A 139,724-nucleotide genomic window follows, 5' to 3' on the forward strand; every position below is an offset into this window, starting at 1 on the left:
CCACACCTTGATCATCAAACTAAAATGAGGACCACACCCTTTGGCAATTAACTTCTTAATATGTGGGATTTCTGAAGCATCTTGCCTTTGCTCTATAATAATTCGCTCAAGTAAATCTGAGACTAGAGCAATATGGGCTAACACCTCAGAATGGTTGAGAGACAGATTCTTCTTCAACTTGATGTGACTTTCGGCTCAAAGCATCACCTACCACATTAGCTTTTCTAGGATGATAATGAACCTCCAAATTATAATCCTTGATTAGCTCCAGCTATCTCCATCGCCTCATGTTCAGCTTGGACTGAGTGAAAATATATTTGAGGCTCTTGTGATCTGTATAAATATGCACTTTATTTCCCAACAAATAAAGCCTCTAAATTTTTAGAGTGTGCACCACAGTAGTCAGGTCTAAATCATGTGTGGGATAATTTACCTCATGCTTTTTTAGCTAGCGTGAAGCATAAGCTATCACATGTCCATCCTACATAAAGCACGCATCCCAATCCAGTCCTTGAGGCATCACAATACACATCAAATGGTCTATTAATATCTGGTTGGACGAGAACAAGAGCAGTGGTAAGAAAATGCTTCAGAGCTTGAAAAGCTTCTTCACAAGCCAGACTACATACAAACTTGACATCTTTCTGGAGCAACTTAGTCATTGGTTGTGCTATTTGGAGAAGTTAGGAATGAAGCACCGATAATAACCAGCAAGACCAAGGAATTAACGGATCTAATGCACTGACTTTAGAGACTTCTAATTTAACACATCTTGCACCTTGCTTAGGTCCACAAAGATACCCTTAGGTGTCAGAACATGTCCCAACAACTGCACTTGATCTAACCAAAACTCACACTTGCTGAATTTGGCATATAGCTTGTGTTCCGTTAATCGAGTCAGTACTATCCAAAGATGTTGTGCATGCTCTTCTTTGTTCTTAGAGTATATCAAAATGTCATCAATGAACACCACTATAAACTTATCCAACTCTGACATGAAGGCTGAATTCATGAGATACATGAAGAATACAGGAGCATTAGTGAGACTAAAGGATATGACTAGGTATTCATACAACCCATACTTAGTAGAGAAAGTTGTCTTTGGTATATCTTATGGCTGGATCTTAATTTGATGATACCTAGAACGAAGATCAATCTTTGAAAACACTTTTGCACCAGCCAACTAATCGAATAAAGTATCAATATGAGATAAATGATACTTGTTCTTAATGATTACCGCATTGAGAGGATGGTAATCCACACACATCCACAGAGTACCATCCTTCTTCTTCACAAAAATAGTTAGGCAACCCCATAGTGAAGAGCTAGGATGGATAAAGCCCTTCTCCACTAATTCCTCTAACTGCTTCTTCATTTCTACTAGTTCTTTAGGAGCCATGCGGTAGGGACACCGTGAAATAGGAGCAGTGCTAGGTTCTAACTCAATAGTAAACTCCATGTCCCTATCCGGTGGCAACCCAGGTAGATCTTCTAGAAAGACATTTAGAAACTCACATACCACAGTAATAGAAAAAAGATCAAGAGAAGCTTCAACATGAGCAACAACTGGTAAGGTTGGATCTGAGGGCATAAGGAGAGACATCCTATTCTCAGAAGAAGGAAGCTGTAACTCAACAACTCTCTGCTTAAGGTTCAAGACTACCCCATAAACTCGCAACCAGTTCATGCCCAGAATTGCATCTATGCCTTGCCTAGACAGCACCATGAACTGGAGGCGGTAAGTGTGAGTGGCTAGCACTATGTTCGAGTATTAACGCACAACTATGTACTCAGAGTACTGATTCTATAGGCAATAGGAATAGCCATAAGAGATATATTGTGCCTCTGTGTAAACCTCATGCTCATGAATGAATATGATGCACCAAAATCAAACAACACATATATTGGGTGGGAATCAATGATAAACATATCAGCCATCATAGGTTCATTCTGCAAAATCTCCTTAGCCTCAGTGAAGTTGACTTGTCTAGAGCGGCTTATGGGCACCTTCTTCTTGATAATAGTCCTCTTGACCAGACGGGAGTTGGCTAAAGGCTGGAAAGACTACATAGACTGGTTCTATGGACACTCCCAAGCATAGTGGCCCTCCTTTCCACACTTAAAACAAGCACCAGACTTGTTCCCCTGTCCTTGATGAGGTGGAACCTACTGTCCCTGAGGCTGCTGTTGCACCTACTAAGTAGGTGCACGATACTAGGTGGGAGGTGCCTAGTAAGCCTGCTAAGATTGATGGGATGACTGTCCACCCGGAGAGTGATAAGACATCCTCCTCACAACCTGCACCTTCTAAGCCTGTGGGTGACTAGAAGATCCAGTGATCACCCGCTTGCACTTTCACTCCGCCTGAGAATCACGTTGAAATCCTTCCATAGCAATGGCTGCCTTCATCAAAGCACCAAAAGTCAAATATCCCCCAGTGTATGGCTCCTTTTGTAAGATGCAAGAGAGGCCACGGTAGAAATGGTCCCTCTTCTTCTCACTAGTGTCTACATGGGTCCTAGCATACAGTACAAGATTGTGGGAGGTACGACCCCAGATACCCACGATAGACTACATGGGCTGCACTCCTAGGGGTGGCCTAGCCCACAAGACGAAGCCTTGCAGAGCACGGCACCACTTGGCACATCCTGCAAGACATCAGGAAGATATCTTGAAGATAGTACGAGATCTATTAGGATACATATGATCCCATGATTCCTATAATCTGTTATTATTTTTTAGTTATCTCCTAGATCTAACCGACTTGTAACCCTATCCCTCGGACTATATAGGCGGGCAGGGACCCCCTCCAAACGCACGCAATATAATACGATAGCTAATACAATCCAACAGACCACATGAGTAGGGTATTACGTCACGCCAACGGCCCGAACTTGTCTAACTCTTGTGTCTCTGTTGCCTTCTTGTTCTCAATTACACGCATCCATCATAGTCATACTCCCTTGCTTTAGATGATATTCTATTGACAAAGATGATAGAACTTATTCACATAATCCATCACAGTCATACTCCCTTGCTTCAGATCCAAGAACTTAGACAACTTCCTATTCAGCAGAGACGTGAGTGAGGGTAAAGGAGTGAGGGTAATGTAGAGACATGAGTGAGGGTAAAGGAACAGACAACAGCGTGAGAGGGTTAAAAGTAAGGAGAGGGAGAGATGGGTATCAGTATAAAAATCCATCGAAGCAATCTCTAGAGGCAAAATAAAATACATGGAGCTAGCACTTCATATAATTATATGATGGCATAGAGTTTTGTTTCAATTCAATGATTATGCATAGAATCTTCATAATAAATGAATTATATTACCTTGATATGTTTCGCCACTAGAACATGAGGTTTCCACCGATGCCACCATGCCTCGCAAACTTTTGCCTAGATTTGGCCAAGTCCACTTTCTTAATTAGTTCTTGGTGTCAAGTGTCAACCACAAACCGGCAACGTCTAGGACAAGGTTAATTAGACATGTTCACCTCACACGGTTAATTTATTGGTTTATGTTTATTGCAACCTCCAACGTTGTCATTCCTCCATTACACCTCACACGGTTAATTTATTTGTTTGTATGTTTATTGCAACCTCCAACGTTGTCATTCCTCCAATACATAAGATTTTTTTGGTACACATGTGCGTGTCGCACGTGCATGTCCACTAGCGTTATAAATATTAGGAGCATTTGGATGCCCGCGGTAGCCCAGCCAAAGTTTGGGCTTCTCACTTGTGGACAATGATGGTGTTTGCATCCTAACCAATATTTGGTAGGCATTTCATTTTCTGGCCCTCAAGTAGTTGATTCCTAGTCGTCCGTGTTTTGCTCGCCCGAGTTTGGCCAGCTAGCCAATGGTATAAACATGGCCACAGTAGCAAGTCACACTCATTCTTGTTTTGTTTTGGAAGACATAAAGGTTGAAAATAATCATTACCCTAAAAATGCTTGTAATATGCACGCCACGTTTCGTATCTCCTTAATTTGGCATAACTTTTGAGCAGCTCCAACTTTATTAGACTCTTTAGCAACAATTACATCAAGAGAGAATTCCGTATTTGGTACTGAAACAAATCACTCTTTCGTATTTGGCACTGGAAATTTTGAACTTTCTTATCTAGCATCAACTTAAAAATTCCTTCCGTATATGGCACTTCCGTCCATTTTAGCCATCCATCCGTTTGTTGACTTTCTTGACCATGTTAGTTTTTTTAATAAGTACCAAAATACCCATCTATGTAATTTGGTGGCACACACCTGCTCAACAGTCGCTACGGGCGAAACTCGCACGCTCGCTCCACTTCTTCTCCCGTCAGTCTTCTCTTCCTGTGAAAAAAAAACAAAACCCTAGATGGAAGCCAAAGGAGATGAGGATGGGGGCAGAGGAGCCATTGGCCGCCGACGCCTAGGAAATCACGGCGCCCTTCCTTCAGCTAGAGGCGCTAGTCCCTTAGCCGAGGTCTCCCCATGGTGGCAGATCGACGTGCGGGTCCAGCAGGGGTCACGGTAGCAGGGTGGGCCGAGCTTCCGGCAGGGTACGCGGTGGCGGGGCGGGCTCGCTGGCTGGCGCTGTCCCCATCTCGTGGGGCCGAGGGCGTGGTGGGGCGGCCTCGCCTGCCGGGGCTGGTTCCAGGAAGCTGCGCGGTGGGGCGAGGTCCTCGCGTAGAGGCCATGGAGTGGCCTCCCCTAGCGATGGTTCTAGGCTAAGCTAGCTCCCCGATGAGATCTCCTTCCCCTGTGGCCTCCCGTTGCTCCACTTCTTCATTGAAGACAGTACCGCTTCTCTCTCACACACACACACACTCATGAATGAATTGGGCCACGATTGAGTTTTACAGTTGAGCTCGGATCGCTAGTCACTACTTGGTTCAGAAATGGGGAAAGGGGGGGACTGGGAGCAATGTTGCCATAGCGTACATTGTATATAGAGATTGTTGCGTGTGACCTCTTGAAACTCGCATGATTTCTGATCTACTGTGTAATTTCTATGATTTGCAGTTATACCATTACACTGTTAACCCTTGCTTTGTGCGGGATTGGGAAGAATTGCCATGATTTCACACAATATGCTTCATTCGTTCATTCCGGGGATGTTGTTTTCTGAAATCTCATGGTTGTCTTCCTCAATGGTGATGTGCTACTATTACCTGTGTTATACTGTTATGTGTCAGCGCTTGTTTTATTAGCTAGTTGTAGCTCGAGGGGGTCTGCAGATGTTGCCTGACTTTTATGTCCTCTAGTAACTCTAAGTGGTGCTGTATTGCTGCAATATTCCGAAGAAGCACAAAAGTGATGATTTGTGGGTGTGTCTGGCCCACTAATGAGCGTGTGCTTGACAAATAAATCTTTAGTGCCTGTGCTGTCTTTATGATTCACAAGCGTTAGGGCTTCAAAATCTATGTTGTTTGGTTTGTGTTGAAAGTTAACAAGTGGTTGATCAACCTTGAGAAAAGCCATGTATGTAGTGTGATTGATACTCTTATGCATAGAAGAGCACGTTGCTTGCAATACATTATGCACTATTTAATGTTCCCTGTATGTCCTTTTCTACCTTGAATAGGTAGTAGAATCCAAAGCTTGATACACTGTATTATTGTGTGTGATCATTTGAAAGCCTAAAACTGAGATTGCGTAGAGCTTAGGGAGGTCTCCCTCTTATAAACATATGATTTCTATTAAGTCCTACATTTGGTAGAAAGTGCACTAGAAATACTCAACTACACATGTTTCTTTTTGCTATCATAAGATTGATTACTTGCATGGTGCCAAATGGTGACCGTGGCTTGTTCCATCTGCTGTTGATTGTCCTAAAATTGGGTAGAAAGTGTCTGACAAGTGACAAATACTCAATTACATGCGGAGTTCATCTTGCTATTCCTGGATTGTTTACTTGCATGGTCCCAAACAGTTACAGTTCCTTGCTACGTCTGATGCTGAAAATATTCATAGTTATTAGGTGAATGATACAGTCTTGGTTATGACTTGTAGGCTTTTGATTATGACTTGGGAGCTAGGATCAAATTATTATTTTTGTGAGTTTGATGTCTTTGCTAATCCGTTGCTTGTGTTCTGCTATTTTTAGTTGAGGATCCTGTTGCTAATGACACCTTTCAGTTGCTTCCAAAAAGAACTTACCAGCCCAGTACCATCAAGCGGAAAAGAACCCATGGACCCCGTTCGACTTACCCCATATTCGGCTTGTTTGGCTTATTTTTTAGCCGGAACAGTATTTTTCTCTCACAACAATTCAGTCAGAACAGTGTTTTTCAGCCAGTTTCAGCCAAGATTTAGACTAGCGAACGGATCCGTTCATGTTCACTTTTCGCACCAGTTCAACTGGGTGCTTTTGCTTCCCTCATCCCTCATCCAAAAAGGAAGATGGGTTTCAAGTTGGAATTATCAAGTTTTGTATATGCGTTTCCGTTCATGTTCACTTTTCGCACCTCATTTAGATTAGGAAATTAGTTTACCTGACATGATCGTAGTTCAGTGCCCTGATGTCTTTGTCAGATTGGTTCTGTAGTAAATCGATCAAGGGTGGGTGCAAGGTGATTACCCGGAGAATCGCCAAAGGCAGGCACATAATTCTGTAATGTAAACTTAGACCCCCCCTATGTATGAACCTTCATGTGTTTATGTTTATGAACCTGATAATGTATGCATATTTATGAACCTGGACATATGAACTTAGACCCCTATTGTATGAATTTATTGAGCTAATGTGAGGTGTGCAAGGTGTTTACATTTTTTTTATTTTTTAAGTATGCTGACAATGTGGTCAGGTTTATGAAGCTTGTGCATCAAATTTATTGATTATTATTGTCATTCTTTAATTATCAAAATGCTATGTTTCATTCACAAGTATATTTGTGATATTTGTGCTTTCCTTATTTGACATTATGTCAATTTATTATTTTTTCTATCTGGCACTACATGTTGCTGGTACACAGAAGGGCATATATGTCATTTTAGGTGGCACTTGACACCGTTACTGTATCAAATAGACGGAAGTGTCATATACGGAAGGAATTTTCAAGTTGATGCTAGATAATGCAGTTCAAAATTTTCAGTGCCAAATACAGAATTCTCTCTTACATCAATGTGTTCCGGAAGTGAGCTAATAGCAGTCTCAGTTCCTTCAACACGACTGCACCCAACAACCATCAATTAGTGCGGTGTGGATTCTCTAACTTGCTGCAGTAAAGTCACGGGTGACTTTTCATCACCTAGATGCCATCTATTTCTCATCTAATGGTTGGAAAGCTTCAGTTTAGTTGTGCTAGCCGGGATGCAAATAGCATCCTAAAGCTCAGTTCCTAGACAGAGCAAGGATATGTGGCAAATTTTTCTTTTTTCTGTACAGCTTATATTTTCTATATATAAATAAAAACATTTACGTATGAGCTTGGCTAAAAATAAAATTTATACATTATAGTCCTCAAAAATATCTACAACTTTATAATATATGACTTTTTCATTTAAATCATTTTGTTTGAATAAATTGACTCAAATTATCTACCGTTACACAACACTTCTTCAAAAAAAAATTAATTTTTTATATAATCTCGGATGGAGATAAAAATTATAAAATAATCTTACTTCTCAATAATATATAACCTTTTAATTCATTGCTCGTCTAAATAATCGTTTAGCCCGTTTACACACCATGTAAATGCTACACAATGGTACACCGTTTTCGTTTAATCAGCTGTTTAGCCCATTTAAATGACTGCTTTGGCTGTTTAATTGGCCATTTAGACCGAATAATGGCTAAAAGGCAAGTGATCGACTGTTTATCGTTTAGGATAACACTGCGAAAAGTCAAATTCAAAATCTCTTGTACTCAAAATTATTTTAAAATTTTATTTCAAAAACTATAAATCATTTGAGCTCTATTTTAATCTCCTTTCAACTCATATTCACCAAATATATCCATCCCGGTCTCCTCACCCAGACATATATCTAGCACAGTGTAGCAATAATATCATACTTTTGAAAAAAGTGTACAACCTTTGCAGAGTGTATAGTCTATCTGGATAGCCGTGTCTGCGGTCTTAGATGAGTTACGGTTTGGTTTCAACTAGTTGGGTTGTAGATGTTGTGTGAGCATATAAATTTTTATCTTTATTTCGGTGCCAAGATAGATTCAAATAGAAACATTGTGAACTAAAAGGACGTATATATTATTGAGAAATAAGATTATTTTATAAATTTTATCTTCATACAAGATTATTTAAAAAGTTATAATTTTTTGAAGTGCCATGTAATGGTAGATAATTTGAGGGAAATTTCACACAAAATGATTTTAAATGAAAAAGTTAGATACTATAGTTGTAGATATTTTTCAGGACTAGAATTTTCAAATAAATTTTATATTTATCCAAGCTCATATGTAAAAGTTTTGAAAAGATAAGCTGCACAGAAGAAAGTAAATTATGCCAGCTATCTCTGCTCCCTACGCATTTCCGTGAACCGTTCTTTGGATGGGCTGCTATTTGCATCCCGGCTAGCACTAATACAGTGAAGAGCTGTTTCTAAAAAAAAGTGAAGAGCTTTCTGACCGCGGGATGAGAAATAGATGGCATCCAGGTGATGGAAAGTCACCAGTGACTTTACTACAGCAAGTCAGAGAATCCGCACCGCAATTAGTGGGCAACCTTATTACAATCTCTGCAAACCGAAGAACACCGAATGGCAATGCGAGAACGGTTCCAATAACGAAGCATCAAAGAGTTAAAGTCGTTTTTACTTGCGCAAATAAAGCCATGACTTAGAGCAACTGCACCAGGTTGAGTAAACCCAATCCCTTTTTCCTATATCAAAGAATAAAGAAGAATAAAGCCAAAGAAACATCCTCCAATAGATCCCTTTTCTAATCTTATTTTTCTATTTTTTTTCTCCATCTCTCAAAATCTCCCCTCTCCCAAAAAAAAGAGAGATCCAACACTAGTTTTTCTCAATTCCCTTTGGCCCCCTCTCCTGTCATTAACGCCTTAGGTCCACCGAACCAGGGAGAAAGCGCCACTAACGTGACGGGCCAGCGAGCGGGTGCCGCTACGCTGTGTCGATAGCTCAGGCCGGTCACAACGCCTAGCCGCTACTGCCGCGCGCTAGGCGGGCAACTTCAAGCCATGGCCGCTAGATGAGCACCGTATAGAAGATAGAGAAGAAAGAGAGAAGAGGAAGAAAAAAAATAAGAGTGATGAGACTGACATGTGGGTCCCATGAAAATAAAAATGTCAATGCTCTTTACCGAGCATTCGTTCGGCCGGAAAGGACGGACTCGCCTGCCTCCGTGCCTCGCGCCTTGTGCGCACTGCTCCTCGTGCCTCGCGCGCGCGCGTTGCTCTAGCATCGTGTCGCCTGCGCCCACGCCTCACGCTGCGCTGTGTCGCACCTCGCCCCCCTCGCTCGGACTCACTTTGCACATAGCCGAGGTCTGGCCTTCGCGCCATGGCATCGAGCTTCATGGCAGCGTCAAGATCCGTGTCAACGAGTGTCCATTGGGGCAATAAGTACATGAGCACATGCTGCAACCGTTTGTTTTATGCGTTTTAGATGTACGTTACATATGTGTTAATCTGGATGTTGCATATGTTGCAATGACTTTACACGTATGTTGCAATGACTTTACACGTATGTTGTAAGTGTATGTTTCAAATGTTTCAACCGTCTTCAAACGCATGTTGCAAGTGTTTTATGTAGATGTTGCACTGGCTATACATGTATGTTGTAAATGTATGTTTCAAATGTTTTAGCTGTTTTAAACGTATGTTTCAACTGTTTTATCTAGATGTTGCATATGTTGCAGTGCTCATACACATATGTTGCAAACATATGTTGTAATGTTTCATCTATTTTAGATGTATGTTGTAACAGATGCTTTTATGTTGCAAGTGTTTTATGAACAGGCGCGGTAGGGGGGCCTAGGCGAAGATGATCCCCTCGGGCACAATGGTCCCTGCGTTAGCGGTAGTAGGCGCAAAACACAAAGCTGTATCCATGGGCGTGGCAGCAGTCGTGGAGCACGAAGTTGCATCCATATATGGGCAATAGGCGCGGAGCATGAAGCTGCATCCATGGACAGGCAACAGGCGCGGAGCATGAGGCAAAAGCGGAACACGAAGCTGTATCTATAGGCGCACTGAATGTATCATTATTGGGTGACCTGATTCCATTATTGAGTGACCTGCATCCATTATGAAAATCGGTGGGCAACAGGGCCGCTAGTTTCACCGAAATAAAAAGGATGGATTTTTCCCTCTATTGTAAGGGCCTGTTTGGAACGAATGAATCCAAAACGCAGGAATAAAAAAAACACAGGAATAATGTATGATAAAAAGTGAAAAACTACGGGATTTCAAAACACAGGAATAGAAAATTTAGGCTGTTTGAAACACAGAAATTTATAACATAGGAATTATAACATGTTAGACAAATATGGGTACTAATTACTATATCTAATCTCCACGGTTCCTACTGTACAGGCTACAAATAACTAATCTACTCCACTCAGATGAGTTGAATGGCATGGCTGCCTCAGGCTTCAACGCAGGAAACAAAAACCAGAGGTGGGAGCGGATGTTTATTTTTCTGTGAAATCTCGTTACCGCTACAGTATTTCAGAGGAAATGGTCTGTTCGATTCCTTTGATCCAAACACCCTGCTCATCTTCTTTTCCTACGTTTTTATTTCCTTCATTTTTCCTATGGAAATCCCGTGATCCAAACGATCCCTAATCCATTTTCTCTGTCTCCTACAATCTAGGATTCTCAATCGCTGAGTACTATTAAGAGAAAAGAGGAAAGAGGATCGAGTTGCTCTTACTAGGTGTTTGTTTTTTTTTTGACTAAAAATTAGTCAATGTCACATCGAATGTTTGATACTAATTTAAAGTATTAAATATAGACTAATTATAAAACTAATTACATAGATTGAGATAAATTTGGAAGACGAATCTATTAAGCCTAATTAGTCCATGATTTGATAATGTGGTGCTATGGTAAATATATGCTAATCATGGATTAATTAGGCTTAATAGATTCATCTCGCTAATTAGTCTACTGCTGTATAATTAGTTTTATAATTAATTTATATTTAATTCTCTTAGTTATCATCCCAACGTCCCAAGTGACCCAAACTTTAGCCACGTTTTTTTTTTCTCAGATGATGATGACTGACACGGTAGAATTCCATAGTCGAGGCGGAGAGGAATCTCCCGCTCTTCGGCATCACCTGGTGACAGGCGGGCCACCGCCATAGAGCGGGTAAAGGTGCACGGCCGCCAAGTCGAGCCCAAACACGTGAAGCAAAACCCCTCTCGCTTCGCCCCCCTCCCCTCTCCCTCGCCCCGTCCGTCTCCGGCGAGCTAGGGTTTGCGTCCCCCGCCTCGCCACCCCACGGCTCCCGCCCTCCCTGGATCTCCAGCCATGTACGGCGGAGGTAAGCTCTCTCACCCTCCCCCAGCCCCCTCCTGCCCCCGCTAAACCCTAAACCCCTGGAGATCTCACGCTTCTGCCTCCGCAGACGAGGTTTCGGCAATCGTCATAGATGTGGGTTCCTACAGCTGCAAGGCGGGCTACGCCGGAGACGACACCCCCAAGGCCGTCTTCCCGTCGGTGAGACAAATGCTCCTTTGCTGCTTCCAAACCCGCCCTGTTCTAGCGTCGTTCCCGAGCTTCTCTTTTTTTGGTCACAGCGTGGACACTTCTGCGGTGTCTGTAATAAGCTGTTAGGGGTGAAATGCCCTTCTGGAAAACTTGTATTGCACTGGCAAGTTGGCGCTCTGGTTTTGATTTCCTGAAGCATTTTAGGTTGCCCACTCTAAAAAAATGGTTGCTGGCACCAAATTCCGGGTTCAAACATGACAGACTACCACTTCACTTGACAGCGCATATAACTCGCAAAAGTTAAGGGTTTACCATGTTGTACAAGGAATTATGTCTTACTAGCATCAGTAAAGAAGGTTTTGGAGTTGACTATCTAATATCTAATTCAGCACAGTTGCCATGGTTTATAAATTCTGTTGTGTTGTGAGCTACCTATAACAAATTCTTACCATGCCTTTCGACATGTTTAGGTCGTTGGTTCAATTGAACAAACTGAAGACACCGATGACCCCAAGTCAGATAAGGAAGCTGACTCTGCATCAGATTCTAAGAATGGGGCCAAGCCTATGGATGTGGACAAAGCCAAGACAAAACGCAAACTTTATGTAGGCCAAGAGTTAGAGTTCAGGAGGGATCACATGGAGGTTAGTATCTGCACATACTCAGAATTAACTTTGATACCATAATTTTGTTAACTATGTTTTATTGATGGTCTATCTCCTACTACCCATGCAGGTGATTTCACCTATGAAAGATGGAACGGTAACTGATTGGGATATTGTTGATAATATATGGAATCATGCTTTCAGGTGAATTTTGTTATCTATTTGATGTGTTCCTGAGAGGTTTCTGCTCTTTAAATTGTGATGAATTGGAATTGGGGTCGTATTCTAGGGTATTATTTGAATCTAAACATTGTTAATGCTTTACTCTTGGTACTTTCTGTTAACCTGCCTCAGTGTACTAGTAGCGTATGTTGATTGTGAAATCTCCTGCTATGTTTGCTTATCAGATACAATTTGTTACTTTCTGGCTTGATTTAATTGATGTGGATGGTAGTATTTCTCCATAAGCCAATTTTAGTTAAATTAGGATTTTCAAATTCTGGCGTGGTTCTGTAATATGTACAAGACACTTATTTCTGGCGTGGTTCCACATTTCAGACGGAGGTTGTTGATCAATCCTGAAGAGCATCCCATGCTCATAGCTGAACCATCTACAAACACTGCACAGCAAAGAGAGAAGTATGTGCATGCTTTGTATTTAATATGTCTGTGTTTTCATAGCTTTGAGTCATAGAGCAGTACTACTGGTTTCCTATTTGTTTACAGTCATGAACTCATGACAGACAGTTCTATTAACTAGGGCTTGATTTTTCTATTTGCTATTATCGATTTGACTGCAAATATTACTATCATTATGCCTTTTATATGTATATATTTTGTATTTAATTCGAGTTTTTCCTTCTTATGTTGTCTCATTTTTGGGTTTCATCTCTAGCCTACGCCAAATTGCTTGGGACTCTAAGGCTGTTGGTGTTTTTTTTTTTTTGGAATAGTCCTGTAGGCATATCTGCAATGTTTTTCTAGGCGCTAGGCGGTTTCTAGGCGGAGACCCGTCGCCTAGCGCCTAGGCGTGCCTAAGCGCGCCTAGGCGTTTTCTAGGCGGTGGCTAATACACACATATATGTTGAAAAAAAGAAAAAGAAAACAGGAGATAAGTGGACTTCACTAAAGAGAAAGGCCCTTACAACAGAAAACGGCCCAAAGCCCAAGTCCCCTAGCACCTTATCCCTTCTTTCTCCTCTGAAAACAGCCCAAAGCCCAAAGTTTCCAACCTTCTTTCTCTTCTGCTTGGTCTCTCCCGCTGTCCTGATGCCGCACAGCCGCCGCCGCCGCTGGATCCTCTCCCGCACCTCTCTCTCTCAGCCTTCTCTGGTCGGCGCGCCGCCCGCACACGCACGGGCCCGCCACCTGCCCCTCCTCCCCCACCGGCGACCTCCGCCCGCCGCGCGCCGCTCCTCCTCCCAAACCGGTGACCTCCGCTCGCTGCTCCCTTCCTCCTCCGCCGCCCAACATCCGCCTACACCCCTAGGCGAGGCGGTACCCCTCCGCCCAGCGCCTAGTCACGCCTAGGTGACCGCGGAATCTCGCCTTGTTGAACATTGCATATCTGTCTCACTTACTCTACTAGTTGTAATGTCATGCTATTTCAAGGCCGAAGGGTTCTAATTTTCTCCTTGATTTGATTTGCTAATGGATTTGTTATAGTATATCCAAAATTATGTTTGTAATGAATTGCTATACAATCTTTCCTTATGACTCCAGAAAGGCTTAATACCTTCATGTCTGACTGTTGTTTTGCATGTTTTCATAGAGCAGCAGAACTTATGTTTGAGAACTACAAAGTGCCGGCGCTGTTCCTAGCAAAAAATGCAGTATGCCTCTGTCATGATCAATTCCTGTTGCAATTATTTTGTTATTTTTTTATTGTTGATTGTGCTATCAGGTGCTCACATCTTTTGCATCTGGACGAGCTACATCTTTGGTGGTTGACAGGTGACCATTTGCTTCGTTTCATTCCACTAAGCAGATACTTTTTCTCATATGAAACAATAGCTCCCTTTGCTCATGTTAGATTGGTGAATTCATGAATGAATGCATCTTCCTTTGCTGTCTGCTTCCATTTTTTCTTCCTCTTTATTTAATATAGAATATACAAACTATATCTGCATCATTAGTTAGGCGCAGTTGCACAGGTACTATTAGTCCATCATCCACTCCATGCAAATAAAATAATTTGAGAAACTGAAAGTTGATGCTCTTGCTCTTGTTTTGTAACAACAGATTCTATACCGTTCTATGCCCTTATCATGATTTTCATATTGGTTTAACGTGCTAGTTGATTGTTGGTTTTGAGCTTTTAGGTGTAGCCATCTCTGTTACTCCCTCCGTCCATTTATCAGCGTCGTTTGAGCAAAATCGCGTTTTCCAGGAGTCGGCATCGTCTAAGCTGGCCCCTCCTGGTTTTTTTCGGGTGGTTGTGCGCAAGACGCCTCGTATGCCATGCGGAGTTACTACGATGCCGCACTCCCGTTATCCTCGTATACGACTCCGTCCGCTCCGTTTTCTCGCCCTCACGTACTGCAAGTCTCGCGGAGTTACGTACCACGCCGCCGCTTAGCTCTGTTGCCTTCTTTTTTTTATCTCTGGTGCATGCAGAAATTAGTTTCCATCACGGCCGCTGTTGCCTAATTTCTGCAAGTTGATATGTTGCCTATTTTTTCTCTGGTGGCGAAATTTTTGGCATGGAAGGCATCTGATGGAACGTCCGTCACGGCGCGGGAACACAGGATGCATGAGCGCGCGGTCCCTGTATGCAGAAATTAGCTTCCGCGGCCGCACGTGCCTTCCTACTTGAGCGCGCGATTACGGCTGTGATAACGGTGTTTTCAGCGATGTGAGCGCGGGATTAATCGGGAAGTGGACCAGACGCCGGAGAGTAAACAACAGCGCTGCGATTAATTGCAAATCGGCGTGGCTTTGGTGCTCCTTGGTCATCGCGTTGGAGGCTAAAATGATGCCGATAAATGGACGGAGGGAGTATTTTATAATTTTGGACTGTCTCAATTTTTTAAGTTGGCCATTTGTTTTGGGACCACTTTTCGCCTTAGCAGTCATTTAGCCTGTTTAGGTCCGGTTTGGCAGAGCTCTAGCTAGGATTTCCTAGAGCTGGTCACCTGCAGCTCTAGGAAATCGTAGATCTAGTGCTGCAGGCATGTTAAGTGCATTTACATGACTCATTTTATCTTTTGGGTTAAATAAAAATATTTAAACCACTTTAATTTAGTCTACAAACTATAGATCTGGCATAGATCTCGGATCTAGAGCTGTGCGAAACGGGCCCTAAATGCTACACATTGGCCAGCCATGCTTGTTAATAAGCAGTCTCGCCCGTTTAGCCATCTAAAAGGGAGGTGGCCAACTATTTAACATTTTTGGTTGAGCATTGTTTGGGCCTCTGCTGGTGTAACGATATTACCATTGGTTCAGTTTGTCTTATTCCTGATGGCTTTTGGGACTTCTTCATGAGAAACATAACTGGAATATGATAATGTGGCCATTTTTGGTGCAGTGGTGGTGGGTCTACTGTGGTTTCTGCTGTGCATGATGGTTTTGTTTTGCAAAAGGTACGTTATACTTTTCATGTGTCACATCCGGCCCAATTTGGAATTTGGCCCATAGTGGCCCATGTGCATGTTAATGAGATATTGTGGAGAGTTTAGTCCCACCTTGTTTGTTAAAGGTGGGATAGACCAACATATAACGCTTCTAGAGTCCATCCCACCATCCCCGGGTTAATCTTTTTAGGCGAAGCGAGGACGAAAGCGTAAGTGGGATGGTGGTAGGTGTGGTTGCTCAGCGTGCAGTGTGGATCTAAGCCTTTTGGACTCTGGGGCGTTACAATATGTGATAGGCTTATGACTCTGTAAGAGGAAAATGTATGATGCAATACTTTATGTGTCTAGTTATTACTTCTCTTGCTTTTTGTTCAGTCATTAGAAAATGTAAACAACCAGTGCTTATCTAGTATTTAACAACGCTTCAATCTTATATTCTTATCTGATACATACACAAACATGATTTGTGATTGCAGTCTGTGGCGACTTCTCCAGTTGGCGGTGAATTTTTAACTGACTGTATGATGAAAAGCTTGGAGAGCAAGGGCATTGTCGTAAGCTTATCTCTTGCAATCTTGCCTGTCATTTAATACTAGTTTTTTTGCTGCCTGTTCACTCCTGTTTGTTCACTATCCAGATTAGGCCCAGATATTCATTTAAGAAGAAGGAAATCAGTCCCGGAGAATATAAGGTGCTATTTCTTTGTAAAACTATGTTGGATATTTAAACCGTTTCCGTCTGCTTTCTTTCAAAACAAGGGAAAACTCACCATACCACTGAATCGTACCCATTTATTGATACATAATATTACTATGTCACATGTAAGCTGATCTGCCAACATGCTTGAAATACTTTAGCAAGACTTTAGGGGCTTGCACTTTGTGTTTGTTACTTTGTTTTTTCTGGTGTGTGTTAAGGCCCTGCTGGGCTTGTATTGTTCTTTGTTCTTAATATAATGACGGGCTGGTCTCCTGCGGGTTCGAGAAAAAAAGGAAGACTTTATGGGCTTGTTTTCATAGTTAGAGATACAACCAATGCAAAAATTGAGATAGCTGGAAACAAACACAGGCTTTTTTATTTTCCGACTTCATTAGCAGCTCAAATTAGGTGTTATTCCAACGATATGGTTCAGAAATATCAGCCTCGTATTCTTTCAATTAGGAACTCGTTTCATACCTGGTAGCCAGTAACCACACTGTCAGCAAATCCAAGTAGAAGCGTTGGTTTGAAGTTCTGGGTACAGACCCTTTTTCTTCTCTCTGGTGTATCGCTCAATTTGAGTTGGGGTTATGTCTGATTATTTTAGTTTCTGTTCTTTGCAATTGGGGGCATTTGCAAATTCTGTGGTGATTTTCTTACTACTCGTTCTCGCATTCTATGGGTCTTAATCTATTCATGTGTTATTCATGATTATGTATAATGTCTTGTTCATTTGATTGCTGTATTTGCTTATCTTTACACCTATACTACAAAAAAGTTTGCACTATGCCTCTTTGCAATACCAAGCGTTGTCCTGTAATGCTCTTGAGATTACAGCCAAGCATGTACTTTTTATGTGACTTTATGTTTGTCCTTGTTTCAGATTGTAGATCTTGATCTTCCAAACACAACTGAGAGTTACAGGTTGTACTGCATGGTATGTTCATTTACAAAGCTGTAATTTTTGCTGTACTCTGTTGAAACTTTTTTTTATGGTTTCAATGATGATCTGTTGTATTACAGAGAGCTATTGCTAGTGACATCAAGGAGTCTGTTTGCAGAGTTCCAGACACCGCTTTTGATGGTATACTATTTGTTCTAACTGTAATATTTATGTAGCAGTTATCTTTGGTGGTGTTTCCATTGTAAATTCAATATTCCTTTGGCTTCTTTTATGTGTACCTTGAATGCAATGTAAAGTATATTTTGTTTCATTGACTTGTGGTTTTAAACCTTTTTCTTTCTTTACATTTGCTGTTATGTTATAGCACTTAATTTCCCAGCTCTATTTTTCATGCAGAAGTGGCATATGCAAATGTTCCTACGACTTCATATGAGCTTCCTGATGGACAGTAAGTTGGACTTTAGCCATGAGCACCTATTTTCTTGTTATTTAATCCATCCCTGTCAAGAAGATGTGTTACTTTACCTTTGTGGGCTTATTCATCACACCTCAACCATCGGTGCATCTGTGCACCCATCTTTGTCTGGCATAAAAATGGATCATGAGGAACTGACTGAATAATTTTGATAAAAACCTAGTTTATCATGCTACAAAACAAATATAACTCAACATCTGATGAATTGGGTTTCGAGACTGAGGATCAATAAGGACAAGTTACTGTTTACTGAATTTTATTTTATGTATCTATCATAATACACGTAACATTTGCAAATTGGTGGATCATCTCATAACCTAGTATCCAAATTGGATTTTTTATGATAAATTACATAGTCTTTGAGGTGGGATTTGCAGATGCATTGAGAGGGTGGATGCAATGCATATCCCATCTTTTCCACTGCTCTTGTATTTAATCTTCTGTTTCTTTTCTTTGGCATGTTCTGTTTATGGGATTCTTAACTTATCTTATATTTGAGCAGAATTATTGAAGTTGGTGCTGATAGATTCAAGGTTCCTGATATTCTATTTAATCCATCTCTATCCCAGGTGAGTAGTTTGGAAAGGGGTCTGTAGTACTACTGGTTTGAATAATTTGTAGGTTGTAATCCCCGAACTTGTTCTGGTGCTGTTTTTTTTTACTCCACTGGTTTTTGTAATGGATCATGTTATTGTGCGAAACCCCGCTAGTGCATTGCTTTCTTCTTTAGTGTATGTTAGCAGTGGTTTAGAGAATTGTTTGAACTCAGCAGACTTGCTTTTCTCACCTTATATCTCAGCCTTCATTCACACAATTTTTTTGACCAACAGACTATTCGTGGGATTGATGGATTTGCAGATTCAACATCAGTCCGTGGCCTTCAACGAATGGTGAGTTGAATGAAGTCCATACTGTTCTGCATTGCAGGCAGCATGGCAGTTCTTCATATATATAGCTAAAGTTGCTGATACTTTGTTTCTACCCAGGTCATTGATAGTGTAAACAAGTGTGACATTGACATACGAAAAGAGCTATTTAGCAATATCTTGGTAAAGACATGACTTCCAGACCATTTTACTACTTTACACGTATCATGCATGGTAGCATGTGCAAGTGATTTTAGTTCCTTCAGCAACATCCTTTTGCTATGCTATTCTAACATCTTCAAACTTTTATTCTGTATAGCTTTCTGGTGGCTCATCATCAATTCTGCAGTTGAAGGAGCGCCTAGAGAAAGAAGTATTAGAGGTACAAACATTTTTAGCTCTTTAACCACTATAGTACATACTTGTATTATCTTGGTTTGTATTAAACTGAAACCATATAAGGTGCTTTAAAATTTTATTTCAATATAATTTAATAATTCCCACTGGAACTATTACAAACTTAATGATTAATAAATTATATTGGAGAGTATGGTAGCTCGGTGCCTACAATTGGATATGGTGCGAGTATTTCATATTAGTTCACATGTTTTCCCAATTTTGTGATCTTAGTTGATAGTTATGAAACATTTCTCTTTGTTCATGTTGGTTAGAAATGGTGAACACACTCTGTACTCATTTTTAATGCTGGTTATTATTTCCACATTGAATTACTACAGGAGTCTCCTCAAGCTGCTCGTGTTAAGGTTATGGCAAGCGGAAACTCAGTAGAGAGACGATTCAGGTTAGACTACTATATGTCTATATTACTTCTTAGTTGTTACTCCCTGCAATCCAAACTATAAGACGTTTTGACTTTTGTAGATACATAGCTTTTGCTATGCATCTAGATATATACTATGTCTAGATACATAGTAAAAGCAATGTATCTAGAAAAAACCAACACGTCTTATAATTGGAATGGACAGGAGTAGGTTATTGGCAAATAACCTACTGCTACTTAGCAAATGGGATGGCTGATTTGTTGGAATTCATATGCAGTGTTTGGATTGGAGGGAGCATTCTTGCATCCCTTGGGTCGTTCCAGCAAATGTGGTTCTCCAAAGCAGAGTAAGCTTGATATTTTATAGGCCCTCAGTTTTCTATACTTGCCCTGGATACCTGATAAGCCGTGCCATGTATCTCGCGCCAGGTATGAAGAGCATGGGGTTTCCTATATTCAAAGGAAGTGCCCTTGAAGCAGGGGAATATGTACAACCAATAATATGCTTTTGTTGCCAAAGGGTTCCTTGTGTACAACAGCTTGCCTTGCCATGTTGCCCAATGAAGACTCAAGACTCTTTCCAAGTGGCATTTTATTGTTGTCAATGACTAGTTAGTTTTAGGTGATGTAAGGGTAACGTAAGAACTGAGTCAGCTAAAATATGTATCATTAACGGTAGATTCCTATGCTGAATCTTTTTCAACCTGCTGTAGAATGAGATGAGACCCTCTTGTTCTGTCCGGAATCAAACTCTTTGCCAGCGGTTAAGAGCCAAGATTGTTGTAACTCGAGTTATTTAAATCCCAGCTACAGTTAACTTTTCTATGCGTTTTTGTTTCAAGATTTCAGCAATACTCAACTATAAACGTGTAGTGAGCAGGCAGACCCACGCGCGATGCCACAATCATTCTGTTCTGTGCGTCCTGTCTGGACGGTGTCTGCTTCGTGTATCCAAGGAACGACAGTGGTACACGAAAACTCTTACACCGTTCCAATTCAAGATGTACACCATTGTATTTCCAGTAATTCATACCGTAGTATGACTGTATTCCCAAATTGTATTTCAGTAATTCATACTGAAGTTTGACTGCATTCCCAAATAAAAATGCCCTGTGCACTATTGCTTCATTCGCATACATATCAATGTCATGAATGTAAATGAAAAAAGGCTGAAACCACAGCTGCCAGTGTGGAGGGATGAACTAGCCATTTCTTTATTAGCACATGGGAACAGCACACGTGCTTGGCGTTTGCCTTCATTCCTATATATGTGTACATACAAAAAAGAAAAAGAATACCCCACGAAGGCTGAAATAAAGCCCCAGGCTCATGTCCCAGCTCCCAACTTGAAATCATCTGCTGCTGCTTTGGCACAGCAGATTCAGTACAGTATGTATGTGTACGCAATGTGTCACTGTATCCATCATGCCGTTTCAGCACTGTCTGTGTTTACGGTGTCCAACCGTTCGTGCCTTCTTTTTGGCTTGGGGGACTGGGGTGGTACAGTGCAAGCCAACTTCTCCAGGCCCTTCTTCCCGCAACTGCACTAAATTACCCAAGAACAAGCGATAAATATAAAAGGCTGTAAAAACGAAGCTATGAACCTTTGCTAATCTTTGGCCGCCTTGTTTCTCCAAGCAGCGATCGAGTTCGGAATGTTGTCGAGGAGAGGCTTCGGGATGCTGTCGAAGAGAGGCTTGGAGATGCCGTCAAAGAGTGGGAGAGGAAGCGTGAGGGTGAAAGCATCCGGTTTCAAGTTCCACTTGCTCCTCAGCCATACAGAAGCAATGCTGATGCTGTCTGAATCCTGAAACTCTGGAGTGCTCGATGATTTCTTCACAGTGTGCAACCCATCCCCATACGAGGGCACCCACGTAGCCAAGAGATCTTGCTGGCTGCCGTTCATGTCTGGTCGACCGCCAGATTTTGGCCTAAGGGCCAAGCCTTGCCCAGACCTCGCCAACATGCTACCGCCATTGTCCTCCCTAGCTGTCAACTCACCATCAGTTTTCTGGCGCCGCCTTATGGCCTTTTCAGCATCGTCCATCTCCCGAGCGCCATCTCCATTTTCAAGAGAGAAGTTGCTTGATAAGCTTCTAGCTTTCCTATGATGACCTGGAGGTGGCCATCCAGGGTGCAAAGTTCAGAAATTCAGTGGACCAATAGGCAATAGAGCAGGAATCGTAACCCAAGCAAATGATATTAACAGGATTTACCTTTAGCGTACGTCGCCATTTCAGTGCCTTCATTGGTTAGGTTCCCCTTTGGAGTTGGTGTAAGGCCATAGTATCCCTGCAGAAGTCTCATTGATGGCGAAACTGTGCTCCGTGGTGGTTTAAGAAATGGGTCCGAGGAAGCAACAATTTTGGGAGGGCGACGTGTAGTCCATTCTCTGAAAGAAACCAATATTGTTACTGTGGATATAAAGCATGAAGCGTACCTAGCCAAGAGGAGCACCGACACTGCAGACTATTTAGTCAGCATTGTGAAAAGGCATCACATGGTAGCGCCATTAAACTACTAGAGGCAGCAGCATATGCAGTGACATCTAGGGGTGGAGGTACTAAGAATCTAAATAGTGGAGCATCCATTAAATAATATAAGTATGCTGTCCTTCTACATCAAAATCCCTCAAGAATAAAACAAAAACAAAAACACTTCTGTATTTTGTGTATGGACTGTTCTCTAATGTTTCTGCAAGAGTTCAAGGTTCTAGAGGTGTATGTGTATCTGTCAAGAATAAAGTGTGTGCAGTGATGTAGAGACTAGAGAGCGAGAGCTGTGGAGGCTGCTGCACATCTATTGCCAGGCAGGAGTGCATCATCTTCCCTCCCCATGGTTTCTCTTTCGATGTTGTGTATCATTTGAACACAGGTGGCAGAGAGACCTTTGGAAGTGTAGGAGGAAAAAACACAGCCTAGCTGCCACTAGGCGTCAGGTTAGTGCTCAACACACTCAAGGCCACTGTGTCTGTGAGTGTGAAAGTGTGAATCGTGGAGGGGGCAGTCGGTTTCACACCGGTGGAACACTGCCAACCTCACCGGTTCTCAACGGTGTGTGACCAAACCTGCCATCCTCGAGGCCAGTGATTTGACTTGTAAACATTGTGGAAATGGACCATTATTGCCAAACCAAATCATGTACTCTACTTGTATACGCAATTAGCCAATTACGCATCCAGGAAGCAAGAATGGCGAGCGAGCACAAAGTCAAAATTCAGCCAGAATTGGCCCGACTTGTTGACAAAGTCGCGTGGATAGAACGCATGTAACTATGCGAGGATGAAGAGATGCCCTGGCAATGCAATGCCATGGAATGGAGTACTGCTGTTGTGTTTCGATGCAACCTCTTTATCAGAGAAGAGAAGAAATAAACGATTTTTAATGAATCTGGCAAAATGGTATTTGTATTGCATAGCACAAGTCACACAGGTGATGAAAGGTGTGATTGCATTTACAGTGCAATCAGGTAAATAGATGGAAGACGAAATTAAGGACGCGGTGTTCTGTTATGATGGTTGTGCGTGGAAGAGAGGATATGAACCTGGCGGCGCGATCGGCGTGGCTCGGGGAAGAGGAGGGAGGAGACTGCGCGGTGGCGGGCGCGTGCCTCCCGTGGAGCGGGACCCGCAGCGTCTTGTGCGCGAACATCTGCAGGTCGGTGGTGAGGCCGTTGGCGCGCTTCACGTCAGCCACCTGGAGCAGAGCAGGCACAGGGAGAGGCAGGCAATCAACGCGGCGTCGGCGGAGGAGGGGATGAGTCAGGTCAGACGTTGGCCTGACCTCGCCGCCACCCAGAAACGGACTAGGACCGAGGGATGGATCGGCGGACGAGAGGGAGAGAGAGAGAGGCAGAAGATGGCGAGAGAATGGAATGGCGTTACCGACCTCGACGCCGTACTTGATGGCGACGCCGGCGAGTGTGTCGAACCTGCAGACCCGGTGGAGGAGGTAGCGTCCGCAGGACGACATGGGCGGCGGCGACGGCGACTGGTCCACCGCCTCATCATCGCATCGGCCGGCGCTGCTGCTGCTGCCGTCGTCGTCGTCGCCGTCGCCGTCGCCGTAGCGGGGGCGGACGAGGACCTGCTTGACGCCCATCGGTCGCGGCGCCTGCGGCCCCTGCCCCTGCTATTTTTGGCGGGCCTGCGGGCGGGCGTCGGTGCCCGGCCAAAAAAGCGGACGCGGGGGAGGAGGAGGTGGGCTGCGCGAGTGATGAGTACTCCTACTACTACTAGTGATCAATCACGCACGGGACTACGGGGCAAAAAAGCGCTGGGTGGGGTGACTGAGACTGACTGGCTGGGTCAGTCAGGTTGCATGCGCTGGGTGGGGTCGGGGACGCCGTCGCCGTGGCAAGTCCCTTTTGTTTTTGCTGCCTGCGCACCCGACCCATTTGGTCATCGCGCCCGATGCGATTCCTTGTGTTTCGTCGAACAAAAGTGTCGTGCTCGTGGGCATACTCTTTTCTCCCCTTTGTTTACGCACAAAAATACAAAAAAAACTATGATAGCAGTGTAATGGAAACAGAGAACATGGGCTCGTTTCCTTGGTCGCCACTTCGCCGAGCAACATGGGCAAATCTTCAACGCCTCAGGTTCACACACCGCGTCCCTCGACATCCCCGTACTTGCCCATGTTGCCTGGACCTGAAACAAGAGAAAAATAACTGCCCCTATAAATCTCCGTAGTTGATCTCTTATTGTTAATACCGTAGCTTTTCTTCTTCTCTCCCAATCTTTAAAGTGGATAGAGGAGAGGGACTAGATCACCTAAATTTGAAGGAGAGAGGTGTATTTAAAGTAGTTACTTAGTATTAGAGATAAGATAAGTAATCTGCTGGAGATGCGCCAAGGATGGTTTGTTGCTAAAAGCAGAGAATAGCCAGCCATGGATCTCAACTCCAAATTGATGAGATCGAACGTCGGAGAGTGGTTGTTTGGCTCAAGCAACTTCTCAATGTACCAACCAAATATCTACATCCCCTAAGCTAGTGTCTAAGCTATTGCCTCACTATCATCGTGGCATGGGCTTTGAGGCCTTGAGGGCCAACACCATCTGTTATCCTCCATGATCTCTTTGCTTACTGCTGTTGCCCCCTATGGCCTCGTTCACTTCGCTGAAAAAATAAACCGAAACATTGTTCCGGTTGATTTGTTGTGAGAGAAAAATACTATTTTGGCTGAAAAAATAAACTAAAAAGTACGGATTACAAGATAAGCGAACATGACATATACTATAATTGACTGCCTAGATGACTGTCTCGATGCACACAATAGGCCTGTCATACTCATAGTAGTGCAACTACTTGCACACTCCCTATATATTATAGACATAAGATTTGTTTGGATGAGTCAAAACTGATTTACGGAGTATTAGTAGTCTAATAGGTACAACCGATTGTTTGCTGGCTAAATTTTTCTAGCCCCCTTCTTGAATACATGGATGAGCTAGTAGCTATAATATGGCATAATTCCTGCAAAAACTACGTTTTGCCCTTGGCCAATAGATGGTAGGATTTTGTGGGAGGGGGGAAAACTATTGTTTTACCATCCGCTAGTGCTTTCTGTTTGTGAACTTTGTAGCCATGCGAATGTGGAAGGTGGAAGGTTACAGAAATGAGGCATTTGATCCCCCCCCCCCCCCCCTAGACTGCCCCAAGCATTAGCCTTTTACTTGCCAAAACATCAGTAAATAATACTCTCTCTCTCCATCCTGGCTTATCAGGTATGGTACAACGATTCGCTCTGTTCGCTTGAACTTACCAGCCTGGCTTATCAGCCATAGTACAATGCTTTTCTCTCACAACAAAACGACATCGGCCCGCTATCAGCCGCAAAAACCATCGACCGAACAACTATTATATATTACTATAATATATTATAGTACATTCAATCATTCAAAAATAATATCAGCACATAAGAGATTTTAGAGGACAAGAGATAGTTTTGCATTAAATAGTAGCACAAATTTGGTAGTTATTATATCGTTAATTGCCATTTATTAACCAATCTCTATTAGTCACGTTGGTGATAGTGTTTGATTAAGGAAATATGTAAGGGTATGTGTATCTTTTGTATTCTCTTTTCAATTTATTCTAAAATATCTAGAATACACTATATTACAAGACGCGAGAGTACGTACAGACATACTAAGACAATTGCATCTTTAACTTCGTTTTGTGTTAAACTATTTTGATTTTTACCAAGTCTATAGACATGAGTATCAACATTTATTGCATCATATATATAGTCTGACAGCTGAAAGTACTAATCTAGTATCATAAATATCAATACCTTTTTTTGACAATACTTTTTTTTAACAAATTTAGCTAAAGTAAAAATTGTTTGACTTAGAACAAAATTAGAAATTCATTTATTTTGAAATGTAAGGACCGTTTTGTTTGTGCTAGCCAAATGTTAAAGTACATACTTAAATACTTTCTTACAAAATCCTAGTTTTACTGTAAGATTCTTTATCATTTTTTACACAACGTCAAACACAAAGCAATCAACTTATAAGTAGTAAGCCCTGGCAGTATTTGGGTATAGCGCCGCTGCCTGCCTAGAGTAGAGCCACCACCTCCTAGAAACGACTCCTCGCTTCCGCCGCCGCCGCTGTCGCACCTAGGGCCTCCTCTCCTTCTTCCTCTCCGGCGCGTCTGCCGAAGACAAGAAGGGGGAGGAAACCCATCCTTTTTCTCGCAGTTTTTTCTAGTGTCTTAGGGTTGAGTTCAAATAAACTTTTTGATAAAATCAAATGATTTTTTATTAGGATCGTGTGTCCTGCGACGAATTCGGCGATTGCCACGACGAGATCGTCGTTGTGGGCATCGATTTCATCGGCAAGCGGCCAATTTGTGGCCTTTATCTACAAGGGGAGGGGTGCTTCTGGGCGCCACCTATGAGAACAGCGACTCCAGGTCATCGATCTCACCATCAATGGTCGCAGAGATGAAATCAAGGTCTCGAGGTGATGAATCTGCATCTTATATTGTATCCGACGATGCAACTGCCGATATTATTTCATCGATTTAGATGTGTTTTGGACTGGTTCCGCTGGCTCCGATGAACACCACACACCGACGAGCCTCCATTCTACCGAGCAACAAGGAGATGTTGCGTTAAAAGCACATGTTGGAAGAGTATGTTTCAATTGTTTCAGATGTTTTAGAGGTATGTTGCAAATGTTTCATACGGATGTTGTAAAAATAGATCGTGATGTTGCAATAGTTGTACACGTATGTTGCAAGCGTCCGTTCTAAATGCTTCAGACGTATGTTGCAAGTGTGCTTATTTGAATGTTGCATATGTTTCACACATATGTTGCAACAGTATGTTCGAAATGTTTTAGCTGTTTCAGTCTTATGTTGCAATAAGTGTTTTCATGTTGCAAGTTGCAAATGTTTTGTCTAGATATTGCATATGTTTCACACACATGTTGCAAGTGTATGTTTAAATATTTCATCTGCTTCAGATGTATGTTGCATTCGATTGTTTCATGTTGCAAGTGTTTCGTGTTTTAGAGGTAGTTCAGAAAATCATGGGGGCACGGCCCGGGTGCTGCGCAAAGGGGCGGGGTGAGACGGGGGCTGGCGGATGGGGCGTGCGGCGCGCCTAGGGTCCTGTGGCGGGGTGTGCTTGTCCTCACCCCGGCTCCTCGGTCCTGTCCGCGCGGAGAGAGAGAGAGAGGAGGGGTTTAGGGGGAAAGAGCGCCAGGCGCAGGGTAGGGTGAGACAGACGGAGGCTGGGTACTCGTGCGTGGCGGGACGAGGCAGAGAGGAAGGACTGCAGTGATACTGTGGGGTGCATCGTGTTTTTGCTAGGCCGTTCGGTACTGTCTGATGGAATCCTATCCCATCGAACATTCGGACGCCTGCAATTCCCTCTGGAAAAACCATGTAAGTAGTAGGTACGACGCATATCTGCATTAAGCATTCACAAATGGGAAGCAACACGACTTGGACACAGATCTTTAATATACGGCAAGTCTTGCTCATATTTTGTAAATATAACCCTACTTCATAGATTGAGCCTTTTGGCTTCAACTAATATGAGAAATAAAAAAAAGAGAACAACAAGAAACTTACCAGTTTTCAATATAATAATAATTATAAGAAGAAATTAATTATGCACCCAAAATTGAGTTGTGGTGGACTGTAAGTCTGTAACCAACGTGGTTAGGTTCGTTCGTGACTTCGTGGCCCTACGCGCGCCCATGTCTACACATTCCTTCTAACCAAATGAGCGACGTTATTTCCTTATAACAATCATCAGAAAATAAAGGTGTTCTTATAAACGCTTGCCCGGAAGTGCCGCTATCGGGACCGTTTTCTGTCCTCACTCTCCAGGTGAGATAGCTGATACGCCCAACATTGGCCTAAAAGATGTCGTCAGCTGCACTCTTGCTCTGCCTCGGTCTAGCCGCGTTTCGAAAAATGTTAAATTGAGATGAAAGAGATAAGCTTTTGGTCAAGTCTTGGAAGGGACTCCCATCCCACAGTGTGAAAGCTCTCGGGAGAAGAGAATTGACAACTGGAGCCGCCCTTTCTTTGGTTTAGTAAGAAGCTTCCTCACAAATTAGAACTTGCACTTTTAACAAATCTAACGATAAGTTTGTCTATTAATGGGGATAGGCGTTGTAGTTTGGTAGTTCGAGCTTATGAAAGTATATTAAATATACACTTAAAAAAAACTTCATGGAAGGTGAAGTTATGCTTATGCCATGAAGAATCATAGAAGAAATTAAAGGAATGGATGCTAGCTAGGAACCGTTATCAGTTATTAGGCCGTAAAATTCATGACCATAGCATTTTGTAAAGGAAAGAATTGATATTATACATTACCTTCTTCTTTTTCTTTAGTAGCACAAGCTGTCCAGCACAGCACTCCAGCTCATGCCGTACCGTACATGCTTTTCTTCTGAAGTAAACATTGTACTACTGTACAGACGAAGTAGCGAGTGAACCAGTTGGAGAATGTGACACGGCTAGTCCGGCTCTCAGCTGGTGAACAGGACGGGGCCATACATGGACACGTGAGTGCGTTGAGATATGCACTCTCTGATGCTGATGTGTGATGGACTGGACGAGATCTTTTAATACGTCTCGAGCCATCCGGAGGAGTCAGCGCCCGACAGGAGGTGTTCTCGAGTTCTATCGACAAGGACGGGCTTCGAATCGGCGTCATCGATCTCTCGATCGGCCTTGCTGATCTTGAAGTTGCTTCCTGCGTTTGATGGGTCGTGTGCAACCGACCTTGAGACATAGTTGATGTATAAACCTAATCGGCTTCAACACGTGTATTCATGGTTGAGGTTTTGCTCTTGACCTTGGTTTACTCATTGTCGTCCCTAGCCTGCAATATGCAGTCATTTGCACACAGGCCCGGCCCTGGGGGCGGGCGAGAGGGGCGGCCGCCCTGGCCCCCCGAGCCATAAGGGCCCTCAACCCTGTATGTATACGGTGTAGGTGTGTACTGTGTAGGAGTAGTATTTTGGAGTTTAGCTGAAGTACCGCAGACTACAGGTGGCATATGTATTGCTGATACAGGAGTGCAACGTGTTGTGCTGTATGAGAGGCCTAAAGGCCAGGATCGCAACGTGTGCATCAATTCTCTCTCTGTTTTTTTTTGCCATGCGGCTGTAGGGATGCTCACTGTAACAGTATGCCTTGTAGGGTATATATGCATTGTGCTAGTTTTCAATTATTAAATGTATTTTAAAATTTTCAGCACCTGTCTTCTACTCCCCGTCTAGGAAAGAATGCAATTATGGTATTTGTGCCGGTCAATCAAACTCAAGTTTGATCAAGATAGTAAATAGTATTAGTATTTATGTCTTTAAATAAATTTATTATGAAAATATATATTTCTATAACTAGTCTAATGACATTTATTTTGTATCATGAATGTTTGTACTTTTTTATATGAATTTAGTCAAATTTTATGTTGTTTGTACTTATTTTGGGATGGAGGGAGTATGTGACAAGATAAATTTTTTGAAAATAGGTAATGCATGCTAGGTAACTATTCTTAGCTTAGCATCCATGTTGAGTTGTGATCCAAATTCAGTTATGTACAAGATAAAGGCTAACTTCTGCCGGAGCGAAGCGAGGCCCGTCGCCGGGAGGCTTGGGCCGAAGCGAATCGTCGCCTTTTAGGGTTTTCCATCTATATATACTTCATGTAAGCCGTCGTCTTGGGATAAGAAAAATTATAAATCCCCAACGTTTGTAACATCACCTGATATAGTGAAGATTTGCTAATTGGTACCTGTGGTTTTTTTCCTTCTTTCTTAGAAGGGTTTTCCACGTTAAAATCTCGTGTCCCTTGTGTTTGATCTACTGTTCTTCGTCGTTTATATTGCATATCATTTCTAACAATCCAAACTAATACAAGCCATAACAGATGTACATATGTTATAAGGGGCCTCAATTTTTAGTGTTGCCCTAGGCCACCAAAATCTCAGGGCCGGCCCTGTTTGCACATGTAAAAAGCTTGCTATCTTCCAAATGAGTTTGAGTGAAGCGTAAAAACATCAATAATTTGCTACACCACATTACTGCACAGCAGGACTTGTGAAACCGGCCCAGCACGTCCTGGCTTGTAAGGACCCCCCTCCCGTCACAACTCACATCAGGCTTGCCTGGCGGCTCGGTGTGGGCTGCAGGAGGCAGCCCAGAGTATTTGGCCTATGAAGACGGCAGAAGATGCTGTCTGTCCCAACCTCGCGCCGCCTGCTGTACCTCCCTCGGAGTCGGCGCCGCCGCCGCCGCAAACTCCAATCTCCCTCCCTACCACGGCCACCGAAGGACGCATTCGCCGTACCTCCATTCGACCAGGTCCAGGTCGGAGATGAGCAAGTGGCGGAGGTACCTGTACCTGCTGGTGGATCGTTTCGACCATGGAAACTACGCTCTGCGCCGCATCGACGCGCCCACACTCTTTTTTCCCCACCACAAACCACAAGAACAGGACCATCAGGAATTGAGGATGCTCGGCTGCCGCGACCATTCATCTCGCCCTCTCACGACTGTGGCAGTCGGGTCCTCGACTTCTTCACCTTGTTTGGACGCGGCGAGAACAAGAGCCTCATCGCCAGCGCCGACGAGAATGGATTCACCTTCATCTACGACCTCCGCCATCAAACCGTCTACAACCAGCGCCGCCTCAACGAGCCAAAGCAGTTCGAAACGGTCTCCCTCGCTGTCGGGGACGCGCTCTACGTCATGGACAGGACCCCGCTCCTGCCTAGCCAGGCTTCGAATCCCTTGTGTATGACGGAGTGCCATCCCCCAAGTACTTGGAGAACATTGAGGACTGGCGCTGGCGCTGCCTTGAGCCGCCGCCATATGTGCTTGAGAGTGGCTACAAACCCACCCCCACGGTGGTCGGCGGCTCGCACATCTGGATATCGACGCCGGGCATCGGCACCTACTCCTTCGACACGTCGGCTGGCACCTGGGTGCTTCCCTTCCGTGACCGTGCCCGCTACTACATCCCTGAGTGCGATTCGTGGCTTGGCTTCTCGTCCAAGACCGGCCTGCTCTGCTCGTCGGACCTCAAGACCGTCGCCGCCTCTGGGCGGAGGCGGACCAGGCCTGTGGTGTCCAGCGTGCTGGAGGAGGCGATGCCAGAGTGTCACGGATGCGACTTGATCGATCCGTACCTCGTGCACCTGGGTTCTGGCAAATTCTGTGTCGCCAAGTTCTTCCAGAGGGAATACAATCAAGTGTCCAAGGAAGGCTTTGTCTGCTCGCAGCTTGATAAGTGTGTCATCTTAAACGGTTTTTATGAGGATATAGTATTTTTCTCTCACAATAAAACAATATCAGCTGACTTAAAAGTCGCACAAACGATCTAGCGAACAGGCTGTAAGTGTTGTTGCTGTGGCACAACTAGGAAGCTCAGTTTGCCTCGGAATGAGCAATGTTTCTGGTCTAACCTAACCATATGAGTGGGCTCAAGGGAAATCCGCGCAATGTGTGATCTGGGCGTCTACAATGGAAAAAAAAGGCAGTCCATAGGTATATGTAGACTATACTTTGTCATTGTCAGGGGCGAAGCTACGTTGGCACCGGCTAAAATTTGAAAAACCACTATTAAGAATAAATTGTTGAGAAAAACACCCCCTATAATTTACGCTAGCTTCACCCTGATCATTGTGAAGTAGCCCATAGGCCATAAGCCATCCATATAGTTATGGTCGGTCCATATGAAAAAAAAAAACAACATTGTTTATTATTTCTCTTGCTCACTTGCAACGTCTCTCCTGTAGCAGCGTAGCCTTGTACTCCTGTCTCTCTTTACACAACCATTGTTTGCCTAAATGGCTAATTAGTCCGTTTGCACACTATTTAAACGATACATAGTGATGTACCGTTTTCGTTTAATCAGTTCTTTCTACCATTTAAGCATTCATTCTACATGTTTAGAGGTCAATTTAGCCTAAATAATAGCTAATCAGCAAGTAACCGATGATTAGTCGTTTACGGCTTGGGATAACATTGAACCCAGCAGAGGAAGACGAGAATACACTGCAGAGCTGGGGTAGTTGGGCAACGTATATTTTATTTCAATGTAAAGATTAGATTACTTTAGCCAAAGATGTGTGAAAGGATCAAGATGCCCAAGAGGGGGTGAATTGGGCTAATTCTAAATTCTCTTGCACTAATCAAATCCTACGGATAGCCCAATTAACCCCTTGTGCCTAGAAAAATGTTTATATCAAACTAATGCACAACAACCTCGCAACCTATGTTCCAAACTTACTCTAGCAAGCAATTCTATGGATGTAAAACAAGTATTGAATTGCTTAAATTAAATACTCAAAGTAAGTGCTCAAAGTAAATAGAGAGAGAAAGGAACGCGGCGATGTTTTGCCGAGGTATCGGAGAGTCGTCACTCCCCACTAGTCCTCGTTGGAGCACCCGCGCAAGGGTGTAGCTCCCCCTTGATCCGCGCAAGGATCAAGTGCTCTCTACGGGTTGATTCTTCGACACTCCGTCGCGGCGAATCACCCAAAGCCGCTCACAACTTGAGTTGGGTCACCCACAAGCTCCGCCGGGTGAACACCAAACTCCCGATCACCACCAAGCCGTCTAGGTGATGGCGATCACCAAGAGTAACAAGCACGAACTCTCACTTGACTACGCGAAGCCTAATGAGAAGATGGATGCACACTTTGCTACTCTTGATTTACTAGTGAGGCTACTCTCTTGGATTCTCAAATCACAAACACCTCACTAGGACCTTGCTCTTCTTGGCACTCACAAACGTGTTTCTCAGCTGTTGGAATGAGCAAAAGTTGCTCCACTCACGAGTGGAGCCTCTATTTATAAGGCAGCCTGAAAAACGAACCGTTATGAGCTTCTGCGGGATGACCGGACGCTCTGATCGTTTTGACCGGACGCTCCGGTCAGTTCAACCCGCGAACAGTTTTCAAATGATGACTGGACGCTGTCAGGGTCCGGTCAGTACCGACCGGACGCGTCCGGTCGCTCTTGCATGCTTACTGTAAACGACCGGACGCTAGATATGTCACCACTGACCGGACGCGTCCGGTCACTCTTTCCTAAGTCTGGACCCTTACTGGAGTCGACCGGACGCTAGCCCTCAGCGTTCGGTCACACGACCTTCCAGCGTCCGGTCACACCAGACTTAATCACCAGTCAAATGAACTGACCGGACCCTGCGGCCAGCGTCCGGTCGCACCGGAGCCAGCGTCCGGTCAGTGTTTGACCCTCCATTCACTTCCAACTTTCGAACATATGTGAATGAAGTTTGCTCCAAAGGATCTTAGGCATTCATAGGAGCTACCTAGAGCTAGTTTAAACAAGTGTGCACCACACCTAACTCACTAGGCTCAACTAGGTCAAGCTACCCGTTCATACCCCCCTTCATAGTATGGCCAAAGGAAAAAACAAAGTCCTAAACTACTCTAAGTGTCTCTCTAACTCTAATCGACACTTAGAACTAGTTATCCTTAACCTTGTCGTCCATCCTTTGAAAACCGAAACGATTTCCATCGTAGGGGCATGACAACCTCGATTGCCCAATCGATCTCCATTACCATGACCTAACTTAATTGCCTCTGCAAAACACACGTTAGTCATAGTAATCTTTTATTGACATTAATTACCGAAATCCAACTAGGGGCCTAGATGCTTTCAATATGGAAATGGTCAAACAAGCTTTGTGCCTCACATTCAGTATATATACTAGTGGAGTATCTGTGTATTGCAACGGGGCAACACAATTATGGTCTTGTTCGGATTATCCTATATTCGGCTTGTTTTTCAGTTGGAATAGTATTTTTCTCTCACAACAATTCAGCCGGAACAGTGTTTTTCAGCCAGTTTCAGCCAAGTTTTAGACCAGCGAACGGGGCCATGTATAAGTAATAATATATTTAAACAATAATATGTATTACGGTGGTCGTTCTTTTGTCACAGCACACTATTGCTAGACAAGTAGTCGTTTAGCATGTTTAAATAACGGTGGTATGTTGTTTTTTTTATCGTTAATACGATGCCACATGCGCTTGTAAAATGTTTTCTATCACTTAACATTGGGCAAAATATGAGATCCGCGCTCATCGATACATCAATTTATAAAATGCATTAATCTAAAACAAATTTTAATGCACTAGTAGACTAATATTTATTCACAAACAGATTGCCGAACTGAAACAAATAAAGGGAACTTGTAATAATCAGTATGTGCAATTTCTTTCAAACGCATTTTAATAAAATATTATTTTCTTGTCAGATGGTTCACATCATCCACAAACCAGCACGCCAACGAATCCAGCATATAAAGCTTGTTGTATGATAAGGTGTTGTAAAACATAGTGCTAGATGTTAGGATTTGTTCATCTCCGTCTCTTATAATTAACATAGTAGATGAAAATAGAACATATAGATACAAAATAGGAGGAACTATTCTTTATTATCTAAAAATAAAGAGAGAGAGACCTCCTCGTGCCCTCAGCTTCATTTTGGCCAAAATCCAGCCAAATACTAGTAATTGTTTTACGAAGGAGACCAGGAATATTAAAGCTTATCATAATTTCAAATCACGAAGAGTTTTGGGTTTTGCTCCTTTTTATTTTTGTTTTCCTGTTTTCTTGTTAGTGTGAGAAGTTTCTTTGTAATTATCTTTCTTTTTGTCCGCTTTACCGTATCCTATTGGCTTGCGTTTTTTTCACGGTCCTCTTTTTCACATCCGATTGCATCTGTTGTTAACTTTCGATTGATTTTTCGTCATTTTTTCCCTTTTATCATATAAATATTAATAAACAAACAATACATATAAAAATAATAGTATGAGCAGTTGAAATTTATCTATTCCTTAAAAAATATATATTTACACCGCTAAAATTATTGATGCAATTTTGATTACAAACAAAACTTATTATAGTCTGATTTAGCCGATGATCCAACTAATCAAATAGTAAACTACAATCTAGAGTAGTTTGTTGTCCATATCATGCTAAATAATGTGTCTAATATGCATAAGCCAATGTAATATTAAAGTGATGATACAAAATCAGCTTATATTATGAATGTCATAGTTATCATAAAATTAATAAATTATAGCTTTAAAATTTTATAGAAAGAGTGAAACATAAATAGATATGTATCTGTTCTCAATTTCCATAAATATTTGGTAGCTTTTCTCTCCTTGCAACTTACGAACACGTTTGGTAGTAGAACTAGAATGATATTTCAATAATTTAACAACCACCAGCATTCACCTTCACTTGCCAAGTCCTGAATTACTCGTCGTAATTATATAATTACTGAGGTACTAACAAAAGGAGAGCTGCCCTAGATCGACGCCGCGCCAAAAAGGGTCCAACGCCGGCGCCGCCGTCTCGTCTCGTCTCGTCTCTAGACGCAGAAGCATCCACCGCCGTAGTAGTACTTGCCGTCGTCCTTCCCCTTCCCCTGCTCGCCGACCTTCCTGACTGTGACCGTCGTGGCAGGCGCGCACGGCGTCCACTCGGAGGCCATCCTGACCCTGGCCCACCACCCGCCACTCCCCTTGCGCTTCCTCCTCGCCATCACCGCCGCCGCCGCGGTCGCGGCAGCCTCGTCGGCCAGGCGGCGGTTCTCGGCGCGGAGCCTCTGGATCTCAGCGCCCGCCACTCTGCGCTCGGCCTCCCAGGCCGCCATGGCCTCGTAGCACTCGCGGTTACGGAGCTCCAGCGCGTACACCTGCGCCTGGAGCGCCTCGATCTTGCGTCCCAGCATGCACACGTGGTGGTCCTCGCGGAGCTTGACGACGAGGCGGGCCATCTCAGCAGCGCGGCGGCGCGTGTATCCCAGCTCGGCCGCCGCCGCCGCGGCCTCGTCCTCGGCCGCCGACGCGCGGAAGCCCAGGCGCGCGTTCTCGCCCAGCAGCACCAGACGCTCCGACTCCAGCACCTCCACCAGGCTCCCCTGCAGCTCGATCTTGCGCACCGACTCTGCGGCCCGCCGCGCCGCCTCGTCCGCCAGCACGTCGCGCTCCACCCACGCCGCCACCAGCTCCGCCACCACCAGCTCGGCCTCGGCAGTGGTGCTGCTGCCGCTGCTAGTGCTAGTGCCGCTGCTGACCCCGGCACCCAGCGGGTGCTGGTACGAGAGCGAGCTGTCGGCGTCGTCGGAGCAGCGGTCGTCCACATCCGAGGAGCCGCAGTCGGAGACGGCGGGCGCCGGCAGCGAGGAGTGGTGCCTGTGGTGGAGGGTGGACAGCGACTGGGAGTAGCGGTCGGCCAGGCAGAGGTAGCGGCGGTGGAGGTCGCTGAGGAGGGACAGCAGCTGCGGCCGCTTGTGGTAGTAGTTGTCGGCGCGCTCGGCGAAGGAGTGCTCCGTGGGCGGCGCCTCGTCCACCGCCAGCGCGCGCACCCGCTGCTCGATGTCTGCAAGCAATTTTTTCCAAAATCAAATTCAGAAGGCAAAGGAACCATTCGTCAGTTTCAGTAAGAATATTTGACAAGAAAAAAAATCACCAGGAATAGTCAGCTTGTTCGTGTGTTGGTTTCAGCCAGGGCTTACCGACCATGGTATAGTGTTTTCCTCTCAAAACGAACGAGCAGCCGCCGAGCTTATTAAGCCATAAACAAACCAGCGAACAAGCTAATTACTACGACCCATGGACTAGTTAAGACAATTAAAAGGTATAGTGTTTTTCTCTCAAAACGAACGAGCAGCCGCCGAGCTTATTAAGCCATAAACAAACCAGCGAACAAGCTAATTACTACGACCCATGGACTAGTTAAGACAATTAAAAAAAAACAAATGTTGCTAGTAATGTCAATGATGAGGTAAACCAACGTTACTGCCACCACATGTTATTATGATCAGAATAGTTAAACAGAAACGGGCACAGCAAACTTATAAATTTCAATGGTAATCAGAATAGTTCTTTTTTTTTCAGGACAGTTGGTTGTAAGTTGTAATTACATTTGAATTTTTTTGAACGTAAGTACTGTATGTGAATTGAAGTACTTGAATTGCTACAAAAGATGAGTGAGTGAGTGGCTGTACAACATGTGAGGGCGTGACAGTGCGATATCTTTGTCCTGCCATCTTTTTTTTTTGAAACAATCTTTGTCCTGCCAACCTTTGGCCCAGCATTGACACGACGAGAGGTTGTACTACTTCAATTCAGGGAATTTGTTTATACAGGCAGGCGTACGCATTGCGGATGGATCCGTTGACTTGGAATGATTGTTAGACAAGTTTTGTCTCCTCCCACTGCCAGCAGCAGTAGCCATGCGGCTCGATTCAAAATTTTCAAATTTTGACGCGCTGCAGCAGGCAAGATGGTTGGGGCGAAAGCTAGGGAGAATGGTATCCAAAAGAGAGGACAGAGAGATTCCACGAGGAAGCTAGTGTTCAAAAGCAAGGCAACGAGCCCCCGTAGTTTTTGTTTAAAAAACTCTACTAAACTGGGTTTATTTCGAAAAGAAGAGATAGAAACTCTACTGAGTTTTTTTTCTTCTTTTTTAAAAAAGAAGAAGAAGAAGTGACCCTGCTTCAGAAAAGAGAAGTCACAGTGAAAAGCAAGCCTACGTAATGCCATGCCCTCCGTATGTGAACATGATGCGTGAGGCCATGGAATACTTGTCGGTAGCTAGCTCATCTAGGTAGAAAGAGGTCCAGGATACCTGTGCGTCGTGAATGCGCATCATCAAAAATTCAAAGGACGCCCGTGGCCTCGTTTCCTGCTGTTCAGTGCTCCTTGTTCCACTCCACTTGTTTTCGCATGCAGAAGCGGAACGAACTCATGGCCACGATGGAAGGAGTGGGATTTAAACAGCGCAACTGTGCAAGCAAAATCTACCGCGGCAATTAATTGCAAATGTTAAGTTCTTGCGATGTTAGAACTTCATGGAGACAGCAGCAGCACACTGATACGTACGTACAGGTGCAGGCTGCAGCACATACGTTCAGTAAAAACAACTTACGAGGATGGGTTGGGTCTGGGTCTGGGTCCGTTTCCATTTATGAATGTGATGGTGCATGCTGATCAATCGTGCATCACATTGCTGTGCTGCGCTGCGCCACACCCACAACCACATTGATTTTCTGTTGTGTCTGGCGCAGCAGCGGCAGCACAGGAGGATCGATGCAGGTTAAGGCTGTGTTTAGTCGGGTGAAATTCATGAATTTGACTACTGTAGCATTTTCGTTTTATTTGACAATTAGTATTCAATCGTGGACTAATTAGGCTTAAAACGTTCGTCTCGTGATTTCCAACCAAACTGTGTAATTAGTTTTTTTTTTCATCTATATTTTATGCTTTATATACGTATCGGAAGATTCGATATGATGGCTACTGTAGCACTTTTTAGAAAAAGTTTTTTTTGAACTCAACAAGGCCTAAGGAAAAGAGAGGAGGGGAGGTACTAGGGTAGTAGAAAGTAGAAACAGCAAGGAGCAAGCAACACAGAGGCGAGAGCGACGGACCTGCAATGGCCGCTTGGAGCCAAGGCGGGCACGTTGGCGAGCGGCAGCTCATCGCATCCACAGGGGCCGACGCCGATTCCGCCCGCTCCGACTCCATGTAGGAGCAGCCGCCTGCCTGCATGCAGAGACGCTGACGGGATTCGATTCCTCCGACGCGGTGCAGGGGAGCAGGTGCAGCCACGCTGCCCTTCTCTCGTCCTCGTGCTCCGCTCTGCCTGTGCCCCGTGTCAGCAGCAGCAGCAGCAGCAGCTGGGCAGCGGCGACCTCGTCGCTTCGCTTTGCGTCGCTTGGACCCCCGACGATGCCACCTGACACAAGGCACAGCCTAGGATGGGTAAACAAGCAATCTCACAGCTACTAGTAGCATCGTGAACACACACCCATTCTGTACTAGTACGTTTATGTATGTACTAAAACACGTAAAATACCAGTGTGAGAGAAAAAAAAACACACACATTCCACTGTAGCGTCCTGTACAACGTTGAAACAGCAGCATGTCACGGCAAGCGAGGCGTGCTGTCGCCCTTGCTGTGCCCGGTGGACGGTGGTAAAAACCTCCCATACGCCCATGCCTTGCCCTACCGCCTCTACCCTACTACTCCTACCTCTATTCTATCTGCGAGTGGGGGCCGGCGTGTTTGCGGTGAAAAAAACAAATGCGTGTCCTTGCATTGGCGGGGAGCATTTCAAATGGATGGCTTGGTACAATACTCCTTAGGTTCACCGTAACCCCAAATAATTATTACTCCTATTGGCAAACGGCTGGCTCTGGCAAATAAAATAAATAAACACCATGTCCAGGAGTTACAGTACTCCTATTACTTTGCACGCAAAAGTGTGATCGAGGCCTTGAGGGGGCGGGGCAGCGGCATCCAGCATATACAAGTACTACAGCTGCAGAACACTGCAATTTTCATGCTCTAATTAATTGTCCTAGTACCTCCTACTCCTAACAGAGTTTTTACTGCACTGCTGCTAGCAGATTTCTATGGTCCCGTATAAATCAAGAGGGTAAAGTTTCTGGGTGTTAGTTAGCGGTGTGATGCTCGATACTAATTAAAAACAAAATAAATTACATAATCCGTGCTAAACGAATTTATTAAGTCTAATTAATCAATCGTTAGCACATATCTTACTGTAGCACCACCTTCTCAAACCGTGTACTAATTAGGCTTACAAATTCGCGCTGCCTTTTTTTTCCTACCTGCACCCCCCCCGGTAAAGAATATTAATAACCCCCGTGGAAAATGAAAAAAAAAAGTGATCCTCCTACCAATCTGCAAAACCATCAACAGCACTGTTTACACTGCATGGTAACAGTAATAGATGGCTTGCGAGGCACGCAGCTCAGCTATGCTCAGAGGTAAAACCTGCTACTGCTGTCCACACACCAAGATCAAGAACTAGAAGAACAGAAGAAGAAAAAGAAACTCAAGAAACGCAGCTTAACTTAAAAGGACGCAATGCAACTCGCTTTTAAACAGGTAAGGATTGGCGGGCGGCGTAGCAAGAACAAGAGAGATTTTCCTCCAAAAAAAAGAAGAAAAGAACAGGAGAGATGGAGAGATCGCCAGTCTACCTGCAAGGCTGCACATAAAGAGCAACGGGAGTAAACACAAGAGGTAGATGGAGATGAACTTACGGCTCCGCAGTATTCTACACTGGAGGTTGCAGAGGCCAGCTATGGAGGAAGAAGAGGAGAGGACTCCATTCTTTGTCCTTGCGAGGAAAGGAGCAGCAGCTGGGAATGGGAAGGACGGAAGAAGAAGAGCAGCTCCTCGAGCACTTTTTTGATCTCTGTGTACTGTGGAGTGTGAACAAGCTGACAAGAAGGCGTCCCTCCTCTGCTGCTGCTGCCGCTGCCTGTACTACTGGAAAGGCGAGACGAAGAGAAGGGCCATCCCATCCGGCTACATATACATCAGCGGGCGGCTAGCCGGCTATGCTACGGAACACACTGCACCCAGCCCATGAGATGACACCCCACTGGGCAGTGGCCACTGCTGCGCTCGTGACTCGCGTCCTCCAACCAACAAGCCACGCGCTGTGCGGCGTCCAAACGTTGATCTCAGCCGTCCAGGTGCCCTGCACTGCACACCAGTGGAATGAACGGCCTGCAACGGAACTGGAGGACATGTGGGCCCGTTCGTATGGAGGAATTTTAAAAAAATCTGGATAAATCTGTAAAAGAAAATATTGTTTTGGATAATAAAAAAAAACGAATCAGGACACGCGAACGAGGCCGTGGTGCTGCTCGACCGCTCCAGCGGTTTAAAACTTCAAACACGGAGGCAATGCGATTTGATCTAGTACTACATATGTATACATTAATTCATACACAACCTAACAAACCAACCAAATTCACCTGTTCCGATTGTTTAATGCGACATGGCAAACTCACACGACTTGATCCTGTTACCATTTGAAAGGCTCGCCGGGACCTCACATTTATGGAGAATAAATAAATATAAATAATCTAATTTCATTTCCAGATCTACTGCAAATTATGATATGATCAGACGAGCGGACAGAGGGCCGGTTTAGCCTCTGCCTATATACTCCTACTGAACATACAACACACGCTACTGCAGGGCAACAATTTACACATACACGCTACTGCGGGATATTAAGCTAACAAACGTCTCAAATTGAGTCTCGCGGTGCCTATAAAAATGCCCAATGTCGGTGGAAAATCTGGGCAGAATGGTTCAGCATCGCCCACTTTATACTACTCTATCTACTGTTTCTCTCCGGCACGAGCATACCTACTGGTGGTTTCAGTCTTCACGTTATCATCGGCATCCGCCTCAGGCTCGCACTGCCCGCTTTCAGGGCCAGAGACCTCCCCTGGGCTCCGCTTCTGACTATCCTCCACCGCGCCGTTGTCGGAATCCATTGGTGCGGCCCCTTCTTCTAGATCGCCACCGCTGCCACCGCCGTCGGTTTCTGGTGTCGCGGCAACCTGCAGAGGAGTCCATAGCAACAATGTAGACATGACAGTGTTGGTGTTTATATAGACAAGTTATGGTCAAGAAGATGGTCAGGGTACCTGCTGCTCTTTGGGTTGAGCTGACACGCCTTTTGAATCTTCCCTTCTCGTCCGCTTAACCTTTTCTGCAGGCTTAGAAGAAAACCTGGCATTTACTTCAGGTGGCAGGAGTTCTGAAGGTACAACTCCTTCGATCCCGTAGTCTGAAAACTGAAATGGAAATGGTGATCAATATCCATATTCATTTAATCTTGCACCCTACTAGCACTCAAGAATGAAACAATTACATTGTAAAGCTTCACATACCCGGGCAAATCCATCCAAGTCCTGCCTGGCTGAAAACCGTAGTCCTTTCCAGCAGTACACCTGTCACACAAAAGCTGCTCTTAGACCAATCTACTACCTATATGCAAATCAAACATGTAATGCTACTTCCCCAAAATCCAGTGCCCATGAAAAAATGGCCTCTTCTAAACTCTTTTCAATGTGACTGGAGCCATCATAGTTTCCAAGTACATGTGACCAATGGCAGTATGTGCAAGTAGGGTCAGGCCATCAGGAGGTTGTTTCAATGTTGTATTAGTTGAAGGCAAATGTTCCTATTTCAACATTTATCCAAACATGCAAGCACAATACTGCTTTTATGGGAGTATACTCCACGAAAAGGTAATAAAAAACTAAGTGTCGATAAGACAATAAGTTCCAGCAGCTGTGCCTAACAAGACATTAATATTTTCAATAGCACTTAATTATAACAGCAGTCCAAGCTAAGTCTCTTCATGGAGAGCTCTGACAATTGGAACATAATTAGCTAGCAGGGTCCACCTGATCCACTCAATAGAAAGCTCGAGAAATACTTCCCATCGAGTAAATAATTTCAAAAAAAACAGTAATCGAGTAATTAGCATAGCTGAAATCAAAGTTACCCGATTAGTTTTGTGGTGGTGCTCCTCTTCAATTCCAGCAGATGGATCCATCTGCGTGTTAACATAGGTACAACTGTAATTACAAGACTGTTTAAAACTTCGTTTACAGCAAAAGGATGAATGGTCAAAGTGCAAAAATAACCATCAAGGTCGGTGCCATGTAACTTTCTATTAAAAAAAGACGCAAGAAAGCCAAAGTGCTTACATCTTCTGCAAGTGGTTTCCAATATTCCGTAATTGATGGCATGCGGGCACGGTCAGGATCAGTCAAAACATTCTACAGCTCCAATAAAGATGTGAGTGGTTAGATTAAATGAAAGAAAATTGTACGACAGAAATAACCAGTAAAAGAATACAGAAGAAAAGAAGTAGCAATGCTCATAACTAAGGGAGAAGGGCCCTATATATAACTTGACATTTTTTCAAACAATGCAAAGAAAGTCTAAACCTTAATTCAAGGGACAAGCATTACTTTATAGCGTTAATCACTTAGGGATGCCAAACTAGTTAGATATTTTTAGACTAGTCAACAAGTTCAAATTTAAAGAGGGGAACTAACAGAATGAAAAGAGACTGGCACCAAGACTTGAAGTTATTTCTATATAAGTATATATACAAAGGCAGAAATGGACAGTGGCGCAATGATTCTTGGAACATAAGAATATTTTTTAATATCAACGGCCCGAAACCTATAAATTTGTGCTGACTTTATTCATAACTCGCACTATAGTGGGGAGATGTATGTGCAACATACAGGCTTTTGTTCTGCCCATTTCCAAAGTTGGCTGAGCTCTTTGTTTCCCAGTCTCCACCTTGGCTTCCTACAATGCAAGAAAGCATGCAATATCACCTTACTTCTGGTCATGGAAGCAAAGTATAAAAAGGAAGTGGAAATAATGAACACCAATCAGCTTTCAAAGTTGCAACATTAAAGATTTAGATTTTGTGCAAAATATCCCCATGTTTTCTTTTACCTTAGCAGAGTCATAACATAAACTATAATATGATTGGACACGGTCTTTCTTAGATATAAGTTAAAGATTGACAATTTAATAATGCATACAATTCTGTTATTATAATTTCTCTCTTGTTAACCTTTCCTAGACAGATCTAGGCAAGTTTTGACGAGATAATCAATAGAAACAATTGACTGACAGTGAGCCCGGTGCCTTAAGCAAGTAGCATACCGTTTTCTACCTCCAGCCTGACCTGGTTTCTTCTCAAAGGGTGGTTTTTCAAATGCAAGACACCCATCTCGCTTCCACCAAACCTTTTCAAGATATAAAGGATGAGAATCATTGGTTGTGTAAGTTTCAACAATAAAGGTAAAAAAAACTTTGAACCATGTGCAGTAAAAAGCATACCCAATTTTTCTCCCGCTCAAGAATATGTTCAATGCTTTTCAGAAATTCCTTTCCTTTGGGGGGGAATAATTTCCAGAAGCTTCTTAACATGCTCTTCACAAGAATTGATTTCCTCTTTCTGATTGAAGGGAAAATATACGGGACAAATTATTCACAGTTGAACCATGGTTTGAGAGCCATCAATACTGAAAGAACTAGCTTAGTCAGTTCAAACTATTCGAATATCATATTGTTCCTGCATACACTCCATGCAAACCACAACTTACTCTATGGAGCCACCTATTTTTATCCATATAAAAAGTAAATATTTGAATTTCTTTGGTGTAAGTGTAAGCCATGAAATCAGCAACTACTAAAAACTAGTGTTAAACCCACACAAAGCTTCAGGGATAGAAGTATAGAACATCTGTAACTGTAATGGATGAAACTTCGTATGGGATTTAAGGAGAGTAGGGAGGGAAGAGCAAATTTTCCATGCATATGGATGAGATGGATATAATCTTGTCTTCACTTACGGAGCAGGAAGAATATGATTGAGTTCAGCTGGGCCGGAGATATGGGAGACAAAAGATGTATGTGGGGCATTGTTTTGGGAGAAAAAACAGTAACTTTATTAGTCAACTGAAGAGTACACGTGACCACTATTCTAGATTCTTTTGAGTGCATCTTGACATTTCTAAATGGAAGAACCTAAACCATCAGATAGTCCTCCAACACTTCACATGTTTTTGGACAACGGCACTTGATTATTGTTATTTAGGGTTTAACTTTCATGTATAAAGACTGGTGGGACAGTATCAAGCTGTGGACTATAAAAATATGTGTATATTTAGTATTTTACAGAACCCTTCTCTGCAGTCTAGTGATACAGGCACAAGATGCTTAAGAAGAAAAAAGGATTTCATGAGAACTGACAGTGGCAATATCGAACAACAAATATGTAGAAATGTTCATGTCAAGTATATAACTGCATAAGGAGGGAAAAATGTCAAAGTCTCAGTGCTGACCATGCTCCCTGTTGGACCTTCTTTGTCATTTTTTCCAGGCGCCTGAGGAACAAAATAACTTTGTCAGCAGTCTGCACTTCAGTGACCTATAACACACTAGTCAAATGAAATGAATAGCGGTAAAATGGTATTGTAACAGAAAAAGGGAATATTATAGTACATGCTCTCACACAAGTGCACGTAGGTGTACAACATAGAAGATTAGCTTAAGCATTTTTATTAAATAGAATTTTGCCTTGTATGACTTGCCTAATACATGCCGTCATTGCATCATCCCAACTTCCGAAGTTTATGTACCTTGAGATAGTCAAAAAATATAAGGCACTGAACAAGTATGTGGCGTCGAAAACTTGGGTCCTTCAACTGAAAGAATGGAATGATTATATCACAACTGTGAATAATAAAAGAAAAGTAGAGCCACCTGCCCAAAAGTTTTTACCTCCAAACCCATTAATTTACTGCTAGTCAGGTACTTAATATTGAAAGCGGCATCTTCCTCCTCGTTGAGACTGTTAAGTTTTCCATCATCATCGCTAAGAGGTTGAGCTTCAAATGTGCTCAACACAACCTGGAATGAAGTTAATTATTAACTTAGTATCAGATATTCAGAATGAGGCCACAGGACACAGTAATTGCAAAGTGAACATAAAATCATGTCACTGGAAGAAAATTATATGAAAGGATGTACCGCCAAATTAGAAGAGAACTTTTGCCATTTTGCTGCATTTGTAGAAGTCAAAGCTGGGTTACTGAAATGTTCCTGGTACATAAATATTCAAGAAATGATCATTAACAAAAAATGTCGATGATTAAGAAGAATGTATGATATCTAGCGACAATTTCCAACTCCATAGAATAACCAGAAGTGCCAAATATCAACCTGTAGACTCCAGAGGGTCTTGTAGAAGTTGAAATCAACAGAGATTCCTGAGAAACGAAAGAATACATGAGGACGCAGCATTTAGGGAGACAGATTACAGAAGTGAACAAAAAACAACTCATCTGCAGAGGTCACGTGTAATAAACGAAATAAAACACTACAGTATTAACATAGATGAGTCATACTCACCATCCATAGCATCCTTTTCATACTTGGTTACATTTGACGTGTTGAAAACTCCTTTAATGTTGAGAGCTGTTAAAGTAGACAAACAAAATGAATGGTGTACATAGACACTTATATGTAGTTTACCCATAAGAGACCAACTACGTGAGAATGGTTAAAGGGATATACAATATGCAAACCTGAACGCTCCGATAATGGGAAAAAATGTGCTAGAAACATAATAATGCGCCCACAGAACACCACATCATTTGCCTGAGATATTTAAGAATGAAGGGAACATCAATGCTGGTTCAACAGGCATGAAATGCACCATGATGGCATTTGGGTCCCTAAATTCTTACAATAAAAGAAATGTCACCACTGTCATGCCCCCTGCATGTTAGGTGCCATGCTAGCAAGTGACATAGGCAAGTTTTATGCTAATTAGGGAGATTTGGACCTTAAGTGGCACACCTAATAAGTTTAAAAGGGCGTACCCAGTGCAGAGAGCTCCCGCTCTGTGCGGGGTCTGGGGAAGGGTGTCAGTGGCAAGCCTTACCCTCGCCTGTGCAATGCGAGGAGACCACGACTCGAACCCGGGACCTTCCGGTCACAGGCGGTAAGACTCTACCGCTTGCACCAGGCCTAGGTGGTGCAATTTACTCTTCAGCCAAAAAAAAAAGTGCTGGAAAAACTCCAATTCATACAAAGAGTTGGTTCACGAAGTTCAAGATTTTGGTGATATCGTACAATCAATCATTTAGCTTAGAGCAAAGGATATTAGCAAATCTCTAACTTAACACACTTCGCAGTTCAGTTTTGATTAATCAGTTTAACAGACCAGGTCGCTAGGAACTGAGCCGAGCTCAGTTGGTATGCCTACCACCCAGGTTCGTGTCCTTTTTTACTTCAATTTTGGTGTCTATTTCTCCTTATTGGCAATGCCACATAGTTCCTCTTAGTGTTTTTTTTTTTTTTTTTTTGGGGGGGGGGGTGGGGGGGGGGGGTATTACTTTTTACATACAGGATAACTAAGGTAATCAGCTGGCTAACAAAATGGCCACTTAACCAAGATGAAATGTGGGAACAACAGTAAATCTAAACTTCAAAGAGTAGACACAACAAAACAACTGAACCTAACCTTCGATAGTCTGCGAAGAAGTTGGTTGCAAGTCCTTAGCATAACTAGTTTTCCACGTCCAAAAAGTTCTTGCTACAAAAAACCCAAAACGATAATCGATCAGCAAAGTTACAAACATGCATCTTCTATACTTAACCAGAACTAACCAAACAGAATAAGGATCACAATTACCTTCCCCAGTACATCTTGTTGGCTCTCAATATACCCAAAGATATCTTTGCAGTCTTTGATTGTTGACATTTCAGTTAGGTCTTCTAACAGCTGGAATACCATACCACCCTCAACATGCCCTCTTTCGCAAAGATAAAGCACAATATCTATCATGGAAGAACATTGTTTTCTCAGAACAGAAACTAATGCTACACAGGCACCAAATAGTGTTCAAGAAAAAAAGAGAAAGTGATGCCATAAGGTCCTCAGATAGGTATAGATTTGAACAAAGAATGTTGGAAGAACTGCAACTGACCAAGAAGGCGAGTTATCAGGCAGTTACTTTCTCCGCTATCCAATGAATTCCCATATTGCATGATCTTTTTACCCGATTGCACTGCAGATGACTAAGAATACAGATTTAATAAAAACAGAATCAGCAATCAATGTTGGTTTCTAAGATTGCAAATGAAATATGGAAATACACTCTCCATATAAAACAGAATCAGCAATCAATGTAATTTTCTAGGATTGCAAATAAAAATGCAGCCACACCTTCCGCTTTCTTTTAGAAATAATCATTAAAACCCTACTGCTCAGAACAGATGCAATGACCCAGAAATATGCATGTGCCGACAACACTCCCTAACCAATTTATCATCAAGTGAGATCAAAGGACAGCGTAGCCACATAGAAAGTTACCACAAGCTCCTGCAGCAATGTTCGAAGAGCATTTTCCAAGGATTGGTTCTCCTCTAGAACCAACACGGTTTCCTTCTGTGAAATGAGATATGCGTGTCAAATCAGATGATTAACTGAACTAAACGACAAGTCAAATCAGATAGGTAGGTTACTTAAAACACAAGCAAATAAAATAGAGGAAAATGATAACATGAATCACTAACGATTCACCATCAAATCAAGATTCACAAATGCCAGATCGAACGTAGATACCTGAGGTTTAATTGCTTCCTGAACTGTCTGAAGGGAAAATGTTTCTGGGGGTTCATTCCTAGACAACGCGCTCCAGAAAACTCCCTGAAAAGAGCAAAGAGATCACATTTCACCAAGAGCACATGTGTGGTAGCATGCAGAGACAATTTCACTAAATTTTCAGCTTTCCTTCTCCATCCTCTCACACAACCCCTAGCTACGCCACTACTAACAGTTTTTACAACGCCTGGATGGAAGCTCGTGGTGATTTGCAATGCATGAATTTTCTACTATGACTGCAGCTAGGGTTCATGAACAGGATGAGAGGGAGGGAGTGGGAGCTCACGATGATGCGGTCGCGGTCGGCGTGGCTGGAGACGGCGGCGGTGGGAGGAGGGGAGGGAGCCGGCCGGTCCTTTGACAGGAGGATACGGAGGCCAGCGTTCGACGCCGGCGGCGGCGAGGGCTCCGCCATAGTGAAGTGGGCGGTAAGGCTTGCCCGGTTGATTTGGGGAGATCTACCAGGCGCCTAGAGAGGAACGGCCCTTTGACGCGGTGCCGGAACAAGATAAGAGCGGCGGCAAGCACCAAACGGCAGCAGCGGCGACGAACAGACTACGATACGAGCACGGATGCTCGCAGTCGCAGAGCAGAAGGAACAGATGCGCCGTGCGCGGCGGACTGGCCGAGGAAGCTGAGCAAGGAGAAGCGCAAGGCAGATGGACCGCGCACCTGCGCTGTGCATGGGCTGCGGCCCATAACCGACTCCAGGCCCAGATTGTAATCATGTATGGAAACGGTCCAGTTCGAAAGCTATCTTTCCCGTTGGGCATTTCTCTTTTTTTTCATAAAAAATGCACAAAGATGTCACAAAAAGAAAAAGAAAAACAGAGGAAGTGTTTCAGTTATTGCAGGTAGATTTTTCGCAAATTTCAAATAACTACAGCTGTGTGATTGTCAATGCGTAATAAAAGATAGCTAAGGTCGCTAATCTATTTGTTTAGAAGAATGCGTTCACGAGAATCACACAAACACCGAAAACGGTGGGTGTAGCAATGGTAAATCGGTAATCTTTTGAAGATAGTAAAACATTATGACACATTCCACAGAAGCGGAGTCAGATATTTTCTGAGAATTATGTATGCGAAGGGTATAGTTCTTAACCCATTGCCATGTGCAGTACAACACCAAATAAGCAGAAACATTAAGCGCAAGGACGATAAGCTCCGATCATACCAAAAACACAAACACACAGCTATGCTAACAGAAGTGATGAATACACAACAATCTCTGAATGTTGATACTACCTTTCACTGCTCAAGCCTGGCGATGATTCAGAGCAATTGCTGAGCAACAGCAGACTGTCCAGGTTTACACATCATTGGCAATAATCTTTACATGCTAGATCAATAACAAGTACAAAAATAAGCAGGAAAAATACAGACGGGAAAGTCATTTGAGTACCAGATGAACTAACATACACCCACAAAGTGGACTTGTAATTTACTAGACGCTTCGTTCGAAAAACAAAATGTGACATACAATTTGCTCCATAAGAATTTGTTTCAAGTCATAGAAGATAGGGAAAACCACAAAATTGAAAATAGGAAACTAGTTAATTCAGATCAGATAAGGTAGAGGCACAACCATCTATTACATAATTACCAACTTATCAACAGGGTCAGCCCCAAACGAAGAAGAATGTTTCATTGGAAAGTTCATTTATATACAACAGTTCACGATTGAACTGCATCCCAAAACATTCTGATAAACTATATGCTAACACAACTAGACCCTAGGAGCCATTGAAGTTGTCCCAACAGTAGGCTCCATGACATGTAGAGAAGAAAGCAAGTAAATAATCCAAGGTTAAGTAACTGGAGTCAGCTTTGTTAACCAAACAGTAATGTTGTATTGTTAATTTAGCAATCTTCAAAATATATAAACACAACTAGAAAGGTCTTCAACTAGAATGGTGTTGCCATGGAGCGCGATTTAGCACGACTCCGGCTCCTTGCTAAGGTGCGCAGAGGAGATAGAGCAGGTGAAGCAAAACAAATAGTGCATTTACTGGCTCCTAGTTCATTTTGAAAAGAAAGACAAAATGGCTCCTTGCTAGTGCACGGAGGAGCTGGAGCCAAGCCAGCAGGACCTCCACCAAATGGGGCCTCTAAGAGGCTCCATGAAACAAAATGAAGATAGGCATAGAAGTGAAGCATGCAGCTATACTAGTTTCTGTTTGATGAAATCAACACACTGCAATGTCTTCAGACTGTACCAGCCTTGTGACCTTGTCTAAATCAAACCTCAGAGATATTGCAGACAAAGTAGCAGTCACATTCATGAACAAATTCCAACAAGAAATGCTACAAACATTAGTATCTTGCTACACAAGCCATTGTACATCGTATCGGCTACCAAACAAATAACTCCCATCATCTGGAAAAAAGTTCAGGGTAAATATTTAGTGCCCACAACCACACCAGAGAACCATACATTTATACATCACTGGTAAAATACCCCAAAAATCTGTGTAGTCAACAAACAACAATTTTACATGTTTCATGACCATTAAAAAGAAAGGTAAAGCGAAAATGCTAGAGGAAAACTGTAGAGGTTGCATGGTCACATTCATACAAGTTCCAATAGGAAATGATCGAGTCATTAGTATGTCACTGTGTCACATTTCTACTGTACATACACAATTGCACAGGCAACCACATATTGCACTTGCACCTCGATTTGTAGGAAGAACACTACACCATAATTTTGTAAACTACGCCAGTCCACAAGATCCATGTTTTGCAGCAACAAGGCAAGCATCATTTCAGTTTGACGATAATAAGAACACATCAAGAGCGTATTCATTCATAAATTAATTTTCCTTTCCCCAAACGACATACATAGAGAGAATCAGACAGACGCGACACACATAAAAAGGTGCATATAGTTACAGTGTATACTGCACAATTCCAAGCAATCATGCAATTTGTTATTACGAATCCTTTGGCTGCCCCCGATAAGACCAAAGACGGATCCCCAGCCCTAATTCTTACCGGCGCCGTACTCGTCGGTGTCGTGGACGATGACGTAGCCGGCCTTCTTGGGGCTCTCGGAGTCAGACAGCTGGTCCTCGTCGTCCCTGTAGACGTCGTCGTCGTAGCCGGAGGCACAGGTGGAGGCGAGGAGCGACCAGACGAGGTACATGGACGCGGCGGTGAGGGCGCCGCAGCCGAAGCCGAAGAGAAGGCCGGAGACGACGACGAGGATGTCCTTGGCGCGGTCCTGGACGGACGAGACGGCGACCTCCGGCTCGGCGGAGGGGAGGGCCACGGGGCGGCGGATCTGGTGCGGGCCGAGGCGGCGGACGCGGAGGACGGTGACGACGGTGGTGGTGAGCGGCGTGGAGTTGGTGGGGTCCGGGTTGGGCCTGGAGACGGAGGAGAAGGAGACGAGGAGCGTCTGCGCGTGGCCGCACGGGCGCGCGTCGGCGACGAGGGACGCCGCCAGGACGGCGGCGGCCAGGAGGAGGAGCTTGCCCACGGCGGCCATGGCGGCGATGACGCGTCGGATTTGGGGGCAATCGGAGGAAGGGGAACGCCGGAAGGCGGGGGTGTCGTGTTAGTTGGGGAAAGGGGAAATTTTAGGAGGCTGGGGACGTTTGACTCGGTGGGGTTGGGGCAACTGCCGTGCCAGCAAGAGACGAGCACCCTGTTCGCTGTGCCGGATGACGCACGAGCACCCTGTTCGCTGTGCCGGATGACGCTGGTTTCGGTTCGCTTGTCTTAAAAATGGCTTATTCGGCTTCTTTTTTTAGTCAGAATAGTATTTTTCTCTCAAACAATTCAGCCGGAACAGTGTTTTTCAGCCAGTTTCAGCCAAGTTTCAGACCTGCAAGGGAAAATCTGCTCATAGACACTTACTTTAGGATATCAAATTCAAGTTATTGACCTCATCGTCAATGGACATGGAAAGAAAGTCAGGTGTCCAACTTTATAAACCAGGGTTGGAGGTGCTGCTGAATCTGTAGGTTATGCTGTACCAAACAAATCAATCGTCTATATTCTTTCATCATTTCATATGTGTTCTGTCTAGGTCTATGACGTTGGATATTGCGATGCGTCTAATGTTTTGGGGGAAAGGTCGACAGGTTCGACACGAGGACTTCTTTAGCTTGATTGCCTTGAGACTCACTAGTGTGCTTTGTGTAGTCTTAGGTACCATCATCCTATTGAGTGTTAGTAAAAAATCATATACACAAATGGTGTTGTTTCAAAATTTCTAGAGTTCAATCCAATACCTCTTCTTGGACCATTGGGTCTTTACATGATGCCATTGATTTTGGAAGCTTTAAAGGAAAAGGTTCATTTAAGCCATCTAAATAAAGATTAACAAGATTACTAGGAAGACTAATAAAGACGTCTATAATTTGGCGCATCCGGCCTTTGGTTCGTGCCTCTACACTATTTTCATCTTTAATAGAGAGTATCAATGAACTTACCCATAATAGTTATTTCTTAGTCTTTAATAAAACTGTTAACTCGTTAAAAAGGAGGAAAGCAAGGGGGGGAGAGAGAGCGTGTGTGTCCACCAGGAAAGAACAATTAAACAAGTTTGTATAGTGTGTATATTTCATTTGTGCGATGTAGCATGTTGTAGGTTATACTTATATGATAGAATGGATGGTTAGCAAATGTATTTGGGCTTTCTTAATGCATCATGTCACACTTTTCGAGTGTTATGTCATATAGATATAAGTATGACAACCATCCAATGCATAGTACTGTTTTGATGTTATTTCTTACAAATATATCAAATGTGCTCAGCCGCACTTCTACAACAGCTGTTTGAGCTATGGCTGCTTGTTTCGCACAATACCTGCTGAGAAGTGTGGCAGCGCAGGCAGCAGCAACAAAGATGAAAAGCATAGCCGAGCACAACCATCAAGTCAAAAAATTATTGCATGTTTTATATGTATAACAATAGGTCTCAAGCGTGCACATGGTTTTGTAGCTTTGGAGCTCAAGCTTTGTCATGATGATGACACTCCTATTCTCTAGTTCTTTGCCGGAGTAACAAATAGTCATTTAAAATATGGCTATATTCTTTGTCTCGGGAACTAGAGCCCTGATACTGATTCTTCATACTTTTTATCATTTAAGATTGATCGGCATACGGTGTTTGGTTCAGCTAGTAGCTCCTAAATCTAGTCTCATTTAGTCACTTTTTATCCAAACACTATGACTAAATAGGGCTAAAAGCGATTTAGTCCTCTCTAGCAACTCTGAAGTGAATAAATGAGACTAAACCATTTAGGGGGACTAAAGTTTAGCAGCCCAAACCAAACACCACATTATGCGCGACAGTTCCTTCTAAAGAAAGGCTAATCAGTTACCGAAAAACAAAGCGATTCCTGCTCGCTATCCGACGGTCATTCCTTTAACCAGATTCCTGCTCGCTATCCGACGGTTATTCCTTTAACCAGAGATCAGCATCCACTGATGCTTGCTGTGGGCTGGGCAAGTATGGAGGCCTGTTCTATTCATGTGTTGATGGCGTGCTGCGAATCGAACCATGTCTGGTGAGAGTGAGATGAATTCCACCCGACAGATGCTATGAACCTTCCCATCCCCAAATCAGAAACATTTACGTTTTGTTAGAGACCTATAGGTGAGCATGTGTAAAAGCATAATAGATTCGACAGAGTGAGTGAAAAAGGGTTATTGAGTCTGTCAATATTTCCAAGCAAGGATCACAACTCCGGTAAAAAAAAAAGTTATGATCTGCCTGTGTCATCAGTACACATTTTACACTTGTATCATCGTATTTTATCTGTTCGGTTGGCTGGTTCGTATCGTTGCTGGTTCGTAAGAAAGTACTGCTGGCTGGTTTGTGTGAGAGAAAAATACTATTTCGACCGAAAATTTATGATCATTTACGACAAGCCACAGCCAAACGAACAGGCTAAGCCGGAAAAATTCAAAAATAAGCCGGTTGTTGATCACTTCCAAGACTGAGCTCTCTTTCGCGCCAAGAACGTGACAATCCGCGGGAAGAAGGTCTTCCTCTGCCTCGCGTCCGCGTCCGCGTCCGCCGCCGACCACAGGTCTGTCCGCGGCATGTACCCTCCTCTCGGGCTGACTATGTGCGGGTTCCCGCGCCCGTCGCCGGCGCCTGGATCATCGAGGACGGAGATCTCGGCGAGGCCCGGCCGGGGCGAGCCGGTGTCACCAGGCGCGCGCCGCTGCTCGTGCTCGGCGCGCCACTGCCTGAGCTCTCGCTCCGCCGACAGCTTCTCGAACTCCGCCTCCTCGGCCTCCAGCGTCGCGGCCTCCAGCGCCTGCCGCCTCAGCTCGGTCTGCTTGTCCAGCCGCGCGACCTTCTCCAGCCTCCTCACCTCCGCGTCCTTGGCCTCCTTGATCAGCTTCACCGCCTCGACCACCCGCATGCCGGCGGCCTCCTCTGTCTCCTGCGCTCTCCGGCTCAGCTCGTCGTACTCCTCCATCGTCAGCGTCACGCTCTCGCCCCCTTCCAAGGCCTTATTGCTCTGTGCATTTGTGGACGGCTTGCTTTCTTGCAGCAGCGCGCCGGCCGAGGCCGTGGCGATCTCCTCCGACGTGTTCGCGGCGAGTATCTCCCGCGCCACCGCCTCCAGCCGCGCCTCCATGGCCGCGACGGCGGCCTTGGCCACGCTCGCATCTTCCCTGGCCCTGGCGACCTCCTCTCGAGCCGACCGGGCCTTCGCCTTCGCTTCCTCCGCTTCGCGCCGTGCCTCGCCTACCCGCTCAGCCATCTTGCTCTCGTCGTCGTCCGCCGTCGCTCGTGCCTCCGCCTCGGCGAGCTCGGCGGTCAACCACTTCAGCTCCTCCTCGAGGTAAGGGATGGAAGCTGGCGAGAGCCCTTCCCTTTCCCTTTCCCTCCGCCGCAGCGCGGTGAGCTCCACTTTCTCCTTCTCCAGCTCATCGCGCATCGAGGCAGCGGCGACGCGCAGGCACTTGGCCTCGTCCTTGGCCCTCTCGACGCTCGCCTTGACGTCGTCGAGCTCCTTCTTGGTCTTCTCCAGCACCGACTGGGTGCTGATCGTCGCCGGCTTGTCCTCCTGGTCCAGTGTTCCTTCCGCGGCCCAAGCGAAGAGCTCGGCTTTTAGGCTCGCCAACAGTTGGGAAGCGGCCTCCGCCTTCATCTCGACGTCGAAGGCCGCCACGAGCTCCTCTCGCAGCCTCTTGGACTCCAGCTCGGCTTCCTCCAGCTCGATCTGCCACCGCAACTTGTCTTCCTCCCACGCGACCGCCAGGCCCATCCTCTTCTCCTCCGCCTCGACATGAGCGGCGCGCGAGGACTCCAGCTCCCCTTTCAGCGCGACGAGCTCGGCGGCGAGGTCCTCGACGGCCTTCCCAGCCTCCCGCGACGCCTCGGCGGCCTCCCGCGCCCGCGCCACCGCCGCGCCCGCCTCGGCCGCGGCGCGCGCGCGCACCTTCTCCAGTGACTCGACCTCCGTTCGCGACGCCCGAAGGTCCGCGAGCGCGGCCGCGCGGCGTTCCCTGACGGCGTCGAGCTCCGCCTTCGCCTTCGCCGCGGCGCCGCGCCGCACCTCCTCGAGGCGCAGCTCGGCGAGCTCCGCCTGCTCCCGCGCCTGGTTCTGCTCCGCCCGCTCCATCTCCAGGCCCAGCCTCAGCTCGTCGGCAGTGTTCACGGCGGTTCCCAGCTCCCGCAGAGCTTGTGCTCTGCCGGCCTCCGCCTCCTGTGCTCTCTTCTGGTACTCCGTGACCTCTTCCTGCACCTGGTCGAGCTCATCCTGGACTTGCTTGCGTTTCTGCGCCACGCATCATGCATGCATGTAACGTGGAAGAAGAAGAAGAAGGAATGCTAAGAAACTAGCGTCTGATCTGAACAGAGGATGTGATTCAGATTGCAGGAGCGACGCAGGTCTGCACAATACCTCTTTCCAATCAACCCCTCCGACTCCGAATTTGCTGACGGCGCCTTTGACGGAATCGATGGGCGCCGCGGTGTCGATGATGGCCTTGGGATCGACGGCATCGTTGAAGCGGCCGGCGATCTCTGACGCTCTGTAGCTGCTGTCTGGCTGGCGCTGGGACTGACAGGATTGAGAGCCTTGGTCAGAACTGGATGGAACAGCCGATTCCGGAGACGCATCAGGAGCGGTGGAGGGGTGGCCGCTGGTCCCGTGGACGTTAGCTTCCTCCATCCCGCAGCATAGGTGTATGATGCAGAGGAAGTGTCTGACGACCAATGCATCAAACAGAGACGTATCAGGAATTCAGGATTCAGCAGCCATGGATAATGCTGTTGAGTTATTAATTACAACCGAGCATTTGTTCCAAAATCCAAATCCAAGAAGGCAGCTCAGGTGGGCATCCAAATCGAGGAACAGAAGGAATGCGGTGACATAGATGGCAGCAATTCACAGCGTACCTGGATAGCCCTCTGTGTTCCCTGTGCTCCTCCTCTTCCTCCTGGGTTCCTCGCAGGAAGTCCGTCGATGAGAGAGAGGAAAGGAGAGGAGGGAAACAGAGAGAGAAGGCAGGGAGGGAGGGAGGCAGGCAGGCGAGACGGATTGGGGTGCGTCGAGAAGAAGAGAGGAGGAGGAGGCCAGGAGGGAGAATGTGGTGGGGAGAGAAGATCGCGCGCCAGCCGCGGAGCCGCGCTTCCGAGCTGCTGCAGCGCGCGTGGATTGGTGCTCAAATGCCAGCCGTCGGATCAGCGGGCTCCGGCCCATCCCGGATCTATCTGGGCCTCAACGCCCCACTGCGGCCCAGAATAACACAGCGTGGTGGTAACGCTGCGGAGTCCACAGGCCACGGCTGGCTCAGGTGAGGTCCGCCGCTGCCATCACCACCACCGGATCGAGACGCCGCGCTCGCGCGGATAGGATGAGGCCGCCGGTGAGCAGGGCCGCCTTCGCGTCCGTACTGATGGGGCCGCGCGCGCTCGGGGCGTCTCTGGTCGCCGCCCACTGCGCCTCCTCCTCCCCTGTCGCAGGCGCTGCCGCTGCCGCCACTGCCTACGGTGAGCAGTGCCAGAATTACACTATTGGAGTGTACATAAATCCTGTTCCCCTTTTATGCCAATGGCAACTGCGTTTCTTACGATTTCCTAAATTAATTCCAGATCATGCATCGTTTGTCAAGGAAATCGCCGCAACCGATCCTCCGGAGCATCTCAACTCTCTCCTGAATGTGCTTCAAGCACGAGGTATGACTTCAAATATCTCACAAGGATTTCTTTTGTGGTTGCTTCCCTGTTGTCCACCTCCACTCGTGCATACCTGAGAATTGTGGGCCTTTTACCGTTATTTTCTCTTTTTTTTTTTCTTCTGGCACTGGTAAATTGACAGTTCCAGTCATTTGTTAGTGTTGGGCTTCAGCAGCAATCCTATCTGATTAGTTATTTTTATCTTGGTAGCAGTTACTAATTCGAGCTTTGCCTCTGATCGCGCCTCTGCCCGTTTACGAATTTCACAATAGAAACCATGCTGTTTAAAAATCTAGTTGTTGGTACTTGGGACCCTCTTACATTTGACAACAATCATGGAGATCCTTGCCAATCATTTGTGGATGTTTACCAATAGGCTTTGATTTTATTTCGAATTATTTTGGATGTATGAACTCCGCTGCTATGTACTACCTACTGTTTTCATACCATCTTATAACTGAAGTTTGCAATAACAAATGTCCAGTGCATGCCTCATGCCAGTGGCGGAGCCACCGCCCGGCCACCCCGGGTGGCCGGCCGGGCTCGTCGCCGACGCTCAAAAGAAAAAATTGTTTATATCAAAGTAAAATCCCGTAATTTTCTAGCTAAATATTTTTACATAATAAGAATTGCCCGGGCTCCAAAAAGCTTCTGGCTCCGCTAGGGCCTCATACAGAGGCCAGAATAAAAAGTATTCCTTCATCAAGAAAAGTACATTTGACAGGTGAAAAGATTGTTTCTCCTGGAGCAAAAAGAGGGTTGATTCCAGTTGTTGTTCCCTTATCAGAAAGCCCAGCAGGTATGGATATGTTAGAGATCGATTGATTCATTTGATCAGAAGCATCTAGCTATGATCTAGGTTTGATAAGTCTTTGGTTTTACCTGACATTATCAGTCAAAATCCAGGTAATTTGACATCCCTCCTTAGATGGCCAACCGCTCCAGCTGGGTACACTAAATATGCTGCTATTTCTATATCCATGATATCTTTCAAAAGGCATCTAAATAATGTGTATCCAAATATCCATATGTATTTACTTGTCCTTCAGGATGGAAATGCCTGTTGTGGAAGTTCATAAACATGGGCTGTGGCTTTTGGCTAAGAATGTAAGTTTGTTTTGCATCTTATTACAACTTTCTTGTCTCAATGTAAGTGAAAATCACATGCGATTTTCATAATTTTACTCATGTTTATCAGGTGAAACAGTATATCCACAGAATACTTGTTGAGGCTGACATCAGTGCTGATACTGGTGATGATTTGTGGGCTGCCGCGGGCGATGCTGGTAAAAACCTTTATGCTAAAGGTGACTTCAAAGAGTCGCAGCTGGCAGACCTTGATGTCTATTTGTTGAAGAAGGTTGAGAGATACATGTCAGTTCCTAATTACTGAGTTACAAGGCAGCTTGTGTACTGATGCTCTTTTGTAGGTTGGACTTTTCCCTGATGTTATAGAGAGGAAAACATTGCGCCATCTTGAAAAAGGAGATAATGTAAAACTCTTAGATCTTTCCAGAGATGCATTGATCTTGTTTACATAATGACTTTTAATGTGTATTATTTTTTCTCTTCAGGTCTCGGCTCTCATTACTGGAGAATTCTATAGTAGAGATCAATTTCCTGGATTTGGAAGACCCTTTGTGTTCAATGCTGAGATTTTAAAAAGGTATTGTTGTGACATGATCAGTATAATTACAAATTATGCCATGCGAGATCAGGGGAACCTATTAGGTGGATGTTTGCATTTCGTGTCAGTGTGAACATATATTATTACATGGTTACATTACATGTTGCATGTACATTAGGTAGGATTTCCTGATTTAATTGCAAAATGTGAGACAAACACAATATTGGTCACATGCAGAATTTATATACCTAAACAATCTGTACTGTCTGGCCTCAAAAGATGGTAATACACTTGTCTGTGGCCACTGCGATATATTTTCCATGCACAAAGGCTGGAACAAAATTTAATGTTCATCTGTGTTCCTTATTTTCTTGTTGGTTTGTTGTTGATAGAGTTGGACGTACATCTGAAGCCAAAGATTCAGCTCGAGTGGCTCTGAAATCACCATGGTGGACACTTGGCTGCAGTTACGAAGTATGATTTGTGCGTCCTTTTCATGTTCTGCTTGTATGCCTAGCAGCCAACAGATATTTCCCTATTTTCGTTTAGTCTCTCTTTTCTTGAAAGTTGAAACCAAAGACTTAATTTATACGCCTTTTTCATGAAACAGGAGGCTGCTGAACTAGCTGGGTGGGAGGATGAGCAGCTCGAGTTTATAAGAGAGAAGGTAACTGAGGAGGGTAAGCGTGAGGACCTGAAGAAAGGAAAGGCTCCAGAACAGGTGGCTGACGAGAGTCTCTTTAATTTGTCACGCGATAGCGTTCAATTATTTCTTGGCTGACTCCATTGCCTTCTGCTCTGGTGCACTGCAGGTGGTTCTTGACGAGGCAGCATTTTTAATGGATTTAGCGTCTGTGGATGGTAACTGGGATGAGGTTGTGGATCGGATAGCTGAGTGTTACAGAGAAGCTGGGCTTCATGACATTGCAAATTTCATTGCCTACAGGGAATAGATGTTAGATTCCCTATGGTCTACAATGTTATTCAAGAAATTTTGGTTCTTTCATGCTCTGCTATTTATTCTTATATAAGAGAAGAAGGCCCAATGACTACATTGCAGCAGTTCCCTTTTTTTTTGCCATAATTAGTGACACGCACCATAATTTCATGCCTTTATAGCTCTGAATGTACTTTTGCCATTTAAATGTTCATGCTTATTCAGTATTAATATGTGTCACAGCACATTTTTATTTTTTTTATGATCGATGGCAGATTTGCTTTGATTCAGGATATACAAGTTTGAATACTTAGATATTTGGGATTTTCTATCTGAGGTGATCCTCCACCCAGAATGTCATGATGAATATTGATCGGCACATGAGATTCTTCATTGGATAAGTTTCCTTTGAACCATAGAAGTTGATTTGGAAAACCTAGGCTCCTAACTATCCATGGCAGATGCTGGATTGCAATCTACCTCGGAGACAACTACAACATCTGGAAAAATGCCTTTTCTGTGATCGGGAAGAGGAGAATATGAATATGCAACTCGTTCTCACCACGACACCACCTGTGCTTTCTCTAAACATGTATGTTCTAGCACGCTGCTCTCCAAGATTTCTAGCCCAGACTCTAAAAACTGATTGTTCTTGCGTCTTGGATGTTATGAAAGCATCAGCATGATTGTGGGTTGTATTCTTATACTGTTTTCTCCTTAATCAATACAATGATGCGCAATTCTTCTGCATATCGGAGAAACAATGTTAAAACCAGAAATGACATTGGCGACAACAATGTCTTCCACATGGAAAATTTGTACAGTTAGACATGACTCATAAGGGTTTCAAAGTTCTACAAGCTGCAGCTAATATACAGAAAAGAAAAATCGAGAAAGTATGCTAATACAGTCATTTTGTCAGCAAGGGAACATGTATAAGTTAATAACAGAAGCTATATATACAGCTCATGGGACATGCATAAGTTTAATAACAGAAGTAATATATACACCTCATAGAGTACATAGAGAGGACCCGAGCAATAGAGACACAAAATTGGCTATGTGGGTAATGTCATGACACTGGCAGTCATGGCAAGCTTGGAGGGGAAAGAGATTGTTTGGTCACTTTCAGTTCCCCGCAGTCACTGATATATACAGTCTTAAGTGGGCGGTCCCACATAGCCCGAGCAGTTTGAGCCCTTTCATCGCCAATCAGCTGTGCAAAGTCGTTGAAGAGGCGGATCCTTTGAGCTGGTTTATAGGTAGGTATGGTTGCGATGCTGGTGATAACATCCATTCCTGGATAACAAATGGTGCAGGCATCACAACACAAAAGCCAATCAGCCAGAGACATTTCAAGAGGTACACAAATTCGTAAATATTGCAGACTCAAGAAACCAAAGGAAGATATTGTGATTCTCTATAGTGTGGTATAATATCTTGTGTAATCTATCAGCATGAGAAAAGACAGCACCTCAGACTCAGTTTCTTCCACGCTACTTTGAAGTTAAAATTTACCAGAGAAATTAGCACATATAATTTCCACTAGGATTGATATGCCAAAAGGTATTTGCAATATTTTAAGGTAGTGGATCAAGATCTACAAATATCTTTACCATATCCATTAGCGAATTTAATAACGAATAAGATATCGCTGCCATCTTTTCCCAGTTTTTCTCTTATCTGTATCTAGACGAACCTACTCTATTATCCTCATGTGACAAATCTGCCGCTTGAGAACAAGTATAGGCATCAAAATATCGGCTTTTAATGTGCACCTATATCATTATTTCCCAACCACATATCAGCGGAATAATGAAATATAAGACCCAAGAATGCATGGTCTCAGCGTTTTTAACAAAACCACTATTTGGAATTTTACTTTTCACCACATATGGGTTGATTTTTTGTTTGTTCTACCTAGTGTCATTTGCACTTGCCAAAAGAGGTCAGTGAATGCACAACAATATCCATATTGTTAATTTGTTATTACTCATGCATAAAGTATATTTGTTCATCAAGAACAATGATTTCTTCATGAGAGAAAGGAAACCCTTGCATTGTGCTAATCATCAAGAACAATGATTTCTTCATGAGAGAAAGGAAACCCTTGCATTGTGCTGAAAATTTCATGAACTGGCTGAAGTCATGTAAAACCGCAAATCAAACTGCACCTTCTACACACTGATGTAGCCATATAGGTTCAACAAAATATCATTTGACAAAAAATGAACTCAGCTTCAATGTTTATGTTTTCTTTTGTTTGGACCACAAAAGTAACCATGAATGAAATAAGATAGCTGCAAACAAAGCGTGAAATTTGCATGTCACAAGGATATACACCTACATCTATATGGTCATGTAAAGCTGCAAATTAAATTTTCACTATCTATACTCTGATGTAGTCATATAGCTTACTTGAACACAATGTGTCAGAGCTTAGCAAGCCTATGATACTAAAGAATTAACAAAGGACATCAAATATAATCCCAATTCATGAAAAATGAACTAGTTTTCATGTTGTTTAAGTTTTCTTCTGTTGGACCACAAAATTATCCGGACTTCGGATGTGACCCTAAATTTTGATGTTTTATCAACACCTTCAGTCATATGTTAGTCATTCCATGAATTTCCTCAACGTTGTAATGTGTTTGGAAAATATTGAAGGGAAGAATACTAAAGTTCTTGAAAGACCGACGATTCAAAATATAATGTGATGTGAAAACAATGTTCTGAAAAAGAAAGTAACTCACCTTCCAATACAGTCCCAAAGACAATGTTCTGGCCATCAAGCTCGGGACAGGGTCCTGGCCCTGTAGTAACCAAGAATTCAACATTGTGATAATTAGGGTTGAGCTTGATGTCATCATCATCATCATTCTGTCCAAGGCATAAGGAAAGCGTGCCGGGCCTTGCATGCCTTAATTCGAATGCTTTAGGGTTAACAGTCTCAGAATTCCTAACAAGGCCCGAGGGAGGCTCGACCTCACCCTTGTCACGCCGAGAACCTTGTCGGCCAGCAGCAAAAAACTGTCCTTGAAGGAGCTTGTGGACAAGAGTGCCCCTATATGCAGCTGCAGTACACGTAGCTTTGAAATTGGCAGTAGTAACGGGGAGAAGCCGACCATAGAGACCAAAGACAACACGACCAAGAGGCTCAGAATCAGGGCATGAGGAAAGCTCGGCTCCCAGAGGTCTGTCTGAGCGAAAGTAGCTTGGACAGACACTGAAGTCCATGAAAATGCGATCTGTGATCGTGGTGTCGATTGTTGAGGTGGATTGTGTGTTTGTGTCATCTACAGCAAGGGAGGAGGATGTGTGGAGGAGAAGAAATGAAGCAGGTAGGGAGAAGAGAGACCGTCTAAGAATTTTGGGTGACTGGGTGCATTTGTGGGTATTGTCATGGTTTGCTCTGGAGGGACGAAAAGAAGTATGGTGGCGGTTGGGTTGGTGGTGGAGACTAAGGTAGACAGGGTAAACCGTGGAGGATGCAGCTCTCATGCTTGATGAAGGCAAAGCCATATTGATGAAATTGAACTCTTCGGTTTCTGTCCTTGCAACAAAATTATGGCACACAATCTGGTTGGAGTTGTGCTAATACCAATACCTTTCCTGCAAATGCAACCGACGTGAATGAGATGTAAAATTTCCTGAACTAGAATTCTACAAGTTACTGTCACTATGCATGATTCTGAAATCTGAACATTAAAATTCTGCAACTTCAACTTCTTCAAATGGAAGCGTGGAACCTGCCATTTAGAAAAATAAGGTGGAGAGGTGCAGGATGGGCAGTTCATCACATTAACTACCCTATAGTATCTGGAGACTATGGTATTCTTTGAAGAGATTTGATTTGCACATTCCCCACCATGCCTTTGCACCTAGTATATCAGATTTAAGCATCATTTATCATCCAAAGTTTGCCATGAAAGTTACCATGTATGAATGCGACAATGACAAAGTTTGTGCTTCACTGAAATTTGTCTTTATACATATTAAAAAAAACTAAAATTTGTCTATCGAGTATCGATACACTCTATGCACAGAGAATGACAGAAGTGGGCAAAGGCATCTGCCGTCAGTTATTGTTTGTTGTAAAGTCACTTTTGGCAGTCAGGACAGAAATGGACTCTAAAAGATTGGACAACATAAAGTTCAGATCTTTGGCTCGCCAAGCTATCACAACCCTCCTCCTTACCCGGGTCTGGGACCGGCTATATGCAGAGCATAAACAGCATGCTGCGCAATGCGAGTGAGTAGAGTAGGGAATGAGGAGCTCATATTTCAAAATTAAACAGGCCTTGGTACTCCAAATTGTCAGCTTTGCCTTGGTTTACTGAAAGTCTCTAGTTACGATTCGTGTGAGTAAAATCGAGCACTTGTTCCAAATCCAAGAAGGCCGCTGCTGGGCGTCCAGATCGAAGAACAGGGGGAATGCGGTAACAGAGACAGCAAACATAGGATGGAGAGCAGCGATTTACAACGAGACATACCTGTATTCCTCCTCCTCCTCGGTTCCTCGCAGGGTTAGGAGAGGAGATTGGAGAGACCGGCTGCGAGCGGGGAGAGGAGAGAAGTCAGGAGAGTGTGGTTGGGAGAGAAGCTGGCGCGCCAGCCGTCGGATCAGGATCAGCTTTCGTCGCCATGTCGGCATCTCTACCTGGCGGTTAGTCGAGCTTTATCCGGCAAAGGCCCATTGAAACTGAAGCCCCAGACGACACCGTTAGAATGGTCCACGAGTTGGGCCCTATCCATGAGGGTGGCTGGTGTGCAGCGTCGTGGATATGAATGACGCCGACCTCTTCGTCTCTCTACTTCTCTTCTCTAGCCGTAGTCACCTGAATTGGGAACTCCTGCTCTCATCTTCCTCCTCTCCTACCCAGAATCAGAATCATCCCGAGACACCGACGACTGGGCAATTGCCGCCGCCGGCCTTTCTCCAGGTCTTTGCCGGCCGGCCTTCGCAATTGCACCCACCAGCCAGGTATGCCCGCGCACCGAGCGCCATCGTCGAACCTTAATCCAAGCTATCTCGTCCAATTACAGGCGTATACGTACATGCATGAACGATACTCCGTACCAACTGAGCTGACCGCGTGCTTTTGTTTGCAAACATTATCTACATAGGCTCCGCCTCTCCCTGCTTCCGAGCGCAGATTGCTACGACAACGATCAACGAGTATTTTGGAATGCCGATGGCATGAGCCCGTCGCCGCTCCAGCTGCTCCTCGTGCATCTGCCCTCGTGTTCCAGTTCCAAGTACTGCTGGGGCTAGGGAGCATATGGTCCCCGTTTCATGACCTTCATGAGCTGTTCCGCGGCCGTCTCCAACGGCATTGCGCCGCGCTTCCTCATCTGCGCGCGCGGGGTGCTCGCTCTCGGTTCCCACAGGAGTAGGAGGAGGGCGAGGCGCAGGCACGCGGCGGTCTTCGCTAAGACGAGGCGGAGGCGGCGGAGGCCCAGCGAGTGGCGGCGACCGTGGTGGAGGACCTTCTTTGCTGACTGGAACGAGGACGAGGAGAGCCTGGCCGGGTTCAGGGAGGACGACGAGCTGCTGGAGGCGATTGGGGCCGACCAGGAGCTGTCGGAGAACGAAAAGTTCGAGGAGTGGAGGAGGAAGGCCGACGCGATTGTTGAGCTGCGCGAGGGCCAGCAGGATGCGATGAACGCCGAGGCGCGGTCGTGGGAGGATTGGACCAGTGGTGGCGGCACGTCGGCGAATGGAGGTGGAGGTGAGGACTGGGGCGGGGAGGCCAGCTTGTTGGACGAGATAACTGATGATCCTGCGGAGATCGTGTGGGATAAAGGCGTTATTGAGGCTTTCAGAGATACCGTCGATGATGATTATGAGGACATGCTCTTCGAAGATCGAGTGTTCATGTATGCCTCCACAAACTCGGTGCGTTGCCTTCTTTTTTACTACTTCCTTGTTTGTGTTATCATCAAGTACTAGCATAATATACTACTGCCCACTGATAATGTAATCATGACATGCCACCAGTTTCTACTGCCCACTGATCAAGCACGCATCATATTGCTATATTAAGAACTTTGGAACTTTGAGCTGACAAAAAGACTTTGTACTGTACAGGCCAAATTCCTAGCATTGTTGATTGTGGTTCCGTGGGTGGTAGATTTTGCAGTCCATCACTATGTTATGATGCCCTTCTTAGACAGGTAACTCATCTCACCCATTCCGTATGATCCCTTGTCGTCAGTGAAGTACCGAGCTCTGATAAGTCATAAGAGTATCTCCTTTTGCTCCTGTCGTTACGTGCAACCATGTATGCTCAATGCAGAATGTATTACATGGAACTTTACATAATAACAGGTATGTCGAGAAGGTTCCACTTGCAGCTGAGTTACTTGATGTAAGGCGCAGCCAGAAGCTGCACATGGTTAAAGACCTAAACATGGAAAAGGCAAGATACCGTATGGAAGTAGAGATTGGCAAATCTCCTCCACTTTCTGATGAGGAGGTCTGGTTTGGGCTGCGGGAAAAAGCGTGAGAAAATCCTGAATACCATGCTTTCTTGCCGAGTCATTACTTTTATAAATGCACCATCCATCAGAACCCTATTTGTTCTCTGCCAGTATGAACAACTTTCTTCTCTTCTGTATCAGGATGGAGTTGAGGGATGATTGGAGGCTAGAAAATCGAGAAGCTTTTGCAAATATATGGTCCGATATGGTTTATGGGATTGTTCTATTCCTTCTTCTCTGCTTCAACCAGAGCAAAGTAAGTATCTATCAGAAGACGGTTGCATTTTCATTTTCAATTGCATATCACAATCTATGTAGCACTGTTGCTATGCATGTGGACACATAGTTTTCTCCTTATTCTAAATAGAGTTTAAATGATTAGACAGATTCCTGTGCTATTAGACCCTACTAATGTCAAAGGAGTGCTAGTTACTTTACACTTTTACCTTCAAATAACTGCAAAAAATGTTCTAACCACAATTTCACTGGCCTCACTTTTCTTCTGTATTTGGTGTACCCCACAATTCTAAGGTAGTGCTAATGACATATCATTCCATGTGAGAAATCTAACTCTATATTGGTGGTCAAAATCTTGAAAAGTTGACCAAAGGCTTGTAGGATAGCACCTACTTTGGACCAAAGATGTGTCATCCAGTTAGCGTAACTGGCAGACATCTTTCAGTAATAAAAATGTCTTGGCAATGTAAATTTGTCTGATTGATTATCATGGCCTTTTGTTTCTCCAAATGAATATATAGAGTTATGTTGTTATCATACATCTTACTTTTACTCCCTCCTCACATTCAGGTTGCGATGCTGAAGTTCACAGGATATAAGTTGCTAAATAACATTTCAGACACTGGGAAGGCCTTTCTTATTATTCTAATATCAGACATCCTTCTAGGGTATGTTATATGAATTGTCATTCTCTTAAATAGAAGATCTATGTATGCCTATAGTTGAGGCCTGCATTCATTTATCCAGCATGCTCTTGTAAAGCGTTATTCATGGCATTTTATCATCAGTACTCCTGGCTAGTTGGGGCTTGACCTAACAAACGGGAGGGGCTAGTCTATGTAATTGAGCTCTAAACACTCATGAACAGTACCAAAATTTAGTGTTTAGTCAATGGAGACTACGTTGGACAAGGGAGGCCATGGCCCACCTTAGTCTCAACTAAGCTCTGCCCCTGACTGGCACAGTATATACACATTCCTTGCATATAATGTGACATGTCACATGTGCAAGTAGTTCAAAAACAGGGAAGTATTTAGGTTATGACTAATGTGCTATACTTGTGCTTGAGATATCATCGTCCATACTGATTCTAGTGCTAGATTGTTTTCCCTTTCATCCGAAGCTAAGAACTATGTTTTTTTTACCTATAGTTTTATAAACAATGATTTTATCCACTTTATAAAATCCACTAGCTGCATTTTTGCAGGTACCATTCAGAGTCAGGTTGGCATACAATGGTAGAAGTTGTTCTCGAGCATTACGGGCTTGAATCTGATGAAGCGGCGGTCACATTTTTTGTTTGTCTGGTTCCAGTTGCTTTGGATGTGTACATAAAGTTTTGGGTATGCCTTTTTTTCGTCTAATTAACAGGGATAAAAAATAGTTAAGTAGCATAGCTTTTTTAAGGAACCTTATAATTTTGTAAGAAATTTTCTGTCCTAGGTCCTACCTCACCATTTCATATGTTCTCAATACACATTTTAGCAACTCCAGTACTACCATTTTAGTCGCCTTTTTATAGAGGAGTAAGTTGCAACTTTCTTTTTTGTTGGAAACAAAATTCAATTTTCTATTGACTGCTTGATTTTATTAGTCAGGATAGTAACGTGAAGAGAGGCAGAGGAAGACCGAAGTTGACTTGGGTAGAGGACAATAAAAGGAGACTTGAAAGGATGGAATATACCCAAAGACTTAGCCTTAGATAGGAGTGCTTGGAAGACAGCTATTCACGTGCCTGAACCTTGATTGCTTCTGTTGGGTTTCAACTCTAGCCTACCCCAACTTGTTTGGGACTTAAAGGCTTTGTTGTTGTTGTTGTTGCTTGATTTTATTAGCTACAGCTTTTATGGATGTAAAACATTGTTCGGTGTTCCTGGTATTATTAGTTTATATGAGTTTAGAAGTTCACGTTGTAATCTGAATAAGATCAAGATACTTAGTTTATTTTTCTGTGTTGCAGGTATACAAATACCTTCCAAGATTATCACCCAGTGTGGGCAATGTTCTGGATGAAATAAAGCGCCATTAAGAATTTTTTTTTAGTTTCCTTAATTGGAAAATTGTCGCCTTCCAGGTATGTATTGGGCTTTGGATTCCTACTTGCTTTATTTATTTTCAGAGTTTGGACAGCAAGTAGGGGAGAATCTATTCACTGTTTTGTTGTTCAGGGAGAACAAAAAGAAGAAATTTAGTCCTTGAACAATAGGGATGCACATTTCTGTATGTTAGGTTATTGCCAGGTTCATTCTTTTGGCAAGAAAAACCAACAATGTTAATTGGAAGAATGCAGTGTGAAATATTTTTTTTTTCTTGAATGACAGTGTAAAATATTACAAAACACTTTTTTCTGGTATATTCAACTTTTGTTTTTCTTGAATTCTTGCTTGAGATGATGAATACATAAATTGTTCCTGTCACTCTTAAGAATGAATATCGAACCTCCAAAAACTATAAACAGATAAACTATCCTGATTTGATAATTTGATAATTATTTTTGTGCTTAGGCTGGGAAACTTATTACGGTTTGCAGGTAGTCAATGGGTATATTGGCTTGGCATATTAAGTTTTCAAATCTGAAGGATGTCTTCGTCGGAATGTTCGGGAAGACTGTGAATTGGAGAAGTAACCTGAGCTAGTCCTTATATTCTATACAAAACAATGTCTTGTGAAAGACTATGTTAGGCGGTTAGCAATATTCTCCGGGTGAACACGATAGATACCCTACAGGAAACTTGAGGCTTTTGGTCTGTCATATAACATTGACAAGCATTTTTGCCTTAGAAATTCTTTTGCATGTTGGAGGTGTAGAGAGGTTGAAATCTGTCAGGTTACTGTTTCAGGATGTCCAGAGCTGCAAACTTCATATTTTAGAACTGAAACGTATCGACATCTTGAAGGCATCAGAAAAGGAGGCGTAATGAGTTGCAGGGTTCAGGAACCGAAATATACGCAACTTTTAAGCTTCATTTAAGTCCTAAAGTTCAATTGTAAATTGTTTCAGTTCGAATCTTTTATCTTTCAACAAAGTTTTAATTTAATTTAACCAAGGTAGGCTTTGTGTTGCAATAAAAGGAATGGGGGGAAAACGCAAAAGAAAGGTTCCATGACTCGGAATCAAACATCAGGCAAACAATCTCTCTTGTCTACAGCAGGCCTTGAACTCATATTTCAAAGTCTCTAGTTATGATTTGTGTGAGTAAAATCGAGCATTTGTTCCAAATACAAGAAGGCCGCTGCTGGGCGTCCAGTCCAGATCGAAGAACAGGAGGAATGCGGTGACAGAGACAGCAAACATGGGAAGAGGAAGCAGCAGTTTACAACGAGACATACCTGTCTTCCTCCTCCTCGTCTTGTCGCAAGGTGAGGAGAGACTGATTGTGATTGCGAGCGGGGAGAAGAAGAGAAGAGGACGAGGCAGTGTGTGGTGGTGAGAGAATCTGGCGCGCAGCCGTCGGATCAGGATCAGCTTGCGCCGCCATGTCCTCATCTACCTGTGCCTTTTTTTTACAACAACCTGGGCCTTTTAGTCGGGCTGAATCCCGGCAAAGGCCCACCTCCAGCCCATAATAGAAGAAGCCGTTAGAGTTTGTCCATGAGGGTGGCTGGGCTGGTGGTGGCGTGCCGCGGCGTCATGGGTGGATGTGACGCCGACCGACCTCTCTTCTCTCCTTCCTCTCCTCTCCTCTCCTGATCAGCTGATCTCCACTCTAGCCGTCGCTATAGCAGCTAGCTCAAAGGCTCAAGCTGCCTACCTGAATTCTCCTCTTCCTCTCCCTCCTCTCCCACCCAGAACCAGAATCATCCCGACTCACCAGCGAGCCCTCGTCGCCGCCAGGACGTACACCGACGACTGGCGGCAAGTGCCGCCGCCGGCCTTTCTCCAGGTCTTCGCACCCAACAGCCAGGTATGCCTGCCTCGCTTCGCTTCCCGTCCTGCTGCGCGAAACCGAGCGCCCGGCATCGTACAACCCTAATAATCCAAGCCATCTCCATTCGGCTCTCTCCCAATTGCAACCTACAAGTGTGTGTGCGTACACGCGTGATGATGCTCCGTACCAACTGACTGACTGCGCGCTTTTTAATTTGTTTGCAAAAATTATCTATATAGGGTCCCCGCTCCTCCCTGCTTCCGATGTGCAGATTGCTACGGCGGCGAGTATGTTGCGATGGTATCTAGCTTCCAACGGCATTGCGCTGCGCTTCCCCATCGGCAGGTGTCTGCGCGCGCGGGGTGCTCGCTCTCGGTTCCCACAGGAGTAGGAGGGCGAGGCCGCGCAGGCACGCGGCGGTCTTCGCTGATAGGAGGCGGCGGCGGCGGCTCAGCAAGTGGCGGCGGCCGTGGTGGAAGACCTTCTTTGCGGACTGGAACGACGACGAGGAGAGCCTGGCCGGGTTGAGGGAGGACGACGAGCTGCTGGAGGAGATTGGGGCCGACCAGGAGCTGTCGGAGAATGAAAAGTTCGAGACGTGGAGGAGGAAGGCCGAGGCGATTGTTGAGCTGCGCGAGGCCCAGCAGGATGTGATGAACGCCGAGCAGCAGGTCGTGGCAGGATTGGATCAGTGGTGGTGGCGGTGGCGCTTCGGGGAGTGGAGGTGGGGACTGGGGTGGGGAGGCTAGCTTGGTTGACCAGATAACTGATGATCCTGCGGAGATTGTGTGGGATAAGGGCGTTATTGAGGTTTTGAGAAATACCAGTCGATGAGGATTATGAGGACATGCTGTTCGAAGATCGAGTTTTTATGTATGCCTCGACAAACTCGGTGCGTTCTTTTGTACTACCTTTGTTTGTGTTACCATGTAGCATAATGTACTACTGCCCACTGATATGATAATATAATCATGATCTCCTAGGGCGCACGGTTAAACTCTTCTACCTTAGTTACAATGATGCGCAAATCTTTTGCGTATTCGAGAAAAAAAATATATAACCATGACATGCCACTAGTTACTACTGCTCTGATTAAAAAAAGACTATGTTATGAGCTTGGCTGCGCGCCTGCGCCTTACATCAAGTTTTTGTTTGAGCTGACAAAAAGACTGTACTGTACAGGCCAAATTTCTAGCATTGTTGATTGTGGTTCCGTGGGTGATAGATTTTCTAGTCCATGACTATGTTATGATGCCCTTCTTAGAGAGGTAATTCACCTCACCCATTCTGTATCATCCCTTCTTATCAGTGAAGTACTGAGCTCTGATAAGTCATAAGAGTATCTCTTTTTGCTTCTGTCGTTACATGCAACCATGCATGCTAAATGCAGAATGTATTACATGGAACATTACCTAATAACAGGTATGTCCAGAAGGTGCCACTTGCAGCTGAGTTACTTGATGTAAGGCGCAGCCAGAAGCTACAGATGGTTAAAGACCTAAACATTGAAAAGGCAAGATACCGTCTTGAAGTAGAGATTGGCAAATCTCCTCCACTTTCTGATGAGGAGGTCTGGTATGAGCTGCGGGAAAAAGCGTGAGAAAATGCTGAATACCATGCTTTCTTGCCTAGTCATTACTTTTATAAATGCACCATCCATCAGAATCCTATTTGTTCTCTGCCAGTATGAACATTATGTGTTGTCCAGTAAGTACAGTCTGTTTGTTCTTAAGGATTTTCTTGTTTTCTTTATCAGGATAGAGTTGAGGGATGATTGGAGGCTAGAAAATCGAGCAGCTTTTGCAAATATATGGTCCGATATGGTTTATGGGATTGTTCTATTCCTTCTTATGTGCTTCAACCAGAGCAAAGTATCTATCTATCAGAACACGGTTTCATTTTCATTTTCAATTGCATATCATAATCTATGTAGCACTCTTGCTATGCATGTGGACACATGGTTTTCTCCTTATTCAAAATAGAGTTTAAATGATTAGACAGATTCCTGTGCTATTAGACCCTATTAATGTCAAAGGACTGCTAGTTACTTTACACTTTTACCTTCAAATATCTGCAAAAAATGTACTGACCACAATTTCACTTCATTTTTCTTCTGTGCTTGGTGTACCCTACAATTCTAAGGTAGCGCTAATGTCATATCATTCCCATGTGACAAATCTAACTCTATATTGGTGGTTAAAATTTTGAAAAGTTGACCGAAGGCTTGTAGGATAGCACCTACTTTGGACCAAAGCTCAGTTAGCGTAACTGGCAGACATATTTCTGTAGCAAAAATGTCTTGGCAGTGTAAATTTGTCTGATTGATTATCATGGCCTTTAGTTTCTCCAAATGAATATGTAGAGTTATGTTGTTATCATACATCTTACTTTTACTCCCTCCTCACATTCAGGTTGCGATGCTGAAGTTCACAGGATATAAGTTGCTAAATAAAATTTCAGACAGTGGGAAGGCCTTTTTATTATTATAGTATCAGACATCCTTCTAGGGTAATTAATGTTATATGAATTGTCATTCTCTCAAGTAGAAGATCTATGTATGCCTATATGGTTTTGAGGCCTGCATTCATTTATCCAGCATACTGTTGTAAAGTGTTATTCATGACATTTTATCATTGGTACTCCTGGCACTAGAGTTGGAGCTTGACCAAACAAACGGGAGGGGCTAGTCTATGTAATTGAGCTCTAAACACAAATAAACAGTACCAAAATTTAGTGTTTAGTCAATGGAGACTACGTTGGACAAGGGGGGCCATGGCCCACCTTAGTCTCAACTATGCTCTGCCCCTGACCAGCACAGTATATACACATTCCTTGCATATAATGTGACATGTTACATATGCAAGTAGTTCAAAAACAGGGAAGTATTTAGGTTATGACTACTAGGGCAAATTAAGTATAGTGTTAATGTGCTATACTTGCGCTTGAGATGTCATTGTTCATACTGATTCTAGTGGTAGATTGTTTTCCCTTTCATCAGAAGCTAATCACTATTTTTTTTGGGTGCTTTGGGGGGGGGGGGGGGGGGGGGGGGGGGCTCAGTTCAGTTAAATTGCTCTGTACAAAAGCTCAACATCCATATAAGACAATTTAAATGTCTCTCAGTCTTGTGTTCTTCTTTTGGGATACACATTGCCCCTTCAAGCAACTAAGAAATAGCCCTGATGTTTTCTGTTTGATTCCCTTTTCATTTAAGACAACGTTTTATTCGTGCATCTTCTTTTGTTGTTAACTATTGTTTATAGACAATGATTTTTTATCCACTTTATAAAATCCACTAGCTGCATTTTTGCAGGTACCATTCAGAGTCAGGTTGGCATACATTGGTAGAAGTTATTCTCGAGCATTACGGGCTTGAAGCTGATGAAGCGGCGGTCACATTTTTTGTTTCTCTGTTTCCAGTTGCTTTGGATGTGTACATAAAGTTTTGGGTATGCCTTTTTCTTCTAATTAACAGGGATAAAAATAGTTTTAAAAAGTTAAGTAGCATAGCTTTTTGGAGGAACCTCTTAATTTTGTAAGAAATTTTCTGTCCTATGGTCCTATCTCACCATTTTATATGCTCTCAATACGCATCTTAGCAACTCCAGTACTACCATTTAGTCACCTTTTTTAGAGGAGCAAGTTGCAACTTTCTTTTTTGTTGGAAACAAAATCCAATTTTCTATTGACTGCTTGATTTTATTAGCTACAGCTTTTATGGGTGTAAAACATTGTTCGGTGTTCCTGGTATTATTAGTTTATATGAGTTTAGAAATTCACATTGTAATCTGAATAAGATCAAGATACTTAGTTTATTTTTCTGTGTTGCAGGTATACAAATACCTTCCAAGATTATCACCCAGTGTGGGCAATGTTCTGGATGAAATAAAGCGCCATTAGAGAATTTTTTTTTAGTTTCCTTAATTTGGAAATTGTCGCCTTCCAGGTATGTATTGGGCTCTGGATTCGTACTTGCTTTATTTTCAGAGTTTGAACAGTAAGTAGTGGAGGAGAATAAAAGAAGATTAGTCCTTGAACAATATGGATGCACATTTCTGTACGTTAGGTCATTGCCAGGTTCATTCTTTTGGCAAGAAAAACCAACAATGTTAATTGAAAAAGTGCAGTGTGAAATATTTTTTTCACGGATGACCGTGTAAAATATTACGAAACACTTTTTTTTTCTGGTGTATTCAAGTTTTGTTTTCCTTGGGTTCTTGCTTGAGATGATGAATACATAAATTGTTCCCGTCACTCTTAAGAATGAACACCTAACTGTGCCAAGACCAAAAACCATATACTATCCTGATTGGATAATTTGATAATGTTTTTTTGTGCTTAGGCTGGGAAACTAATTACAATTTGCAGGTAGTCAATGGGTATATTGGCTTGGCATATTAAGTTTTCAAATCTGAAGGATGTCTTCGTCTGAAAGGCCTTTGCCTAGAATGTCTGCCTGGTATCAATCAGAGTGTCCGGCTGTTCGGGAAGACTGGGAATTGGAGAAGTAACCTGAGCTAGTCCTTATATTCTAAAACAATGTCTTGTGAAAGACTATGTTAGCCGGTTAGCAATATTCTCAGGGTGAACACGATTATTCTGCACAATAGTTGTTTTTTTTTTTAAGTTCAGGGGGGGAGGGGGGAGGATCCCCACCTGTATATGTTATGTATATTGATTAATCAGTGCCCGCAGGCAAACATAGTTCATGACATTACATCATTTGATCTCTTTCGATCCAATGTAGATTACATAGGGTTTCTAAAAACATCAACCCAGACCCTTCCATAGCTTTGCATCGGTTATGCATGCTGCTAGCATCTGACGGTGGTTTGCTCTTTCTGACCAGAAAACTACCCCATTCCTGCGCTTCCGTAGTTGCCAACAACAGAGAGCAACGAAGCCCCATTCCTGCGCTTCCATAGTTGCCAACAACAGAGAGCAACGAAGGTACTGAAGTGCTGCTGGGGGACGATAGCTGGGCGCTGGATGTTGTGTTACCTCACCCGGCACGCCAGTGCTGGCCAGAGGTAGATGGAAACCAATTTTTGCCCGGAATTCCTTCGCGAACGCGAACGGGCACCCCATGATCACGTGATCCGCCATCTGACATTTATCATTGGCAAGCATTTTTTGCCATAGAAATTCTTTGTGCATGTTGGAGGTCTGTCGGGTTATCGTTTCAGGGTGTCCAGAGCTGTTAGAACTGAAACGTATCGACATCTTGAAGGCATCAGAAAAGGGGGCATAATGAGTTGCAGGGTTCAGAAACCGAAATATATGCAAGTTTTAAGCTTCATTAAGTCCTAAAGTTCAATTGTAAATTGATTCAGTCTGAATCTTTATCTTTCGACAAAGTAAGTTTTAATTTAATAACTAAGATAGGCTTTGTGTTGCAATAAAAGAAATGGTGGGGAAAATGCAAAAGAAAGGTTCCATGACTCGGAATCAAACATCAGGCAAAAATCTCTCTTGTTTACATGGTTTTATTTATCTACTTGTAAAATAAGCCCTTGTTTAGTTCCAGAAAGTTGGAATTTGGGGCTACTATAGCATCTTCGTTTTTATTTGGCAATTAGTGTTCAAACATGGACTAATTAGGCTCAAAACGTTCGTCTCGCAATTTCCCACCAAACTGTGCAATTAGTTTTTTTTTCATCTACATTTAATGCTCCATGCATGGGCCGCAAACATTCGATGTGACAGGTACTGTAGCACTTTTTTGGAATTTGGGGTCCAACTAAACAAGGGCTAAGAACGATAATGCTAGCACATAGGCGTCCGTCCACGCGTGTTCTGTCCGGACGGCTCGTTCTCGGGCCTGTCCAATGATCGGGCCCAACAAGCCCCTAATGCTAGCACATAGGCGTCCGTCCACGCGTGTTCTGTTCGGACGGCTCGTTGTCGGGCCTGTCCAATGATCGGGCCCAACAAGCGAGGTGGATGGGGGTGCGGTGCTCGATGGTGGCGCGACGCGGGCGCGCGGAGCAACACGGGTGCGGAGCCGCCGCGCTGGAGAAGGCTGCAACGGGCGGCCCCTGCCATGGAGAAGAGAGCGGCGCTTTTTTTTTTTTTTTTTGAGAAGCCGTGCAGCAGCGACAGCCAAGGGTTGCAGCCCAAAATTTGGGTTCGTGCTCTGAAAGACGAAGGAGAAAGCTGTTGCGTTCGTTCTCTGGAAGACGAAGGGGAGAGGATAGCTGAGAGGATGATATGCGAGCCCCAGCACAGGACGATGAATTGAGTGGATAAGAATGGCCAGGTGATATCAATTCAATGAGAGTACACGAGGATTAAGGTCTGTGTATCTGTCCGATACTCTAGAAAAGCGTCAGACGTTCAGATCAAAGCATTTCGTAGAAAATTCGTCTAAAATTGCCACACACACACACACACAAAAACTGTTTATTCCTTTCGAAACAGTGTCGTGGTAAGCTTACATGAATATCAGAACTCCGAAGTGTATGTCGTTGCATTTCCCAATGTCTTAAGTACAGCACAATGTCAGTGGTCAGTTGATCAATGCTCGAAGAATGTTCAGTCTCCCTGCATACTTTGTCCAAATATATTCGTTGTATCACAATGTCATCTGGTGAAATCATTAGACCAAATAGCAGATCCTCTCACATACTCAGCTGACAAGTTTTACAGCTTCTGTTCCTGAAACAAGTATATCTTCAACGAATGGAATGGTCTTCCATACTTTCAATCCTAGTGGCAGTCTACCATTTTCCGAATCTGCAACATGTAAAACAATGTGTGACTGAAAGAACAGGATGACAGGGCAATTTCTCTGCAAAATGAAATATTCCAATTACAAACCTGAACTTGTTGAGTCATCCTCTATACAGATTGCCATGCAATGAGAGCTATTTAGCTCAGCAAGTGCAAATTGCCAATTCTCAGACAGACAGTCACAGCTAGAGTCAGAACCGTTGGATACTTTTGGTGCCTGGAAACTCCAAAGGATTGAAGACAAATCAGAATTTTTCTTGCTTTCTCAGGCAACAAGACATAATTAAGTTGTGTTTTTGGAGCAGTTGAGCTTGTAAGTGTGGCTACATAAGAGCATGATACTTTTGCTTCGAAAAATTTTACAACACCAACCAACAGTCAGGAAAAAGACAAGCATACACGAAGGATCCAGAGAAGAGGTTTTTCAGTGTGTGACCAAGAGTAAAAAGGAATCCATAGAAATTTGTTAGTACTTGGGGACCAGTCCACCGAAAATTACACTGATCAATTCCCTAAATTCATGCAAATAGTATAAGAATCCCCTTCAGACCAAAGGTAAACAATATTGGTTTATACTAGATTTCTAATCCCTACGTACCTCAAATGTTGGAAATAAATTATATAGCCTATCTTAGCAAACCCTTAAAACCTTGAGACCCCCCACCCCCCCCCCCCCCCCCCCCCTAAATCCCTATGCTGACATGGTAGCACTCTTCCTGAAGGGCCACAAGAAATATAGTTTTGGCTGCGAATTATGTTAATATGCATAGCAAATATAGTTTTGGAGAGTCCCCTTGCATGTGGCACACATCAAAGATGACAAGCATGAGTGCAAAGAGGGAAAACAGCATACCACAGAAATTTGGATTCTGTTATTTGCTGCCAATATGATCGAGAATTTGTTGAAAGGAGCGCCTGAAAACCCCCTTCCAAGAGCTTTTACATATGCTTCCTACAAAATTAAAGACACCAATGATACATGTAAGCAAAATTGTTATTGCAACTTGTAAGTCTCTGATTTAGGAAGGAAATGTTGACTAAGAAATCCGATGAGGATTTAAATAAATTAGATCAGAGGTGTATGATAAGGTGTGATCCTTCATAAATAACTCATGAAATGCCCTTCCGTGCTACCCCCATGTCTCCTTGGTCCTAGTACGCTTTAAGTGGTAGGTGACTAGTTCAGCTAAGAATCTTAAACTTTGCATAAGAAAAGTATTACTGATCAGTGTTCTGAATAATGGTAATACAAAAAAAACAAATCAATTGCTTAAGAAAGTCCACTAACTTTAAGAGTCCATAGTTTTATGAACTCCTTTTGCTGACCATCAGGATCTGGAATTTTAGCTAGATAATCAATTTCAGATGGGGTGAAATAACGGCGAGCAAGAGATAAAATATTCTTGGCTGTCTTTCGTTTCTTGTCTTCAATGTCAATGCCAATCTGAGATAGACAAAAAAAACAGTAATATTGATTGCATAAGTTCCACAGCAACAGAAGTATGGATATTTCTGGTTCTCTAATTCAGAAGCCAATAATCAAAAGGAACATACAGAAGTATCCATGGTTATGCCACAGGCAATCAAAGAAGATGTGTGTGAAATATTGAAATGCAAAGGCCGTTCCATCCTGCTGTCATCAGATCGCCACAGTATCTGTTTAAGCATGGCAGCAAACAAAAACAACTTGGGCTTAAAACTGCAGAAAAAATGTACTGTAAAGCTTCGCTTCTAATCTCTTACCTCAGGTTTGCCAAACTTGTTTTTCTTAAAGTCAAATGATCTTGGATCGACTTTGCAATCTGTATCTAGTCTAGTCAAAACAAATCAGCAGCAACCATATCAGTAATCTTATAGTGATATACAACATATACAAAACAATAGTAACAAGACTATACTACTAATAAGGTAAAGTGCCAAGCTCAAACACTTAGTGCATTTAAACTTCCATGAGGCAGGTTTAATGGCAGAATGGTAGTACTCATTCCACTATTTTTAGGGCTGCTAATTTGATGCACTGCATTCTTTGTATTATTCTGGAAAGTTGGTATATGAATTAGAGAACCAGTGAAATTTGCATTTCTCCCCCCGCACAGGAACATTGTCCAGATAACCTCCTAAACTAATTTTGTGTTCAAGTGACCCTCCATATATTTCAGTTGGTCAAATCCACCCCTTAATAAGATTTGTCTTTTTTGTACCTCCATGTATAAGTTGAGTTTTAAGTTTATTTTTTTTCTAATATAAGTTATGATGTTCTCTATCACTCTACAAATTTGAACTTAAAACTCAAATTGTACATGGAGAAACAAGAAATACAAATCTTATTAAGGGGTGGACTGAACCAACTGAAGTGCCCAGAGGGGTAGATTGAACACAAAATTACTTTAGGGGTTTCCTGTGCGGAGGGAGTAATTTGGACTTTTTTCCTTTCAGGAATATGTATCAAAAGAATGGGAATATGATAGTACCTCCTACACTGTTACTATAGACACGAACCATTCATGATCAATCCATTTTTTTGTAAATGGTTTATCATGAGTTGCATGTATACAGGATAGTAACGTGAAGAGAGGCAGAGGAAGACCGAAGTTGACTTGGGTAGAGGAAATAAAAGGAGACTTGAAATGATGGAATATACCCAAAGACTTAGCCTTAGATAGGAGTGCTTGGAAAACAGCTATTCACGTGCCTGAACCTTGATGGCTTCTACTGGGTTTCAACTCTAGCCTACCCCAACTTGTTTGGGACTTAAAGGCTTTGTTGTTGTTGTTGTTGCATGTATACACAATAAAGATAAATGAGCAAATAAAGGTACCATATAGAAGCCAAACTTAGCATGCATCAAGTAATAATGCACCCCCCTAACCCCCCCCCCCCCCCCCCTCCCCCCCAATCACCACACACACACACACACACACCAAAGACAGATTGTTTTCCATGTCATTATGAATAACAAGTTCACAACAACATAGCCCAAGATTTACTGAACACTGGTACCACTACCATGGGCAAAATTGTATATCCTTTGATCAAAACTGATATACAGTAAATCTAGTAGTTTATTTAATACTTTAAGAAACCATGATAGCAAAACTACATAACAATTATTAAATGATAGTATCACACATGAAAATAAAAATGAGATGCAACATTAAATCCAATAAGTGGTAGATTGTTTCGTACATCTCGAGAGGGTAGTGCGCACCAGTGCACGGGACAGCACAGCACCTTTCTGCAACTTTTCCCCATTCATAGACAAAGCAGTCTTCCTTTCAGAAGGGGAAAGGAGCTCCATGTACATGTTCAGTAGGGAGGCATCATTCAACTCATCAGGCAAAAGGTACCAAACATGCACCTCTCTGCGACAAATTAAGTCATAATTAGTGTACTCGATGCCTTGATGCACCACATCACAATTACAAGAAAAGGATAATTAACTGTTTTCAAGTGCAAAGCGCATGAATTATATTCATGTAAATTCCAGCATTTAGCCCAACTCGGAGAAAAACTTCAACCAATATCATCTCTAACTAATTTCTTGCGTTTATTTGTGCCAAAAAATGTGTAGTTTTGGTGTCATTTGATCTTGAAAAGGCAGGCGCATTGTTTATCTTACTAGTTAGCACCATAGTTTGATGGAGAAATGTGCATAATCCAAGATGCAGAAGGTTCTAAGTTACAGGACCCTTATCATACATGATGTTTTGTTAATCATTAGCCACAGCATACTTAATTACTTTGAATTGTCTCGGTTCCAGTTCGTTTTTTCATCCTGCGAGACATAATAAGACTATTGAGGTATACTCCAGCTATCGTGGCATCGACTAAGCATGCTCCAGCTAATTACAGGAGGGACAACAATGCAGAAGAAAAAAAGAGAGCATAACAAACAGTCAGGTGGAAATCATGAGATGGTTCTAGTCCATTAGTCTGAAAGCTGTTTCGAAGGGAAAGACTAGAAAGAGTTCTGAAGACTCAGCTTTAGTCATTTGGCATCATCAAATTACCCTTTTGTAACAATGCCAACTGTACACCGGCTTCCAAATGTCAATGCTACGAAGCAAAATATTCACATTCATCCTGGCAGCAAACTGCAGAAGCCAAACGGCTTGCACTGGCAAAAGGCAAGGGCGATAACTCAGCAAACCAAGGCGGATTCTGGGAGCTGGAAACAAACTCAGAATCCACCAGTGGCAACACTGAACCATCAAATGGTTCATCTCAAAATCAGACCAAAATGGACAGGGGTGGAACTTGTGGCCTATTTCGGACCAACGAGGAATTCCCCTACTCCGTGGATCACAGCACCTGTTGCAGCCTCTACGAAAGAATAGTGTCTGTCTGCCTGAATCCAGACCCCAACCCCACGAGACATCTCAGCCTATTTCTCCATTCCCATGCCTACCCCTGAACATCGAAACCGTTGCTGTGCCAACAATCACAGGATGAGAGAAGCTACGGACGGATAGAAGAGTGGGGGCGGTCAGGTCAGGTACCTCCGAGACCGGAGCGGCGGCGGCGGCGGCGGGAGCGAAGCGAAGAGGCGTCCGCCGGCGACCCCCGGCGTCCGGGGAGCAGGAGACGGGGATGGCGGCGGCGGGAGCGGCATCGCGCGGCGGAGCAGGAGGTGGCGCATCCACGAGTCAGTCTTGTTTATAGCGTGCGGCGGCGGCCTGTAGGTGCGTGTGTCGGAGGGGGTCCAAGTCGAGTCGATACGAACGAGGCGCCGGTCGGCGAAACCGATGGGCTGCGGGCTGCCCCCGTCGATGGGGTCCAATCCCGGCTGCGTCCTTGCTGGCCCGTCGCCGTCGCCCGGAGTTTAACCAGGCGTGCCCACGGGCGCGGGCGGATCTGCGCGGCGCCGGCGTGACCGGGTGGATGCTCGGCTCGGCTCGGCTGTAAAAAAGCAAAAAATCAAGCTCGTCTCGGCTCGTGAAAAAGCTTCAGCTCGCGAGCTCGACGTACGGACGTACCTGGTGGGAAAAGGATTCGGTAAGGACCATCGGCGTGGTGCGGACTGCTCGGCTGACACGTGGGCCACCGTTTCATTTTAACCGTATTATATGTTCTATGGTTCATGCGTCAGCTCCACATCCACACCGTGTTTTCGTGCGGGGGAGGAGCTTTGCTTGTAGGCTAGACGGTCTCCGACAGCCAGAACCCAAATACGGGACGCATTTGTTGATTTAGGTCGTACACAGCGAAAAGGTCACGTACCCAAAACTTCACGTTTCCAACAACGGACGCAAAAGTCCAGAGGGTCGTCGTCGCTGGATCTCGCCGTGGGAGGGGGAGGGAGCCCGCGTGCTGCCGGATCTCGCCGTGGGAGGGGGGGAGGGAGCCCGCCGCCACCGGATCTCGCCGTAGGAGAGGGGAGGGAGCCTGCCGCCACCGGATCTCACCATGGGAGAGGGGAGGGAGCCCGCCGCCGTCGGATCTCGCGCTGGGAGAGGGGAGGGAGCTCGCCGCCGCCGGATCTCGCCGTGGGAGCGTTGCCGGAGGAGGGACCGCCGGATGCTCGGTCAGAGGGAGGAGGAGGGGTCGTGCCTCGCCATGGGAGGGGGAGGGAGCCCGCGGTCGCCGGATCTCGCGCTGGGAGAGGGGAGGGAGCTCGCCGCCGCCGGATCTCGCCGTGGGAGCGCTACCGGAGGAGGGACCGCCGGATGTTGCTGCGGCTGGAGGGGAGGGAGCTCGCGTGCTGCTGCTGTGGCCAAGGCAAAGGGGCGGAGAGGAGACACAAAGGGACGGAGAGAGGACGCAAGTTTGCCTACCGTGTTGCCTCCAACGCAAAATGCCTTCCGTGTTTAGGTAGTGTGTTGGAGGGTGGTTTTTTACCGCAAAAACACTATGTACTACCATTTTGGAGATGAGTCACGGTTTGCCAACACTGTTGAAGACAGTCTTAGCGATGTCATTTTGCATGGTGCTTTGTACTTATTAGGCACGTCCTATCCCGGTGATTACAGTTTTGTATGATCGCACTTAGCTTGTTAAGCTCGCCATCTAGCTCCGGCTGGCTGAAACACTAGCTCAGCTTATTGAGAAAACGCAATGAGCCGAGACTGATATGTACGACCAACTTTGCTCCGAGTCTATACGTGTTTGAGCTCGAGCAAACTTGCACGTGTGGATAGTCCACAACTAAAGCCCGGTTCGTTTCGCTGAAATTTAGCTGACGCTGTGGCTTATGCTGATTTATTATGAAATGAAAATATTATTTCTTTGCTGAGAAATACTGCTAAAATAATATTGAAGAACAAGATGTAATTTATTTATCTTTTCTTTGGCATTATGTTACTTTTACCATGCTCATAGATTCCACGAGTACTATAAGTTTCTTCGGGATAATTATGTTTTCATGTACTTCCACCGTATCAAATCATAAGTCATTTTAAGAATTTTGGAGAGTCAGAGTATATCAAGTTTAACCAAAGTTATAGAAAAATTATAAGAATTTATGACATCAAATAGGTATCACTGTGAAAATATAATTAATAAAAAATCTAAAGATGCTTAGTTGGTATCATAAATATTATGATCTTATCCTATAAATTTTGTCAAACTTTAGATGTTTTGACTCTTCAAGAAATTTAAAATGATTTATAATTTGGGATGGATGGAGTAAAAGATACTGCCCCATTATAAATTATAAAGATATTTTGGTTTTTCTAAATACGTACAAATTTTGTTATGTGCTTAAATATACACTATGTCGAAATACATAATAAACATAATATATCTAGAAAAATTAAAACGTCTTATAACCTGGGATGAATGAAGTAGAAGATAACCTTAAAACAAGAAACGTATGATTTGTAAAGCAATGCATTAGTTTTAGAGCCTTCCGAACTTGTGTTCAACACTTTTTATCATATGCATGTGTATAGTACCATAAGGTTCATTATTTATGTGGGGGTCGGGGGTTAGCATTAGTGGCAAAGTTTCCATTTTCTGTGTGGATTAGCCTCCCTATATATAGTTTCCCTTTTTGAAAGCAATTACACTCCCTCCCTGCATTGGTCTAACATCTTTCGTTCCCATATCATGAATCCACTAGACGAACAAGGCCTAGAGAAAATCTGATAGCGATACTGTGCTCATCACGATTCATTGGTAATTCATTTTGTTGCGTCTCTCTCTCTCTCTCTCTCTCTCTCTCTCTCTCTCTCTCTATATATATATATATATATATATATATATATATATATATATATGGGAGAGGCTATTCAGTAGCCGGCTACAAAATAAGTTATTCTGTAGCCACCTCCATTTACTATAATTTTATATACTAATTTACCATAATATAAATACATATTTACGATAGTTGGGTTACTATAACACATGGGGATATTTATCATAATGTTATATTAAACCACTTAGTAAGGAGTTACTATAATCTCGTAAAATAACATAGTAATTATCGTAACTCAAAGTGGCTACAGAATAAGTTATTCTGTAGCCAGCTACAGGATAGTAGTTCTATATATATATATATATATATATATATATATATATATATATATATATATATATATATATATATATATATATATATATATATATATATAGAGAGAGAGAGAGAGAGTTAAATGCACCATAGATCCATTAACTTATGAGAAAGTTTCAGTTGAGTCCATCAACTTCCAAAGTGGTTTTTTAGGTCCATAAACTTTTAAAATGGTTCACTGCAGTCCATACCTATTTATTTAACCTTAAATTCAAAACACATTTGTAGAAAACCTCTTCCCACACGCATGCAGTGCATGTGTCGCCGGGTTTAGTGCTTTACTTGCTCATGCCTTCCTCCACGTACGACCATCTCGGCAGTGGGTGGGAACGCCGGCCACCTGCACATCAATCGGTGAGCGCGACGGCGGCCTCGTGCACGAGCGGCTGGGTGGCGTGCGCGACGCCCTCGGCCTCGCGCTCCACCTGCTCTCGGCACGCCTCCCGTGCGCCCGGCTGGGACATGCGCTTGACGAAGGCGGCGAAGCGGCGCCAGTTGTCGGGCTGGAACAGATCGGGCCCCATGCGCAGGTACGTGAACGCCACCATGCGGTCCTCGACAGCCCTGTCGGCGGCCGTGGCCACCACCTGGTCATGCGCCGTCTCGTCGTAGCGTGGCAGCGCGTTCTCCCCGGCCAGCCCGACACCGGCCTCCCGCGCCGCGGCGGCCACCTGCTGCGCCAGCACCTCGGGGCGGCACTAGGCTGCTCGTGGTCCCGCATCTCGACACACGTGAAGTTGAGCACGGCGCCGTGGCGCGCCAGCATGCGCGCAATGGGCGCGTACCCGTTGTGCTGCCGGGTGTTGTAGTACCCCGCCGTCAGCTCCGCCGCGTGGGACCGGGTGCCGTAGTGCCAGTGGATCCCGGCCACCTTCACCGAGATCTTCACGCCGGGGGACCCCGTGAACACGCCCGTCGCCGCCGACAGGATGCGCTCGCCGTGCTCCAGCAGCATCTGCGAGTACCAGCTCATGAAGAACTGCCCGTACTCCGTGCTCCACCCGCCCTCACGACGGAAGAAGCCCGTATCCTCCGCCCAGTCCTTGTAGCCGCCGGAGTCACCAGGACCCGCGTTGCCCCACTCCGGCTTGCCCACGGCCTCGGCAGCCGCCTTCAAGCTACTCAACATGTACTGCATGAATGCACATGGATATCGCAGCAGGTCAGTTACAAGCTCCGAGAGGGGTACAAAAAAAACGAACGAGCACGCATGCTGTACCCTGTCATAGCACTGGAACTCGCCGATGCCAGGGAAGGACCAGGTGCCGTTGCTCTCCGGGTAGGACTGGTAGCCCGACAGGACCCCGAAGACGCGTCCATGTCCAGCTCGCCATTTCCATCCGTCCCTCCGCCGGGAGCTCCAGCATGACGCCCTCCTTGCTGTGCAGAGCGCTGGAGGCCTTGCCGAGCTCGAGCGTGCGCTGGTCCGAGATGAGTGCCAGCTGCAGAGCGCGGCCAGGAACTGGAGCTCAGAGCAGTAGGACGCCATGGCGATCTCGGCGCCCTTGAAGCCGTAGTCCAGGCTCGGGTTGCGCCCTCCGGACAGGTTGGACGGCAGGCCGTTGTTGTAGAAGTCGTTCACGAGCTCCGAGAACTGCGCGAACATGAGCTTGCCGATCGCCGCGATGGCAAGCCTGGTGTTGTCCATCGACAAGCCGATGAGCGCGTACCTGTCCTGCTTCGGCTTCATCAGAGCTGATGAGCTTACCGTTCATCACCTCGCAGAACACAGCGGACATGACCTCGGCGAGGACGGCGAGGACGTTCGCCTCGAAGAGCACGATCGACGCCAGCCCAGAGCCGACGGCCGTGCCGTTCACCATGGCGAGCCCTTCCATGGGCTGCAGCTCGAAGAAGCCGTGCTGGATGCCGGCGATCTTGAACGCCTCCGCGGCGTCCACCTTCCTGCCGTCGGGTGCCACCGCCTTGGAGTTGGCCCGGCCGGTGACGAGTCCCGCGATGTAGGAGAGCGGGACCAGGTCGCCCGACGCGGTGATGGTGCGAACTGAATGAACTGAATGAACTGATCAATACCACCTCAAATATATAAGCTGAAACTCAATCTTCGGCTCCCTCAAACTATCAAACCAGCCCGATCCAGTGAAAGGTGTAGTAACAAAAATTGTAGAGCTAGAAGCGATCTACAAGTTTGTTTACATGACTTTGGGATTATTCGGTTTGGTTTGCAAACTACACCCTCAACTGGTACTTCGGCAACAACCGAGAGCGCCGTGAAGAGCTGCGTGCACGCCGGCAACACCAGCAGCGTGCTCGACCAGCACCGACCGCATCTTCTGCATCAGCGGGTAGTTGGCGCTGCAGGGGTCTACGCGAACACCACCTCGCGGTCGATCGCCGTGAGCAGGTCCTTCTCGCAGAACCGCGCGCTGTGGAGGCCCTCCGTGGCGCTGGTGCTCAGGGTCTTCTTGGCCACTGTCATCACGCAGCTCTTCACGGCGCTCTTCAGGTTCTCCTCCAGGTGGCGTAGGTCGACGGTCTGGCACAGCGCGATCAGGAACGTCGACGACATGAGCTTCAGCACGTCGACGGCCTCGGCGGCCAGATGCAGGGCTGCACCTTCACGCTCGGCCTCGGCGAGCCCAACCTCGCCGGCAAGCCCGTGCTCGAGTATGACCCGCACGAGCTGCACGCGCTGGAGCCCAGGCCAGCGCCGGAGCCATGCACGCACCTGCATGCGTGTGGGGAGGGGTTTTCTGCAAATGTGTTTTGAATTTAAGGTTAAATAAATAGGTATGGACTGCAGTGAACTATTTTAAAAGTTTATGGACCCAAAAGCCACTTTGGAAGTTGATGGACCCAACTGAAACTTCCTCATAAGTTAATGGATCTCTGGTGCATTTAACTCATATATATATATATATATATATATATATATATATATATATATATATATATATATATATATATATATATATATATATATATATATGGCCATGTCTTTTTTTTTCTTTTTGTCCTAAATGTTGTCCTATTTCTGCCATGGCAAAAAAAAAAGGCAAACGAAGAGGTTGCTTGTCGAATTGACGACCATGTGCCCGGTGGTGACATGGTGTGACAAAAGAAGAAAAGGCCACACCTGTGTTTGTGCCTATTCCAAAAGACGACAAATGATGCTTTTGTAGTGAATTGTTGTCTCTCGTGTTATTGTTAGCACTTGGTTCACCTCCTCTGATGCAAACAAGTTTAGGATTGATGAATGTGTTAGTTTTCTTTTACGAACCAATTCGAGAAAGTGCTAATTACACTAAATAGAGAGAAGAGCATGACAAACCCCCTAGCGACGATAATTGTACCAGTGTTAGGGGATTAGAGCTCTAAACTTCCTAGCATATGTAAGAATCCACATTCTACACTCTCAATATTTCACAAAGTGTGCTCAGCCAAGAGCTTCTTTGTTTCCAAGAATTTTTTGGTTTTGTTCATGTAAGTCTCCCGTGCAACCAACCAGACATGCTCTACTTTGGTTTGCTAGTATCAGAGGCGGAGGTAAGGGCGTGTTTGGCTGCCACCACAGCTGTTGTCGTGCCGCAAGCGCGACTGACAAAACGGTCGTCCAACGATTATTGGCATGCTGCGCCACGCGATTTGCACTACCAGCTGCGGCGCGCGCAAAAACTGCGCCAAACTACGGCGGCGACATTTGGCTCCCACGGCGCGTCGCACATTATGGACAAAACGACTGCGCCAATGATTATTGGCATGTTGCGGCGCGCGATTTGCACTACCGGCTGCGGCGCGTGCAAAAACTGCGGCGGCGGCATTTGGCTCCCACGGCGCGCCACACATTACGGACAAAACGGCCGCGCCAACGATTATTGGCATGCTGCGGCGCGCGATTTGCACTGCCGGCTGCGGCGCGTGCCAAAACTACGCCAAACTACGGCGGCGGCATTTGGCTCCCGCGGCGCGCCGCACATTACAGACAAAACGACCGCTCAACGATTATTGCGTTAAAATTGCGCCAAACTATGGCGGCGGCATTTGGCTCCCACGGCGTGGTTTGGAAGCCATCCTAACACGCCCTAAGTACGTAGCTATGGTTACACATATACCGTATATATAAACATTTGATTAAGTTTTTACATCCATAAGACAAACACGTACTACTTTTTTTTTAAATTTGCTCCGGCTTCTCCATCGCCGCTTACGATAAAACTGGGTGCAATGCATCTACTCTGCATCAATCGCTTTGGCTTGAGATTGGCGACGACACATGTGATTTGATCCGTTCTCTATTGAACTGCTGATGCTTTGGTGTACAGGCGTGCATCCGAGCGAGCAGCGGACGGCCAGGATTGGATTGCACGGCAGTTAAAACCCTAGCAACGCGGAGCGGAGGGGAAGAAAAGCCCCTTCCCGTGCTCGCTGTTTGTTGGCCTCCCGACCCGACGACGACTCTATCTGCTTCCTGCTGAGCTCAGGAAATCCCCTCCCGTCTCCCCCCGTCCCCCATTCCACCCGCCGCCGCCGGTCGCCGCGTCTGTCCAAGGTGAGCCTGCCCCTCCCTCCCCTCTCTCCTCCCCGCGTACCCTGGGCTGGCTGCCTCGCGAGGTCCGCGGTTTCTTTTGCTTCGTTTGCTAGGCTAGGGTAGGGTTGGCCCGCTGCTGATACGAGCGAGGTTCCGTCGATCCAGATGCATTGCTCGATTGCTTGGTACCGGTATCTCCGTTCGCCGTTGTGTTGGCTGCGCTTTCTCCCGTTGTTTCGTGGCCTAAACTAGAGTAGATTTATCCCTCCCGCAAGCACCGAGGGGCCGCTTGCTTGTGAGATTCGGTTTAGCAGCCCGCCCTGCCTGTCTCTGCCGTTTCGGTGTACTCAGGTGTGCGATTTGGAGATCGCTCCACTCGGTTTCTGGACTCGTGCCGTCTGGATTCGCCTGGTTGTGTTCTCGCCAGGGACATACTGTATGTGTGTGTGTGTGGCTCCTTCGACTCACCTGCTCACGGTTCGTGACTTTTTTTTTTGTCCTCACGCAGATGAATGTGGAGAAGCTCAAGAAGATGGCAGGCGCTGTGCGCACTGGAGGAAAGGGCAGCATGCGCAGGTGCGTCCTCTTCTTGCCTTCCGCGTGTGCTGCGGTGGTAGCACTTATTAGTGCTTCTACCTTCCATGTAGTTCTCGTACATTACTTGATCCAAGCCTACTCATCAATAAAAGCGTTTAGATTCGTCACATGGGAATGGCTCTGCTATATTTATCATCACAAGTATCTTGGTGTCGTTACAGTTCACATAGTTTTTGGTAACATACATAGAAAAAGACAATATTAAACTGTGTGTTTTTGTTAACAGATGATTGGAAAAAGGTAATATGAAACTGTGATTGTCGTTTTGTGCATGCTATTGTGCAAAACAGCAGATAGGCTGTATTGAGCTTTAATTTTTGCTAACTAGCATCTTTGCCATCCACATGTATACTGTTTTGCAAAAACGTTTTGCTCGTGCTATTGTGCAAAATTGCAATTAGGCTGTATGGAGCTTTAATTTTTGCTAAGTAGCATCTTTGCCATCCACATGTATACCGTTCTGCAAAAGACATAGATGCTGTCTTTTTCTGGCAAGTTGTGTGCCAACACATCCTGTTGTAGTTGTTCACATACCAATTGCAGATATCTAAGCACAAAGCCTTTTGTGTTTGTGATATGATCTGTTCATAGAGTTGCTTCTGGACCCATAGTCCCATGCTAACAATTCATGAGGGAAAAAATGCTGACAGGAAGAAGAAGGCAGTTCACAAGACCACAACCACCGATGACAAGCGGCTTCAGAGCACGTTGAAAAGAATCGGAGTGAACACTATTCCTGGTATTGAGGAGGTCAACATCTTCAAGGATGACGTTGTTATCCAATTTCAGAACCCTAAAGGTAAAATCTTGCCATGCGAATATGTTACCTCCGCAGATTATTGATTTCATCTAACATTGTCAATCTTTCTCTGTTACCTGCAGTGCAAGCATCCATTCCTGCAAATACATGGGTAGTCAGTGGAGCACCCCAGACAAAAAGTGAGTGGATCATTTACTTTCCAACCAACCTGTGCATGCCTGATCATTGCTCAAGTACCCTTTTTGTTTATGCAGTAGCACAGATACTTAGCTGATGCTTGATACATGGTTTGCTGCTTTTCTATCATGCATTCTTGGTTCTTATGTCTGTTGTTCACCCGTAGCCTCATAGGCAAATAGTACAACAACAACAACAACTTATCCTTTCAGTCCCAAGCAAGTTGGGGTAGGCTAGAGTTGAAACCCACCAAGAGCCCCAAGTCACGGTTCAGGCACATCAATAGCTGTTTTCCAAGTACTCCTATTCAAACATAGATCTCTAGGTATATCCCAAGCTTTCAAATCTCCTTTTATTGCCTCCCCCCCATGTCAATTTCGGTCTTCCTCTACCTCTCCTCACATCATAGGCAAATAGTATTTGTCGATATTCAATGGTTAAATGCTGGACCATGCTTACCTTTGTATCTTTAATTATTCTTGACATGCTGTAAATGCAAGGGTTGCAGCTAATTACTGATGGCATGAATTTGAATTACTTCTGTTCTCAAAATGCAACCGTGTTAGTTCCTTTTATATATTCTCCATGATCCTCGCAACATTAAATTAAATTATGTTGTATACAACCCTTTTTCTAAAGCAACCATGTTTGATGCAACTTGAGGCATAGATGATTTTGTTACTCCATTATAATTCCTCAACATGCTGTAACTGCTTTCTCTCCTTTTTTTTTTATATATAAGATAAGAAACTGGTTTCTCATTGGCTTTCTTATTTGAACAGGTCTGCAAGACCTTCTGCCATCAATTATCAACCAACTGGGTATGACACTTTTCACATTGTTTTGTCGATTGCACTCTGATTATTTGCCTTACTTCCTGAGAAACAACAATTGTTATTGCTTGCCTAACCTTAACTTCCTCTTCAGGCCCTGATAACCTGGACAACCTTAGGAGGCTTGCTGAGCATTTCCAGAAGCAGGTACCTGGTGCTGAAGCTGGCGCCGGTGCAGCTGCACAGGATGATGACGACGTGCCTGAGCTTGTCCCAGGAGAGACATTTGAGGAGGCTGCGGAAGAGAAGAAGGTGCCTGAACCTGAACCTGAACTGGAAGAGAAGAAAGAATCGTAATTTTGCTGTGTCTCACATCCATTGTTGTGAAGGGTCGTTGGTTTAAGTGTTTCCGTCAGCCATGCGAGAGACCTGCTCATCTATGAACTCTGACATGCCTCATTCGTCTACATGTGCTCCAGTTTTCAGTTTCTTACCTGGATTCTGGTCCCAACCTGACAGTCAGCATTCAGTTTTGCGTCAAGTGTGTTTCTGGTTCCAAAAGCATTACTGCAGTATAATTATGTTTTCTGAAGGCACTGTAGGCCAGGCCGGCATTTATTTTCCTCGAGCCAGAGTGAGTTTCGGCAAATGTTTGTTTTCTCGGCGTCCAGCTGCAGTTCCTTATACAGACCAAATTTTGCAAAAGCAAAAAGATAAAAAGATTTTTCAAGGCAGGCCAATAACTAGTGCCGGAAAAATTGGGCATGGCTTTTACCCTGCAGTTCTCTGATTGAATAGAAACTGGGGCGCTGTTGTTTGGGTAATGCTGAGCAAATATGAATTTGTAGCGTGCATCGCTATTGCTCCATTGCGTACCATTGCATAAGGGTGCAAGCGGGCCTCTCTGCAGACACCCAGCAGGCCGCCGCATCACCTGCCAGCAGGAATAGCAAGTTCTGCAGGAACCCGCGAGCTCCTGCTCTTCTAACAGCATGCTCCTGCTAGGCTTTGCGGTAAGACATGCAGAGTGCCGGGAAGAAGACTATCGAGCAATACAATAGCAGAGAGGATGTCATCGGCAAGGCCGCGCTTGATGGCAAATGACTACAGCTGGGCCGAGCCAGAGGGGACGGGATGGGACAGGAGACGGCAAGCCGCAAGAGATGATGCAGCACAACGCCCAGCGTGGACGTGGAGCCACCGTTCCCGCAGCGGTGACGAAGAGGAACGCCGCCAAGGTGGAGCGCATCGCGGTACAAGAACGATGAAATTGCAGGCTAAACGATGCAGGCGTAGTAGGTTCAGTGCTGCTTATACCCAGCAGGACTGATCTGCATAAAGCCCACATCACAAACGCAGATGCCTGCTAAAGCTATTTTTGCAGGTAGGCCTAGCAGGACAGCAGGCCGACCTGCGCCCCATTGCATCCCTACCATTGCACTATTTGGGAACAGCATGCTTTTGTTGCGATCTGGGCCAGTTTAGTTCCACCCTATTTTGCAAAAAATTTCAAGATTCTCCATCACACGCATATATAAAGTATTAAATATAAATAAAAAATAAAACTAATTACACAGTTTAGACAAAATCTACGAGACAAATCTTTTAAGCCTAATTAGACTATAATAGGACACTATTTACCAAATAACAACAAAATACTACAGTAACACTTTGCCAAAAATTTTGGCATCCAAACAAGCATCGTCTCGGTTGCCAAGCCAAACGAGATTGACAAACAGCCTTTGGCCGGGTAGTCAAACGGAAGTGGGACAAGACTTTGCATAATCTCCAGTCTCTTCATAAATACACTGGATTCAAGACCTACAACTAGTGCATGCAACATAAGCCTTTTGTCACAGCTGATGATTTTCCTGATCAGGATCATGATACAAAAATGGGCCTGCTCATCACACAGACCGACCGGTTGGCGTCACACGAAGGACCAGTTGACAAAGCAGAACGCCAGGCAGTGGACGTTGCTGTCCTGGCCGAGCACCTTCCACGCTACAGCTTGGTCGAAAGAAACATGGCGACCCATTCCTGACATGCACACGCCCGACGGCAGGTACGCGTAGCCCTAAAACAACAAAGACGAATGTTAGCTGTTGGGCACGTATGCACATCTCAGATTCAGTCTCAAGAATGGTTCTTTTGACTTCTAACCTGTTCCATTAGTTTTGAGATATCTGAGAATATTGCGTTCCTTCCTGACTCGTCGAAGATCTTGTCTAGCGTCAGGTCTTGCAGGGCAATAAGAGATGTTTCTAACATGTCAAGCCCTGCCTTGTTTGCAAACGTAAACATAGGTTTCTCCTGAAACAATAAAGGAGACCCCAGCATGATTATCAAAAACTATACACCTAATAAAATCACTAGTAGTATAGATGATTTTCACATGATAGCAAAAAAGTTATTCCAAAGCATTCATAGGAGGTGCAGCATGAGCTTAAGAAATACAGAAAAAGGTATACTGCATCAATCAGCAAGGAAGTAGGGTGCAGGCTCATATGCTCTCATGCATAATCCATATATAATTTATTATTATGCACAAAAGGCAGCACGGAAATTTTACTGCAAAAGCATTAACATGGGCGGAGGGATCTGCCTCTACTTTAGAAGTATGTTAAACTGATCGGAATATTGCACACTTGAGTAAAACTCTTCTGATACCTTAAAAGAGCAGCACAGAACAGCGTCTGGATGATGCCAGAGCATTTTCAACAATGCTTCACCAGCTTCATCTGATTGATTAAGTAATTCCACACCTAGATGGTAGCTGTATTGGGGCCCAAAAGAATAGCCATGAGATTACAATAAAAAAAAAAGAATCAAACCATTAAGGTGAGATATCAGAAACAGCACGGTAAGAAAATTACAAGTTCACTTACTGATAACTCTGGCAAACCCATCTAGCAAGTGTGGCAGCTTCAGGGAGGTCAGAAAGCATCCTCTGCCCAGCATTTAGACCAGATTGGGAGGGAGATATAGCCATTGACACTCTTTGCACAGCAGAAACAACACTACGAACATATTGACGGGCCATAGTTGCAACGCTGTCCTGAAGGTGCATCTCACAAGGGAATTGAAAGGCGATTGTCAGCACAGATCTCAAATTACAGTCATCTGGAGATGCATCCCCTGAGGCTTGGGGTGCAGCAGAACCCACATCAAGACTAGATGCCAAATCTAGCGTCCTACCAGAGGATACACCATCCTGCATGAGATATAATGGTCAAAAACTGCATTCGACAATACGTATTTTAGCAGCAGACAGCCAAATGATTAGGTAACAAATTATAGATAGCTAGAACAGAACGCAATATGTTTGTTAAAAATATCACAATCCTCCATACAGTAGGCCATGGCAGAAATGTGAGCGTTATTTCAGAAGGGTAAAAGTGCTGGAAAAAGAAACAAACATAAGTCCTGAATGTATGATAATATGGCTAACAAACTATCATTCTAAGTTTCTAACAGAATGTGAAGTGTCAGATGAACACTTATACTCTCGATCCAAATCAAGTGACATGTTAAGGATAATTATAAACATAATAGGCAAGGAAATGAAGCAGCTGCCCAAGCAAGGAAAAAAAAAGGAAAAGGTAATGTTGTTGGCAATGCTTAACTGTTTTCATATCAAGTGGTATGACACGAAAGCCAGAAGAAATCAATGGAGCATCATCCGGAAAATGCTCATCAATTGGTGCAAACACAAGCTGGAAGGAGGAACCCACAGATTTCTCATCTATTCCAGTGCAAAGCTGAAAATTAAAACAAAGGAATGATTAGCAATGCATGGTCTTAAAACGAATTGCTCAAGATACTCTCTTTTAGAACCTTGATCTATTTCTTTATTCAAGACCCCAATTAGTATCGCTAAACAGACATGTGCCTGTTGTTAAACCAAAATCAGTAGCCAGATCTCATCTCGTGTACAGTACAAGAGACAATTAACCAAATATCAACAAGCCTCATTTCTGAGCTTACAGGACAATTTTAATGTCAAAGAGCCTATAAGCGTAACTTTGAGAATCCACTACGTCGTAAGAGATATTGAATAACCATCCTGTTAATTAAAAGACATTGATCTTGCTACCTTTTGGTTCAGTGAGAGGCAATGCAGGACTTGAAAACAAAAGAATAGATGGAACTCAAATATTTACCTGGAGAAGGTGGATGTCCCTTGAAAGAAGAGCTTCATCATGAGTAAGAGGTTGCCCTTCAAGGCGGACAACTTCAAGAATCTGCGAATTATTCAGCAGTAAATGACAGTAATTATAAGTCACATGGTACACGGTACTCTAATATAACTAAGTCAACAGTGAGAACAGAGCTAATGATGGAAACAAAATCAATTACACAAAGACACAGGCTTTCCACCAAAATAACTGCACACATACCTCCTCGTTCTCCACTGTGTGAGCAAGTGGCATGATCATCTGCCCCCCCGAAAATCTCATGGGTCGCAACCCAGGAAGTGAGCACACACTGGCCTTCAGTGATGAAGCCAAAAATGCATCAATATTGTAATCGGCCCATTCAGATCTATGCCCCCTCAGAAATCGGACCAGTACTGCCGGTGGGACGCTCTAGAATATCAATAAAGGAACATGTTAAAAAAAGCATAGCATATGGGGAAGCTAGGTTCAGAAATCATGTTCAAAGCGTTTATACAGTAGCTTATTTTATTTTCAAACTGGGCTGGAGTTCTTCCAATCACCTTACAGGGGTGAAACTCAAAATTTCTAGTGTCGAATGTCCACCCACCGCTGCATTTATTTAAGCAGAATCTTCTTAACACTAATTGTGGTACAAGAACAACAACAACAACAACAAAGCCTTTAAGTCCCAAACAAGTTGGGGTAGGCTAGAGTTGAAACCCAGCAGAAGCAATCAAGGTTCAGGCACGTGAATAGCTGTTTTTCAAGCACTCCTATCTAAGACTAAGTCTTTGGGTATATTCCATCCTTTCAAGTCTCCTTTTATTGCCTCTACCCAAGTCAACTTTGGTCTTCCTCTGCCTCTCTTCACGTTACTATCCTGGCTTAGGATTCCACTACGCACTGGTGCCTCTGGAGGTCTCCGTTGGACATGTCCAAACCATCTCAACCGGTGTTGGACAAGCTTTTCTTCAATTGGTGCTACCCCTAATCTATCACATATATCATCGTTCCGAACTCGATCCCTTCTTGTATGACCGCAAATCCAACGCAACATACGCATTTCCACGACACTTATCTGTTGAACATGTCGTCTTTTCGTAGGCCAACATTCTGCACCATACAACATAACAGGTCTAATCGCCGTCCTATAAAACTTGCCTTTTAGCTTCTGTGGTACCCTTTTGTCACATAGGACACCAGATGCTTGGCGCCACTTCATCCACCCTGCTTTGATTCTATGGCTAACATCTTCATCAATATCCCCGTCTCTCTATAGCATTGATCCTAAATATCAAAAGTAATTGTGGTACAAGATCCAAGACAAAATTCAGAAGTTACTATAGCTCTAAATGCATAGATGGTACCAGAAATAAAGTGCACAGCCAGAAATGTATTCACTAAAGTGCAAATCAAACAAGGATGATATAATGTTTTTGATTAAGAGGTACAATGTAATTTTTTTCTCGAAAATGCAGGAGAGCTGCCCTTCATTGTATTAAGAAGAAGAAAGTAGGGCAAGAGCCCTGTTACAACTCACACCACACACCCACTGCAATTCATTTGTTTACTTGTAACAAAACTCTGCAATTCATTTGTTTACTTGTGCACGATGCAATATGCAACGGTTCCTGCTTTCACACTTTATTTCTAAATATAAAATATGAAAAGACTGTACAAGTAATGCCTTCACACAAATAATGATCACCCTTACCTGCAGTAACATGGATGCCTTCGCACAAATAATGCCTCCAGGGGCTCCAAATGTAATCCCAGCATTGCTGTTATTCCTAATTTTCTTGGTTGAGTTGCAAGCAACAACAACGTCTTCAATGCCATCTCCCCCCATTACAGACCAGCCATCATCATTGAAACCGCTAATGGCATCATTAAACCCCCTAATGGAAGAACAAGAATTTTTTATGTTTTAAACTAGATAACAAAATGTACATGAGAGTTGGGGTTAAAGTTCAATAAAAAAAATACCTGCTTAGTCTTTGACTAAAGGTCCGTAGGACTGCAGGTTGCCTTCCCAAGGCGTACACTACTTCTCCACTTGTTTCTTGAGCAATTTGTCTAAGGTGGCGCAGTGCCTGGATACAGAGAGCAGCTAGCATGAAATATAGTGCTAAGAATGAACTACTCAAACACGTCTGCAGAACTAAATGCAACCAAGTTACAGCCAGTCATTACTTTGAACATATAACACACATTTTCATTCATGAATAAATAGAAACTGATTATCAGTGACCTTATTAAAGAAATCTAAAGTTTTAAACTAAAAAAAACCATAGGGGCAAAAAAATAAGCACGTACCACAGTAGTCATTTTCTGAGCAACTACTCTAGAAGACTCATACAGCGGTCGAAGCACTTCAGGAACGCTCCATGCCTGAAAGATGAAACCCAATACAGCCATTAATGGACAACATACAGACTAACAGCATCAAAAGATTAAAAAAAAAAAAGTGGGAACCAGACCTCGAGATCTAGATGGTCCACTATATGCACAATCGAACCTCCACCTTCGCATGGGCGAACTAAATACCCACTTGGAAGCATCTCAGCCCTAACAAATTGCTGTGCAGAGGCTGTATTTGGACCGCCTCCAGAACCACTCAAGGATCTCTCACAGACCTTGAAGATGGAGGAAGGTTAGCAAATACTAGTGCCCTGGTTCCTCTGTTATCAAGATAAAAGCAATAAGACTGCAGTTCAGATCACATACCACAAGGCTACCATCTTCCATTGTTGTCGTGTATCGTAACGTCCAAAAATCACGTGCAGGGACTAAAGTTGTTGGGGCATACATCTGCAGGAACATGCAAATATTACCATCCACATAATGAGTCATGCAGTTCACCAGAAATGCTGAAGAAACACCACCAATGAAGCAAAATAAAATTGCCCACCTGCATGTAGATAAGTTCAACTGTTCCCCCACTTCCAGCTGGAAACATTGTAAACACTTCAAGACTTCGACAATCACGGAACCAAGAGGGACGATCTTTCAAGATCTCTATGACCTGCATAACACAGCTATATCAGGATCACATAACTTCTTGAAAGTAAATGCTAAAATTTGTATCAATGATTGATAGGCAAAATATGAAAATATCCAAGGGCCTTTGTAAGATAATATAAATGACCCATGAGTTTGTTCGAGATTGCTCAGATGTAAGGAGGTATGTCATAAATAATTAGATATATAAAAGAGTCTAATCATATCCAGAAGTTACACAATCACTTGCAAATGTACAGACTAGAACAAAGAAAACGAGAGGGATATTCTTAAAGGTAGCACAAGGTCCCAATCAATTTAAATACTTACTTTTGTTGGTTCTAGATTCACCAAACCACAGGCGCGGGCAGCAACGCCACGGCAACCATGCGAAATGGCCACGATACCAACCGAATCCGGACCAGGCTAATCAGAAAACAGAATTTAGTTAGCACCTAGTACTTATCTGAGAGAAAAATTTAACTTAAGCCAAAGAACGAGAATTGAGAGTTGACATATAACCTTCATCCCAGGCATCTGGACCCAATCAATAGCTGTCCCAGTAGCCTTTGAGAGGAACTCTGTGAAGGTCTCCTCTGCAATCGCAAGGAGTCTGAAACGAGAATTGAAATGGCACTATGATTAGGACAGTCTTGAAATGGCAAGGTTACGCAACAAGAATCCTTCTCCAGATGGCCACAACGAACGATTCACTTACCCAGAAGGGTTACTTGCATCCCTTATAGGGTTTGGAGGGGTAGTGACATTTGATTCACAGCTTGTATCATTGGCCAATGAAGTCTGTACCCAATCAATAGATGATATCAGGACATTGCAGGGATAGAATACTATGGTAGGTATTATGGTATACCAGGGGTCAATATTAAATAGATTCAACACAACCATCACATGGACAACAGGTTTCAGTGGGTGCTGCATGCACCAGGCCCAAATAACAGCATAACGTGGACTTAACATCTCATTGGCATAAATTTGCTGGCACTATCAACTTTTGAAAGTCATCCAATGCTAGTACAGTACAACACTAATAAGGTACAAAATACTGCAGGAAACTGGACTCCACTTCACAGACATGGTACAAATACGGCATCGGCAAATGACTTTTAGAAATAGCATGACTTGTAAGGAACAAGGCCAGCACATTGATTGAAGACTTACATTCTGCAGCTGCTGCCGCATGTGCGCATTTTCATGAACCAACTGAGAAACTTGCTTCTGAAGACGCTCATTCTCTTCCATAAGAAGCTTGTTCATTGCCGTCAGCTTTCTGTTCACAGCTTGAAGCCGCGATGACTCCTTCCGCTGCTTATCGCGGCACCTACAGAAGGGACAGGCACATTAATCCAAACGTGAAACACATTCTCCACTAGAACTAGCGGGTTGTGGCTCGATTTGGTTACCTTCGGTTCTGGAACCAGACCTTGATCTGCTTTGGCTCAATGTTGGAGAGTATAGGACACTCGCGCAGCAGTTGCTGCCGCCGTGAGGAGCTTGGCTTGGGGCAATCTATGTAGAGCCGCTCGAGCATCTCAACTTGCTCCGGGGTGTAGCGCACGTATTTCCCCGAGTCCATCCCGGGAACCTTATCAAATCCTCCGCTGTCACTGCTTCCCCCTCGCATCGCCACCGCGGCAGCCATTGCTCCCTTGTTCCCTCAGCAACGCAAAATCGTAGCCACACAAATCTCGTCGCCCTCTCTCCGCCTTCAACTGCGGCCCTTAGCTCCCCGCTCGCGCTTCAACTCCCAGCTCGCGAAGATCCCTGGGAGGCAAAGGAAATGGAGGGCTGCAATGAGCTACGGCACCGAATTTTTGCTACGACAGCCCTGGGCATCAAAACTTCACTGCAAAGGTACAAATGCCGGGGGTCGAGACTCGAGATGCACACAGCAAAATTGTGCAGGTTGAGCTGATAAAATCGTGGGAACGACTTCCGAGAACAGGTGGGAGGGGGTATTGGCCAAAACAAACAAGACGAAATTCTACCAAAACGATTCCGGGAAATGGCAGACACCTGAAGCGATCAAATCGGCAGCATCAGTGGACACGCGCAGACACCAAACGCGGGACAGATCCACAAAGCACAGGCAGGGCGAGAGAAGACCTTTGCGTGCAAAAGCAAGCGGGAAGCAAAGATAGGTAGGTATGGAGCTAGATCCTAGAGCGCGGAGCTCTGACCTGCGTTGGTGGGAAGCAAACGCGCGGCGAGGCCGACCGACCGACCGTGAGAGGCAGGCCCCCTCGACGAGGAACGGCGCGGCGAGGACGGTGGAGCAGACGCGCAGGCGCACGACGCAGCGAGTGGACAGCCTCCTCACAGCCTGCCCGAGCCCGAGCCGCCTCCCGCGGCGCCTCGCATGCGCATCGATCGCCGGAGGCGCTTGACGGTTGGGTGGATCGGATCAGGCGACGACGGCAGCGGACGCCAGCGCGACGGCCACCGCAGGAGAGCAAGCAGGCACCTACTCCGGGCTCCGGCGCGCGGTGCTAGCTAGGGTTCGCGGGTGCGGTTGTGACGTCGTGATTGATTGAGAGTTTGAGGGGGGGAGGGCAGGAGGGCGTAGGGGATGGGGAAAGGTGACAGCCTTAAAGCGGAGACAGAGACGTGGAACAGCGGCAGCAGCAGCAGTAGGCAGTGTGCACAGTCGCAGCTCGCAACGGAGGTGAAGAAGAGGGGAGGGAGAGACGGTGGTGGTCAGGGCTGGCTGAGGCTCGCTCGCAGTAGCAGTGGCCTGGCAAGCACTACTGCCGAAGCAGCCGGCCTACTGTATATACGATACGAGCGGTCGGAGTCGGACGGGAGGAGAGAGACGATGGCCGCGCCGTGCGCCCGGGCCGGATGAGTTGGCCTGGCCGCGCAACGGGACGCGGAGGCGGTGCACGCGGTGCAGTGCACCGGCGGGGTGGGGCGCGTGATTGCGCTACGCTTTCCCGGCTGATTGAATTGAAGCGCGCGGGGGCCCACGTCGCGGGGACGGGGACACGGTGGGGCCGTGGGGGTCCGCCAGGGCGTACGAGAGGCCCGGTCTACGTGGGGTGGGCGGATCGGCTGGCCGGGTGGGAGGGGGAGCGCGCGGGCCCCGCGCGGCCGGGCAGCGGACGCGCGCATCGAGGAGCGCGCGGGTGGGGGGGGGGGGGGGGGGGGGGGGGGGCCGCGCTCAAATCAGCGGCGGAATGACGGGGCTGCCCCTGCTCGCCGTCGCGGGCCGCCGCGTGGGCGCAGCGTTCCAGCGCCGAGCCGTGGTCCCGCGAGCGCCGTTCGTTCGTCGGTGGCGAGTGGGCCTGGACCCGGTGCACGGCGGTGGCGTCGCAGGTAAACGACGACGGCCCTCCTCCTGTCCTGCACGGGGCGGGCTCGGCCGTACCCGTACGGTCCCCCGTTCCGTTCCGGCGCCTGTGGGGCCCGCCCGGGAGTGCGGAGCCGGCACGCGCGCTGCGGGCTTGACAGCCTCTGGCCAGTAAAAAAAAAGGGAAAGCCTGGCCCTGCCCGCCTGGCGTCGCTTTTTTACGGTTTGCCCTCGCTTGCTCCCAAATGGCGCCTTTTACTGCAGCTGCCTTTTCCCCGTTCACGGCAGCGTGCACCGTGCGCTGTAAAAAAGAAAGAAAGAAAGAAAAGGAGCTGCTACAGTTTGAACTGGACTACAGTGTCGTTCTGCAAAAAAAATTTCCAAAAAATGCTACACTATCTATCACATCAAATCTTGCGATACGTGCATGGAGTATTAAACGTAGACGAAAAAAACTAATTGCACAGTTTGGTTGAAAATCGCGAGACGAACGTTTTGAGCCTAATTAGTTCATGATTGAATACTAATTTCCAAATAAAAACGAAAGTGCTATAGTAGCCAAATTCTCAAAATTCACCCAACTAAACATAGCCTAAGACCTCGTTCGTTTTGGCCCGGAACGCGGCCTGATCCGCCCGGATTGACATGGCCCGGTTCGAAGTCAGGTCGGGCTAGGATTGATCGTTCGGTTAAATACGGCCCAGAAAAGAAACGGGCCAGGTTTGGCCATTCCGCTCCCTCCACGGCCCGGAACAAAGCCACACCTCCTACCCTCCGGATCGGATCCTGGAGGGAGGCGGCGTGAGGTACGACGCGACGCGAGAACCAGAGGTGAGGCGACCACGAGCTCCCGCGGCGGAGGCGACGGCGGGGCGGGGCGGCGCGAGGCGACGGCGACGGCGACAACGACGCCATCGACTCCAGGCGTACATCCTTCCCCTTCCTCGCCCTTCTCGCCGCTGATCCCCTCGCTCTCCCCTTCGTCCGGACATGTATTTTAGGGTTCTTGATTTGGTTCTTGCGCGTCTCTTCTTGGATCCGGAGTATTTGGGATATTTGGGTGCCGTTCGGGATACACGAGGAGGCCAGGACGTGAGGAGTAGAGCTCGTGTTGAAGATGTCCGCCTGCAGCGATGAGATGCTTCTCCCGAAGGAGTCGTCGAACAACTAGTGGTCCATGCTAGCTAGCTGCCGCTTTGTGTGTGTTCTTAGTAGATCTCAGGAGATGAAATTAAAGAGGAATCCCTATGAGGCCACGCTGACATTATTATTCTTTGAGCACCAGCCTAGATGTTTTCTTTTCCATTTGTGCGGCAATACTGTTTTAATTTGGATACATACATGATAGTATAAGATTGATAGTGGAGTACTGTACTTGTAAAGGTTATAGGCACGGATGATGTAAACCATCAATTGATGACTGCCAAACTAATACTCCAAACTGAATACTACTCCTAGTAGCTTGGGTACAGTACTGGTAGTAGCAGCATCTCGTCACTTTCAGAACAGGTTCAAGTGTGTAGGACGGCTCATGTGTGCTACATCCTTGTCTGCCAACAGTCGCTGGATTTCATCAGCTAGCGATAGCACCATGTGGAGCATAATCCTCTTGCCACAGAATGCTTTCTGAAGAAATTCACACTGCAAGTTCTGAGTACTAAATTTTTAATTTTCTCTTGCTTAATATTTTTATTTTCCTTCTATCAGCTAGTTGCAATTTGTAACTGGAATTGGATGCCTTGTCCTCAACTTGAATTGAATGTTACCAAACCATGGCCATGCTTTGATACTGGTGCTGGAATCTGGCACAATATGATGACCTATAGATTTTTTTGGAGCAGTAGGCATGCTTTTCAAATTTTTCATGGTTCCTGCAGTGCATGTGAAGTGACACTGAAAACGGACAGTAAATAATTCGTAAAGTACTAAAGTGTCAATGTCTTGATTTGCCAAATAATTCTATATTATTATCTAGATGATGTCTTGATTTATCAAATAGCTTCTTGTTACTTGTAGATCTCTCCGGCCCCATTTAGAGTTGGGGAAGGTGAACCTCCGCCTTCTTAGGATCCGGTACCAACTCCAAAAGATACTCCAAAAGCTTCTATATGACTATAAGTTTATATATGCTTCTATAAGACGACTATAATCTTTATTACAGCTTCTATATGACATGGTCAATAATATAACTTCTATATGACATGGTTAATAATATTTAGCTTCTATATGACTATAAAATTGTATGCTTCAGCCTTCAGTCCTACAATGCGTCTCTCACTACGAGATCGTATTAGAAAGAGGAGGGAGGAAGAAGACGATGACATGATGCTATTTATTTTCCCTGCCTTATATCTTATGAGTTCTGCTAGAGGAGGGGAAAAGAAGAAATGTCATACTTCAGAAGAAACAGGCGAGGTTAAAGTTCGTAGACTCCTCGAGGGACATGTCAAGAATTGTCAAGTTGCATTTAGGATGGAACCACGCATCTTTAGAGAATTAGCAAATTATCTTAGAAGCAAAAGGCTTGTTGTTGATACTAGGATAACTGTGGAGGAGAAGTTGGGTTTCTTCCTATACATGTTAAGTCACAATGCCTCGTATGAGGATCTCCAAGTGTTCTTTGGGAATAGCAATGACACCTTCCATCATCACATCAACCACTTCTTCAAGGTGGTCATTCCTGCACTCTCTCGCTGTTACCTTCAAGCTCCTGATCCTAATCAAGTGCATAAAAAATCCAAGACAATCCTAGATTCTATCCATTTTTCAAGAATTGTCTAGGTGCCATTGATGGAACTCATATTCCTATTTCCATAGCCTCTGAGAAAGCTTCTCCTTTTAGAAATAGGAAGGGCACACTAAGCATTAATGTGATGGTGGCATGTGATTTCGATCTCAACTTCACTTTCATTTCTAGTGGATGGGAGGGATCAGCTACAGATTATAGAGTGCTACGATCAGCTAAGAGCAAGGGCTTCCAAGTACCTCTAGGCAAATTCTATCTAGTTGATGGAGGGTATGCAAATACTCCATCTTTTCTTGCTCCATATCGGGGAGTTCGATACCATTTGAAAGAATTTGGGGCTAGACATCGAAGGCCGCAGAACCCAAAGGAGCTCTTTAACCACTGTCACGCACTACTGAGGAACCATGTGGAAAGGGCTTTGGGGGTGCTTAAGAAGCGCTTCCCCATTCTGAAAGTTGCCACATTCCACATGTTGGAAAATCAAGTAAAGATACCTATAGCTGCTTCCATCTTCCATAATCTGATCCGATTACTTCATGGAGATGAGGAATGGTTAGATCATCAGCCGGATAATATCCCTCCAAGAAACTTTGTTGCTGTACCAAGTGGTAATCAAATGAATAACCTAAATGTGGGTTCAGTACAAGGCAACGCTTTAAGAGACACCATCGCCCAAGAAATGTGAGTTCAGTACCAGCAACATTTAAATTAATCTTTGAATAGGCTGTAATAAGTTAATAAGCTTGTAATAAGCATGGATTGTAATTAAGCAGAGACTTCTTTTTAGTCTTTGAATAGGTTGTAATAAGCTTTTATCATGAATAAGCTTGTAATAAACTTGGCCTGTAATAATTGAATAAGCTTGTAATAAGTGAATAGACGTGTGTCATATTTGACAGCGATGGTTGGAAAAGGCTCCTCGAAGCTCAATATGATTGCAAGGGCGTCACCAAAGTTGCACCGGTTCTTGGGTACAATGAGTGGTATTAAAAAGAAGGCTTCTCCTAAATGCAGTAAGGCAAACAAGACTGGAGGTTCTCCGAGAGGTATGGTGTTTAATTCTCTGCTATTATTGCTGTTATTTCTCTGCTATTATTGTTGTTATTTCTTTGTAGTTGTTTGCTACTAAAAAGAACTTTCTTGAAGTAATTCTCTTCTATACAGTTTATTCCACCATGTGCTATTATAGTAGTTTTAGTAAACCTGTAACCTATAAACTGGCATTTCTTTATTGTTATTTCTATTTGCTGATTTTTGGTAACTTGATGTCTGACCATGGTTTACGTAGTAGTAAAGCAAAGAGCGGACTAGAATTCAGCCCTTGAGAAGTCCCTAGTAGACATTCTCCATGAGTATAAAGATAGTGGCTACAGAGGTGACAACGGATGGACCCCTGAAGGGTGGAATAAAATGGTGAAGGAGTTCCATCTGAGGAATAAGTATGTCAACTACACAAAGAGTCAGATTCAAGACAAAGAAGGACAGCTAAAGAAAGACTATAGGATGCTCAAAGAGGCAAGGAGGCAGAGTGGGGCCACCTGGAATGAAGATATGCATATGGTTGAAGGATCGCCATCTATGTGGGATAACCTTGAAATTATAAGTTGATTTCTTGAAGTAATTCTATGGATATCCTCATAGTGATAACCTCATATTTGATCAATGGTTCTCTTTGAATGTGCAGACATTCCCTAAAATTAGGAAGTTCCACAACAGTAAGGCAAGATTTTCCACTATTTGATGCTTTGGGAGAGCTTTATGATGGTAGGTTCACTTTCTATAGCTGCAAACAGTGCCAATCAATATATTCTTTTAGCTTCTCACTTTAGTATTTGTTTGTTTCTATCTTGCTACTCTATATTATCCTGTGATTCACTTGACTTGTCTAGCAGTCTTTGATCAAGTATTTTTTATAGTGCTGATGACTAAGTAACAATATGCTAGTTACAGTAATGCTTTTCTCCTAGTGCTGATGACTAAGCAACAATATGCTAGTTTTAGAGTTAGGTTATATGCTTCTACTTGTCACAATTTATAGATGTTAGAACAACTCTATATCATGTTCTTCTCATCTATATTGTGATGAGTTTTCTTCAGTTATGCACTACTAGTTGCTCTGCACGATATCCCCCCCCCCAATTAACTCCTAGTTGTCATAACTATATTGATTCTCTTTATACTTGAATTTCATGAGGAAAGACCACTTTCTATAGCTATTTCCTTGTTATCGTGTAGGTCATTTGGCTGAAGGTACTTACAATCTGACTTCTCTTGAGCCACCACAAGAGGAAGCACCACTTCGACAATTTTGTGATGTAGATGACTTGGACAACATTGAGGTTCATGAAGTACTAGATGAAGATGATTCAATCACTGAGATACAAGAGGAAGCAAGTGAGGTTGTAGCTGTTGAAAGAAATGAACAACGAGGTTCTCTATCACGAGATGAAGAAAATGAGGTCGTAGTTGTTGAAAGAAGCAGGCAGCGAAGAACTACTACTACTACATCAAGCAAAAAACATGAAAAGGAAGAAAAGAGACCTAAGAAGGGTGAAAGGATTGAAGAAATGATGGGGAGATACCTAGACATGAGGACTAAGCAAGTACAAGATGAGTCTGCAGATCTAGCCAAAGAAAAGGAGGTTGCTCAAGGTAATGACTTCTCTATCAAAAGGTGTATATCCGTTTTGAGCACAATGGAAGTGACAAAGGAAGAAAAGGCAAAGGCATTTGCAGTGTTCATCAAGAGCAAAGAAAATAGAGAGGCCTTCCTAAGTGGTTGTGAACTAGATCGAGAAGCAACTTTGGTTTGGCTCAAAAATGCGATGGTCTAACAGGCCAGTCTACTTAATTGCTAAAAACTTGATTTTTTCCTTCTATTAGTTTAGGGGCTCAACTTTTTATTGTGTTACTGAACCGCACACTCCATGATAGTCAAGTAGGGGCTCAATTTTCACTGCACTATTTGTTTAGAAGCTGCTTGCTTACTTATCAATCTTGCTATCTACTTTGTTGCTTGATTTATGGCTATCATGGTTCCTATCTTACTTTCCTGAAATGAATCTGTTTCAGTCTTGTAACTGGAGCTGTACATTTTCCTTTTGAAGATAGTGAGTTAGTGACTATGCAGACCATTCAGTAGATTGATAATAGTGCTTGTACAATTTTCTTTTTCTCTTTTTTTTGCCAAAGGATTTTTTATAAGTTGCCGAAGGATACCTGCAAGTTTAAAAGGATGTCAAATTTTTAATAGCATCCTAGTTCTTGTATTTGGTGAAATCCTTCTCTTGACATCTAGCTGTAGTCTTTCTAGTAGGCAGAAATACCAGAACAACAAATTCTATCAAAGTGAAGGACGTACTGTACCTTCAAAGCATGTTTCATTAATTGCTTCTGTTAATGTTTCTGTAATGGCAGCAGCGCTGACAGAGGCCCACTCAACATGTTTTTTTTTGCAAGAGATAGGATAGAGCCTGTGAAGGCACTAACTAGTTTCATAACTAATCAAAGCTTTTAAACTGACATATTGATTTATAACTTAACATGTTTCATAACTAACCAACTGAAGAGTTCACTTTTTAGTTCAGTTTTGATTCTTTGGTTCAGTTTTTCATGCTCATTAACACTTGCAAGTCCAATTTTTATGTTTCAGGTTTTGGAGAACCTAAGGATACTAAGGTAGTACAAGACAAATTTGCTTCGTTCGTTTGTGCAGAACGTTTGTGTTTCTATCAAGTTGCTGCATAGCTGTGTAGAACCCTTTCATTTTATACCTAAATTTAATCTAAGATTTGTGCCAGATGTGATCTCGTGGAAGCAAGAGATTACTATTAGATACAACAAGTAGAAGACTCCTTTTAAAGCTTTGGTACCTTGATTATTGTTTGTTAGGTGGTCAGTGATATAGATCATATAAATTCTTCAATCGACTATATATGGGGAGAGTTCCGAAGGGTGTGTGTTCTTCCATGAGACTTACAGCTGACTCTCCATGTTTTTAGAAGCTTATCTTATACCATGGGCATCAATATACCATGGTTAAATGGGACAAACAACTTATTATTTATGCTCAACAGCCTTCATGTTTGTTTTAGATCTGGATATTCTGTTGGATTTGCTTTGTATGGTAATTTGTTTTTTTTTGACAGATCTATGTTTGTCGGGGACCTAATACCGGGGTACCCCAGAAGGTGGAATCGATAACCACCGAAATGTGAAAAACTTCTGGACGCATAAGGGCGCCGTTTCATCCCTTGTTCGAATAACAGGAGTTTGGTTCCGCCCCGCCCAACGCCTTTGGGACCAACTCGGTTTCTCCCGAGGGCCAAGGGATAAGCTCCGTCTCGCCCGACTCCTTTAGGGCGGGCTCGGTCTCGCCCGAGGGCCGAGGATTAGTGTCCGTCTCGCCCGACTGCCTTTAGGGCGGACTCGGTCTCATCCGAGGGCTGAGGGATAGTTTCCGCCTCGCCCGACCCCAGAGGGGCAGGGTCGGTCTCGCCCAGGAGATAGGGATTGGTCTCCTGCTTCACCCGATGGCGAGGAACGAGCCTCACCCTGCTCCGTATCTAAAGTATGGATCCACCTTACCTGACCACTTCTCCCTGTTCCCTCAGGATGATAGAAACAGGGCAAGACAAGACGTTCGGGTCAACCATGGCTCCAAGAACCATACCCTGCGCCCTGACAGGAAAAGTACTACCAGGGGAGGATGGGACGGGTGCTTTAGACCCTTCTGGGCGCCGCAGGGCCCGAAAGGTTGTACAGGTGCGTGCTCCTCGCCCTGTAGAATTGTAGGCGCCACCTTCAATCCTGGGACACGGAACCCGACGAAGATATACGACAACCGCTACACTCCAGAAGAAGATTTGCTATCTCCATGAACGACGGGAATTCCGTCACCACGCTGTAGACCTGAGGGAGCGGCGCCCGCTTCCCGACCCCTCAGGTCCAAAGCTAGAAGGCCTTGACCTCGGTGTTACTCCGAACCCCGATCCCTCGACACTCCGACGAAGACTCACAAAAACTGGAAGACGTGAGGAGCAAGGATGGGAAAGGCTAATAAGTCAAAACCACTGTACTACAGCCCATACCCTAAGCAGGGACAGCATTCTGTAATCAACCTGACACTCTACAGGGATATCAACAGTGTTGTAGGCACTTATCTTCCTTAGCACTCATCAGAATAAAGGACCTGAACTGGGTAGACATGAACCACAAGATTAGCTAAAGCCCTTATCCGTGTAAAGCCAGCCCCTTGATCTATAAAAGGGGATGCGCTTCTCCCATAGAGGGAGGAGGAAAAAGGGAGACCACTGGACAGATACACACAGTCAAGCGGCTACGAAGCTCTTGACCTCCTTTCAACCCTTTCATCAGAGACTTGGGACCAGTCCCTCTCTCGATCGTTTGTACCCTTTACTACAGACCGTTCGCTGGTGCTAATAACACAAGCAGCAGCAAACTGGACGTAGGGACATTTGGCCCGAACCAGTATAAATCCTGTGTCCTTTAGCGCTCCATCCAGGCCTAATGCGCATTACCATAAATTTATTTGCCGGTGCTTGTACGAAACACCGACAGTTGGCGCGCCAGGTAGGGGCTTTGCGCGTTCCAAATCAGGCCTCGGATGGCCACCCACGCAATCACCTGGGCCCTAGGCGCACACTGTGCGTTTCGGTGACCTAGACTTCATCATGACACTAGGAGGAGAGCTGGCGCTGACTCACTCAGCCGCCCCATCTCCCCCTTCCATCAACCTTAGCCGTCTTAGGCTCGATGGTCCACCGGGCAACTCCCTGGGAGTCCCGTCATCAAGGGAGGCTTCTCACAATGCCGCCTTATGCCTGGGAGGGTCCGTACGGAGCGCCCCGACAGCGTTTCCGATCGGTCTCCGCAATGCTGCGGCGACCACTGGCCGCCTTCTGGCGCTACGTATGGTTCAAACACCCACGGACATCGAGTTCATGGGGGCGATTGAGCAGGATACGGAGACTCTCTACGGGCTCCTCAACGAGGAACCAGGATCGTTCTCCTAGCTCGGATTCCAGTAGGGGGAGCCACCACCCTTCTCGGGAATGCTTCATGACACAGACCCCCGAGGGTCATGTCGAAAGTGTCCCCGGGGAAGAGGTGACCCCCACAAACAACCCTGACTGTGGATCCGGGGATGAGACGGCAGCCCCATCTCGCCTAGGGATGGAGCAGCTGAGGGCCTGTCAGCAAGAGATCGATGAGGCCGGCAAGGGCTCGTCCGAGAGTACAGCGGACATCAATCGCGAGATTGAACGCCGCAAAGACGGGGGGCGTGCGCGCGCCACGGCCCGCACCGTGCACCAAAGGATCCTCACCGACTGATGGGGCCCTTCCTCACTTTGCCCGAGCCAGTCAGAACATCGCCGCAGCAACCGCCTTGCTGCTGGGGCCTTCTAGAGGCCGCGACGTCTGAGGATCGCCACGCCCATCGAGAAATTCGCACGTTGCTCGAGCGGGCGGCGGTGCAGCAGGCGGAAAGTTCGTTGTCTCAACGACGTGAACCCGACACCAGCCGGCGTGCGCCCTCGATGCGTCCCACCAAAGACGCGTCCATCCACCAAACACCGCCAGGCGGCAGACAGCTTTCCGTCCGTCCCAGTGCATCAACGCCTCGGCCGTGACCGTGACGTACGCAGCACCATCGACGCCCGGAGACATGCCCACGGTGATGATGGTGAAGCGGCATGCCACGGCTACCATCCCCGACGTGGCGGGCGCTACAACAGCAACGAGGACCGGAGCCCGAGCCCTGGCCTACCAGGCCCTCAGGCCTTCGGTCGACACATCCTCAACGCTACGTTCCCCCTAAGGTATCGACTGCCTACCAACATTCAAAATATTCTGGCGAAACAAATCCCAGGCTTTGGCTCAAAGACTATCGGCTTGCATGTCAGGCCGGTGGAGCGAGTGACGACAACTTCATTATTCGCAATCTCCCGCTGTTTTTGGCCGATTCGGCGCGAGCATGGCTCGAGCACCTACCGTCCAATGCTATTCAGTGTTGGGCCGATCTGATGGAGATCTTCGTGGGCAACTTCCAGGGCACGTACAAACGCCCTCGAAAACCCATGGGACCTCAAGAACTGCCGCCAGAAGGCCGATGAAACCCTCCGCGGGTACATCCGGCGCTTCTCTCGACAATGCAACGAGCTCCCGAACGTCGCCGACGTCGACGTGATAGGAGCCTTTCTGTCCGGGACGACCTATGAATCCCTGGTCCACAAGCTAGGACGAAGGGGCCCGCGGACTACCAAGGAACTCCTGGACATCGCTACCAGTCACGCCTCTGGAGAGGAGGCGGTCGGAGCCATCTTTGATCGCTCCGACAGGAAAGACAAGGCGGGATGAGGACGTCCGGCGAAGGCGCCTCCAACCGTCCCGCCAAAGGGAAAAATAAGAAGCAACGACGCGACAACTCGCTCATGGCCGCTGCCGACCGCAAAGGTGGCCTGGAAGCCCGCGGAGGGCACTCCTGAACCACTTCGAGAAAATGCTCGAGGGGCCATGCCCGAACCACGCCTTCCCGGCCAAGCACCTATACAAGGAATGCGGCCTCATGCGCAAATACCTGGCCGAGGGGCCTTAACAAGGGGGAGCAGGGGAAGGAGCCTGTCCCCACCACCGACGACACGGAGGAGAAGGACGACACCTTCCCAACGCCGACCGGCGCCCTCATGATCTTCGGAGGATCAACGGCCTATGACTCCAGGCGCCGCCAGAAGGTCGCACGTCGTGAGGTTTATACCGCCGGACCAGCCACGCCAGCCTTTCTCCGGTGGTCAGAATCCGCCATAACCTTCGACCGGACCGACCACCCGGACGCCATCCCACACCCGGGAAGGTACCCGCTTGTCGTCGATCCGATCGTCGGTCCAAAGCGGCTCACCAAGGTACTGATGGATGGGGGAAGCAGCCTCAACATCATGTACGCCAAGACGCTCGACGAGATGGGCGTCGACCGAACGAACCTCCGTCCCATCCGAGCACCTTTCCATGGCGTCGTACCTGGGAGGCAAGCCGTGCCACTGGGGCAGATCGACCTGCCTGTCACTTTTGGGGATCGGTCCAATTACCAGACTGAGACCCTCACCTTCGATGTAGTGGGGTTCCCGGGGACTTTCCACGCCATATTGGGGCGACCATGCTACGCGAAGTTCATGGCCATGCCCAATTATACGTACCTAAAGCTGAAAATGCCGGGCCCCCGCGGAGTCATCACCATCGGCACCTCCTTCCAGCGCGCTTACGAGTGCGAGGTCGAATGCTGCGGACACGCGTCCGCAGTCATCGCCTCCGGAGAGCTCGCCACCCTTAGGGAGAAGGTCGTCGAAGAGGCACCCGACGCAAAGAAATCAACCGGGTCATTCGAATCAGCAGAAGGCTCCAGGGAGGTCCTCTTGGATCCCAGTGGCTCCGAGGGCAAAAAAGCCCATGTTAGGACCGCGCTCTCCTCCGAATAGGAAAGCGCGCTCGTTGACTTCCTCCGCGCCAACAAAGATATCTTTGCGTGGAAACCCTTAGATATGCCGGGCATCCTGAGGGAGGTCACCGAGCATACTCTCCAGATCCTCCTGGGCTCCAAACCGGTGAAACAACGCCTACGCCGCTTCGACGAGGAGAAACGCAGGGCCATCGGCGAGGAGATTGCCAAACTACTGGCCACAGGATTCATTAAGGAAGTATACCACCCAGAGTGGTTAGCAAATCCTGTTCTTGTCCAAAAAAAGAGCGGGAAATGGAGAATGTGTGTCGATTATACCAGCCTCAACAAAGCATGTCCAAAGGATCTATTTCCTTTGCCACGAATAGACCAAATAGTCGATTCCACCTCGGGGTGCGAAACCCTCTGCTTCCTTGACGCATACTCCGGCTACCATCAAATCACGATGAAAGAGTCCGACCAGCTCGCGACATATTTTATCACTCCCTTCAGATCATTTTGCTACATTTCAATGCCAGTTCGGTCTGAAGAATGCTGGGGCAACGTACCAGCGCTGTATGCTTAATTGCTTCGGAGACCTCATCGGGCGAACCGTTGAGGCCTATGTCGACGACATCGTAGTCAAATCCAAGCGAGCTAACCACCTTGTCGCCGACCTTGAACAAACCTTTGCGAAACTTCGGGCAAACGACATCAAACTCAATCCCAAAAAATATGTTTTCGGGGTCCCGAGGGGCATGCTACTCGGTTTCATCGTCTCTGAGCGCGGCATCGAAGCCAACCCAGAGAAAATATCAGCCATCACAAGAATGGGCCCGATCCAAAACATAAAGGGGGTTCAGCGGATCATAGGGTGCCTCACCGCCCTCAGCTGATTCATTTCGCGCCTTGGCGAACGAGGACTCCCCCTTTATCGACTCCTGAAGAAAGCCGACCGCTTCGAGTGGACAGCCAAGGCTCAGGAAGCGCTTGACATGGTTAAACAATTTTTAACTAAACCGCCAGTCCTAGTCCCTCCATGCAATGGAGAATCCCTCCTACTGTATATATCGGCCACCACCCAAGTGGTTAGCTCCTGCCTTAGTAGTAGAGCGAGAGGAAGAGGGGCACACCTTCAAGGTACAGCGCCCTGTGTATTTCATCAGCGAGGTGTTATCCGACTCCAAAACCCGCTACTCCCAGATCCAGAAACTCCTCTACACCGTCCTCATCACCAAAAGGAAGCTACGCCACTACTTCGAGTCACACCCCGTGACAGTGGTGACGTCGTTCCCCCTCGGCGAGGTCGTTCGTAGCCATGACGCTATGGGAAGAACCGCAAAGTGGGCACTCGAGCTGATGGATCAGGGCATTTCCTATGCCCCCTCGAACGGCGATCAAGTCTCAGGCACTAGCTGACTTCATCGCGAAGTGGACCGAGGTCCAGATGCCACCAGCAGCCGTCGATCAAGAGTATTGGACAATGTACTTCGACGGATCGCTGATGAAGAAGGGCGCTGGAGCAGGACTGGTCTTTGTATCTCCCCTTGGGGTCCACATGAGGTACATGGTTCGGCTCCTTTTCCCCTCATTAAACAATACTGCAGAATACGAAGCACTCATAAATGGCCTACGAATCGCCATCGAGCTGGGCATCCGACGCCTCGACGTCAGGGGCGACTCTCAGCTGATCATCAACCAGGTCATGAAAGAGTCATGCTGCCACGACGCCAAGATGGAAGCATACTGTAAAGAGGTCTGACAACTAGAGGATAAATTCGACGGCCTCGAACTCAATCACATCCCCAGGCGCCTCAACGAAGCAGCCAACACGCTCGCAAAAGCAGCGTCTAGCCGAGAGCCAGTCCCAATAGGCGCCTTCGCCAGTGATCAACACAAACACTCAGTACGCTATGTAGGGTCGGAACAAGCCAACGACGGCCTCTCTAGTCTGACCCCGGGGGCCGATCCACCAACTACGCCGCCCGACCTTGAGGTCATGGAGCTTGAAGAGGACCCAGTAGGGGAGTCCGACCCTCCCGGTGACTAGAGAACGCTTTACCTCAACTACCTCCTCCACGACATACTACCGGCAGACAAGACGGAATCCCGACGGCTCGCACGACGCGCCAAGTCCTTCGTTCTTATAGAGGGCGAACTCTACAAACGAAGTCACATCAGAATTCTGCAACTCTGTATCCCTAGCGAATAGGGAAAACTCCTGCTGGGAGACATCCACAGTGGAGTATGCGGTCATCATGCCGCACCGAGAACCTTGGTTGGGAATGCATTCCGGCAAGGCTTCTACTGGCCCACCGCGGTAGCCGATGCCGAGCAAATTATACGCACCTACGAAGGGTGCCAGTATTACGCTCGGCAAACACACCTCCTGGCCCAAGGCTCTCCAGATGATCCCCATCACGTAGGCCCTTCGCGGTCTGGGGACTCGACCTGGTTGGGCCACTCAAAAAGGCGCCCGGAGGCTTTACCCACCTGCTTGTCACCATAGACAAGTTTACAAAATGGATCGAGGCCCAACCAATATCCACAATCAAATCCGAGCAAGCTGTTCTGTTCTTCCTCGACATCGTCCATCGCTTTGGAGTCCCAAACTCCATCATCACAGACAACGACACGCAGTTCACCGGTAGGAAATTCATTCGATTCTGTGACGAACAACACATCCGGATCGATTGGGCAGCCGTCGCACACCCCCGGATGAATGGGCAGGTCGAGCGCGCAAACGGCATGCTCCTTCATGGCCTCAATGCCCAGAATTTTCAACCGATTGAACAAGTTCGGCGCACGCTGGCTCGCTGAGCTCCCAGCCGTGCTCTGGAGCCTAAGGACAACTCCTAGCCGGGCCACCGGCTACACACCTTTCTTCATGGTCTACGGTTCCGAGGCCGTTCTTACGACGGACCTTGACTATGGAGCACCAAGGGTCAGAGCGTACGACGAGCAGGGAGCCGAGGCATCCCACCAAGACGCCATGGACCAGCTGGATGAAGCCCGCGACATCGCCCTCCTCCGTTCAGCTAGGTACCAACAAGCGTTGCGGCGGTACCACAGCCGACGGGTGCGAGGTCGAGCCTTCAACGTCGGAGACCTCGTCCTCCATCTTGTGCAGAGCAACAAGGACCGCTACAAACTCTCCCCACCCTGGGAAGGGCCCTACGTCGTCGTGGAAGTACTTCACCCAGGCGCCTATCGGTTGAAAACCATCAACGGCGAAGTCTTCACCAACGCCTGGAACATTGAGCAGCTACGTCGTTTTTATCCTTAAAGCATACACTATTCCTTATCAGTTTTTGTCATAATAAGACCCCGATCCTTAGTGACTTCCGACCCCTACAAATCATGAGGGGTCAGACCTCACTCAGGGGCTGGCATGTGACATATGAAATACAACTATTACGCTTGCAAAAAACCTCCTATATTATAGCTGCGAACATTCGCTAGGCTTTCCATTCTTCTCATAAATAAGTCCTAAGGGCTAAGATTTTGGGAACAAATTCTGAATACAACTAGTAGGACTGCGGGAGGCCCGCGCCCCGACGACTGCGACCCCTTTGCTCACTAGCTCATTTTAGAACTGATTCGCCCACGTTCTTAGTTTTTTACGACTTAGATTGTGAGAAGGGTCAGAGGACACTAAAACCGTTTCTACAAAAAAGAGAGAAACTTATGAAACTACTTGCCATAGGCAATAGATGAAGTTTTATCCTTTTTACCATAGGCAATAGATGAAGTTTTGTCCATTTTTTGTGCAAATTTGCTCATTACAAAAGGACTAATATACTTGTAAATTCAGGACTGCTTACTCAGGGGCTTCCCCCATAAAATTATTTCAATACCGGTCTCTGCTTAGCCTACTACAGGTACTACTGCGACCGTCGCACCACGCTCTCCATCGGCGGCGACCAGGGCGTGTACATGGGCCAGCTCGTCTACTGCGACCGCCACGCCACGCTCTCCATTGGCGGCGACTAGGGCGTGTACACGGGCCAGCTCGTCTACTGCGACCGTCGCGCCACGCTCTCCATCGGCGACGTCCGGGGCGTGTACACGAGCTAGCTCGTCTACCCCGGTCGCCGCGCCACACTTTCCATCGACGACATTCTGCCGCTTCGTAGGATCCTCGAAGGTGCCATCATCTACAACGCCTCTGCTTGGGCGTCCGGGGACTACGCCATCGTCGACGACCGCGATCCTGATAGCGACGTCTCTGCCAGGGCGTCTAGGGACTACGCCATCATCGCCGGTCACAACCCTGACAACGGCGTCAAGGCAGGGAACCCCTCCCGCCAAAGAAGGAGCACGGCGAACAACGGCGAAGTCGACGACGCACGGCGCCCCCCAGCGTCCCTTCTCCTTTGGCAGTAGCGACCCTTCACTAAGGGCGGCATACACCATCTCATCCTCTAGCTCGACATCACACTCCAGATTCATGAACGAATTTGTGAGTTTTTTCTCTCCCTCGGGCATTACTCTTCCTCACTCAGGGACCGCCACGACGCACAGATGTATTCGGGGGAAAGGAAGAAGAAGGAGACATAGCGGCTCAGAGGCAGAAGATGAGGTGGGATAGGAACTCCCCTCCCCCTCCCTATTTAAAGAAGAGCCACTGCAGCTAAGGAAAGGCAAAAGGTTAGATGAATACCCCTCCCTTCTCCTCTTTACAATAAAAAATCAATGCTGATTAATACCTGAGGGGACGCACCGGAACTGACGGGACACGCCCCAGTCGACGAGGCGTTCCTCCCCGATCAAACTGGACACTGCCTGGGTATGGCCCGCCACTGACCCGCTCTGGACGCGGCAATTAAGGCGCCCACATGGGCAGCCAACCCTTCGCCTCCCCAAGCAGGACCACGGGACGGTCCGACAACAGGATCTCTATAAAGCAGAGCCCTAACGGATCTCCTAGGCCGGTCATCCGGCTCGGGAAAGACGACGGACGAACGTCCAAGGTTACTCCAACCTCATCATCAGGGCCCGAACCCCGCACGAACATACCGCCAAGGTAACGTTACCGACCCCGCCTTCGTTTCAATTATATTATACATATATAAGACATCCCGACGCTTCGTGTCACATCACGAAATGGCCGTTGCCTCATTCGATATAAGCGGCGACAGGCCGAGGTTCAAAGGCCGGCCCACGAAGGGCTCGAGGCCGCCTCGTGCCGAACAGAGCCAAGGAGAAATAACTGAGACAAGCCCTAGCGGCCCTGCCCGACCCCGCTCGGAAGCAGACAGGGACGTCTCAACCTTTTCTTGTTCGATTCTAACCCCGAGCCAAACCCACAGAATCTCCATCGAGGAGAGGCCATTGGGCCGCCTGAGCCTGTCGAATAGCTCGGGCATCTGCCAGGAGGTGGGTTAAGAAGTTGTGGAATGCCACTAGAGGGCTCTGCCGACCCCATCAGCAAATGATGGACCCGGACTCCACATGAACGTACCCGTTAGTGAGCTCATTGAGCGCGATACTCGAGCCGTCGAGGCAAGTGTCGTTCACTCAGCCCCTCCGATTGCGAAAACCGAGGATGGGGTAACACGCAAATAACGGCCGACCCCTATCAGACCCTAACAAGGCTTAGGGGTTCGAGCCTATCAATACAGGGGCACAGGTTTGAAGGCCCCACCTTGTCGAGCCCATAGAATCCTTAGTAGGGGATTTCTGTTGGAAGACAGGGCGGGGAATATTGCGATATCATTCATGGACTTCATCGACCATGTCGCCAAAACCACAGTTCCGACCTCCAGTAACCCCCGACCCCAGCAAATGCAGGGGGTCGGACCTTACTCGGGGGCTGGTTGAGGTATGGCTACCTCCTTTCTTTCTTTTGAAACAATGTCCTCGCATCACGACCAGCGGCAAGATTTGGGGGAACAGGTTGGTAAGATCGCAAAAAATCAAACAAAACGAAATTATGACGCAAAATCACAAAACCGCGTCCAGACTCGAAAATACGACACTTGTCCACATATTACATATAAGTTGCTTTCAAAATTGTTCGACTAACTACTCCCGCAGAGGGAGAACCATCTCTTTCAAATTGTCCGCCAGGTTTTTCACAAGGGGAGCAACCATCTTCTCCATCTCCTCCAGCTCTTCATCTTCGTAGATGGACGGGAAACCTTCACTCATCACCTTCAGGTTGATTTCCTTCTTGTAATGAGCATGAGCGACGGTGAAGGCCTGGGTGATCCCAGCGTGAAAAGCACTCTCCTCGAGTTGACCCACCCGAGCCGTAATACCTGCGGCACGAGCCGTGAGCGGGCTGGTCTCCACCGGCTCGTCCACCTTCAGGGCATCAAGGACCACCCCAACCGCAGCTTGCAGGAGATCGTGCTCATCGCTCTCAACCTAAAGGGTCCTTCGCACATGGGCAAGCTCCTTTTCTAGCTTGATGGAGATGTTTTCGGCGCTCAACCTACGGCTTACCGCGTCACCGAGCTCCGCCCGGAGAGAGCAGACCACCTCGACGTCCTCGTCCACCTTCTGCTAAAGGGCCGTAGTCCTACTCTCGGCTTTCCGCCGGAGGTCCCGCTCCATCTCTAGCTCCTTCAGGACCTCGCCGGCCTTCTGATTAGCCGCGGCATTCCTATGCAGCAGCTCGTCCCGCTCCTTCTGGAGCCTGACGATCTCCTCCACATCCAGCTTAGACCTCGCCGACAAATCTTCGAACATCCCGTGGGCCTCCTCCGCGTCCTGACGCGCCTAGGCCTCCCGCTCCTAGGCGGTAGCAAGCTGGGTGGCCATGGCCGCTCGTAGTCGGGCCTCCTCGAAAAGGCGATCCCTCTCCGCCTTCTGCTCACGGAGAAATTAGGACTTTTTCCGGCTACGAGCAACAAGAATCTGGCGAGGAAGAAGACTGGTATCAGAAAAGCAAAAACACGAAAACATGCGAAGAAAGAGGAAGGCCCAGTAAATACCTGAGAAGTAGGAATAACGATCTCACGGAGAGCTCCTCTGGCCTGGTCCAGGGCGTCCAGCACGGTCGAGATCCTGATATCAAGACCCTCCCGCTCCATGCTCTCGGAATGATCATCAAGCGAGAAAAGAGCCGACGTCGGGTCTTGAGCGGACATCCACTGGAGCGGCGGCTCCCCCCGCGTAGGGGAGCGGTCTCCTCCCGACAAAGGGGTCGGGGGCGGCTCCCTCCTGACCCTATGCGGCACCACCGCCACGCTCGAGGATCCTCCGACTGGATCCTCATCCATCTGGGCCACTTCAAGCGTAATGGGCGGATCCACCTGGGCCGCCGATGGTGCGGATTGAACTACGCCCTCGAGCGCCACCAGGGCCGTTTCCGGCTGATCTTGGCTTGGTGCGGCCATGACCACCTCCACCGGCGGTATACGGCCCTCGGCTGGCTGTACCACGTCTGCCATGGAGGAAGCAGCCTACTTGGTAACCTCCGTGGGCGTAGGCGCCACCACAGACACCATAGGGTCAGCCAACACGGCCCCGACATCGGCACCACTCCTGCCCAAAACAGGGGTGACGGCAGGTGACGCCATCTGTCCCATTTGAATGGCGAGGCTCTTCTTGGGCGCCAGCCCCAGAGGGTGACCCGTTCGCAAGAACCTGTACAAAGGTAATAACCATTAGGTCAAAATAGACATGGAAAAAGGATGAAAACAAGGGAATCAGCAACTTACGTTGTCGTCTTTGGTCAGCGGAAGCGTTTTGGGGACCGATCCCCAGCTCCCTGCCCCGACTCATCTGGGCGGGACTGTTTTGAGCCTGCCCCCTGCTCCGGGGCACGGGGGCTCACCTCTTGAAGCGCGGCACCGGAGCCACTCCCCTCCATCGTCCCATGGGGCACAGCACCAGAGCCGCTCCCCTCCATCGTCCCATGGGGCGCGGCACCAGAGCTGCTCCCCTCCATCACCTCACAGGGCGCGGCATCAAAGCCGGGCGCGGCTCCGGTGCCACCCCCCTCCATGATCGCCTCGGGGTCGGCGGCAGCAAGCCCACCCTCCCCCGTCCACCAATCCTCGGCCGGCACGCCATGCGAAGCGGTGGACTCACCGGCCTCCACCGACCTCATCAATTCACTTCCCTCCGTGTGGAAAGGGAAGGGCCCCTGCACGGGTGGGTGGCCACTTGTCAGCATGTCCTCATCCTCCAGGACGTCCCAATCCACGCCGACGGCTACCTCGTCGTCATCATCATCATCGTCGTCGTCGTCGTCCTCACTGCTCACGTCCTCTCCCCGATTTCGAGCCTCCTGCTTCAGTCGTTTCGCCTTCTTCAACTCCTCCCTTGCCTTCTTGTCCTGCTCGGCCGTGAGTCGATTCGCCGCCGCCATGGCCTTGTCCTTTGGCAGTGGAACCGGACTATCCTTGAAGACTAGCCCCCTCGGCTGGTCCCAACGTTACAATAGCAAGTATTAAAAAAGGGAAATTCAGGAGAAAGAAAAGAGCACGAGAGAGAAGGGCTTACAAATTCAAAGAATCTAGGCTCCGGCTGCATTGGGGGGTGTTCGGGCACCAGATACACAATGTCAAGGACCCTGCCTACGGAATCCTTCGTCAGCTCCATCGCCTCCTTGATGCGCTGCGCCACCTCTGAATAAGGGAGCGCCTCATCAACGAGCACCGTCCCCTCGAACGATATCCTGGGCATCATCCGATGCAGGGGAAGCACACGCGCCATCAGTGGCGCCACTCTCCTCGTGTGGTAGGCACCGATAATCCCCGTCCCCTTTACACCCCAACCCTTCAGGGCTTGAAGGGCGGAGAGAAGGTCGAAGATGTGCTTCTTGTCTTTGGACTGGACGCCCCAGCCCCATGACTCCGGAGCATCCACAATAAGGCACCCAGTGTACTGTGGTAGGGAGGCACTCACATCATCCCTAACATAAAACCACTGCGAGTGCCATCCCTTGTTGGATGTTGCCAGACGCATGTATGGATAACCCTTCGACCGGGTATGGCGCAGGTGAATGCTGGCACACCCCATCGGCACATTCACCTCTTTCCCCCCAATCTTCCTCTTTGATAGACTAATACTAAAGAAATACCGCCACAGATCAAAGTGGGGATCGATCCCTAGGAAACCCTCGCACAGGGCAACAAACGCTGCCATATGTTGAATCCCGTTGGGAGTTAGATGCTGCAGCTCTACCTCATAGTAATCCAGCAGCCCCCGAAGGAATCTATGTGCGGGTACCCCGAATCCACGCTCATGGAAGATGGCAAAAGAGACGACATACCCTTCCAACGGCACCGGCTCGCCCTCGTCGCCAGGTACCAGCCACTCCTGGACGACGGACAGCGGGCGGAGAAGGCCGCGGCGGACGAGGCCCTCCAGACGCCGTGGGGTGATGTTAGATCTGCCCCACAACTCCATTGAGGCGATGGGGGGAAGGGCGGGCGCGAGCTTGACGACGGCTGCAACACGAGCGCAAGCCGGACGATGGTGGCGATACGGGCACAGGAAGCTAGGGCGGTTGGCGGTGGATGTTTCAGAACTCAAAGGCAGGGGAGCGAAATACGGAACCCTGGGGGCGAACCCCGTGGTTTTATAGGGGGCGACAGACGCGAGAAGGGCAACCGTCCGCCTCGATCTCTGGGCCTGCCACGCGCGCCACCGCGTCACGTCGTGGGACACGCACCCGCAGTCCCTATCCTCTCACCCCAAAGAATCTAGGCAGACGGTTCGCCTTCCCCAGGCAAATCCGGACTCTCTACCCACCTGGGAAACGCAAGCCACGAAGGCCTTTTTTCTTTGACCCACCTAGGGCTTAGAAACTCGGCGGCCAGCCCGACTAAGGTAGGATCCGCAAACAATCCAAAATCAAAGAAGGAAGCACCAGTTAGGTTAGCCCTGAATCAGTTCCCCGCGAATGGGATACCATGACCCACTCGGGAAAACATCCAGTTAACGAAAAGCCAAGTCCTTCAGCCTTACCCACGAAGGGACCGATACAACCCCCCGGGCGACTCTACTTGAATCACCCGGGGGCTCGGGGGCTACACCCATCGGGTGCGCTCGCGCACACCCTCTGGCAAAAATAACTTCGACGAAATCAGAAAAAACACCCTCTAGGCGGTTCTACTCGAATCACCTAGAGGCTCGGGGGCTACTGTCGGAGACCTAATACTGGGGTACCCTAGAAGGTGGAACCGATAACCACCGAACGTGAAAAACTTCTAGACGCATAAGGGCGCCGTTTCATCCCTTGTTCGAATAATAGGAGTTTGGTTCCGCCCCGCCCAACGCCTTTGGGACCAGCTCGGTTTCTCCCGAGGGCCAAGGGATAAGCTCCGTCTCGCCCGACTCCTTTAGGGCGGGCTCGGTCTCGCCCGAGGGCCGAGGATTAGTGTCCGTCTCGCCCAACGCCTTTAGGGCGGGCTCGGTCTCGTCTGAGGGCTGAGGGATAGTTTCCGCCTCGCCCGACCCTAGAGGGGCAGGGTCGGTCTCGCCCAGGAGATAGGGATTGGTCTCCGCTTCGCCCGATGGCGAGGAATGAGCCTCACCCTGCTCTGTATCTAAAGTATGGATCCACCTTACCTGACCACTTCTCCCTGTTCCCTCAGGATGATAGAAACAGGGCAAGACAAGACGTTCGGGTCAACCATGGCTCCAAGAACCATACCCTGCGCCCTGACAGGAAAAGTACTACCAGGGGAGGACGGGACGGGTGCTTTAGACCCTTTCGGGTGCCGCAGGGCCTGAAAGGTTGTACAGGTGCGTGCTCCTCGCCCTGTAGAATTGTAGGCGCTGCCTTCAATCCTAGGACACGGAACCCGATGAAGATATACGACAACCGCTACACTCCAAAAGAAGATTTGCTATCTCCACGAACGACGGGAATTCCGTCACCACGCTGTAGACCCGAGGGAGCGGCGCCCGCTTCCCGACCCCTCAGGTCCAAAGCCAGAAGGCCTTGACCTCGGCGTTACTCTGAACCCTGATCCCTCGACACTCCGACGAAGACTCACAAAAATCGGAAGACGTGCGGAGCAAGGATGGGAAAGGCTAATAAGTCAAAACCACTGTACTATAGCCCATACCCTGAGCAGGGCAGCATTCTGTAATCAACCTGACACTCTACAGGGATATCAACAGTGTTGTAGGCACTTATCTTCCTTAGCACTCATCAGAATAAAGGACCGAACCGGGTAGACGTGAACCACAAGATTAGCTAAAGCCCTTATCCGTGTAAAGCCAGCCCCTTGATCTATAAAAGGGGATGCGCTTCTCCCACAGAGGGAGGAGGAAAAAGGGAGACCACGGACAGATACACACAGTCAAGCGGCTACGAAGCTCTTGACCTCCTTTCAACCCTTTCATCAGAGACTTGGGACCAGTCCCTCTCTCGATCGTTTGTACCCTTTACTACAGACCGTTCGTGGTGCTAATAACACAAGTAGCAGCAAACTGGACGTAGGGACATTCGGCCCGAACCAGTATAAATCCTGTGTCCTTTAGCACTCCATCCAGGCCTAACGCGCATTACCATAAATTTATTTGCCGGTGCTTGTACGAAACACCGACAATGTTATTCTCATGTAAATTTTCAGTGCCATGTAATCTTGGAACTATGAGCTCGTGAGGTTTTTGTTTCCTATTTTCATGTGAAGTAGGGGACTTGTCTGTGACAGCAAGTGCACTAGCAGCTACAAGTAGCAGTTTTTTTTCCTATTTTTCTTCTATGTAATCAGACCAAGAATGGTTCGGTTCCTGTGATCCTGTTCAGCCGAACATAACTTTTGAATCAGACCAGGAATAAATCAGGACATGTTTTGAATCAGACGAGGAATGAGTAGAGGAAGGGGATCCACTTGATCCTGGCCAGGAATTGTTCAAGGGCAGGAATGGTTCCATAGGAACCGAACGAGGCCTAACGGGAAAGGTTAGTAAATCAACTTGTACGCAAGGACTCTGCTGTCTAGATTAGCTTTTAATTTCAAGGGCAGCAAATCTTCACAGAGGGCCCATAGTCAGTGACCAGGGTAAGCTTTCTGGTGGTACTGTGATGTGGGCCACAGCACTGTCCCCTCGCCCCTACCACTCGATGACGTAATCGCTCCGTCCAAGTAAGAATGTAATTATGTGAATGGTACTAAGTAGTTCAGGTTTAGCTAACTTTACAATAAATAGTATTAATATTTATATCTTCAAACAAATTTATTGTGAAAATAGATTCCATGACGAATCTAACGGTACTTATTTTATATCATGAATGTTATTATTTTTTATATAAATTTAGTTAAAGTTGAAACTATTTAAATTCTCAAAAAGCAAGAATTATATTTTTTTGACGAATGAAGTAAATAAGAAGCAAAGGAAAGAACTACGAGGCACGCGCACACTACACACACATGTTAATCCTCCGGAGGCCGCCGGTGTGTTGTGTGTGTGATAGCAACAAGATGATTTTATATGGGATGCTTTTTTTTGCTTCTTTCTCAAGGCAGAGAGGCCGTTGGGCGAAAAGCCGAGGGTAATAATAGAATTACCAACCTAATTTAGAAAGAGCACACAAACGTAAAACCTAGTACTACTACACTACATTGAACATTAATTCTAGAAGCTTCAGACCTGCAGGCTCCAGTTGCTAATCATGAGAAGAAGCCTAAATGGCGGACAAAATGGCCGCTTTGCTTAAGCTGGAGTAGTATATGATCCATTCGATTGAGTTATGTTTTGAATAAGGCCTTACCCCATATTTAGCTTGTTTGGCTTCTTTTTTTCAGCTGTAACAGTGTTTTTCTCTCACAACAATTCAGTCAGAACAGTGTTTTTAGCCAGTTTCAGCCAAAATTCTGCCAGCCGAACGGAGCCTTAAGTCAGAGGACAAGTTGATTTACTAAAGTCTTATGATTTTTTTATCAAAATTATAAAAATCAAGTTATACAATAGGTATCTCTTATTTGTCAATAGAAAACTTCTTATGTCTTTGACCCAAAACTACATAGGCTTGGTGCCTAGCTTATTGTTTACATGAGAGTCTAAGCTCTCCTCTCTCTCTCTCTCTCTTCTCTCTTCTTTCCTTCAATTCAATACTTGCTTAGCTATAAAACCATTGTTATGCTTGCTTCTCATACATCATTTAGAATAAATAAAACAATATGACAAGGGCCATGTTCGCTTCTCTTACAATCCGTCTTTTTCAACTTATTTTTTCAGCCGGAACAGTGTTTTGGCTTGTTTTTTTAGGGAAGCGAACGGGGCCAAGATTATAATAGGAAGTGTCGGGTTCATAAACCCGAGGTCCTGTATGGACCAGCTTCCCAACAAAGTCTCAACCCAACAGACAACATTATGAGCAACACACAACTCATGGGCCGACCCAAATACCTAGACGACAGGCCAGAAGGATGATCCAATCTCCGACCGAAAGGCCTGACCAAGGAGGAACGGCGCCCGCTTCCGACTCCGGCCAACCTCTCAGACTAGAGCGCCCGCTTCGGTCTCTAGCCCGCCTCCGGACGACCTCTCTGACCGGAAGGCCTGGCTAAACACCACTTCCGACTCCGACCCGCTTTTCCGATCGAGGATGCGTCGAACCCCTGCTTACAACTCCTCTCCAACTGGCGCAATCAGAGCCGACTAGGACCAACCGACCGGGGACGTCCGCTCGGTAAGTACCAGAAAACGGACGGAGAAAGTAAGGCAGCACACTCAAGTCAACCATAATACCAAGGATCGTACCCTATACACCTCCAGGACAGTACCCTGCGACCTCCCTGGCATGACAGAACGCAAGCAGTGTTGTATACGTTGATATTTTCCCCTATAGTGTTGTGCGTGCCATCAACTCCTATACCAGACAAATACGGTAAGGCTCCCCCACGTGCCTCTAAGGCATCGACAGTGTTGTGGGCGCCGGCATTTACCGTGTCAGGCGAACATGGTAAAACCCCCTGCATGCCTCTCGGCATCAATAGTATAGCAGGTACCGATATCTACCATATCTGAAGAAGATGACACAACCTCCCATGTGTATCTGATATTCAACATTATTGTGGGTGCCTACCATCATCTTGTACCCATCGACGTGGGCAGCAAGACTTAGCAGCGAACATACTCTCTCTCTCTCACTTGTAAGGCATCCCCTTTATCTATAAAAGAGGATGCATTCTCTTCCAATAGATAAGTTGATTCAGATCAATCAAGTTCTCTAGTACACCACGATAGAACCACCAGGTTCAAACTTTGAGCACACGCTCGAACACATAGCACGCAGTGGAGCTCCTATCATTCTCGGCCCTTCCGATCAGAGTCCGACCGGACCTCTTGTACCCCTCATATTTCTCCTTCTCGTTTGTAACCCCACTATAAACTTCGAGCACCTAGGCTCAGGAATAAAGTCACCGACCGACTCAAACTGGACGTAGGGCACGTTGCTTGAAATAGTATAAACCCTATGTCATTGAGTGCTAGGCCACCTCCAATCACAACGTACGGCAAAACTATAAATATTTACGTGTTGGTCACTTTCTGCACCGACAGTTGGCGCCGTCCGTGGAGAAGACGTTGTATGTTCAACACTTTTGGTCATCGGATGGCCCACTTTTCCACCACCATTGCCATGGCGGGCTCAAGCGATATGACTCGCTTTGGCTCACTGGAGTTTCCCGCATTCCCACCTATTGGGATGTGGGTTCCACCCGTCTTCGAGCCGTCCTAGGCCTTCCTCTTTGGAAGCCTTAACTTCGTCGCCGATCGACTTGGCGTACTACACCTCCGCGAGGAGGCACTTGTTCTGGCATCCATCGAAGGGGCGCCCTCCATCGGCTCTGGGACGCATGACGATTTCAACGACGAGGTGCCTGTGCTTCATTCTGAGCAAACTCTCTCCTTAAACCCTGCTGTGAGTAACGTACATGCTGTTATTTACTTGCTATTCTCTATCTTTCACCGATTATCCAGAGGGACCCCGTTGTCCCCACCGTGATCGCCATGCGACCGGTTCCCCTACGGCCCAATGTCCCCCATGGATGCGTACGCTCGGGGGCTGCAAAGGATGCCAGCGCTGCCCCCTCTTACGTCCAAATTTGTGGGGGGTGGCGAGCTATGCTCCCGCCTGTTTCCTTGACCTCATGGATGATGATGTTGAGAGTGATGGCTCCAGCATCTGCGACGTGCCACCTAGCCATCGTCTGTCCCAGGAGTGCGCTATGACGGACGCTCTAGGACAGCCACTAGTGGTAGCAGAGTGCTTGCAAACTAATTGTAACATCCTAAAATTTGCATTCTTTTAAAATTAGTAAATATGATTTATTTATGCGAATATGTGTGCATTAAAAGATAGGGAAATAATAATTTTTATGGAATTAAAATTTAAAAATAAGGTTAGAAACTTTTTGATGCATACATGCTGCTGCATATTATTTTGTGAATGTTTGGAATTTATTAAAGATTTCAAAAAGAATTGAAATTTGAATTTAAAAATGGATTTGGAAAATTGTAGAAAAAGAAAAAGAAAAGAATCATTTTCCTCTCCCTCCCTTCTTGATTTTCAGCCCACAGGCCTTTCCTTCTGCTGGCCTAGTTCCCCCCCGCAGCCCAGCTCAGCCTCCCCCTTGCGCCTCGCTCGGCCCAGCGCTAGCCGCCAGCCCTTGCGCGCTGCGTGGCCCAGCACCGCTGCCGGCCTAGCCCAGCCGAACGGCCTGGCCTCAACCGCCGCCGCTCCCTTCTCCCCAGCCGCTGACGCCCGAGCCTCGCCTGTCGGCGCCATCCCCTTCCTTCGTGCGGCTCAGAACCGCCCGCGCCCGGCGCTGCTGCAATCGCCGCCCACGACGTGCGTCGTGGGAGTGTCTCCTCTGCTCCTCGGCCTTGGTAAATAGGAGCCAAGCCCCCCCCCCCCCCCACGTGCCCCCTGCTGTTCCCCGTGCTGTTTTCGCTCGCTCATGCCTCGGAAGCCCTAGCAACCGTGCATGGAGGAGCTCCGCCGGCCACTATCCTCGCCGTCCGTGTCGCCGCCTTCCCTGAGCCATTTCCGACCAGTTTCTTCCCCGTGGTGAGAACCCCCTGGCCTCCCTCTACCTCCTGGTACCGTTAATTTCGATTTTCATGGCTTCTAGAGCCCTAGCCGCGTGCGTCCGTGAGCTTCAGCCGCCGGCCATGGCGGCCACCGCGCTACCCACGTCCTTCGGCTGCCATATCGGCATGGCCGAGACCCCTTACTCCCCCCGCTTACCCCGGTGCTCTCGGCTCTTCAATTGGTGAACCCTAGCCCCCTAACCGCGCACGCCAGAGACCTCCACACCACCGGCCATGGCGTTTGCCGCCGGCGTCACTGTTCTGGCCGGCCACCTTCTTCTCTCTTCCCCAGATCCATTCCTGGCCACTCATTTCTAATCCAACGGCCGAGAACATCTGGCACCCCTTCGCGTGACAGATTTGCAAAAGAGACCCTCGGTTTCGGATGAATAGAACCTACAGTCAAAGCGCATTTCCCTGATTACGCATTCTCATTTTGAAAACGTAAACTTCACTGCTTAAGTCTAAAATAAGTATTCAGTATTTATAGAAATACCATTTGAACTGTTTTGCTTATAAAATTGTTGTTTTAGCTCCGAATTGATCCATTCAAATCGCGTTAGCTTCGTAATTCCATAACCTACATGTTAGAACTACTGTTAGTCAAGTTTGGAACTTTTTAATTTTATGGTTAGATTTAATTAAATATATAGCTATAGGAAAACCTGTTTAAATCATAACTTTTGCATTTTATCTCCGTTTTTTGTGAACTTCCCGTTGGCGTGATCGTAGCGAGACATAGATTAGTTTTACAAACATTTTATCTTGTTTTCAATACTGTTGGTGTACTGTTCTAATGATAGGAATGTTTGCCTTGCATGAATGCTTTTGGAATGTTGTATATTATCATGTTGGTCGCGTCCAGACGGTGAGGAGAACGTTGGAGATCAAGAATTCTTCGACGACCAGCAGGACCAGCAAGAGTTTGTGAACCAAGGCAAGTATAGCATGGGCCTACCTTGATGTCCTATTTCACTTTAATCAATTACTCATTTGCATGTGTCTAATTTTGATACCCGTAAGGACATCCTAGTGATTGTTTATCCTGTTCCTTGTCTCCCATGGGTTAAATGCATATGGGTAGATTGCTAGTGCTCTAACTGAACTTGATCTACATGATGATGAATGACTCTATGGAACTAAGAGTTTAACATGATATATAACAACTGTTCCATAGGGCAAGGTGTAAATGACCTTTGTTCATGTTGCTCCCGGCCCTCTATAAGGACTTATCTGTCGACAAAAGCTGGGACTGACAGTGCAACCAGGAGAGTCATATGGCTCTAACTTTAGCTCAGTAATAGGATCTTTTCTAGCTAGTTAGAGGTTACCTTTTTGGCACAAATGGGGCTTGCCACGTTGGGTATAGGGCTACCTCTGTTCCTATGAGTATAGCCGCGATGGATATGTGCCATAGGAAAGGGGGTTTCCTACATCTGCCTGCCAAGGAAACCTAGCGGCCCTAACTTGTTAGTGAAACCTATGAAATGGCTTCATAGTGTACCCTGCTCGCTCACCTTAGTAGTGATATGGGAGTAATTAACCTAGGCATATGGGAATCACGACTCGCGGTGAATATGCACCACCTCTGCAGAGGGTAACAAACTGTTATAACAGCCGTGCTCACGATCACGAGCGGCCCGAAAAACTCATAGAATAACTGGATACTTGATGATGATCATTTAAGATGTTCTATGATGTTATACGATACACTTTACCCTGATATATGTTCTTATGGGATTAAATGGGAGCTTAAGCATAATTTGATAATGTCTGATAATAAAAGCTTGTCGTACTAAAAATACTAACTACAGTAAACCAGAGTCAACCCTTTTTGAGCTTCATAACCCTATGTTAGCTTGTTAAGTACGGGATGTACTTACGCTTATTTATTTTCTTTATTTGGATAAAAATCCTGGATGGGTAACAGATGACAACGGGTATGAAGACTTTCCTGAGGATTTTTAGGCTTGTGGTCAATCAGTTGACCTTCCCTGTGATGAAGCCCACGAGAGTTTATTATCTTTTTATTTTCCGCTGTGTGATGTAAGACTAAGTTGTATTATGGATCTGATGTAAGGACGCCGTGATGATACTTTATGTAATTTGTCAGCTTATGTATGTGACTGATCCCTAGGCACACACGAGTTTTGTGCATTCAATTTTATCCTTAAAATTGGGTGTGACAAATTGGTATCAAAGCCGTATTGACTGTAGGACGCAAGCCTAGTTAGAAAATGGTCGTTTTAGCATCTTTGCTCCTCTGGTTTCTTACTTACTGTCTTATTCTTGTTATTTTATTAAAACATTTATGCTTTTCATACCTTAATCTATTATTTAAAATTATTGATTCTAATTCTATCTCACTTTAAATCTATAGATGTTTCATAACCCGAAGACTGCTTGCCTCAGCACCGCCGGCTATCGTGCTCTGTTCACCCCACGTGCCCCACAAGCGGAGAGGGAGATTGTGATCATCTCCGACGACGAGGAGATGGCTACCCCGACGCCTGCACCTACTCCTACCCCAGTTGTCGCACCGGTCTATCCTGTCATAGCTACACCTGAGGAGTCGACGGCTACTTCCCCTACACCTGCACCATCCCCAGCTGTCCCCGTGGTGGATGAGGAGATTGACTGGAAGTGCAAGTATTACTTCAAGCCAGCTCTAGAGACGGCCTACTACCACACCCTCCTCACTCACATGCTAGACGACTACTACCCTGACTTGCACGCCTCCATCAGCTACCACTACGCCGAGTACCAGCATCCATTGGAGGCTACCTTCTGGAAGATAGAACTGGTGGTCACCGCCTAGAACGACATCAAGAATGGACATGAGGTGGAGACTATCCACTGTGCCCCTGCCAGGAGAGCCCATGCTTTGGATGGCATGGAGGATGCAGCACAGAACGCCTACATCCACTACCATGGGCGTCGCTTTGAGGCCATGAGGGAGGATCACTTCAGGTTCCTTCCTTGCAATGATCATGAGGGTGTTTGGTAGGTTTTGGCTCCACTAGAGAATGACCCAACTCTGGAAGCAACGGTGCAGCATGTCCACGCTATGCAGGGAGTGGATGAGGAAGTCAAAGGAGAACTGCGTGCATCTCAAAGGGCTCAGAGACACCTTCAGAAGCAAGTAGATGAACTTCAAGCACAACTTGGGCAGCCTTCCATCTACAAGAAGAAGCGTCGGACCTTCACCATGATTAACACTGCTCCATAGGTGTTAGGTGCCTTGATCTAGAGTACCACGTCGTTAGTTTATGTTTCTTATTTAGTCTTGTTTGGTCTTGTGAACTTGGATGATTAGATGTTTAATTTGTGAACTTGGTTGATTTGGTATTTGCTTGATTGCTGGAAGTTTGTGGGCATGTCCACAACTTCTTTAGATTGGAACTTTAAGTTTAGAATGAAATCTTAATGCAGATGTTTCGCTTTATCTTATCTCTGCTGTGCTGATTTCTGGAGTAGCCTGTGTTCTTTATCTGATATCTCAAAATATGGGCTGTCTAAAATTCTGAAAATTTTGTGGAGATAACTAGACATCTGTATCTTTCAAATGTCTCTGGAATCACGTCATTAGCTATTCAGGTTTGGGAGATCTAGCTAACACAAGTTGGTGTTCCTGCGCTGTCTAGAAGCCAGAACAGATTCGGTTTAGCTCTACTTTTGACTATGTGTGTGTCAGAATCTGTAAAAGTGATCTAAATAAAAGTTGTATCTAATCTCCAAAGCTTTCTAACAAATCTTGGTGCACCTCTGTTGGATCTCTGAAACTCGAGTTATAACAGTTTTACTGAACTGCTAAATTTAATCTTGTCCAGAAAATTCTCAGCATTGTGTCTTATCTTTTATAAGCTCTCTATAATTGGAAAAATCTCTAAATTTTGCACATTTGTTGGAAAACAGATGGCCACAAGAGGAGGAAGAGGCATAGGCCATGGTCGTGGATGTGATGCTCTCATAAATCCACCACCACCGCCATCTGTGACTATGGAACAGATATTGGGAATGCAAGCGCAGCTCATGCAAGCTATAATGCAGCGCTTGGACAATGAACCTGTAAGAGGACCACCGCCTGTTCAGGTCAGAGATAAGCGTGGAGAGTTTATGAAAGGTCGACCACCGATGTTCACCCATGCCTCAGACCCTATAGAGGCAGATGATTGGTTGCGTGCTGTAGAGAAACAACTGAACATAGCACAATGCAACGACCTTGAGAAGGTATTGTACGCTTCTGGGCAACTCTAAGGAGCTGCTCAGGATTGGTGGGAATCATTCCAGTTTGGACGTCCCAACAATACTCCTGCTATCACCTGGCAGGAATTCAAGGACAATTTCTGGTCATACCATATTCCCGATGGACTAGTGGAACTAAAGCAAGAAGAATTCCGATCTCTCAAGCAAGGATCAATGACTGTGGCGGAGTATCGGGACAAGTTCGCACAACTATCATGCTATGCTCCAAATGATGTAGCAGATGATAAGGATAAGCAACGCCATTTCCTCAAGGGACTCTATGATGGACTGCAGCTCCAGCTGATGTCTAATACTTACCCTAACTTCCAGTCTTTGGTGAATCGCGCTATCGTGATTGACAATAAACGCAAGGAGATGGAAGCTAAGAAGAGAAGGCTCCAAGGGCAAGCTTCTGGAAGCAACACTCGCCCACGCCCTTATCCCCAGCAAGGTTTCCAGCAGAGGAATCAAGGACCAACTCACCAGGGAAACCGTGGTCAGTATCCTCAGCGGAACCAGTTTTAGCAACACCCTCAGTTCCAGCAACAGTTTGGAAATCAGCGTCCCCCGCAATAGACCAGCAATCCTGCAACACGCTAGGGAGTGCCCAACAATGCTCTTGTGAAGAGTGGTGCACCCAACAACCCCAATGCATGCTACCGATGCGGAGAAGTAGGTCACTATGCTCATCAGTGTCCTAAGAAGCAGAACCAACAAGCACCTCAGAACTAGACCAGCAATTAGAAGTTCAACGCCCGACCACCTCACACTGCGAAGGTGAACTATGTGTCATTTGATGCAGCTCAGGAGATGCCTGAGGTCATGTTGGGTACGTTCAACGTCAACTCTATCTCTGCTACTATACTTTTTGATTCTGGTGCTTCGCATTCTTTTATCTCCCAAGCTTTTGTTAGAATGCATAGCATACCTTTGTGTGCCATGAAAAACCCTATACTAGTAAATTCCCCGAGAGGTAGTATGCCCGCTTCTTATTGGAGCCCCTCAACTAGCATTTCCTTAAGGGGGGTAGACTTCAAAGTGAAGCCTATTGTGTTGAGAACAACGGGAATTGATCTTATTCTGGGAATGGATTGGATGAAACAACACCGGGCAGTGATTTAGTGTCAGGAGAAATCTATGGTTGTGACATCACTCAATGGAGATAGAATCTGTGTAGAAGTGGTAGTGCAAGCTCAGCCTACAGCCACAGTGAACCAGCTAGATGGTGAAGTCAATGAACAAGATCGTGTCATGGAGGAGTTCCCGGATGTCTTCCCCGATGACTTGCCAGGTATGCCACCTGACCGAGACATTGAATTTATTATTGAATTATTACCTAGAACTGTACCAATAGCTAAACGTCTATATAGAATGGGGGTTAATGAATTAGAAGAGCTTAAGAAACAACTAAAAGAGTTGTAAGAAAAAGGTTTCATACGCCCCAGTTCTTCCCCGTGGGGGCACCTGTGATCTTTGTGGATAAGAAGGATGGTAGTCAATGGATGTGTGTGGATTACCGCTCACTTAATGAGGTTACAATCAAGAATAAATACCCGTTGCCTAGGATTGATGATTTGTTTGATCAGTTTAGAGGAGCCCATGTGTTCTTAAAGATTGATCTCCGCTCTGGTTATCATCAGCTTAAGATCCGAAACTCGGACATACCCAAGACAGCATTCACTACACGGTATAGATTATATGAGTACACTGTTATGTCTTTTGGATTGACCAATGCACCTGCATACTTCATGTATCTGATGAATAAGGTGTTCATGGAGTTTTTGGATAAATTTATGGTGGTATTCATAGATGACATACTAATATTCTCCAAGACAGAAGAAGAACATGCTAAACATATAAGGTTGGTCTTGCAAAAGCTTAGAGAGCATAAGTTGTACGCTAAGCGGAGCAAGTGTGAGTTTTAGTTAAAGGAAGTCTCTTTTCTGGGTCATGTTGTCTCTAATGGTGGAATAGCAGTGGATCCAAGCAAAGTGCAAGATGTACTGAATGAGAAACCACCAACAACTGTAAGTGAGATATGAAGCTTTTTGGGATTGGCTGGATACTACAGAAGGTTCATTGATGGATTTTCCAAGCTAGCCAAGCCTATGACAGCTCTGTTGAAAAAGAATGCTAAGTATGTATGGTCGGATAAATGCCAGGCAAACTTTGATGAGCTAAAGAAGAGATTGACTACAGCTCTAGTATTAATTCTGCCAGATTTAAGCAAGAACTTCTCTATATATTGTGATGCATCCCGTTTGAGCCTGGGATGTGTGCTTATGCAAGAAGGAAGAGTGGTGGCATATGCATCTAGACAACTAAGGAAGCATGAGTTGAATTATCCTACTCATGACTTGGAATTGGTAGTTGTGGTTCACGCTTTGAAGATCTGGAGACATTATCTAATTGGATATAAGAGTGATATCTATACTGATCATAAGAGTTTGAAGTATATCTTTACCCAATCAGATCTGAATCTGAGACAACGTCGTTGGTTGGAATTGATCAAAGACTATGATTTGGAAGTGCATTATCACCTGGGAAAGGCAAACGTCGTAGCTGATGCACTTAGCAGAAAGAGCTATGCCAATGGACTTCAGATGACATCTATGTCAGCAGAGTTGTGTGCTGAAATGAAGTATCTCAACTTGAGCCTTGTCACTAATGCAATGGAATTGGTGATAGAGCCTACATTGGAGCAAGAGATACAAAAAGGTCAATTGGAGGATGAAAAACTTAAGGAGATAGCAGAGAATGTAGTGCTTGGAAAGGCACCAGGATTCAGAATGGATGAGAATGGCACTCTTTGGTTGGGAAAAAGGATATGTGTACCTATAGTGAAAGCTATCCGAGATGCAATTCTGCAAGAGGCCCATGAGTCTGCTTACTCTATACATCTCGAAAGTACCAAGATGTACTTGGATCTCAAGGAGAAGTATTGGTGGTATGGTTTGAAGAGAGATGTGGCAGAATATGTGGCTTTGTGTGACACTTGTCAAAGAGTGAAAGCTGAGCATCAAAGACCTATAGGGTTACTACAACCAATAAAGATTCCTAAATGGAAATAGGAAGAAGTTGGTATGGATTTTATCGTAGGATTACCCCGCACTCAAAGAGGCCATGATTCTATATGGGTAATAGTGGATCGACTCACAAAGGTTGCCCACTTCTTACCAGTCAAGACTACCTATACTAGTGCAAGACTAGCAGAGTTGTACATGGAAACAATAGTGTGCCTACATGGTGTTCCCAAGAAAATTGTGTCGGATAGAGGCACTCAGTTTACATCGCAATTCTGGCATAAAGTACATAGATCTTTGGGGACAAAGTTGAATTTCAGTTCTGCTTACCACCCACAAACTGATGGACAGACTGAAAGGATCAACCAAATTTTGGAAGATATGTTGAGAGCTTGTGCACTTCAGTATGGTGATAGTTGGGATAAGAGTCTGCCATACGCAGAGTTCTCGTACAACAACAATTATCAGAAGAGTCTCAAGACAGCACCTTTCGAAGCGTTGTATGGACGTAAATGTAGAACGCCTTTGTTCTGGAATCAGACTGGAGAAACTCAAGTGTTTGGACCCGATGTCCTTAGAGACGTGGAAGAACAAGTGAGAATGATTAGAGACAATTTGAGAGTGGCTCAGTCCCGACAGAAGAGTTACGCTGATACCCGCAGAAGAGAGCTGACTTTCGAAATTGGTGATTATGTGTATTTGAAGGTGTTGCCAATGAGAAGTGTGAGAAGATTCAATATGAAAGGAAAGTTAGCACCAAGGTATATTGGACCTTTTAAGATCCTAGAGAGACGAGGAGAAGTAGCTTATCAGTTGGAACTGCCTCAGAGTTTGTCAGGTGTGCACGACATGTTCCATGTTTCCCAATTGAAGAAGTGTTTGAGGGTACCAGAAGAGCAAATTTCTTTGGAAGAACTTGCTGTTAAGGAGGATCTTACTTATGAAGAGTATCCGATAAAGATCTTGGAAACTGCCGAAAGAGTTACAAGAAGCCGAACTGTAAAGATGTGCAAGGTGCAGTGGAATCGATATACAGAGGATAAGGCTACTTAGGAAAGAGAAGAGGATCTGAGAAAGACTTATCCCCAACTGTTTGAGTAAGCAATCACCCGAATCTTGAGGACGAGATTCATCTTAAGGGGGGTAGAATTATAACATCCTAAAATTTACATTCTTTTAAAATTAGTAAATATGATTTATTTATGCGAATATGTGTGCATTAAAAGATAGGGAAATAATAAATTTTGTGGAATTAAAATTTAAAAATAAGGTTAGAAACTTTTTTATGCATACATGCTGCTGCATATCATTTTGTGAATGTTTGGAATTTATTAAAGATTTCAAAAAGAATTGAAATTTGAATTTAAAAATGGATTTGGAAAATTATAGAAAAAGAAAAAGAAAAGAATCATTTCCTCTCCCTCCCTTCTTGATTTTCGGCCCGTAGGCCTTTCCTTCTGCTGGCCCAGTCCCCCCCCCCACAGCCTAGCTCGGCCTCCCCCTTGCACCTCGCTCGGCCCAGTGCCAGCCGCCAGCCCTTGCGCGCTGCGCGGCCCAGCACCGCTGCCGGCCTAGCCCAGCCAAATGGCCTGGCCGCAACCGCCGCCGCTCCCTTCTCCCCAGCCGCTGACGCTCGGGCCCCGCCTGTCGGCGCTGTCCCCTTCCTCCGCGCGGCTCGGAACCGCCCACGCCCGGCGCTGCTGCAACCGCCACCCACGACGTGCGTCATGGGAGCGTCTCCCTCGCTCCTCGGCCTTGATAAATAGGAGCCGAGCCCCCCCCCCCGCGCGCCCCCTGCTGTTCCCCGCGCCGTTTTCGCTCGCTCACGCCTCGGAAGCCCCAGCAACCGTGCACGGAGGAGCTCCGCCGGCCACCATCCTCGCCATCCACGTCGCCGCCTTCCCCGAGCCGTTTCCGACCAGTTTCTTCCTCGCGGTGAGAACCCCCTAGCCTCCCTCTACCTCCCGGTACCGTTAATTTCGATTTTCATGGCTTCTAGAGCCCTGGCCGCGTGCGTCCACGAGCTTCGGCCACCGACCATGGCGGCCACCGCGCTACCCGCGTCCTCTGGCCGCCGTATCGGCATGGCCGAGACCCCCTACTCCCCCCGCTTACCCCGGTGCTGTCGGCTCTTCAATTGGTGAACCCTAGCCCCCTAACCGCATGCGCCAGAGACCTCCACGCCGCCGGCCATGGAGTTTGCCGCCGGCGTCACTGTTCTGGCTGGCCACCTTCTTCTCTCTTCCCCGGATCCATTCTTGGCCGCTCATTTCTAATCCAACGGCCGAGAACATCCGGTACCCCTTCGCGTGGTAGATTTGCAAAAGAGACCCTCGGTTTTGGATGAATAGAACCCGCAGTCAAAGCACATTTCCCTGATTACGCATTCTCATTTTGAAAACGTAAACTTCACTGCTTAAGTCTAAAATAACTATTCAGTATTTACAGAAATACCATTTGAACTGTTTTGCTTATAAAATTGTCGTTTTAGCTCCGAATTGATCCATTCAAATCGCGTTAGCTTCGTAATTCCATAACCTACATGTTAGAACTACTGTTAGTCAAGTTTGGAACTTTTTAATTTCATGGTTAGATTTAATTAAATATAAGGCTATAGGAAAACCCGTTTAAATCATAACTTTCACATTTTAGCTCCGTTTTTCATGAACTTCGCGTTGACGTGATCGTAGCGAGACGTAGATTAGTTTTACAAACATTTTATCTTGTTTTCAATACTGTTGGTGTACTATTCTAATGATAGGAATGTTTGCCTTGCATGAATGCTTTTGGAATATTGTATATTGTCGTGTTGGTCGCGTTCAGACGGTGAGGAGAACATTGGAGATCAAGAATTCTTCGATGACCAGCAGGACCAGCAAGAGTTTGTGAACCAAGGCAAGTATAGCATGGGCCTACCTTGATGTCCTATTTCACTTTAATCAATTACTCATTTGCATGTGTCTAATTTTGATACCCATAAGGATATCCTAGTGATTGTTTATCCTGTTCCTTGTCTCCTATGGTTTAAATGCATATGAGTAGATTGCTAGTGCTCTAACTGAACTTGATCTACATGATGATGAATGACTCTATGGAACTAAGAGTTTAACATGATATATAACAACTGTTCCCTAAGGCGAAGGTGCAAATGACCTTTGTTCATGTTGCTCCTGGCCCTCCATAAGGACTTATCTATCGGCAAAAGCTAGGACTGACAGTGCAACTGGGAGAGTCATATGGCTCTGACTTTAGCTCAGTAATAGGATCTTTTCTAGCTAGTTAGAGGTTACCTTTTTGGCGCAAATGAGGCTTGCCACGTTGGGTATAGGGCTACCTCTGT

At 45.9% G+C, this 139,724-nt stretch overlaps 11 protein-coding genes and 5 pseudogenes across 15 annotated transcripts; 7 read left to right on the forward strand and 9 right to left on the reverse strand.

Annotated features, from left to right (window-relative positions):
* The first annotated feature begins 11,291 nt into the window (after nt 1–11,291).
* On the forward strand, nt 11,292–20,586 carry LOC136535816 (actin-related protein 4-like). Its single transcript, XM_066528224.1, has 20 exons — nt 11,292–11,449; nt 11,534–11,625; nt 12,087–12,260; nt 12,352–12,425; nt 12,780–12,860; nt 13,993–14,053; nt 14,125–14,174; nt 15,751–15,805; nt 16,273–16,350; nt 16,434–16,487; nt 17,379–17,432; nt 17,519–17,579; nt 17,796–17,847; nt 18,377–18,443; nt 18,705–18,764; nt 18,861–18,923; nt 19,060–19,122; nt 19,478–19,542; nt 19,800–19,868; nt 19,951–20,586. The coding sequence occupies exons 1-20, from the start codon at nt 11,437–11,439 to the stop codon at nt 19,994–19,996; spliced, it is 1,332 nt and encodes a 443-aa protein (XP_066384321.1). The 5' UTR covers nt 11,292–11,436; the 3' UTR covers nt 19,997–20,586.
* A 125-nt stretch (nt 20,587–20,711) lies between these two features.
* LOC136535818 (uncharacterized) lies at nt 20,712–23,715 on the reverse strand. Its single transcript, XM_066528225.1, has 4 exons — nt 23,409–23,715; nt 23,065–23,216; nt 21,738–21,913; nt 20,712–21,636 (listed from the first exon to the last, which is right to left on the reverse strand). The coding sequence occupies exons 1-4, from the start codon at nt 23,619–23,621 to the stop codon at nt 21,131–21,133; spliced, it is 1,047 nt and encodes a 348-aa protein (XP_066384322.1). The 5' UTR covers nt 23,622–23,715; the 3' UTR covers nt 20,712–21,130.
* An 11,491-nt stretch (nt 23,716–35,206) lies between these two features.
* Nucleotides 35,207–40,322, reverse strand: LOC136540794 (kinase-interacting family protein-like). The gene is made up of 3 exons (XM_066532816.1): nt 40,121–40,322; nt 38,479–38,786; nt 35,207–36,425 (listed from the first exon to the last, which is right to left on the reverse strand). Exons 2-3 carry the CDS (start codon nt 38,597–38,599, stop codon nt 35,413–35,415), a joined length of 1,134 nt encoding a protein of 377 aa, XP_066388913.1. The 5' UTR covers nt 38,600–38,786; nt 40,121–40,322; the 3' UTR covers nt 35,207–35,412.
* Nucleotides 40,323–40,899: 577 nt separating this feature from the next.
* On the reverse strand, nt 40,900–48,756 carry LOC136535819 (THO complex subunit 1-like; annotated as a pseudogene).
* A 2,121-nt stretch (nt 48,757–50,877) lies between these two features.
* On the reverse strand, nt 50,878–51,723 carry LOC136535820 (uncharacterized). The gene has a single exon (XM_066528226.1). It carries the CDS (start codon nt 51,583–51,585, stop codon nt 51,079–51,081), a length of 507 nt encoding a protein of 168 aa, XP_066384323.1. The 5' UTR covers nt 51,586–51,723; the 3' UTR covers nt 50,878–51,078.
* A 2,060-nt stretch (nt 51,724–53,783) lies between these two features.
* LOC136535821 (protein WEAK CHLOROPLAST MOVEMENT UNDER BLUE LIGHT 1-like) lies at nt 53,784–56,612 on the reverse strand. The gene is made up of 3 exons (XM_066528228.1): nt 56,470–56,612; nt 55,973–56,276; nt 53,784–55,846 (listed from the first exon to the last, which is right to left on the reverse strand). Exons 2-3 carry the CDS (start codon nt 56,240–56,242, stop codon nt 54,035–54,037), a joined length of 2,082 nt encoding a protein of 693 aa, XP_066384325.1. The 5' UTR covers nt 56,243–56,276; nt 56,470–56,612; the 3' UTR covers nt 53,784–54,034.
* A 136-nt stretch (nt 56,613–56,748) lies between these two features.
* Nucleotides 56,749–59,938, forward strand: LOC136535824 (protein IN CHLOROPLAST ATPASE BIOGENESIS, chloroplastic-like). The gene is made up of 11 exons (XM_066528232.1): nt 56,749–57,063; nt 57,166–57,249; nt 57,974–58,048; nt 58,156–58,198; nt 58,299–58,356; nt 58,448–58,609; nt 58,680–58,742; nt 58,824–58,915; nt 59,269–59,350; nt 59,487–59,597; nt 59,689–59,938. The coding sequence occupies exons 1-11, from the start codon at nt 56,928–56,930 to the stop codon at nt 59,827–59,829; spliced, it is 1,047 nt and encodes a 348-aa protein (XP_066384329.1). The 5' UTR covers nt 56,749–56,927; the 3' UTR covers nt 59,830–59,938.
* Nucleotides 59,939–60,577: 639 nt separating this feature from the next.
* LOC136535825 (peptidyl-prolyl cis-trans isomerase CYP28, chloroplastic-like) lies at nt 60,578–69,984 on the reverse strand. 3 transcript variants are annotated; one of them, XM_066528235.1, is made up of 3 exons: nt 69,864–69,984; nt 62,567–63,425; nt 60,578–61,112 (listed from the first exon to the last, which is right to left on the reverse strand). In XM_066528235.1, the coding sequence occupies exons 2-3, from the start codon at nt 63,333–63,335 to the stop codon at nt 60,901–60,903; spliced, it is 981 nt and encodes a 326-aa protein (XP_066384332.1). In that variant the 5' UTR covers nt 63,336–63,425; nt 69,864–69,984; the 3' UTR covers nt 60,578–60,900. The 3 variants fall into 3 exon arrangements, with proteins under 3 accessions (XP_066384332.1, XP_066384330.1, XP_066384331.1); XM_066528233.1 differs by lacking the exon at nt 69,864–69,984 and adding an exon at nt 64,307–64,450; XM_066528234.1 differs by lacking the exon at nt 69,864–69,984 and adding an exon at nt 63,567–64,289.
* Nucleotides 64,580–69,340, forward strand: LOC136535822 (protein DAY-LENGTH-DEPENDENT DELAYED-GREENING 1, chloroplastic-like). 3 transcript variants are annotated; one of them, XM_066528230.1, is made up of 9 exons: nt 64,580–64,797; nt 64,941–65,712; nt 65,905–65,990; nt 66,145–66,318; nt 66,438–66,552; nt 67,104–67,201; nt 67,741–67,876; nt 68,494–68,607; nt 69,038–69,340. In XM_066528230.1, exons 2-8 carry the CDS (start codon nt 65,110–65,112, stop codon nt 68,560–68,562), a joined length of 1,281 nt encoding a protein of 426 aa, XP_066384327.1. In that variant the 5' UTR covers nt 64,580–64,797; nt 64,941–65,109; the 3' UTR covers nt 68,563–68,607; nt 69,038–69,340. The 3 variants fall into 3 exon arrangements, with proteins under 3 accessions (XP_066384327.1, XP_066384326.1, XP_066384328.1); XM_066528229.1 differs by having other exon boundaries at nt 69,064–69,340; XM_066528231.1 differs by having other exon boundaries at nt 64,970–65,712; nt 69,064–69,340.
* Nucleotides 69,985–70,304: 320 nt separating the features above from the next.
* LOC136535823 (protein DAY-LENGTH-DEPENDENT DELAYED-GREENING 1, chloroplastic-like) lies at nt 70,305–75,848 on the forward strand (annotated as a pseudogene).
* Nucleotides 75,849–76,860: 1,012 nt separating this feature from the next.
* LOC136540795 (uncharacterized) lies at nt 76,861–82,047 on the reverse strand. Its single transcript, XM_066532817.1, has 8 exons — nt 81,634–82,047; nt 80,321–80,496; nt 78,878–78,942; nt 78,689–78,790; nt 78,423–78,578; nt 77,988–78,086; nt 77,222–77,351; nt 76,861–77,137 (listed from the first exon to the last, which is right to left on the reverse strand). The coding sequence occupies exons 1-8, from the start codon at nt 81,771–81,773 to the stop codon at nt 77,031–77,033; spliced, it is 975 nt and encodes a 324-aa protein (XP_066388914.1). The 5' UTR covers nt 81,774–82,047; the 3' UTR covers nt 76,861–77,030.
* A 2,944-nt stretch (nt 82,048–84,991) lies between these two features.
* On the reverse strand, nt 84,992–85,927 carry LOC136540796 (beta-amylase 2, chloroplastic-like; annotated as a pseudogene).
* Nucleotides 85,928–89,002: 3,075 nt separating this feature from the next.
* LOC136540797 (basic transcription factor 3-like) lies at nt 89,003–91,981 on the forward strand. Its single transcript, XM_066532818.1, has 6 exons — nt 89,003–89,154; nt 89,642–89,709; nt 90,381–90,529; nt 90,613–90,669; nt 91,450–91,488; nt 91,595–91,981. The coding sequence occupies exons 2-6, from the start codon at nt 89,642–89,644 to the stop codon at nt 91,795–91,797; spliced, it is 516 nt and encodes a 171-aa protein (XP_066388915.1). The 5' UTR covers nt 89,003–89,154; the 3' UTR covers nt 91,798–91,981.
* Nucleotides 91,982–93,191: 1,210 nt separating this feature from the next.
* On the reverse strand, nt 93,192–101,438 carry LOC136535827 (homeobox-leucine zipper protein HOX10-like). The gene is made up of 19 exons (XM_066528236.1): nt 100,799–101,438; nt 100,022–100,382; nt 99,780–99,939; nt 99,319–99,401; nt 99,123–99,213; nt 98,931–99,026; nt 98,512–98,625; nt 98,328–98,411; nt 98,081–98,236; nt 97,917–97,991; nt 97,587–97,693; nt 97,315–97,498; nt 95,841–96,029; nt 95,604–95,684; nt 95,067–95,201; nt 94,329–94,654; nt 94,111–94,216; nt 93,604–93,753; nt 93,192–93,517 (listed from the first exon to the last, which is right to left on the reverse strand). Exons 2-19 carry the CDS (start codon nt 100,258–100,260, stop codon nt 93,371–93,373), a joined length of 2,523 nt encoding a protein of 840 aa, XP_066384333.1. The 5' UTR covers nt 100,261–100,382; nt 100,799–101,438; the 3' UTR covers nt 93,192–93,370.
* Nucleotides 101,439–104,172: 2,734 nt separating this feature from the next.
* Nucleotides 104,173–105,365, forward strand: LOC136540798 (uncharacterized; annotated as a pseudogene).
* A 189-nt stretch (nt 105,366–105,554) lies between these two features.
* On the forward strand, nt 105,555–117,098 carry LOC136537497 (uncharacterized; annotated as a pseudogene).
* The last annotated feature ends 22,626 nt before the right edge of the window (nt 117,099–139,724 follow it).

This window comes from Miscanthus floridulus, chromosome 2, assembly GCF_019320115.1.
Source record: "Miscanthus floridulus cultivar M001 chromosome 2, ASM1932011v1, whole genome shotgun sequence".
Lineage (NCBI taxonomy): Eukaryota > Viridiplantae > Streptophyta > Magnoliopsida > Poales > Poaceae > Miscanthus > Miscanthus floridulus.

Coding starts and splice junctions, on each gene's coding strand:
- LOC136535821 (XM_066528228.1), bottom strand. CDS start 56,242: ATGGAGGAAGCTAACGTCCACGGGACCAGCGGCCACCCCTCCACCGCT. Junction 55,847..55,972: donor GAGGGGTTGATTGGAAAGAG/GTATTGTGCAGA, acceptor TGCGTGGCGCAG/AAACGCAAGCAAGTCCAGGA.
- LOC136535825 (XM_066528235.1), bottom strand. CDS start 63,335: ATGGCTTTGCCTTCATCAAGCATGAGAGCTGCATCCTCCACGGTTTAC. Junction 61,113..62,566: donor CTTTGGGACTGTATTGGAAG/GTGAGTTACTTT, acceptor TTTGTTATCCAG/GAATGGATGTTATCACCAGC.
- LOC136535818 (XM_066528225.1), bottom strand. CDS start 23,621: ATGGGCGTCAAGCAGGTCCTCGTCCGCCCCCGCTACGGCGACGGCGAC. Junction 21,914..23,064: donor CACGCCGATCGCGCCGCCAG/GTTCATATCCTC, acceptor GGTTTCTTTCAG/AGAATGGACTACACGTCGCC. Junction 21,637..21,737: donor AATGGCGACGTACGCTAAAG/GTAAATCCTGTT, acceptor GGCCACCTCCAG/GTCATCATAGGAAAGCTAGA.
- LOC136535816 (XM_066528224.1), top strand. Junction 11,626..12,086: donor CCAAGGCCGTCTTCCCGTCG/GTGAGACAAATG, acceptor CGACATGTTTAG/GTCGTTGGTTCAATTGAACA. Junction 15,806..16,272: donor ATGGTTTTGTTTTGCAAAAG/GTACGTTATACT, acceptor TTGTGATTGCAG/TCTGTGGCGACTTCTCCAGT.
- LOC136540794 (XM_066532816.1), bottom strand. CDS start 38,599: ATGCAGGCAGGCGGCTGCTCCTACATGGAGTCGGAGCGGGCGGAATCG. Junction 36,426..38,478: donor GCTCCAAGCGGCCATTGCAG/GTCCGTCGCTCT, acceptor AATTGCTTGCAG/ACATCGAGCAGCGGGTGCGC.
- LOC136540797 (XM_066532818.1), top strand. CDS start 89,642: ATGAATGTGGAGAAGCTCAAGAAGATGGCAGGCGCTGTGCGCACTGGA. Junction 90,670..91,449: donor TGGAGCACCCCAGACAAAAA/GTGAGTGGATCA, acceptor TTATTTGAACAG/GTCTGCAAGACCTTCTGCCA. Junction 91,489..91,594: donor ATCAATTATCAACCAACTGG/GTATGACACTTT, acceptor CTTCCTCTTCAG/GCCCTGATAACCTGGACAAC.
- LOC136535822 (XM_066528230.1), top strand. CDS start 65,110: ATGACCTTCATGAGCTGTTCCGCGGCCGTCTCCAACGGCATTGCGCCG. Junction 65,991..66,144: donor ATGATGCCCTTCTTAGACAG/GTAACTCATCTC, acceptor ACATAATAACAG/GTATGTCGAGAAGGTTCCAC. Junction 66,553..67,103: donor TCTGCTTCAACCAGAGCAAA/GTAAGTATCTAT, acceptor CCTCACATTCAG/GTTGCGATGCTGAAGTTCAC.
- LOC136535820 (XM_066528226.1), bottom strand. CDS start 51,585: ATGGCCGCCGTGGGCAAGCTCCTCCTCCTGGCCGCCGCCGTCCTGGCG.
- LOC136535827 (XM_066528236.1), bottom strand. CDS start 100,260: ATGGCTGCCGCGGTGGCGATGCGAGGGGGAAGCAGTGACAGCGGAGGA. Junction 95,202..95,603: donor GGGACATCCACCTTCTCCAG/GTAAATATTTGA, acceptor TTTAATTTTCAG/CTTTGCACTGGAATAGATGA. Junction 93,518..93,603: donor TCTCAAAACTAATGGAACAG/GTTAGAAGTCAA, acceptor TTGTTGTTTTAG/GGCTACGCGTACCTGCCGTC.
- LOC136535824 (XM_066528232.1), top strand. CDS start 56,928: ATGAGGCCGCCGGTGAGCAGGGCCGCCTTCGCGTCCGTACTGATGGGG. Junction 58,049..58,155: donor CTTATCAGAAAGCCCAGCAG/GTATGGATATGT, acceptor GTCAAAATCCAG/GTAATTTGACATCCCTCCTT. Junction 58,610..58,679: donor ATGTCTATTTGTTGAAGAAG/GTTGAGAGATAC, acceptor GCTCTTTTGTAG/GTTGGACTTTTCCCTGATGT.
- LOC136540795 (XM_066532817.1), bottom strand. CDS start 81,773: ATGCGCCACCTCCTGCTCCGCCGCGCGATGCCGCTCCCGCCGCCGCCA. Junction 78,943..80,320: donor GCGCACTACCCTCTCGAGAT/GTACGAAACAAT, acceptor TGACTAGACTAG/ATACAGATTGCAAAGTCGAT. Junction 78,791..78,877: donor ACAAGTTTGGCAAACCTGAG/GTAAGAGATTAG, acceptor ATGCTTAAACAG/ATACTGTGGCGATCTGATGA.